A 117,492-nucleotide genomic window follows, 5' to 3' on the forward strand; every position below is an offset into this window, starting at 1 on the left:
ATCGTTACTGCCTCCTGCTGAAGTTCACTGCCATCCTGGGAGAGAGTCAGCACTCACAGGGTTAGATAAAGAACCAAAGGAAAGGCAGTGTCCTAAGTTTGGCTTTCAGAAAATGTCTGGCTGTACTCTCAGTGTATTTTCCATTTGTTTAACATGGATGTTTCATTTTTCTTATGCATTTTCAGGCAAAGCCTGCAAAGCTGCAGCAGGCCTCGTGCACCCTGACGCATGGAAATGAAGGAAAACTTGTAAAGGAAGGCATACAGGAAAGTTTTTTCCTTCTCAGAAGGCTTGATGAATGGTGCATAAATATGAGTAAGGTTTTTAAATTGCGTTTATAACCAGGATGAGAGCAGCAGGAACTGAGATGTATTTAAATACATGCTTATGTATTTCATACTATAATTAAAAGGTGTTAAAGAACAACAAAGTTACGAGAGAAAATGATACAGAGAAAGAAAGGAAATAAGCAATTCATGGGAACAAAAGAACTAGAGGATGAGAGAAACTCGCCCGCTAAATTATGGATCATGCACTGCAGACATTGAGCGGTTTGCTTTTTCAGCCTGAAACGTGTGTTTGAGTATGGCGTTTTTCCCATTTCCTCCTAAGTTCCAAGGATATAATACTGGTTAAGCTAAAAAAAAACCAACAGAGAAATGGGTGATAGTTCCAGAGGGGAGGTATCATTCACTTACTGGGAAGGGCTGAGAATTCTGCTTGCAGCTCTTCAACTATTGGCCCTAGTTCCTCTCTGTTTATATTTTGAATTAGCAAGTCACATACTGAACTATGCCAAGTGACAGAAGGGGAAATTTCTGTGCGTGGAGCACAGTCATGCTCCCACAGGGAATTGGCTTCCTTGGCATATCAGTGTTTTCAGGCACTGGTGACCCTGAGTGAGAAATAGAAAGAAGAACGATGAGCCAGATTTTGAGACAGGCACGCACGATTAAACACATTTAAATCTGCCTTATTTACACTCGTAAGGAGCTGTTTGTATGTCTCTCCTGACAACTCTGAGCCTACTGTAACCTTCTTTAATAGCCACATGGGTTGCTATCCTCTTGGGCTTGATTAGCTTGACCTTGCTTTCATCCTTTGTAGCAGCAGCGTAGCCTGACCGGCTGGAACAGATTTCAGCATAGTGTAAAGCATGCACAGCACTTGGAAATTAAATGGGGAAAGAAAAGAGACAGATGTAGGTGATATATAGGTTGTAGGATCTGTGTATGAACAAGGAGTAAAAGGCGGAGAGGTTGTGTGTGTTTATTATGGGTTTCTCACAGCATGTGTTTGAAGCTCTGGTTACGATGAGCACATTCATACAAAGTTTCTCTCCCACTTAAAATTTGTAAGGCTGCACTATATGGCCTTTCCTCCTCAATGTAACAAATATCAGTAGAAATCAAATCTATTGGCTTGGGTCACAATTGAATACAAGTTTCTGTGTAAGGAACAACAGATTTTGATGCCTCATGTGACCACTGATAACATTCATGATATATTCACCCGAGCACACTTGTGCATAAACCATAATTTTTTGAAAAAGCAGAAGAGTTGATCAACCTTTATAGTCCTTATGATTGTTCTGCTGTCCAGATGCCCAGGTAGCAAGGGATGTCTACAAACATAAGGATGTATCTTAGTATTGCAGACAAGATGGTTCAGGGATGATTGGAAAAACTCGATGAAGTTGAAATATGACTGTTTCATAAAAAAAAAAAGTGAAGACTGACAGAAAAAAGTAGATAAAACTTTGTGGTTCTTAGTTTATTAAAAAGCACCTGCATGAGGATCAGTACCAGCAGTCCTAAAATATTTCTTTTAGATTTTTAATCTAAAAGAACTGGAATCATAGAATCACAGAATCATAGAATGGCCCGGGTTACAAAGGACCACAATGACCATCTAGTCCCAACCCCCTGCTGTGTGCAGGTCACCAACCAGCTGCCCAGCACCACATCCAGCCTGGCCTTGAATGCCTGCAGGGATGGGGCATCCACAGCCTCCTTGGGCAAGCTGTTCCAGTGCCTCACAACCCTCTGTGTGAAAAACTTCCTCATATCCAACCTAAACATCCCCTGCCTCAGTTTAAGACCATTCCCCCTTGTCCTATCACTGTCCACCCTCGTAAACAACCGTTCCCCCTCCTGTGTATATGCTCCCTTCAAGTACTGGAATATTGCAGTTAACAAAATATACGAAATTCCTGGCAGAGTTCAATGAATGCAAATAGTTCATCTGATCTTAGTACACATTTTTCATGTGTGTTAGGTAAAGCAAATGGAATCTCTGCTATATGTACTGGAAAATGTTGATAGGTTGCTTTTTTTGGTTATATTGATTTTTCTGAGCAGAACTTTTTATAAAAGAAAGCAAAACAAAAAGCCAACAGATCCTCTCTAGAAACTCTTTGGCTGTGTACACCAGTCAATGACACTTAGCCCTATTAATGTGAATATGGATATAACCACCCAGGGAACCTCTCTTTAAGGAAGCATTGCAAGACTGGCTGAAGACTGTCTCAGCTTAAACCAGTTAGATCTTGTGATCAACAGAAAAACTGCTCCAAGAGGATGTTACCATTACTGGGAGTTAAAGCAGAATGCCATCGCCATGACCAGACCTCTGGTGAGAAACCTTTCAAATCTCTGGTTTCACTGTTCTCCAGGGTCACTCAGAAGTGATCCCATGTTGAGCTGAAGGTCAAGCTGGCTAAGCATGAAGTGACACAATGCAAATAATATGGTACACACACACAAAAAAAACCCCCAAAACATTTTAAACACAATGAAAATAGTCTGTTTAAAAAGAAACCCACCAAAAAAAAATACCACATGAATGGTAAAGGAAATTGAAAGTGCAAATAACTGATTTAGGAAATAAAGAAGACTTGATGGGTTTTGGGTTCTGGCCAGTCTCCTGTTCTGTTTCTGTGTTGGTATGATGAAAAAATATCCTGCAAATGCCATGAATCAGACAGGGTCTTGGTGATGTAAGTCTACAAGGGTAGCTAGTATGTTAGCTTGCACTCAACTATTTTGGTAGACAGTATATTTGGAGGAGAAGTATAAGGACTTCCTTAATTCTCCAGAGTTAAGCCTGACATAAACATACCTAAACAAATGGCATAATTTTAGGGCCTCTGGACACTACATAACAGCTGTGTAGCTCACTGAAAATCTTCCATGCAAAAAAATAATTAGTTCGTAAGGGCCAAAAGAACGCAAAAAAATAATTAGTTTGTAAGGTCTTCCTGAAGCTTTTTTTTTTTTTTTTCCATTAGATCCTTAATTCAGTCACTGGATATTGGGAACAAGTAGCTGACTGCAAGCCTGCCATTCAGTGGAGAAAAATTTTCAGCAGGCAAAGATGAAGACCATTCCTAAACTGCACTGTGACTGCTGTAAAACTTACACAGCAACTGCTTGCCTTGATCTGCAGCCAAAGTAGCTCCAGAGATGATTTTTTGAGGAAAAGAATGAGACAGGAATGAGCTCCTGAACTCATCACCTTCATGCATGCAGAGTAAAGTCTCAAGCTGGCATTGCTGCTAATTCACCCAGGCACCAGAGCACCCTTGATTCCTGGATGGGGGTAAGAACAGATAACATCAGTTTAGCACTGCTGCTGCAAAATCAGGCTAAGCCATACGCCTGTGGCATCTGTCTGCTGAGCGTTAGGTAAGGGAGTGAAAATGTACAATATTTCCCACAGATTCTGACAGTATCCTGAACAGGGACTGGCTCCGAGCATTAAGGTGAAATCCAGTCATTCTAAGAATATCCTATATCTCCAAAAAACACTTTTCTCTGGGGGAAAAAAAAAAAAACAACATTAAAGGTTCTGACAGATGTATAGCACAAAGAACCTTTAGGTTTGATGATCAAGGACATACATGTGGAAGCCATTATAGTCATCCTGCAGCTCTGGATGGTTCAGAAATACCAAGTATGTTCCCCTGTACATCCATTCTGAAAAGCAAGCGGATCTGAGCTGCAAAGAGTCAGCATGTGGGACTGATGCGGGCTCCACAGATCTGTGCCTAGATCCGTGTTCCAAACTGCAAGAATTATACTGGGTTTGGATTCCAGAAATAAGACTCTTGCAAGGGAAACGTGAGCCATTCTATTCAGCACAGTTTGTAAAAGTAGCAGCCATCTGTTGGGCTTTAGAGAAGGCTGAGAAACACAGGATGTTTACTTTTATTGAGATGTGCAGTGGATGTGCCTCACATGAGCAGACGTGTCACAATACTAATAGGACAACTGGGACATGAAGCTCCAGAGAAAAATGCGTTAAATATAGCATTTGTGTAAATTGGACTGAAAGCCTTAAAAATATACCTGCGTGCACCTAAATACACAATCACTTAAGTAAACAGTCGCAGAAAACAGCTCGGACAAAAACTTGAAACAAATGCAGTGCTGACTTGGAGACAAAATTGACTGTTTTCCTGGGTGCTTTATGGAAATCATTCCAAAAGAAAGGATTAAGGAAAGGTAAGATAAGGAAGGGTCCAGTTTCTACATGGTAAAATTTTGAGGTTCATTTAGTTGAACACCCTGAAATGGAACCTGGTGTTACTAACAGTACTGAAATGTTGGCACATGCAGTGTGAGCCTGGGACCTCGTAGATGAGAGAGAGGTGTTCCGTACCACTGACAGAGCACCATGTAGGACATCTGAGAGGGGACCAGGCCAAGGCCTTGAGCTACAGGAAAATGTGATTTACAGTACAAATAACTTCATGCTACTATAAATTTTAACCACCAAAGGGGAAAAATTCCCACGAGAATTCAGAGATGCAATCAGACTTCTGTAAAGGGAGGAAGTTTTTCACCCAGAGGGCGGTGAAGCACTGAAACAGGTTGCCCAAGGAGGCTGTGGATGCCCCATCCCTGCAGGCATTCAAGGCCAGGCTGGATGTGGCTCTGGGCAGCCTGGTCTGCTGGTTGGTGATCTGCATATAGCAGGGGTTGGAACTGGATGAGCATTGTGGTCCTTTTCAACCCAGGCCGTTCTGTGATTATGATTAAATGCTAACAGCAAGAAGGCAACAAGGAACCAAAGATGCAGATGGAGATGCTGGCAAACAGCATTAGCAACAGCTACTGTTGGTTTTGGCAAGAAAGAAAAAAGTGAAGTATTGCAAATCAAATAAAATTATACATGTATCAGCAATAGATGTTTTATATACAAGATGGAGTAAAGTTTTTTTTTTTCTTCTGTATTTTCCAGGATCTGGCTTATGTAGACAGTGTTTGAGGTCTTGAATGAAGTTGCAGTGAGTTTTCACAAAAGGAACCTAAGATGATAATATGAATTTGATCTAGGTATGAATCAGTATAAGGAAAAAAAACACACTGTAGAATTTCAGTGGGACAGACATTGCTGTCCTTGCAGCGTCTGTCTAACAGTCGTGCTATGAGATGAGGGTAAATTTTCAAGAACCAGGCTTACAGAGCTATCAGAGCTAAACAAAGTGAGAACTGGAATTATTGTAGAAAAAAAATTGCAGGGAAGAGTGTACTGAAGGGCTCTTTGTACTGACGAGCTATTTGTGTACTAAAAGCTCTCAGCATTAGTTTCATTGTCTCAACATACTTTTGATATTGAATGGACTTAAATAAATGAAGTACAGATGTCCACCTACAGAAATTGCAGTTATGAGGTAAGACTGCTTAGAGGCAGGAACTCACCTGAAAAGATGCATACTAAAACCAAACATGACTCAGAAGTGCACAACTGCATTAAATATTTAGTTATTCAAGACAAGTCTATGTAATCTGACTATTGTTTATCTGTATTGGAGCTGATATAGCTCAAGTGGGAGCCACCATTTCTTCAAATGTACTAAATATAGCTGAAAATGAATTTTCCAGAGGTGTTTTGTGGTGCCTTTGCAAATGATGTTTTTAATTCCTCCTTGCATTCTCTTAAAATAAACCTCAATGCTATTTTTGATCTATTCTCATTCAAGTCTTGGTGATACCTTCTTGCTATAAATCCTTTTGGAAACCCCGACACTGAAGAATGTTGAAAACTGTAAGAAAGGGGTTGAATAACATATCAATGTAGCCACTTAATAATTTAAAATGCCAAATCTTATCCTAACATGTCACAGATTTTACATTGGTTCCAATTCCTCTGTATTTACTGAGTTACCTTATTCTGCATCTGGTGTCTGGAGTTCTCTACGTCAGAGATCTGTAAAGCTAATAGTGCTGCATTTTTATCTAGTGGCAAATAAGCCTGCAAACTCATTACTGTGTTGTATATGTAATGTATGTTGCAATTATGCTGTCCTGTCCATGCGCAAGGACAGTCTAATCTCCTTGGTGTCCTTCAGCACATTTTAATTTTTGAACTTGCTTATACCTTTTGCCTCTGTAACAGGATATGGAAGTTTGTAGTATTTCACCTTGCCAGATAATTTGAGATCAAATAATACAAAACTGTTCTGAAAAATAAATCACTCATCCTCCATCAACAATACTGACAGACCTCTGCCGAATTAAACCAGCATTTCTTCTTACAAGTTCAAGATTCCCAGTATATTAATCCCCTCCTTGTATGGCAATTGCAGCAGGCCATTTCTTTTCTTTGCCTTCTCTGTATTCTTTTTGCTGAATACAATCTCTCCCACATTACACACAGTTGAGAATAAGGATGTATGATGGATTGTACAATGATGTTCCCCATTTTCTTTCCCAGCCTTAACACTCCAGCCTCTTTTTGTCATCACATACAGCAGAGGCTTGAATACAAATCCTCTTCAGTGTTTTCAAAGAAATGAGTTATATCAACGTGCTCATTTAAAGTGAGAAATTCTCATTTTTTCAACTAAGTCTTTAAACTTCCAGCAGTTGCTGCAACACCATTTTTGTTCTTGTTCCGATTATCTATTTTTGTACTGTCTGCTTAGTCAGGATATTAAGCTGCTATTTGCTATTTTCTATTTAAATCTGATCAATTCCTGCGTTTTTCTAGGATTCATTGCTTTATGATTTCAGGTCTTGTTCCCATTCTCACCTGAAGACAATTCCTTTCTTTCTTGTCATTTATATGGCATCTGTAATTCTGGTGCAGATCTCTTCCTATTCACATAATTTTCTCAGTGGTAAAATTGCCCTATTTGCTTAACCTCGACAGTGGATTTGGACTATAGAAAATGTTCTTAAAACTTTCCTTTTTCCATCCTTCCTATTTCAGTATTCATAGATTCCTCTCCAGGTAATGCTTCTACTGCAGTATCTCCCAGCCAGGAAGTGGACATCAACACTGACTGGTTTGTGTCTGTACTGTAGTGCTTATGGCTCTCCCTTGCTTACAGTGGATGCAGAGGGGGACTACTTCCAGGGCAGGAAACAGGTGAAGAATAATTCTTTCTTGTATGGAAAAAAAAGGATTTTGCTTACCTGCCTGTTTTCTTCTCTTCTTCAGGCCAAGGGCCCTTTTTGAAGTAAGACCCTTTCACAGAATCACAGAATGGCCAGGGTTGGAAGGGACCTCAAGGCTCATGAGTCTCCAACCCCCCTGCCACAGGCAGGGCCACCAACCTCCACATTTCATACCAGACCAGGCTGCCCAGGGCCCCATCCAACCTGGCCTTGAACACCTCCAGGGTCGGGGCATCCACAACCTCTCTGGGCAGCTGTTCCAGCACCTCACCACTCTCATAGTAAAGAACTTAACTTTCCTTCACTGTAATCTCCAGTCTAAAATGTTGTTCCAGGTTGCTCCAGATCTTGATTTTCCATGTGGAGAAATCATACTTTATGGCCTATACTAACTGCAGTCTCTTAAGCTGTCTTTACCACATCCATCGCTCAGTGAACTAAGTTTATCCTCTGCCTCTGCTGCAGTTTATTTGTATTCTTCCTCCTGCCATGCCTTTGTCTATTATTTTTCTCAGAATTTAAGACTGGGAAACACACAGCTCCTTCCCAACCTCTTTACTTTGTTCTGCTCAGCATGAGGGCAGTCCTGCTGATGCAGCAGACTCCCAGGAGGATTTGTTTTTATATCTGTAACTAGCACTTAGCCATTTCTGTCGAAGTATCTTTGCTCCTAACATCTGCAAGAGTTCAAAAGCTCTGTGGAGAAGCCCTTGGCACCTATGCAGTTCTTTCCTCTCTCTAGCTTTGTATTGCAAGCTTTGGAACCCATTAGGACTTATATTTTAAATGTGTTTCAGTGGCGTAAGATCCCCCTCTGATGTTAAACATTCCCTAAAATGCTGAGTTGAGCTACAGAATATAAATGAACATCTTTTTTTTTTTTTTTCAAGTTTAGAGCGAGATGATCTTTCAGGTCCCTTCCATTTCTTGCCAATATATGATTGATTTGCAATTATTTAAAAACTTTAGAAGTATCTAATAGGTTAAAGCTGTGCTACAGCACAAAGAAGGCAGAGTTGAGAAAGATAGAACAGGAATACTTTCTTGCTCTCTTTTATAACAATTATTCTGTCTTGGCCTAGTCAGTCTTCAGTGCCTCTGTACTTTCTGAAAATCTCAAATGTATTATCAACTGTTTTTAGAACCATGGAGAAGCACCCAGCTTGAGAGTGAAACTGGTAGGAATCTTGCTGGAGATTTGGGAAGCACTATGAAAGCAGTTCACACACTCGAAATACTGTTGCACACCTTAACCACATATTTCTGTGTATCCATTTTGTTCCTCTTGGAGCGTGGTGATGTAGGAAGCTGGGCCAGACCAGAGGGTGCTCATCTTAATGGACGAATGGATGGCTTTAAACTAGGAAACAACTGAAATGAGGATTGATCAAAAATCAAAGAAACAGAATTAGAAATGGAAGGAGAGCTGTTTAAATTGTGATTCAGGCATACCCCAGCAGTACAGGGGACAACGAAGCACATGGGCTGTGCCCTATTTCCACGTGTGCTTTCAGCCCCCAGAGGCAGCCCCACAGGCAGTGCCCTCAGAACGCAGGGATTTCTGGAACCTCAAACCTCCAGAGGTTAGGGAGTGACAGCTGGAGACATCAGCGAGGAAGACACTGCGCTGCCAGAAGCAAGCAGAGTGAAACTGGCAGAGAAGGGAAGTTAACAAAAAGCTCGGAAAACTAAGCCTAAAGGAGTGCCTGGGGCTAGAAGGCAAGTAAAGAAGCTGGGGGAGGGGAAGGATTCAACAACAACAACAAAAAAGAACAAAAAAGGTAATTGGGAACTAAGTGAAAGCAGCTAGGCTTGTTATGCTAGGAGGAGGCAGCTAGCCAGCTGCAGAGGCGAGTGAGATCCCACTTATCTTACCATGTTGACTACAGAAACAGACTTCAAGTGACGCAGTGTCTATAAACAGAGAAGACTTAGTTCTCATTTGGGTAGTTGTGTCTGTGACCCTAAAATCCTTATCCCAAATCTGCATATCAGGATTCCAGCTCCTGAGGGTATATTCTTATTACTGAGATATGACCCTGATTATAAACATTGCCCAAAAATTGGTCGTACCATTTCCCCCCAAAATATGAAGCATAAGAAGCAGAAATCAACTGCAGCATAAACAGCTGAAATAATTTTTTTTTTGATCCAGACAAATTTGATTCAAAAGTAAAAAACTGTCAGATCGTACTGTTTCAATCAAATTGATGGAGCAGGACAGTTACTTTGATGCAGGATTCCACCTTGTTCACTTTTGTTAAAAGATGCATCAGAAAAGCCTTGTTCACACACTGATTTGCCTCTTCAAACAGCACTGCTGCTTCCTCCGTAACATTTTCTCTTTCTGGTCTTTCTTCCTGCTGGCCTGAATAATTAGTTCTCTGGGGAGATCACATCTTTTCTTGCTTACTAGGATTGGTACTGGGAATATCTGAACTAATCCCATAGGCCCACTGATAATGCTCCTTTTGACTTACAGGAGATCTTTATGGACTATTATATGACCCTTACTGTAGACAAATACATGCTGGGTGTGTTTCCTGAAACATTTACAAGCTCCAGTTAAATCCATTTATGTTTATTGCTCAGTAGAGCAGGTCTTCCACACTGTTATCTGTTTAGCAGTCCTGTTTGATAAGTTTCTATGTAAAGAGCAGACAGAACACCAACGTGGATGTGAGCTTGTATTCCTGCCCGAGTGGCCGTAACAGATGGTCTATAGTGGAACTTCAGTCACAAAAAATGTGAAGCGGAACAAATCTGAGTCACTGGTGCAAAATGTCTGTTTTGGAGGACTCCTGACTGCTGTTCTGACTGCTTGGGTGCCAAAAAGGACTGGTGAAGAGGTGGCCATGGAAATTCCTTCCTACGTGGTTTTAAAAACTGTAAGGCAGTTTTTAAAGAATGAGCTTATCTTATGCCTTTGACAGCAAGAGAAATACAGTGATTAAAAACTTTATTTCTTGTAGATCTTCAGAAAGGGGTGCAGATTTTGCATGCATGACTATTTTCAGACCCACACACTTGCATGTACAACTCCATTCCCTGTGAAACTTATCCGATGACATTTAATTTTTACTCCTGCAGATTGATATTTTATATATTTTATATATTTATACATATACGATATATACAAAATATCCATATGTGTGAAATATTTTAAGTTGTTAAAATTTATTTTCCTCCATCACTGCCCGGGGTTTGTGCAATCATTTTGAAGCTATACAAAACCTATACCGAAAAGAAAATAGGAGAAAGCCAAGTAACAGCTCCTCCTAAATATTAGCATTTTTACATTTGTATCTTATGCTGTGATGCTAAATCTCTTCACAGATGGAAATCTTCCAGACTGAAACAGAAAAAAGATGACAACCTGGAAGAAGATGGGAAAACAACTCTGTAAACTCTGCTGGCCATGTGTTAAAGAAGAGGTAAGATCCTTCTTTGTTCACCAAAAACCTTGCATTTTTCTTTAATTATTACCATACAAGTATCACTTGATATAAAACACATGATTAAAGTGCTTTACACAGTCAGAACGGATGAACAGATGAAGGAGTTTTCAGAGAAACCAAACTATCCAAATGCATTCTTTACCCCATCGTGCAGTTATAGTGAAGAACTGATTCTACAGCTATTTCACAATGACAGATTGAAAAGTAAAAACCTGCAGGCAAGACAGCAAACTGGGATAGTGGCCTTCAGTTTTATCCCTTCTACAGCAGAGACTTCAATAAATAGCCATATCAGGCACTCCAGTTTTAGATTTTTAACATTGACGGATTTAATTTAGTAATGGGAAGACTTAAGCACAACCATTTAAAATGACATGCTCAACTTCATCTAAGAAGCCTGTCCAGCCATCACTCTCTGCAGAACTTCCCTTTTACAGTTTGACATCAGTAACCTTATGAGCTGCCCAATGCACTGTTTAGTCCAGAAGGAAACGAGTGCAGGGGGCAGTGAATAAATCAGAGTACTTCAGAATTAGGCTGATAAACAAAAGTAACAGAATTAAGTACAAGTAAGAAAGCAAACTATGTGCATCTGCAGGTTTGGTTCCTCATTTATCAGAGCAATGGGAAGTTACCATTTTTGCAAAAATTTATCTAACACTGATGTAGACAACAAACTGACTTAAATTATTTGTTACAGAGTATGTTTTGCATTTAGATTATGTTAGCTAAGTTGCTGTAAGTGAACTTAAAGTTTTAATTGTGTATAAATAATTCTGTAACCATAACACAGTTCTAACCCAGGAATGCAGTTGACTTACAAAAATGACAGGTTTTCCTATTTTCTAATTCTGTGGAATTTTGTTTTAAAAGATGTCTTGACTGCTTGATTGTCCATCTATCCAGCAATAAAAGAGAAGGGAAAGGATTAGGACAGTTGCAATAAATCATTCTTGAGTAGCATTACTGTCTACTTGAAGGAGAAATAACTGGTAGGTCAGGAGAAATGGATGATGGGGTAAAACAGGTCAGCAATACTGTCAATAGATCACTGTCTGAAAAGTCTTTGCATTGGTGTGTGTAAACTGGAATACAGTGTGTGATGGGCATGACATAGCAGATGCTGGTGGACTTGACTGTAGCACTGTGTCCAGTCTTGGGTGCTGTGGTTCAGAAATTGTGGATGGTTCTAAGAGAAAATGGGGGGAAATATGCATGCTCAGAGGACTGAAACTAGGGCTCATGAGGAAAGAAGAAGTGAAATCGTTTAGTCTGTAGATAGCAAAAATTAGGGGAGACATGGAAGAGGCACACTGAGAGATGCGAGGCAGAACCGCGTTTATTACAGCTATACCTCCATAACAGAAAGCCTTTATTTATTGAGTTCCTGCTTCTCCTTGGGGCCGCAGTGAGGGCTGGAACAGAGAACTCACCAGGCTGAAAGTCAGTGAGTCTGAAAGTGCTCTCCCAACAGCTCCAATCACTCTCATTTTCATCCACCTGAGTCCTAACTCCTCTGTTACACCAACACTGCTGCCCACCTCTGGGGAGTGGGCAAGAAGTGGGAATCCTTTGCAGGATTGGTCATTTTCAAGGTTTGGGCACTCAGTACCTGAACAAACAGGGGATGTAACTGCCTCAAACTGCCCTTCATGTGCATCAGAAGCCTTTGGCTACACCAACCCAGCACCGCAGCCTCTAGATTCCTTTTTCTTTTCCTACCAGAAATACAAACACCATAGAGAACAGCATTTTTAAACACAGCAGCCACATGAACACCACTGCTTGTGTTCTGATAGAAATCAGGCTTCCCAAGTAAACGAATTTAAACAGCACTCCGACAGTTCTTGATGCTCCCTGCACCCAGCCATCCTGCTGGCTGCCACATCTATAAATACACTTTAGGACAGGTGACAAAAAAGGGAGCCGGGGTGGCTGGAGAGCCCTGAGGGCGGGAATCTGTGTGGAGCGCTCAGAGCACGGCGGGCGCTGAGGGAGCGCCCCGGGAGCGTCCTTCCGAGCGTCCCTCTGGACACCGCGGTGGGGCCGTCCCGCCCGCAGCCCCGAGAAGGGTCTCCGAGCCCCGCACAGGGCCCAGTGCGGCGTTTTACCTCAGGATTAGAGGGTTTTACCTCGGGAATATGAGCTTTAACCTCGGGAATACGGGGGTTTCCCTCACGGATTTCAAGGTTTTTACCTCAGCCGATGTGCCTCGCTCCCGCCCGGCCCGCGGATGGGCGAGAAGGGCCGCCGGCCACAGCACCGCGAGCCGCCGCCGCCCTCTCCTCCTCCGGCCGCGCTCCCCTTCCTTTCCCGGCTGTCCCGGCGGCAGCGACGGGCGCCAATGAGGCGGCGCGTCCCGGCGGCGGCGCTCGGGTGGGCGGGAACGGAGGGCGGGGGGCGGTGGCAGCACGCTCGGTTGTGAGCGAGGGAGGGAGCGTGTGTGCGTGCGTGTGTGCGAGCGAGTGCCATGGCCGGAGCCCGCTGAGAGCGACAATAGGAGCGAGCCGGAGCGCGACCCCGACGCCCGCCGGGACCCCGTCGCTCACCTGAGGCAGCCGCCGGCGGAAGAGGCCTGCCCTCCCTTCGCGGGGCCGCCCGCACCGCGCCCGCCGCTCCCCCTCGCCTCGACTCGGCTCCCCCCGCGTTTCTCCCCCCCCCTTTGCCCCCCCTTCCCCTCCGCCGCCTCCTCGGGGCCCCTCCGCAGGGCTCCGCCGGGAATGTGAGTGAGGCAGCGGGCGTCGCAGGCAGGGGGCCGCGCCGAGTGCATGGGACTGAGCGCAGCCCGAGCAGCCGCCCGCTCCTGAAGCCGCCGCCAACGCCGCCCTGCGCCGGGGAGGCCGCCGACGCCGCCGAGGCCTACAGGCTGCTGCGCCGCCGCGGCGGGGACCGAGCCCGGCGCGTACCGCACTCCAGGCATCGGCCGCGCTCCGCCGAGCCCGGCTCAGGCCGCCGCCGCCGCCTCCCCCCCGTCTCCGGCTTCTCAACCGGGAGGGTCAAGGTAACTCCATCGCGGCGCGGGGAGGAGGAGGCCCGGGGGAAGAGGAGGGTGGCGGTGAGGGGGCTGCGGGAGGACGTGTTCCAGCTGCGGGGCTCCCGCCGGGAAATGACAGCCGATGGCAGCGGGCGGGAGGCAGCGGATGGCGGCGTGGCGGCCCGGGCCTCCCGGTGCGTTCCGTCGCTATTTTCACGTCCCCTCGCCTCGCCCCCCCCCCCCCGATCTGGGGTGCGTGGCTTCTCCTTCCTCCCGGCACTCCATCCTGCGAGAATACGGCTCCTCCTTGCGAGAAACGGCGCTTAAGCTCCACACGCATTAAATAATCTCAGGTTGTTGGTTTTTTTTTTTTTTTTTTTTTTTTTTTTCCTCCCCCCACCCCGCTGGAATCGCGTGTTTCGCCCTTACAGCACGTTCATCATCGAAAGGATGAAAAAAAAAAAAAAGGGATCGGTGTTTACCACGGGGTTGTCAGGCTGGATGCAGCCTTGTGGAATTAGAATGAGGCTTTAATAATTTATAACGCAGGTGAGGGAAACTGTTACTAAATTTACAGTGGAGAAATGCTGGTGAGGCTCAGCGCTGACACCATGATCCTGCAGCTGGGCCATCCGCTCCGCTCGCTGCTCGTTGTTATTAGCATTGTTATTATTTTGGTGATTTCATCTCGAGAGAGAGAGTGCAGGGATGGTTACACTTCAGCCACACACGTGACAGGCAGAAGAATCTTTTCGATGAGATGAAACAAGGCCATCGGCTCCGGCTTTTAGCTGTGTGTTTCTGCTGCTATTTTCCATAATTTGGGTTTATGTAACAGGTAACTTTGTGCTTAGATATATTTTTGGCGGAGCTTTGGAACCTTAGAAGCGGGTGTCGGAGCGCAGGCCGTTCTATTTCAGTTTATCAGACTTCTTTATTTGTTAATCTCGGCTGGGGCCTGGATGCCCTGCTGATGGGGGCATTTCTTCCCCCCTGGATGGCTAACAAACCTTGTGTAAGGGATGGGATCGCATTGCTGACACTATATTATATTTGGAAAGTATAAGCTGGTGGTGGAGAGGACCTTAGGAAAAATGAAAAAGATGGTGTGAGGCTTTCTCGTGACAGCAGTGCCAGCTGCACAGCTCAGCATCTGGTGCTGCACATGCTGCCTTGGAGAAGCTGTGGAGTTTGTACTTCCATTTTTGAGAGATTTAGTGCACATATATATAATTTTGCATTGAACAGTTCTTATCTTTCTGAACTTGCTTACAGTTGCCTTAAATTGTACTTTCTATTTCTTGTAAAAGACGGATCTGAATAATAATGTCTGTTTCAATGGCTTTAATAATTTATGCAGCGTATGAGTAACCAAATATTTTAATAAAATAAGTACTTGAAAGCGTTCTCGATCGTGTGGAATCAACTTCTTTTAGCCTGCGAGTCACTGTGGTAATTGAAGTCAACAGACATTGAGGATGAGTAATGCTTTCCAAGGACATGTTCTAAGACCCTGATCCTGCAAGTGCTTATGCCGATGCTTAACTTTGCATGAGTGTGTGGCCCTACTGAAACTGGCAGAGTGCTCTGCCTAATAATGGCATTGCTAATATGAATAATAGAGGTGCACACGCTGGTGAAGTTAACTGTATGCAGAGCTGCTTGAAATACGTAGGCCGAAATTCCTCCTGTCTTGTTTTCCTGAAGTATTACTCATGTATTGCACCAAGATGCAATGTGTCTTTTTAACAGGCCAGACAGGCTGCTAAATACAATAGCTAGTTGGAGGAATTCACTCTTTAAAAGCTTCCTTTTGGTATTTCTCAGTAGTATGGAATTAGCTACAGCAGCATTACTAGGGCATGTTTTATAGGAAGAAGCAATGCTTATTTCTCAGACCAGCTGATAGAGTTGGGAAACAAACAAACTTCTGCTCACAGAAACCTTTTTTGGCTCTCTGCCTCTCTGCAAACCTTGTCTGGCTTGTGCCCTTAGAACTATTATGGCTACCATACTGCTATTATTGCTGAAATGCCAGAGCATGGAATAACTGTGTGCTAAGAGACTCAGTACAAAAACAGAAAGTCTGAAATGGAGAGTAAAGAGCAGTATGTGAAATTTTGTCAGTTTTGCTGAAATTGTGAAGTGTGGCACTACTTCTTGTGGTACTTTTTAGTGTTGCTATAAAGTCTTATATGTAAATATGGTAAATAAGTTGATTTTTTTTCTTCTGTGCACGTTGATGACTCTAAAGTAACAAAGATATTCATACCTTCTTGAGTTATCATATATATATACCATATACGTTCTTGAGATCATTTAGCTTGCATCATGCTTTCCAGCATGAGTTCTACGCTTCAATCCTTTGTCGAGTCTACAGGTGTATGAAGTTCTGTTGACATAATGATGTCATCATTAGGTCAGAATTTTTCCTGTTGTAGGGTTTTTGGTAAAAATGAGGCAGATAAAACAAGGGAGAGAGAAGAACAATTGCACCATTCCTATAATTTATTCCATAAGACCTGCATGTGTATTGGTGGGTTATCTCCCAGACGGTCTGTCTGGATAAGTTGTCAGGAGAACAGCGAAGGCAGAGCAAGGGGGTTGGAAAATGTCAGTTAATCTTTATCCATTTCATCAATTTTGGAACGTATTTGTAATACTTGTTTTCCTTCAGTAGGGATATGTCCTCAGCACCAACTACTCCTCCATCAGTGGATAAAGTAGACGGATTTTCTCGGAAGTCCGTCAGAAAAGCCAGACAGAAGAGGTCACAAAGCTCCTCCCAGTTTAGGTCTCAGGGCAAGCCTATTGAGTTAACTCCTCTGCCCCTGCTGAAAGGTAAGCTCAACAATGATTTTTAATTAAAATATCCAAGAAACCTAACAACCATAAGTCTAAACAGTTTTAATCTACGGTTGACTTCTAAACTCAAAGTGTTCTGTTGCCAGAAATTGCATGGAAATTTTGCCAGTAATGAGGAATGTTTCATGCCAGAAATGTATGTATTTAAGCTCTACAGAACATTTTATCTGTGACTTGAGGGTGTGGTAATTGTTTGCAATACTTCTGGAAGTTTTAAATGCTAATGTTAACCCGTATGATGACTTGAATTTTCAAGGCACCCACGCTGTATTTTAGTTTGTGAATGCTCAACAGGTAAACTGAGCAATAGTTATGGTGAGGCCAGGCTGCCTTGTGAGCATGGGGAAACTTGCATGCAGCTCTTGGCTTCTGCTGGATTTTGGAATTGAAAGGTGCCATGCACTGCAGCATCTCAAGAGGAAGATCAGGTCTTAGGCAAGACACAACTGTGAGGACAGCCTGCGAGGACATCCCTGCTCCAGTTGGGTTGCTGCAGGAAAATTTTAACTTCTAATTTGGGAAAGGAAATGATGATCCAGCTTACAGCTCTTAAAAGGCTGACAGTATCTCTCTAATATCTCGAATGTTTGCTCTAAATCCTGTTTGGCACTGAATTTCACTACAAATCCAGGGGCCAGCAGCTCCTCTCAGAATTACGTTTGGTATGGCGGAAGGAATCGCCTTCTAGAAACATTTCCTTTCACTGAATTCTTACTCAGTTTGGGGAATTTTTTTCATTGCCATTCTTCTTTTCTGTTACTTGGAATGGAGCTAAGCACGATTTGTGCTGATTATTCTGGAAAATAGAAAGATGAGTAGGTTTAATATTCGGCCTGTTCATTTTTGCTTTGTGGGCATGTAGATTTCCCAGATCTCTTCCTTTACCCATTTGATAAATTTGGTAATCAGTACTGAAATATGTGATGAATGTGTAATTGCACTTTGGTTTGGTTCGTAACCTTGGTTCTTCATAGGAACAGACAAGTTGCAAAAAAAAAAAATAATCAGATAGCTTATGTGTATCTCTTAAATTAAATTAAACCTGGATTGTAGGATTTGTTCTGCTGGAGTTGTCATTAAAATAGTTGAGACTTCTTTCTGTGGTGTGCGTGTGAGAATGTACAAATAAGAAACTTGCTCAAAAGAAAGGTGCAAAGGACCATCTAACCCCGCTGTGTTAAGCTGGCAAGGGCTGATTTGGAAGTAGAGGAGACTGGAAGAGCAGGGTGGGCCCGGAGTGCTTCCCCTACTCACCATTTTTCAGCCTCTCTGCCAGTGCTGTTGGATTTGGTGTTCTGGTTTGTAGTGAATTTTCTTCTATGAACTTTTCCAGTTGTTTGGTGAAAATAAGATAAAGAAGCAAACATTCATTTAAAGTCATTTAAAACCCCATTTTTTTGCAGTTCATTTTTGAGATGCAGGTAATTTCCCTTAAAAATACAACTTATTATATTTCAGTAAACAGAGTTTGTCCTTTGGCTTAAGTGGCTACATTACTGAAAACAGATTTAGATTTGTATTTGAATAAATGCTTAAATTATTTGGTTATATTGTATAGTCCTGTTCAGGGAACACTGTGTGTGTGTGTGTGCACAGACATAAGAAAAGGTTGGCTTTGGCTGAGGACACAGTCTTGTAGAAACACAGGTGTGTGCAGGTGCTTATTTTGATTGCTGTAGCTAGTCTTGTGGATTGAGATATAAAGCTGTAATAAGATAAAACAGATGGGGCACAGAGAGAGTTACTGAGATATTTATGATTAGTGTCATAATGAGTTACAGTGGTCCAGCTTCAAATTAAGAATCTGATCCTGTGAGTTGGTTTTCTCCCTTTGACTTAATGCAGAGTCCTATAGGCACAGGGCTCTGTACAGATCGTTTTGCAGGGTTTGGGCCTAAGGATGCATCTGAAACAGCAGTGATATTGGTACCTGCTGAAGGGACACCAACAGTTAAAAATTGTGCTACTATTTAGAGTTATTCTTGATCTACTTTGATTACTGTAACATTTAGGATTATTTAACCTGAAAGAAGTCATATTTCGTCTGCATTTTTCATGCTTTTCCTGGACAATTGTCTGAAGGTCCTGATCTTTAAACTTTTGGGCTTGCACTTACCCTCCAGCAAGGAACTAGTCCTATTACTTTATTCAGTAACCACATGATTTCCTACTTTATTCTTATTATTTTGATCTTTAAAGTAAAAAAAAAGATTTTTTTTTTAGCAAAATAGCTTTTCTTAAGACTGAATAATGAGATCAGCTTGGAGATCTCCAGTTGCTAACTATACTCCTTGTTTTGGGTAAGTTTCAAGTTCCATTAAACCTGTTTAAAAATATTTCGGTACAGGAAATTTTTAGAGGACAGACCTTGAATTTGACCTTAACCATTTTATATTTGTGGTGGAAGAGTTTTGCAGACTAAGCCACACGTGCTGTGCTCTTCTCTCCTGTTCCCCTCTTCTCTCCTGCTCCCCTCGAACTATATCTCATACTGATAGTTGCAGCCTATATTTTCTCTCAGAGAAGCACCTGCGTGGACTTCAGTATCTTCTTTCATTACAAGAATAAAGTATGCAGCAAACTAGATGAATGCTTTGTCCATTCTTTGCAAGTTTTTATACCGTGCCTGTCACCATGATGATTTGAGCACCTTCCAGTTGTGTATTAAGTGACGTGACTGCGCATCTGTCACATCTTATCTGCTCTCATTCCTTTCCCCAGGGGCAGAGTCATATACAGCGAAATGGCTTGTTTGGTAGTGTTTTAATGCAGTCTGTTCCTTTCTGTGGATGCATGTGCCTGTACTGCAAGAACAGATAAGTTGGAGCTGTTGTTTATTTGATAATAATAATGTTTCAGGAAACAGAAATAGACAGAATGTGTTTCAGTGTTACGTACAAGGCTGAATGATAACTTGCCATTTAGGAAATGTAGTGAGAAGGACTGGAGTTTTCAGTGGTGCTTATTCTACTTAAAGCATAAGGGAGTGAGGTTGTTACTGTGTGTTTTATTATTATTATTTTTTTAATTAACATAAGTGTGTGCATTGTTTAGCTCTTTGTGAACAAACATTTAATGTATTTATGAGATGCAGGAGCCTTTTGAGGCCCTGTTGGGCTGAATTAAGACTCTCATATGCCCCAAGCCAAAAAAAAAACTCCTCATGCAGTCAAGACTTTTGTGTCTTCTGTTCTTCTACAGTCAAGACTTTTTTTCTGATAATTTAACTGTTGTTATTTACTGCGCTCTGACTAAACAGGAGGTTTAGGTTGGATGTTAGGAGGAAGTTTTTCATACAGAGGGTGGTGAAGCACTGGAACAGGTTGCCCAAGGAGGCTGTGGATGCCCCATCCCTGCAGGCATTCAAGGCCAGGCTGGATGTGGCTCTGGGCAGCCTGGGCTGCTGGTTGGTGACCTGCATATAGCAGGGGGATGAAACTGGATGAGCATTGTGGTCCTTTGCAACCCAGGCCATTCTGTGATAATTTGGAGTTGTTTTATAATATGACTAATGTTGAATCTAATGTTTCAAAAGCAGTCTGTCCTCCTTTGTTTCAAGTGGAATGGTACAAGAATCACAAACAGGAGCTGTGGTACAGTTGGCCTGCGTTTTCTATATATATATGTACTCGTAAAAAGGTTTAAATCTCACATGCACTGAGGTTCCTGCATGCTCTTGTCTGATGTGTCCTGCCCTGTGTTACAGGGCTTTTCATTTTGTCTTAACTTTTAAAGAGGCTCTTCACAGAATCACAGAATGGCCAGGGTTGGAAGGGACCTCAAGGATGATGAATCTCCAACCCCCTGCCACATGCAGGGCCACCAACCTCCCCATTTAATACCAGCCCAGGCTGCCCAGGTCCCCATCCAACCTGGCCTTGAGCACGTCCAGGGTCGGGGCATCCACAACCTCTCTGGCAGCCTGTTCCAGCACCTCACCACTCTCATAGTAAAGAACTTCCCCCTGACATCCTACTTGAATCTTCCCTCCTTCAACTTAAAACCATTTCCCCTTGTCCTGCAGTTATCAACCCTTTCAAAGAGTTGATTCCTCTCTTGTCTGTAGGCTCCCTTTAGGTATTGAAAGGCTGCAATGAGGAAATGAGGCTGTTGGTATCAGCAGGAATGGCAGGTCCCTGAGGTAACTGGTTTGTGGCAGGCCTGGTGAAGGGACCTTATCTTGAAATGACAACATCCACCTGTGTGCCTTAGGCACACCCACACAGAGTTTGTTAACTGAGTTTGTGGCATGCCTCAAAGCACGCTTCCGCAGCGGAAGTGGTGGTGTGTGTTGTTTGTGCATTGGAAAGGGGTGGTACTTACCGCAGGTTCTTTCACTTTCATTTTCTGTAAATGTAGATTTTCTTAACTTACAAGTCTTTGGAGGAAGGCAGGTAGGAATACAACAGTATTACACGTTGTAATACTGAGCACGTGAAAACAGACCAATCTCATTATTACCTGTAAAAGCAGAGCAAGTCCATTCCTGTTTTTGGCAGTATCTGTCATGTTAGGGGGATGTCCAGAGTATGAAGACATGCATGCAGGAGACTGCAAAGATCATATGGCTTACAAATAAACGTTGAACAGAATTGGGCAGAAAACTAGCATGTGATTCACAGTATTCTTCTCATCCTCCTATTCTCATTAAAAATGCATAATAAGGTAAAGCAAACCATATCAAAGAAAGGCAGTTAAATATTTAAGTGATGTATCCCATTTTTATCATTTCAAGAGGCACCTCTTGTTTCCTGCCATTCTCCCACATTTTCCAGTATTCCAGTGCAGTGTAGTTACTTCCAGGTTTATTTTTATTGAAAACAGGCCTCAGCTCAAACTATAATTTTTATTTTAGGCAATTTTTCCTTCTTAAAAGAGGTGCTCAGAACAGAAGTTCTCTGTCAACAATACCAATTGCTTTGCTACCTCAATATTATGAAATTTATTGAGCTTCTTATGCATTTATCAGATAGTTTCCATGGCATTAAAGAATTGCTGTAGTGGCAACAAAAGAGTGCTGCATAGTCAGTAAGGGAAAATCTTTCACTTGCTGTTTGCTTTTGATCATTATATTATTTCCCTATAGGTGTGATTTTATTATAAGCTTTTCTTATGAATCCTATCTGTAGGCCAAATGCTAAAGTTCCTAAATAGTCAAAGATCCTTTCAACTCTGGAGGACTTTTGCCTAAGTGAAAACTGCAAGATGTGTCCCTTCCTTCTCAAATACATTTGATTAGAAAAAAAATCCTCTTTATCATGCGTTGAGAATATTTCAGTCTGAAGAAATGTACGTATGGGAAATGGTAGTTATTATCCGAGCTGTAGAGGAAGAAAGCTTGTATTTTCTGTTGAATTGCATGAGAGTTGGCTGCTTGTCATTTCTATGCTAGTATCCATTTATGAAATTTGGAATGCTTTACAAATATCAATTAACTATTAAGAAAATATCTAAAGTTAATACTTTCTCCTAATTTACAAACAAGAATAGAGGATCATAATGGCTGTGACTTGCAAAATCAAATTTTGCATTATTTCCATAAGTGGAAATAAATCCTCACTTGTTGTCTGAAAGAGACTTTGGAACATGGTCTATTCTGCACATAATGATGAATCAAACATCAGTCTTGGAGCTTCTGTGCAGAAGTTTGTACTTGTTCTGGCTGAAATAAGAGCAGACATAGCAGGCTCTGTCCCTGTAAGATTTGGGAAAAGGGCCACAGTTCCAAAAGGAAGTAGGGTTTATCCCTGCTTTTGGCCTTATGGTGTGTGGAGTTCCTGTCGTGCACAGTTAAACTCTTCACCTTTCCTTGTGCTCTTGGCAGTTCTTTTTTGGTGATGTATTTAATGTCCTCTTCAATTCTGTAAACGTCTGGTGGTTGTAGTGTAGAATAGTTTCTTCCAGTGATCTGAAACGTTTCTGGTTGTTCTAAAATCAATTTGGCAATTACATTCTGCTCTGTGGAAGTTTCTCTGTAAGCTCTTGTCTCTCGTGTCCAGAATGCAGTTCTATTCAACTACATTTACAGAAAACGTGTATCTGTGGAAACATTGCCTTGCAAGTTAGTCTTAGTAAAACACAACCTTTGTACACTGACAGTATAGTAGTGAGAGTGCAGTTGGTGAGTAATCCTGTTGGCTTAGCCTTCATATTCTAACAATCTCTGTTTCCATTCAGTTGTCTTTATGTATTTGTTCCTTGGTCTATTTAGATCAGAGGACTCTTCCTTTGGCCCATGTTTCCCTTGCCCAGACCTTCAGTGTAGTTCTCTTCCTTCCTGAATTTCTCACTCTGCTTGCAGAAACGTTAAGGAATGATTGTTCCCACTTCTTACTTTTTAGTTATCTTTAAAACCAAAGTGACTTGCAATTACTATGTAGGAAATATTTCTGTACTCTTCACAACATTGAGTCTAAAATCTTGATGACGACTTTCAGGAATGTCTGGACTTCACCATCATCAGAAGCAATTGTTTTCGATCTGTGTTTGTGTGGCATGTTTCTATGATATGCTTCTCAGTGTTATTTATTTCTCTAATAATATTGAAGTGCTCTGTGTCCAAGTGAATCTCTAGGATGAGTCTGTAATGAAACTTCCTGTTTCTGTAGTAAGTACCTCCGATGTTCCTTTTTCCTAAAGTATTTTTAACAAATACAGATTCTGTTTTAGCCACACAATTATTTCTATGCTTGCTGAAGTACAGTGCTGCCTTTATTACAGATAACCATATGGAGCTTTATATTCTAAATGCTCAAGAGGAGATTGAGTTTGGATCTTAGGAACTACTTCTCAGGTAGAGTGGTCAGGTGCTGGAATGGGCTGCCCAGGAAGGTGGTGGTGTCACTGACCCTGCAGGTTCAGATGTTGTACTGAGGAATGTGATTTAGTAGGAAATACTGGTGATAGATGGATGGTTGCACTGGATGATCTTGGAGGTCTTTTCCAACCTTGGTGATTCTATGACTGTGCATGTTTTCCAAAGCTCTGGAGTCACAAGTGTGATTTATTGCTTGTGCTTATGCGTATCAAGTGTGTATAATACACATCTGTGTATACAAGCAACTTATTTAATGTAATAGAAAAAGTCCACATATTAAACTTATTCTATTTGTCTGTTTTGTTTTTAAGTTTCAGTACCTGGATGCTACTTTTGTCCATCAATGCAGTTTTATAGCAGGGAGGCAGTGCCTTCATGTTCATCCATTGTAAGTGCGCGTCTTCCTGAAAAATGGGCACTTTCATTTGCACTTTCTGGGGAATGGGAGGACAATAAACTCTATTTAGGCTCAGGGTGACTTCCCTTCACCCACAGTTTGCTCATTCAAGTGATTGCTGTTTCTTTGGCTCAGTTGTGCAATATTTTTTTTTTATTGCACACGCAGGAGAACTCACTGAGTTCAGTGAATTTTGGTAGGGTTGTGCTTCTATGGGTTTGGGAAACTGCATGATCTTGGTAATCAATTAAAAATATCAGCAAAGGACATGTGTTATTTCTTAAAAGCTTAAGGAAAATCTTTTAGAAGAATGCTAGTGCCTTGTGTCAGAAGTCTGGCAGGGTTTGTCTGTGGCTGTGTTGCTGGTTGTTGTAGATGCACTTGTGTGATTTTTGTACTGGAGGCTAAGCTCATGGGAGAGGTTCCCAATCATACACCGCACTGTCTCACGTATTCAGGGGGAAGTGTTTTGGGGATCAGATTGTTTAACAACGTTTTGCCTCCTGTTTCTTTATTTTAAGCCTTCATAATTGTAGTCATCTGCTTCAGTATCCTGTGCCCTTCTGGTTGAATCAGCAGAACTGGTACGGTGATGCACCTCTATGTAGCGTTGGTAACTTCTGAGCTTGGTTTTCTGCTGAGAAATGAAATAAAATGCTGCTGCAGCTACATACGTCTGAGAGTCTGAAAGATGTTTTGGAAAGCTGTGGTAGCTGTCCAAGGAATGAGTGCAAAATACCCAGTGCCCCTGGGTTGCTGCACTTGATGGAAGAATTGTTTTGAGTAAAGCCTTGAAGTTGAGCTACAGGGGAACTGGTTTTGATCAGAAGTATTAATGATTTATAATAATAGCTTGCTGTAGGGTTTTTCAATGGCAGTGATGTGTATAATTTTGATTTTTTTTTTTTAATGTTCTTAGATGTTTTTAATCAAAGAATGTATTTTCAACCTCCTGTAGAAGTTTATTTTTCAAGTCGCAGTGTGTCTCATGCTAATTAACTGCTATATTAAATAGTGTCGCTTGTGAACAAAGTATATAATAATTTCATTTTAAAACACTTCAACAGCTTTTGATGTTTGTATTAGTACATTTGAATAAAACAGAATCATTGCCTTGCATTTAAACCATTTATTGTTCGTCACTGTTCTGTCTTTTCTGATCTGTATGTCGGGTGCTCAGCTGCAGTAGTTCTCCCTGAAGGTGATGTGCCTGACACCTTCCCTGGTGTCTGCTGGAGTTTATGGCAGAGAAGGACCACAGCGAAAAGGACTCGTTGTACAAGCAGAAATGGTCAGAAAATGGAGAATGAGGCTTTTCCGGGTAGCTTCCTGAAAGGAAAAACAGAATAGCAATTTGCTGTAAGCTGTGATGAACATCATGGGTCGTGTTGCCAGCTCATCTGTAACAGTGGCTTCATGTGTCCTCTGACCTGGAGAGTTTGTTTTAGCAATTTAGTGTGATACTTTGTTGCTGTACAAGTGACAAGAGAAGTGGAGGCAAGCAGTTTGTTATTCACATAATAAAAGTTTGTGCATTATTTGGTGAGTTTGAACCATAAAATTTGAAGGATTAAGAAGCAGGTGCATTTACTGCAAAGCATCATTCACAGATATCGCCTTCCTTAGTTGGTGGCATACTGGGGAAGCTAAAGGAAATCATCAGCAATACCTCAGGGATGATGAGTAAGTGCAGAGAACTGTGTGTAGCTGGCAGTGAAGTGCTCATTCTTAGGGTTTGACTGCTCCATTGGAGGTGATGGTTAAGCACTCACAGGCTGTAATTTTATTCAGAAAAATCCCATATCTTTGTGAAGCGTTAAGACAATGAAATAAATGTTGTTGCATAGTTACCCATTTTGTGCTGTTCGCTGTGAATGGTGTGTGGATATGAAAGTAGTTCATTGTGTAACGTGGGGGAAAACTGCTTCTTCAGTTCTTGCTATAATTAAGAAGATCAGAGATTGATAATTAAGAATGGGTTAGGAACTTGTTGAGGTGCATGAAGGAAAAGACGGGTGTTAGTAAGAAGAAACAACTGTGTTTTGTGTTGGACATGGTCTGTGGTTTTCTGTGGGGAGGTTTTCAGGAAGCTGCAGAGAGATGTGTGAGATGTTCCCTTATTTTCACCATGCCTGTGGTATCGTTCTCATCTGAGCTGCCTTTTTCTTTTTTTTTTTTTTTTTTTTTTTCTTGGGATGTCTTTTTGTCTCTGCAGTGTTATTTGTCTCAGTTTAGTATCAACTTTTAATTTTCTTGCTTCTCTCTTGTGTGCTTGTACCAACCCAGCTTACGTTTTTCAAGTTTTTAAATGCAGGTTGCAATGAATTTGTTGCTTTCAAAATTTTGGATGTCAATTCAAGTTGATAGTGGGGATAGTCAGGAAATGAAGAAAGGATTTTAGGGCAATTAAATATTCTTATTTCTGTTCTGTTTTGTTAACCAGTAGGAGGTAATGTCTAAACTTCCATTAGTTGGCAAGTTTCTCCTGTCCTCTCCACTTCCAAATTACAGCAGGGCAGAAATTTTACATGCAGAATGTTTTTAAAGCAGAAAATGTATGTAGGAAGTGTTTTCTGAGTTCAGTTTAGAGCATCTATCTTTTCCATCGGTGGGAACAAAGGTGTGGAAGATGATGGTTACAGTTGAGGCAACCCTTGAAACCAACATAGGGAACATAATCTGCTTGATGAACACAGTGAATGTTACCAAGGGGAGGAAATTTAGCAGCTGGTTGTTATCTTCTGGTGTTTCAAAGAACCTTCTGCAGGTGGGTTTTGCTGACAGGAGCTGATGTGGCACTGTATCACTGGTTACTGTTGTTTCCTGCATTTCCCTTCTATTCCACCTAGCAAGTATTTTTCCTTTCTTTTCCCTTCTCTGTGACCATTTTCTGCACTCTGCTTTCCACTTCTGACCTCTGACAGATACAATTCACTTGTTTTTCCACAAGAGGGTGATAAAACTCACCCGTGCATGTGTAAAAACAGGCATTCCAGGTAGAATGGCTTGCAGAGGTTATTGAAAATCTCAATATAGAAAATCAGATGTATCTAGAAAGAGGAAAAATTACATCTTTTCATCACTTGAAACTCCTTCAGTGTGTTGCAAATATTGTTTGTCTGCACTTCTGAAAGCAAGATGAGACCTGTCGGGTTGGAGATCCGCCCTGTGAAGTGTGCCAGTGCCATCCTGCCTCTGCTGCTGTCATCACACCTCGCTGCAGGACAGGCCTCCTTTCCCTCTGTTATTCAGGCACGAGTCCTCCTCATCCCTTCTGCACCGTGTATTTTCTTGATTTATTTATTTATTTATTTAATTTCCTATTATTAGAAGAAACATCGCCTCCACTGCCCCACTGCTAAGAAACTGCAGTGGTTGAAATTTATTCTCATCTTTAAAAAGCACAATAAGAGTGGAAAGGCAAGACAGAGGGGAAAAAATAGCTGCTACTCTGATGTGCTTCTAGTAGGGAATCGGTAGAAATCTCTGCTTTTGACAAAACCTAAACCTTAGCAGGTGTTTTATTCAAGATCAAATTCCATTCTAGCATCTATGTAAAGAAAGGGCCCCTATTGGTTATGGATCTGATGGAGAGAAGTGGTTGTTAGTCTTTCTGGGAACAGAAATGAAGATGGTGCCTAAAGCTCTGACATAGCACTTCCCCAAGAGTCAAATCCTCAATTTGTCTCTAAGTGTGCTTGATGGCAAAGTGTGGCAGCAGACCTTGTAGGTGTGTGTGGGAAGGTTGAGATGGAGTGCTTTCAGTGTGCTTTGAGGAAGAGGTAGTGTATCACAGTTGCTGTTAGGTGATATTTTGGATGCCATAAACTCAGAAAGTTTCATTGCTGTAAACTGTCTGAGAACATCATCTGAGCTGCCAGATTAAATCTTGTTGGCCAGAAATAAAAAGAACTGCAGCAAGTCCCTCTATATTAGAGAACTGAGCAAGTGGGATCCGTACTGTGGGCTAGGCATAAGCTGAGCAGTGAAAAGATACAATTCAGACTCCTGGAAAAATTCTGGGCACTTCATTATGGTGCATCAAAAGGAGTTTTGGTAAGGAACGAAAAAGGAACAACATGCTTGAGGTGATCTTTAGTCCATCCTTCAATTACTGTGAACTTCCAGGTCACAGAATAAAATTTCTCACTTTTCCCTAATTTCAGAAGAGCAAACAAATTCCACAAATAATAAGCAGAAACGATGCAGTCTTTTAAGAAAATGGTGATCATGGAGCCCAGTGGTCTCTTCAGCAAATCTTGTTATTTTGTCTCCTTATGGTGGGAAATTCTAAAGACAAGATAAATGTGTCATGTTTCCTGGGGCAAGTTCATCTTTCTGTGTCCCATTCTCCCTTGGCTACCATATCTTTAATGAGCACAGTTGCACTCAACAAACAGTGTGTGGATGGAGCACTTTGCTGCTTGGGCAGACAGGGCCAAGTTTAAGGCTTGTTCAAGTGTTTCAGTCTCAAGTATGACAGATTTTTCCCCTGAACACAGAGGGGGACAACCCCATCCCAAAGCAACTCTTCTGAAAGAGAATGAGACTCCACGAAACCCGAATCTTTCTTCCTATGTTCTTTCGGAGCTGATTTTGAGAGAGTGGAATTTGAATTTACATTAGCAATGGAAAAGTCTTAAGTTTTGAGGTTATTGCACTGATGAAGGAATGTCGTAGCATCTAGAAACTGAAGTGAGTGGCTAGGAACAGGTTTTGAAGTATCTATCTTATATTTCTGAGTTACTTTTATTTTCTACTTGGTAAGGAACAGTCAATCCTGCTGCAGAAACTTTGTTAATCGAGGATTTTGCAGAGAGCAGGACTGACTGACTGCTCTTCAGACTAAATTCAGAGGTGGCCTCATTTGACATGAGTACAAGGTTGGTCTCCCCTCATTATGCACAATTGATCCAGGCATGAACAGGCATCATACCAGAGCAAATATTAATCTGAGAGCCAGCATCTTCAAAGTTGGTTCCCTTGTAGTGAAACGTGCCAAAGCTTCATGGTCAATAAAAAGCAAATAGCTTGGAATTGAACATATTCTTATGTTTATTTAGTTTTGGATATGTATTACACTTCTGGATTAAACCCCTGATATTTCAGATAAAGTTAATAGGAAAGCTCTGTGGTGATGTGCAATATAGAATAACAAAACCTAAGGTATTTTTTCATTACCATTGGGCTCTTTGAGTAGAGCATTCAATGCTTAATAACATTTTTGCTTATATAGTTTTAAATGTCTCGAGCAATAGGACCAATTTCATATCCGGGGTTGCAGCAGAGATAGTGAGGTAGAGTGCCCTGCTGTGTGTGCTTTGGTTTGGGAAAGGAGGCAAGTGGGTGAAAGGGAAAAGTAATTTGGCCTTCCCCCTTACTCCTAGATTCAGTGGGATGGCTGCAGTGCCTCCCCCTCTTTAGAACTCTTGTGGTCAGTGCTATTTCTCTGCACTATTATTTCCCAGGTTTCTTGCACATGCTGAATGTCTGTATTTGGGATTATTTTTTCCCAGTTATATTAGTTGGTGTTTTTCTAAACTGAATTTCACTTTGTTTTTTGGCAACATAAGGAATTTGCTTAAGTTTTCTTGTATTATTTCTGAATTTACTGCTATTCAAAGTTCTGTGTTTAATATCCCCAGAAGTTGTCTATATGCTATTTTAATCATATAGATCATTAGGGAAGTTATTAATATCTGGACTAAATTGATTCTTGCATTTCTCTGGCATTTCTTACCAGTTGGATACTTAGTAAAGTATTCCTTATAAAAGATTCCTAAAGATTCCTATCCTTTTATTTCTAGGCATTTTGGCAGTACTGAGTTTTTGGGCCTTTCCTGTCACCTCAGAGCTGGAATCAGTTTTAAATGTAGGGCTTTGGGATCAAGAGAAGTGTGACTTTTGTTTCCCATGCTGGAACAGAGCAAAATTTATAAATCTAACCACAGTCAAAATTGAAGTTGTAATATAATGGTTGGAAATGTATCTTCACATGCATTTCAACGTGCTGTCTTTGTACTTTAATTTGTAGAGTAAAGGTTCTTAAATGATAAATTATTAAGTAAATATTTTCCTAGTGGAATGTGCTTTCTATTTTTGTATATCATCTTGAGAACAGAATGTGATTCCTTTCTGTAGGGTCAGCTATTTGAAATACTTGCCTCTGTTTGTTCTAACTGCATAATCTATAATCCTGAATATGTCTTTAATCCACTTTATCTCTTACAGTTCTACATCTTCGGGATAAGGGAGAATGTAGTATGAGAGACAGAATTCAGGGTGTAATGTTTGGAAAGGTTAGTTCAACTTCTGAACTCAGTATTGATAGACTTTGATGAATGCCCTATAAAAGAAATGAAGAGTTAAGGAAATTACGTACTCATGTTTTCATTTCTATGGAATGAGCAAATAATAAACAACAAAGAAGTTTTATAGTATTTCCTATCTAGAGCTCTGATAAAATGAAAGATGAAATTTACCACCAGGCTAATCTGAAAAATCTACAGCCTTCAGGGAAAGAAATTGATTTATTTTAGTTTGACTTGCTGTCGTTATTGTGTGAAGTCAGATTGAATTTAAGGGTGTTTACCTTCTATGCATGACTAAGGTAGAAAACTGCTATATATTTTTTTTTTTTAAGGATTGTCTACATGGAATTGAGTGGCTCTGTTACCTGCAATAAATACAGTTGTGTATAGGTGAAAAACTTCTTTAAAAAATTGCTGGTAATCTCCATGTATTAATAGACAAAATGTGACCTTTAAACAAAATTGCTGGTTTTGTTAGGGGTGTAGTTTGATAGACTTGATAAATGGTGCCTTTTTCAAGAAACAGAGGAGGGGAAGACCAGGCATGAACTATCAGCTGTCAACATTTCAGAAGGTTCTTTTTAATTTTAATTTAAACTCTAAATAAAGTTTCAGACCACTGTTTCTGTTTGAAAATCTCAGGCAGAGCACTGTGCTACATGAACACTGGTTTCCAGAAGCGTTAAATGCAAATGTAGTTGACTTTCTTTTCCCAGTGTTGCTTTTGCGTGTTTCAGTAATTGACAGCAATTGAGAACTGTTAAATAAAATCAGTTGTCAAAGGTCAGGTTTCTATGTTTGTCTAATCCTATGGCATTAGGTACCATTTGTCAGGGGATGATGGATTTCTCATTTTGCTTAGTGACAAATAATCTGATGTTACAAGGCCTTTCAGTCGTGGAGGGGGCAGGCAGCGATCCCGCTGAACGGCAACCTGTGCAGCACAGATAGTTGTTAATGAGGGCATGCTGCTTAGCAGGCCTGGCTTCCAGGATTTTGCCTTACTTTGTTAAATGTAGTTACGATAAACATGAATGTTTCTGGTTTTGGACTGTAGAAGAAGATGGAGATCAGAGACGTTAAGGAAACCTGGCACAACAATCCTAATGTTTGTTGTTCTTAGCAGAGGCCGGGAACATGCGTAACACTGAAAATCCACATTCTTATAATACTGAGCAGAAGGAAAACGTTAGTGGGGAATGTCAGGATTACACATCTATAAAACTTCCGAGAATCCTGTGAGGAGACTTAAATTGCGCTGTAGCTTGTTTTCATGAGTAGAGATTTCCTTTATAGGAAAAAAAGACGTATGTAAAGCAGCATGGGCCCTGTTTGCTGCTTGCCCTTAAAAATGGTTCCATCTCACCCTTTCCTTAGGAGGACGGCAGCCAGCTGAGGGAGCGTGTGAATCTCAACACCGAAACCTCTGTTACTGCTGCTGTAATGCCAGCCCTGTTGCATCGCGTGGGTGCAGGCAGGGAGGGCCTGCAGATCTGACTTCTGCTGCTAACAGAATTTCCAGAGAGGAATTAAGTGGAAATTTGCATTTTTCCATTTAGACAACTAGAAATTGTCGAGCGGGGCATTAGCTTTGCTGCTTAAATTCGTATTGTGCTCTCTGTACTGCCATACCATTTTCAGTAAAAGAGCAGTTGCATGGAGACAAAGAGACTGCTGATTTAAGTCTTAATAGAGGAGTCTGTTATGCTTCAGCTGTGGGAGGATTCTAAATGTAGCCAGGAGGTTGGCAGATGATACCTGGACCGCAACTACTTCAAAATACTAAGCGGCTGTTAAGGTTTGCTTAAAAAACATTTGATGGCTGAAAGAATTCCTGGGAAAAAATACAACAGGTACAGGAGTTTTTGTTTAAAAATGCACTTATTGTCTGGGTTCTATTTGCTGTTCATTTTGAATAGCAAAAGCAATAAAGTAGAGTTAAGCTGCCAACTCCAGCAAAATATTGATGGGGGGAACCAACCTAATCCTTCTTTCTCTTCCCACCTGTGCTGCAATTTTTTGGTACATTTTGTTGGCTCATGTAACACCTTGACTTTCATTTTCAAAGTGAGCAAAGACTGGTTTTGATTATGTCAGTTAAGCTCAAAGCTGCATGGTGTTGTCTTCCGAAGTTCTCAGGAAGCTCAGTGTGTCTTGCTGATCTTAAGGTTTTCCTAAGCTATGACACTAAAAATTTACCCTAGGTGTTTGTTTTGAGCTGCCACGTTTGAGAGCAGTGAAGCAGGATGGTGGGACTGCTCAATTCCTCCTGGCTACAAGCTGCACACTTGAGAAGCCTTGTCTGAGCCATCCTCATTGCTGCAGTGGCCTCTGCTGGACCCTGGAGCTGTCTGGTTCCTCACCTTGCTGTGTGCCCTCTTAGCTGTGTCATTTCTGACCCATGAGGTGCTGTGTGGGACGCATGAAATGTGCTACCCCAGCAGTTTGGGTTTGTTTTGCCTCTTGGTGGGTGGGGAGGGCAAAGAAAGAAGTGGTGTGAAGCTGTTGTGCTGCATGCCTAAATGTAGAGAGAAGACCTAAGGAAGCCATTGCGTAGGACCACAGTAGTTAATTTAAGCTAAGAGTGTGAACTTCTAATTAATTTCTGAGTGTAATTCCCTTTATGACCTGTTTCACGGGTAGGGTTGATGACAGGGTTGCTGTGCTGGGTCATTAAATAGTTAACGTTAATGGAGATATTTGTGCTTCAGAAGGCTGGCTTTGCACGCGTGTGGGTATAAGCATTTTCAGTAGAAGGCATTTGGTGCTTAACTTGGGAAAAAGTCAAAAGAGGTGATTGATGTTTTGTACCTTTAGAATACGGCTGATTTTGTATGCCTGAAGCTTCAAGGAGGTGCTGCAAAACTGGGGAAAATCTCATCTGTGTGTCTCAGCCATAGCTCACGAAGAGCCACAAAGTAATACTCTCTTGAGCCAAAATCTCATTGAATCTGAATGGAAAATGCAGTTTTCTCTGGCCTAACAATTGCTGAGGTGATCATTTCCTGGTGTGCAAATTTCACTGAACACTTGGAGAATTCTGCAGCATTATCTGAAAGAAGAAATACTTTTCTCCTCCGGCGTGCAGCAAAGGCAGAGCAAAGGCTTTATCACAGAACCTGTGTGGGGCTGTTAAGGCCGTGTGTTCTGCTTCCGACAGAAGGATTTTTCACTTCTCATGAATGTTCTTTTCAGTTTGCTTCATATGCTGACATTTGTGGTTGAAAGTTCTGAATGCAGTTGGATTTTTTTTTTTTTTTTAATTTTTTTAAGTTTTCTTGCAGAATTTTTAGAGATATTCTTCCTGAAAGAGTAGGTAGGAAAAAAATGCACTTTTGCCCACGTTAAAAGAACTTATGAGATGGCTCCTTGCCATCTACCAGAGGTGCTTCTTGTGCCCCCCCCATAAGACTTCTGCTTGGTCCATAAATGCCAGCCCAAATCTGGCAGTGTTCTGAGATGGTGGAAACTATTGTACGTGTAACAGCCAGATAGATAGATATCATAATTACAAACAATTGAGGATTTAGCATCTGTTATTAAAGTGTGTGTGTGTGTGTGTCATGCTTGCAGAGATAGATGAGCATGATTTGTTTCCTTGTAGGTGTGACAGAGGTGTCAGCGTGACTTGTGTGTGTGGCATGGTGAGATTTGTGCTGGGAGGTGGCAGAGGCTGGGAGGTGGGCTATGGGGAGGAGCTATAGGAGAAGGGCAGTGGTAAAGACACATTAAGTGATGGAAGAAACAGGGAAAATGCATTCATTGGTACATTTGGGGAAAAAGAAAACTTTGAATTTTTTGTCAAAAGGTTCAGAGGGGGTACAGTCGTGACGTGCTATGGGGAGAAAGTACTGGTCAACTGGTATGTCAGTCATTGGCTAATGGCAGAAATTAGACATGCACTTTTAAGAATGACAAATATGTGCTTTCAGAACTGCATAAAGTGTGGTTAGATTCTGTGCTGTGTGCTTCTGTACCGTGAGTCATGGCTTGCCTGAAAGCTGTGTTGTAGTTGAGAGCAGTTAAGGGGTGCCTCCATGTTGGTCTGACCGACGGTTTCATTTGCGTTAGGTGATGTGTTCTGGTAGTTCCTTCCAGCTCTCATAAACTTGCCCAGCTGTGAGTCATAGAATGGCTTGGGTTGAAAAGGACCTCAAAGTTTCAACCCCCCTGCCATGGGCAGGGTCACCAACCACTAAACCAGGCTGCCCAGACCAACATCCAACCGGTGAAAATTTGTCAGAAAGGTTGTCAGGGGTTAAAGAAGCAAAGTGAGACTTTTCAGGGTGGAATAGCTGGGTATTTCCTTGGAGGAATTGTACGTTGCTGTTTCCTCAGCTCTGTGCACTCGTGTGATGCTCTGGCAGCTGCTGGTTGCTTTTGCTGCTCAGTCTGAGACAGCAAGCCATGATATACAGAGCACATGATGACTCAAAATGCAATTGAGCTTGGTGGGAGCCAGGTCTGAGTACTGTGTGGTGCTGTGTAGCCATTCAGAAAATCCAGGGTGTCTCAAATTGAGCATTGAAAATTAATGGATGCTGAATCCTATCATTTCTCGCGTACTTCTAAATCAGTATCTTGTGAGTAGTGCAGCATAAAAATGATATCCTTGCAAGTGTTATTTTTGTTTGGTTTGAGAAAAAATAAGCATCACCCTATGCAAACTCTTCAAGATTAGCTGCTTTTATTACAGCTAAGTTTGCTCTAATCTTAATTTAATAGAAGCAAATCTGATGGAATTCTTCTCTTTTTCATTCCGAGAAGCACAGACTGCCATCAGTATTTCTGAGAACTGTTGATGCAGGTGATGATGTAGTTCACTGAAGTTGAGGCACGGTCCCAGATGGATCACTGTGCTGCTTCACTTTGAACATGAAGTCCTTCCTTCTCAATCCCATTATTTTTTTAAAGCAATAAAATGTTAAAATTAATTATTCTGCTTTTAATTTGTTAATTTTATTATTTCATTATGCAGTTTGTTTTCCTCTCTAAGTGTAGCGTGCCGTGTTACTGGTTTTACTGAAAGCTGTAGTTCATTTTGTTGTTTCATCAGGTCCATTTATTCTCATTAAACAATTCTTAGCAAGCACTGCAGGGTTAAAGTAGGGGTGTTGCTGTAGACTGAAAATAGTTTGAAACTGTAATCCTGCTGAAGGTCTTCTATTTTCTCACTTCCTTCTGCCCGCTCTGAGTACAAGTCACTTGCATGCCCTCCCTCCTGCCTTTCTGAACTGTTAATGAGAATCCTGGTACCACACACATCTATCGTATCCACTTTCAACTTATCTCCTTCCTTGGCTCTGCAGCTTAGGTAATACTGATCAATTTCTACCAAAACTTCAGAGTGTTATTTTGCAGAGCCCTGAAGTTTGTCTTGCGGACGTGCTCTCAGTGCCTTTCGGTGTCGTAGTTTTACCACTCACTCTGCAGTGTAACATGTAGTAACTTACTGTGCTATCTTACATGTCCTTACACTGTTTTTGCCCTTCTTGGCTATTTGCCTTCCCATTTCCTAACAACTTTCTTGAAGTTAGTCAGGCAGATCATTCAAGGTGAAAGGGAATGGCTGGGCTGTCCCTACAGAAATGAGAGTGAAACCTCAGAGGTGCTGGCAAGGTGAGTTTAAAAAACCAAGCAACAAACAAAATCAACGAGTCTCATGGCTGTTCTTACAAGAACTCCTTAAGTCTAGCCTTGTGATTTAGTCTTTCAGTGAATCTGAGGAAATGAAACAGCATGTGCTGCGGAGTCCAGAATCTGTGCATGTTCAAAACGTGCTTAACTACAAACAGCAAATTGCTGAAAGGAAAGCTGCTTAGTGTACCTTGTTGAAAAATGATTATGCTCTTGTTCTCTGAAAATAAAGGATTGTAATTTAAGGCTGCCTTTATACCAGGAGGGTTTTCTCCTGAGTTGTTTCAAGGTAAAGTTGGAAAAAGGAAGTTGTGAAATGTTGAAATACAGTTCACTGTCAAAGCAACCAAAGAATAGAATTACTCAAAATAAATAGTTGCTCTTATTTTGAAAGCGTGTCAAAGTGTAGGAGCTTTATTTATGCGTAGTTGCTATTGGCTGCACAAAACCCTCACTTCTGTGGCTAATGATAGATAGGAGTACTAATAATATAATTCATGCCTTGTCATATTTTGCTGCTTAATCATCTTGTTTGGCACTTCCCCGGCCGTGTTCTGTGCGGCCGTAATTCAGGAATGAAAGCTCACTTGGGTGCTAGCATTACCGTATGGCAGCCACATAGGCTGGGATTATGCAGATAATGAAAGGACTTTGACTAGCCCATGTTTACCTCCTAAAACTTGGGTGAACTTAGGGACAGTAAACAGGCAACGTGCCGGGAGCAGCCTCCTTGGCAGGATGATGGCCTGGATCTCCTTGCGTCACGACTGCTTTCAAGAGCCTGGGTGGGTAAGCAGAAACTGAGAGCTCTGGCAGGCACAGCAACCTGTGTCAGCAGTGCTGCTTGAAATTTCTGCCACGCAGAAGTTCTCTCTGTGCGCGTCTTTGGGAAAGTTGTCCGTGCTTTTCCACCCTTTACAACTGTCAGAAGCTGTATATCGAGATGATGTTTTTTGTTGTTATTCTGTTACTATTTTGTTAGAAGATATTTGAAAGTAGTGTTTTGGTTTTCCTTAATTTAATGTTAACAGCCACAAGTTTAAAATCTAAGAAAATCTATTTTCTTTGATGCTAACAGTGAACACCAAATTCTAAGCAATTCACAAAGTGTTGCTGTCTGAATGTTTCTTTTCTAGTAGAAAGCAAGTTCTTGGTTTAAAGCAGAAGATGGATGTAGTTGAGGGGCTCCATAACTGAGAAAGCAATGAGAGGATATAACGGAAATATCTTAAAACAAATGAGAAATAAGCTTTATTTACTCAAAACCACTCTTCCTTCTCTTGGTTTATAAATAGCATTTCATCTTTAAGCAGTGCAGGTACTTTTAAGATAGCTGTGATTTTTCGTGGAGTGGTTTCCATGCTCATGTCAATGCATGAATAACAAATAATAGAATGGGTGGGGAGGAAGTTGATTCTAATGTGACTTAAAGCATGCATGCTTCAACCTCGGCGATTGGCTGCTTGAAAAGAACGATTTGCTGTGCTGTTTGTTTGAGCCTTGGGTTGTTTGGTGTTAATCACCTTCCAGTTATGAACGTAATTCTCTGCTTAGGCTAGTGAATTAGACTGTAGGTTAGTGCTGGGTTTTAAACATACCTTCACTGAGCGCTGGAGTTAAAAGGGGAGGGATGGGATTGTTCTTTGCAGTGATACATTAATGGCACGAAGCACTATTCCACCTGTAGGTGTGGTGAAGGTAAGGTTCTTAGTTTTTCAGTCCTTTTCAACATAAGAAATTGTAATTATCGTTATGGTTTATTGTATAATTAAAAATGAATTTCCTGATGTACTGTTTGCAGTGACTGTTCACTGTGCAGTGTCACACGTAATCAATGGGCACATGCTTTTTACCACTTGCTTTTTCAGTATTGTTTATGGCATTGGCTCTCCTAAATTTGCAGCAGGAAGCCTTTTTGGTTTGCTTATAGCTTGTGATGGTTTTCCTTCTCAGACTTCTACTGGCAGTTATCACTTAAAATACTCTGTGTGTGAATAGTGTAGCAAAGCAGCGGCAGCAGAGGGTATTGCTGAATAGGGTCCAGAATTTGTAACTTAAGCATGTAAAAGGGAGATGTTTGTTAGTGTCTGTTATCTGGTAACATAAGGTGAGGGCTGATCTCTGTGTTCAGGGATGTTAAAAGAGACTGTATTTGTGCTGTAACTGTTACCAAACTTTTTTGCTGAACTTAAGAGTACTTTTGAAGTTGGCACTGAACACGTTGGCTCAGGTTGATTCTCCTCCAGTCGGAGGCACAGTTATGTGCAGAATAAGACAGGGTAGGATTCCAGTTTTCCAAGCTCTTACGTAAAATTTAGAAACACAGAAGCTTTCTTACCAGTCATGCATTCTGAAATATTTCCATTGGGAATCAACACTGCATTTGTGTTCAGCGTAAGAAAGGACATTGGCACCGTTGATCATGCATAATAAGAGAACCCTCAGTGTGAGAAGCTTAATTTTAAAATTCCAGTCCAGCAAGAGGTTTGTACACCTTCTGTAGCCTACACGTTCTACCACTTTGGCATTCAGAGAACATTAGGATTTTAAATTATTGTAATTCAGACATTTATTCCAGTCATCTCTTTTGGTGTGGCTGGTTTCCTTTTGTTTGTTTGTTTGCTTGTAATCATTCTCAAAGATTCTAAAATTCTTCTTCCTGCAGATTTCAGTTGTTATTCCTGCATATGTTAAGGGGAAAAATATCTGTTCATTTGTTTTAAGCCTCTAGAGGAAGTCGGGAAGCATAACATGAGCCACGGTCATTATCTTAGACCTACCCAAAGTAAAGGGTTAATGGCAGCTTATCAGGTAGTCGCAAGAAGAGGTGGGCTGATCACTGAAAGGGGAAAACCAGGCAGAAGTTGTTGCTCACTCAGAACCAGGAAGCAAAGAGGAACTGGAAAGACCTGTTGTTTAAAGGCCCTGGGTTATATCTGGTGCAAGTGGAGGTATTAGAGCTGCCTAATGCCGGAAGCTGAGCGCAGAGGGCGAGCTCTGCCTGAGCTCATCTGTTCTGCAAGAGCAGGAAAGTGCTGCTGCGGGCACACTGCTCCCATCCCTGACCTCACTCTGGTACCTAAGCTGCCCTCCCCTTTAGCTCCTTTCTAATGTTGAGAGGAATAAAAAAGGAAAACAAATGAAGAAGTATTACATAGTATGCTTTGAAATAGTAGTAGCGAGGATGTGGAGAAATGATGATAAAATGTTACACTTGAACAGGTGGAGCATGTTATTTTCAATAATCTGATTTTGTTTGCCTTACAACTACTTCAGTCAAAAGTACTGATCCAGTACTTGCATCCATGTAGAAGCTAGTATAATTCTCAAGTTCATTTGGTATTTTTCAGGTGATCTGAGATACTGAAGGGAGGGCCGTGGGTAAATACTTGAACTGTGAGTGCCCTAAGGTGGTGCTGGTGCCTCAAGGGAGGATTATCTCATGGTTGGAAGACTGGGGCCCAAAGCAGAAGAACCTGCTGTTTTCCTCCTCATTACAAAAGCAGCTTTTTTCATGTCTTCTGCCTTGGTGTATCTTTATCTCACTGTAAAGCAAGGAAACCTGTATGTCCAGCCATTCTCCAGGTAGGGTGGTGTGCAGAAAGAGACAAATAAATTGGGATTTCTTTGCCACTTAACCAGATGAGCACAACAGTTCTGCAGAGATGATCCACCTCTGCTAGGCAGGTCCTGCTGAGTGCAGGAAGTGACCCTGAAATGACAGAAAGGCCCCATGTGCACAGGGGACAAACCAGCAGGGCAGTGTGCTGGGTGGATATGTGCCATGTGGAGGCAGTGGTATCCTCTCCAGGGCAGAGCATTCTTGGGCAGATCGGAGCTGGGTACCCTGAACCTCCAGGTTAGTGGTGGCAGAATGCAGGGGAAGGACTCCAGTGTGCTGCACGTGTTAGTTCTTTTTGGCTGCGTCAAATTCAGAAGCACATCCGTTTCACCTTCTTTTCAAGTAGAAGGAAGTTCCTTTCTCACAGATAATAGCAAAACAAACCATCATAGAAACATGCAGTTTCTCATTTGCAAAATAAATGATTTCAAGTTCTCTTGGGTCCACATGGAAAAAGCACTCCACTGTTTTACCGGATGCTGTGTTCTCTAAAACATCCCATTTTTAAATGGCTTTTTCTTAATGATCCACAGCTGAAGGCCCTTCCCTGTACTCTTGGCAGCCTGTGCAGTCTTTATGGGGTGGAACAGGATCTTTCCTTCGTCCTCAGAAAGAATATTAATCCTGCCCATATTTAAGTGAATCCAGGATTCCTAACCTGTTGAAAAGCTGCTTTCAGTTTTTACAGATGAGGTTCAGGACATCTGATAGTTGCATTCATGCTATCAGAAATGTGCTATATGTTTGTCTGTGGTATTCTCAGAGTTTCCAGAAGAGATTCATTGCAGCAGTATTAAATTATTGTGGTCCTCATTAGTTAAAATGAATCAAATTCTCTTAATAAAATGCTAATTTTCTCTTTTACATTCCCTATTTTTGAAGTAATGACTTTTAAATACTCAGCATTTGAATTTTCCTTTCTTGTGGAATAATGAAGTGTCATAATGACTGTAAAGTAATGTATAATGAATTTAGAGCATTTAGCTATTTACTTTTCCCACTGTTTTCCTAGTAAAGGCTGCCTAACCAGTCTGTCTGATAATCTTTTTTTCCTCTTCGAGCCATACTGGTTGATAACTGTTCAGAAGCAGAATTCTTGGGAGGAGATTCCAGCATGTTTTAAGTTAACTTTTCATTAGCAGTATAATTGAGAAGCATACGGGACTCCCTGAGTGTTCTGAAATGTGCTGGGTAGCTGGGAAGCCAGCTGTATGGAAATGCACCTATTTCAGAACTTACTGTTTGTATGTGTGTATTTTCATCATGTATTTCACTCTTTAGAAATCTGGCTTTGCATAGGTTTTCTGTCATTTCTTTTGGGGAGAGCTTTGCATGTTTACATGTTTATCTAGGTAGTACAGTGGTAAAAATAAGAGACTGCTGAATAAGCAGAGTGCAGTGATAAATGCTGCAGATATCACCTGTTTTGTGTGGTGCTTTCTTACTGGAGTTGGAACTTTAAATATAAAACATTCTCATGCAAGAATGTCATGCTTTAAAAAGTGTGTGAGAAAAGTTGCTGTAGCACCTTACAGCCTAAAATCTAGTTAATTTGTATTAAACTCTGGGCTTAGTCTTGCATGGGAACAAATTTACTGGAAGTTTCCTCATTTGAATACAATAAGTATGAGGCACAGGATTCCTCAGTGCAGTAGCTGAGAAAGAGTTACTCAGCTAGGTTACTTTTCCAGTTGTGACTAAGGGGCCGATTAGCAGCGTCCGGAATGAGACGGCAGCACCTAGGTAAAAATAGATGGCATTTGGAGAAGCTGGGGGCTGTTTTGGAGATCTTCAGCTGCGTACTGAGAGACTGAGGCAAAGAGGAGAGCTTCAGGAAGGAGTATTACAGATATGAGTGTGGAAGAACTCCATCAGTGTGCAGAGGTAAGGCAGGGAACAGAACAGGATGGGATCCCCGGACTAAAAGGGTTCTGCTGTGGGAGGAATGTCTGAGCTGGGTTCTTCACTCCCCTCTGATAGGAGGGATAATGCTAGCATTGATATTAATGTTAAGCAGTAATGACCTCTACGTGACAAGAACCAGCAGAGTGGGTGTAAAGCTTGCTAGATTTTTTAGGCCCTCTGTTAAGAATTGATACTGTAGTGCTCTGTCTGAGGAAGGAATAATACACATGAAAGTGCTGCTTCAGTAAGTTCACTTGAAGGTGATTAGCTGCTACGAAGAGACCAAGTAATTGAGTGGGGTGGTGAGCCTAATAGCATGAGATTATATTTTGCTTTCCAGCTTTTACAGTTATAACTTTGTCATATGACTGTAGCAGGTTCAGTGGTCGTTCCTGTAGGATGCTGAAGCTTCTATTAGTATACTTTACAGCTCTGTTGTTCTTCACTGACCTGTGCTGACTTACCTACTGGGTTGGGAAAGAGCCATCTGCATGTGCTCTGATACAGTCTGAATGTAATGTAGAGAATGTAGAATGCTGTCTGCCTTATTAGATAAACTTCAGCCCAATGGAATTAATCAAATACTCAATTTTATTGTAAATTGCGTGCTCTCCTTGTCATTTAATAATGTGTTAGTGAATTAGATATTTCTTGCCAAATTTATTGGCAAGAAAGGATGTACCTGAAATCTTGTTTTGTAACATCTAGCTAAAAAGTACTTCATAAAAAACAGGCAAACAATGTGTGTAAGTTGAGAGTTCTGGATAGTAATGAACCTGCTAATCCAAAAGTGTATGGGCAAGGTGGAAAACATACTATGTCTGTATTCGTGTAGTCAGAAAAAAGGCATGTTTGCTGTACTACATTTGCTTTCTTGATCAGACGCAAAGACTCTGTAATAATGTATTGATGAATTCAAAAGTGGATAACTTCACTTACAAAGAGGTACTTTTAGATTTCCCTAAGTATACACTGGCAAAATGCATGCTTTTCCTGTTGAGCTTTTCTCCATTATTTTTTAATAGAATATGTGACTGATGAGATTGCTTACTAATCAAGTAAAAGAAGAGCAGTGAACTTTCTGCCAATTAGAGCAGAGGTGTAATGGCAGTTCTGGTGAATTGATGTACCACTGACATTGGCATCCTGTCCAAATTGAAGACAAAAGGAGATCAAGTTTGCAATCACAGTATGTCTAAGGAAGAATATTGTCGATAAGCTAATTTCCAGTTTATCATCTTCAGTGTAGGAGGACTTTAATTAATGAGTAGTTTGGGAAGAGTTAGAGAGAAAGTAGCAGTTGACAATGGAGAACAGTGTTTGGTAACCATGGAGGAGAGATTTTAGTTAATTTAATGCCTAAACAGTTATGCCTTGTTAGTATTTATATTGGTCTGAACTGAAAGAGTTCTGCAGAATGACTTGATGTTCAGCAGAGTGATTCCTTTAGCTGTATTAGTTACATGGCATAGCCTTGTCCATGTTCTTTTCACTTTGCTCAAGCTTGTTTATGTATCTTAATAACTTAATACAAAACTCAGTATTTGATCCACTACAGATACTTGTGTGGCTAAGGCACTGTTGTAGATTGATGGGCATATTGCAGAGGTGCTGAATAATTTCTAGTGGAATTCACTTCAGGTGCCAAGGCCCAGTGATTGTCAGAAATAATTGTCTGTGCTGTAACTGATGACATTTCTGAGGGAAGAAAAATACCATGACTGATACACATGCAAGCAAGTAAATATCTTCTGCCCAAAGAAAAAAGCATTTGTTTATCTAGCATTTTCAGAAGGGGTCAGAGGTAGAGATGATAAGGAGAAAACTTCCATGAATGTGATGGCAATGCACAGCTCTGATAAGTGCTGTTCCTTAGGTGACTACAAATATTCAGAAATGAAGTATTTGCTTTCTAGAGCTTTGAGATAAGGAGATAACACGTGTATTCCTTTTGTTATTCAAGGAACAAAAATGTTACCATTTAAAAGACAGTAAAGTGTCCTAATGTTCTTTTCAAATTCCTAAGTTTTAGCAAAAACACACCATTTTGGTCTAACAGAGCACTTACAAGTAATTACAATTTCCATTTTAAGTGAATCTCTCACATGTGGTAAGATTGTATTTTTGAAGGTATAGCTGATATTACAAACAGAAATACGTAATGGTAATACCAATGATGTAAAATATCTAGCACAGCATGGTCTGGCTCAGTAGATTATTGGGGAATATAATTTACTTGTCATTCATTCTCCCTCTGTTATTTAATTGTTCCAGATCTGGAATAATCTGAAGAGGGTGCTGTAGGAAAGTCGAGTATGGGGATATATTTCTGAACACTGGAATATGTGGGACAGCCCTACAGGAATTACAGAAGCAAAATAAAATAAATCAGATTTCTTTCTTTGTTTTGTTATCGAAACTGATCTGCTAGACTTGGCAATATGAGAAGGAACATTCCCTTAACATTCAGCATCTTGACTGATTTGAATTACTGTCATAGATATTCACAGAATCACAGAATGGTCAGGGTTGGAAGGGACCTCAAGGATCATGAAGCTCCAACCCCCTGCCACATGCAGGGCCACCAACCTCCACATTTCATAGCTGCCCAGGGCCCCATCCAACCTGGCCTTGAGCACCTCCAGGGTCGGGGCATCCACAACCTCTCTGGCAGCCTGTTCCAGCACCTCACCACTCTCATAGCAAAGAACTTCCCCCTGACATCCTACTTGAATCTTCCCTCCTTCAACTTAAAACCATTTCCCCTTGTTCTGCTGTTATCTACCCTTTCAAAGAGTTGATTCTCCTCCCCTCTATAGGTTCCCTTTAGGTACTGGAAGGCTGCAGTGAGGTCACCCCCAGCCTTCTTTTCTCCAGGCTGAACAAGCCCAGCTCCCTCAGCCTGTCTTCGTAGGGGAGGTGCTCCAGTCCCCTGATCATCTTTGTGGCTCTCCTCTGGACCCTCTGCAACAGCTCCCCGTCTTTTTGGTACTGCGGGCTCCAGACCTGGACACAGTACTCCAGATGGGGGCCTCACAAGAGCAGAGTAGGGGGGGGACAATCACCTCCCTGCTGACCACCCCTCTTCTGATGGAGCCCAGGATACCATTTGCTTTCTGAGCTGCAAGAGCACACTGGCTTCTCAGCCTTTTGGCTAAGATCAAGTGTAGAATTTGTTCTTATCAGTTTGATATTCAGTAACACATTCTGAGCCTTACAGATGTCTGAGTTTGAAGGGTAGCTGGTATAGTCTTAACAAGATTATGCAAGAAAAATATCTTGAAAAGGAATGATGTGGTAACCTCCTTTCTTGACAAGTAGACTGTATGGATTGCTTATGTATGAAAAGCCTTCAGGTGGCGTTTTGAAGTGTAATGCTTTCTGTTTTCATGGTTGGCAGAGAGATCAGGACAAGCCTTCAGGTTTTCCTGTGCTTTGTTGCAGCTCAGATGGGATGTAATGAGGCTGTGTTCTCAGTGCTGAGGAAGTGCAGACAAGAAGAGGGCTCTGTGGCTGGCCTTCCTGCAGGCATTTGCTGCCACAGGCTCATCTCCTTGTGCAGCTTTCATGTGCTTTTGGCACTGCATTGGATACAGTTGGTGGTGTAGGCTCTGATCTCAAAGAACCTAAAACTTATGCCTGTAGAGGCTGGAACTGGTGTTTAAAAGATAACAAATGAATAATTAAGGCTTAACATGATGATTTTGCTCTTCTGTTGTGCTGGAGCTTCAGCAAGAAAGAGGGAACCTGTGTGAGAAGTTGGGCTTTCAGAAGGGCCGTTTTGAATACTACAGAACAAATTCTTTGTTTCTGCATCTTCCGTCATGGCTTTGAAGGCTGCTTATTGAGTCTGATCATTTTCTTACACAAACATGCACAACATCTTACACGCGTGCAGTTCAATGAAGTTCCTCTTCCATTACACACATTGCTACCTCTATGGAGAGAATGAGAGCCCAAGCACATGATGGGCAGTCTGATGGCTGGAAAAAATACTGTGAGACTAAATTAGTGCTGAGTAGAATATGCTCTTGGCTAAATTAATGCTACCAAACGAGAAGAGAATGGAGGTTACGTTTTCAGGCTACAATTAAACTCTTCTAAATGTGTAAGTAGAGTAATATAATATGATATTTTTACATGTATGTTTATTATTTAACATTTCATAAACATTTAATAAATGTGGATGCTTTAAAATACAAGCCTGAGCTCTTGTGCAGCAGAATGAATGTAGAGGATAGCTCTCAATCATATTTTTCACTGGAGAATGTACTCCTGTGACTTCAGGTGTAATGCATTAGCTCAGTATAAAGCAGCTCATTTGGGTTTAAGTTATGTTTTGAGTTTCCTCTGCTCTTGGTTCAATGTTTGGTTTGTTTTTAAAGCATCTACATGCCATAGAGAAACTCTACAGCTTGAGTCAAGTGAGTATTGCATATTTTTATTTGAACCCAGAGCAGTTTCAGGGCAATTAGTGAACCAGGTACAATTTTTGCACTCTTAAAAGACACATAAAATGGAATAGCATGTACAGCTGTGTAGCTTTATTGTGATTACAATATGTACTTAATGTACCAAATGAATTCCCATGCAAACCCCAGGTTGTCTTGTGGCTACAGTTAGAGTGGAAGTTAAGATGGCTGTGACTTGTTTTATATTCAGTAGTCATTATAGAACAAAAGCTTCTCATGTCATATAGGAAAAAAAAATTGTGATCTGGTAAGAATCTTAACAAAGGAAGACAATAATCCTCTTAAGGATTCCTCTGTCTTAGGTCAGCAGCAGGCAATCATTGGTTTTTTGCACAGGTGTTCCTAAATAGCCTGGAACTTATACGGTTTTGTGTGGCTTCTTTTCTTATTCTTTTGCTGTCTGAGGATCCTAGAGATCTTGAGCTGTTGGTTAGAAGAGTCTAATCCTGCCGTTTTCTGATATTTGTCATTAATAAAACGTGCAAAAAAACCCCAAAAAACTTAGAAAGTTGCAGCTGCAGCATTGACCATCACTTTTCCTAAAATTAACAAAGTACTGGGTGAGACATTTATAGCATGGCAAAAGGGAAACAATTAGCCAAGACCTAATTCTGGATTGTCTGGATTGCCCTTAGGAGCACCAGTGCTGTGCTAAAAGCTCTAGGAAAGGGGTGGAGAGTGGTGGTCCTAAGAACAAATTGGGCAATAAAAAGAGAACAGCCTGAAGGACTCTTTCCTGATTTTGAAGGAAAAGAATACAGTGGGAGCAGGGTGACCCAGTGGAGCATACAGTTACTGTTGTGCAGCTTTGCTCTACCTCTGTCATCTGAGAAAATGAGTTTCATGTTTGTTTATACTGTGCTCCTGTCTCAGGTATTTGTTATACCATTGAGGGTAGAGGAGCTGAGTAATTAGAAAGCATTTTGTTGCTCAGTTTAGCTTATTTTGTACTTGCTATACCTTTTGCTGTTTAAACATATTGAGTTTAAACTCTATATATTTGAACAGAGGTGTGCTGCTCTACTTAATTTAAACTGCAGCTCTCTGAGAGGCAGCTGGAAGAACAAAGTAGCTGCATGAATCAACAGGCTGGTGCCCTGGTGCCTAAAATGAAAAAAAAAATACATCTTGGAGGTGGACATACATTCATTTTTACATAAATGTAGAAAACAGAAGTTGAAGAGTGTACAGTTTTTGTTTTTAAGAATACTTTAAAATCCATCCTATGGGTTTTTTTTCATTTCTTTTGGCGAAGAATTCAAAGTGAAGCAGCGATGTCCTCCTTATCTAGTTGTGGAAGGCTGGGCAGGTGTGTGGCAAACTCCTGACGATTTCTTTAATACCTCCATTTGATGTTGTCACGTGGCAGGACAGCCATGGAGAGCTGCTCTCTCTGGTAATAGTTCATCAGAGCCAGCAACTTTGACTTTTCTAGATGAAGGTTTGCTTCTACTTCGAAAGTGCAGTTTGGTAATAATCTACTTAACACAACTAGCATGAACTTTCTGAGCCAGCGTAAAAGAAACTTGAGGCAGCTCAGGAAAATTGGCCTCAGTGATTCTTGGTGTTTCAGCAAAATATTTTTGTCTTATTTGGGGATTTTATGCCACGTATTCAATGTAGGAAATTGAAAGAACATGTGTTTTTTGCCAGCCCTTTTCACCCCTGTTAAAAATAAATAAATAAAACCGTTGGTTTTGAAATTCCATTAAAAATGGGGAGAGACAGAAAGCAGCCCACAAAACCTGTGATCAGCTTGGGGCTTAATAAGCATTAATTTAATGTGGAGATGAACTTAATGCAAGTAGTGCAGTGAGGTTGTTAAAGATGTCACAGTGGCAGGAACGTGGAGATATGTGGTTGCTTAATCACATCCAGCTCCTACCCGTTAATTCATTCATTGTGTTTTGCTTTAACACGTAGAGCTCCTGCTTTTCTTTTGGAATATTCTGCTCCATTAATTGCATTACCTATTCCCTACACAACCTCTTCTGTCTTTTCCAAGGCTATAGCTCATGTGCTACCTCATTTCTTTTCTCTCTTGGCCTATTAGTACTTTGTTCTTGCTCTGCCACCTTTGGCTTCTTGCTCACTTCCTTTCTCTTAATACTTACAAGTTGCTTTGCCATTCCTCTATCTCTTTTGAAATTTTTTGGTAGAATTCCTCTTCTACCATCAATTTTTTTCTCTAGAACTTGTGTCACTTGAATCCTTTTCTGTACTTTGTCTGCTGTCTTCTTTGACCAGGATTGGTTTTGGCTCAAATGTAGTTGTAGGCATACTCTGACTGTCTTGGATTACTTTGCTAGTCCAAACTTCCCATTCATTGCCGAACTAATGAGAAGGTGTTGAAACATGTTGTCAGCTTACTACAGGAAGAAGGCATTGCTACATGATTATGAAGAGGCATGGTTCCTGCTGCATGGTGATTATTAGTAACAGTGTGAGGGTTATTACATACTGAGTATCTTGTGAGTCACTGAGTTTCTGTGGGACCTAGAACAGCAATTTGGTGTACCTGAATATCCTGATAAGATCGTTTTCCATTAGGTGCTCATGTGTTCTGAATTCTATCCACCAAATATTTCCTCGATTACATATTATTATCTGAAATGTTTCATGCAACACTGCTTCATAATAGTTTCATCATGTTAATTTAGTGATGCATAAGAGTACACAGACTTGTAGTACCTAGAGCACTGAAACGTCTCTGCTTGCTTTAGAGTGGCACATCTTCAGTGCATGTGTCCACCAATGCTGTCCTTTTGCAACAAGTGCAGATGTAGTAGTATTGCTCTGCTTTGTCAATAGCTTTGACAACTGAGCTTATAGTTGTGGTCCGCTTCCAAGTTGAAGGGTGGCCACAGCACAGCCATCATTGGCATAATGAGTGGTGGGAAGAGCATGTGCTGATCACAGATAGACAAGGTGTAGCCTAGAGACATCTTTACATCCAGTGCTACCATAGCTCTGCACTGAGCTGCATTGGTGGATGTGAAGAGGCTTGAATAGCAGCATGTACCATGCTTGTTGTGGAAGTAAGCAAAACATTTAATGGAAGTTCCATAAATACCTTTTATTGCTATTCTTCTTATTGTCAGCTTGATTTTAGTCCACAGTCCTGTAACGAAAGAAACAGCAACCATTCATCTGTGTAGCCTACTAAGCCTACATATTTAAATGCATGAGGCTGAATATTGATTAATATGTTAAAAAGTGTATATAAAATTTTGGCAGTGTATATGGCATCTGTAAGAACTATCTCCCAGAGCTTGTAATGCTGTCCCATGCACATTCAAGGCACTTCAAATACTACCTGTAGATTGATGCTCTTTCAGACTGCTTGTCTCAGTAAATGCTGAAAGCCTCAGTAAGACCATCAGTGCCTATCAGTGTTATGCATGTGCTGCAAACAGTGTGTTAGTGTTGTGCTTTTCTTCTTCTGTGTCTTCACTCATGAAAGTCATCTTGAGCTTGTGGCACTGCATTTATTGCAGTGTACACAGTGTTACAATTGGTTAGACTTTCTGTATATGGAACACAGTGCCCAGCTGCTGCCTTGCCTCTGTAATTATTAAGCATAAAGAACGGACTGGGGAAACAGCTTTGGAAAAAAAGCCCCTATTATAAATGAATTATTACTGACTTCACGAAGCATTCATAATATTGACAGCCAGCCATGAAAATTAAATGAATGTAATCAGCAGACTGATTACTTTTCTTAAGAAATGTATGTAAGAAGGAAAACATTTGTACTGCTTGGCATCTGCAGGACCAGAATTCCATGGTGAAAAGTAGCATATAGAAATGTGGCCAATGTATGCCAGGTGTATATATGACAGGATCTTTGGTCAGGTGGAGGTTTGGGCTTGATTTTGGTAGACCTTATCTTAAAGTGATCTCTTCAGAGAAGACAGGAGGTCTTCTAAATTCAGCTTTCCAAGTTTATTTGAATGAAAAAGAGGAAGTTTACTTGTTAGAGAATGAAAGCTTCATAGTGACCAGAGGTATGTGCTACCAAAAGTAATCTACTGGGAGTGGGAGTTACACCTAGAACATTTTGATATTTCATATCATAGAATCATAGGATGGCCTGGGTTGAAAAGGACCACAACAGTCATCGAGTTTCAACCCCCTGCTATGTGCATGGCAGCCAACCAGCAGCCCAGGCTGCCCAGAGCCACATCCAGCCTGGCCTTGAATGCCTGCAGGGATGGGGCATCCACAGCCTCCTTGGGCAGCCTGTTCCAGTGTGTCACCACTCTCTGTGTATATATGTGTATTTTTAAAATGAATACATTTTCTGATAATACATACGTGGGTGCAGGGTAGCATTTGTGGACGTGCTGTGTTTTTACTTAACATCTTATATGTAATCTGCAGCATTTATCTTGTTTAATTCTACGCCCTCATCTGTCTTTGGTCTGACTTTCCCTTGCAGCTGCAGTACTTGCTTATTAATTCCCCACCTTGTTGTTTTCACTTCTTTTATTTGCAGCAATAATTCATTGCAAAAGTACAGCCTGAAGTGGAACAGGGAGATGCTCCAGGTGTTCAGTACCTCTCCTTCATTTTTCACCACCATTGTGATGAGTATGTTCAGTATCATAACTCAGTTCTTTGGATGCAGCTTTACTAGACAGATGCATCATCTTACTTCTCTATGATTTTTTAATCAGTTCCTTGTAAATAATATTTTATTAAAATATGAATGTAATATGAACTTTTTTTTTTAACATATGTGTACATTAGAAGATTGCAGTCAAAGGATGCTTCCAGACATTTCTTTCTTCATTTGGTAAAGAAATCAGAAGGCAGAGACTGCAGAGGTGATTGAGGAGAAGGGATGGGCTGGTTGGATTAGAATTATTTTGGAAAAAGGATATTAAGAGGGAAACTAAACTGCACTGTCACTTAGATCTTGTATTGGAGTTGTTTTAGTAACAAGGTTCATGTCTGAAAAATGTATGGTTCTTTTTGTCAGTTTTTCAGATCACTTTGTAAAACACTTCATTTTGTTAAAGGCTCCGATTTTATTTTTTTAATTGTTCAGATTTCTTATTAGTCACTGTCATTTGAGCCAGTTTCCTTTGAATCTGTGAACATTCAATGTACTTCACAAGCTCTGTTCTTTGTAGAAGTGTCTAGAAAGAAAACTGAGAAGCTTTTCAGCATGAAAATTAAGTTGTAGGAAAGAGCTTTTTCTGAAAATGAGTCAATTTATCTGTCTTTAAGTTTTGCTTTTTGATAAATGTATGTTCTCCCGTGCATTGGATTTAAATCGTATGTACAACTCATTGGTACCATTTTGATTTTATTCTATACATAAAGGTATTTTTACAAAGAAATTTACTGAACTTACTCAACTTTCTGTTCCTTCAGGTAAAAGTGGTTACAGTGGTAAGCTTGAAGTCTAGTATATTTCAGTATGTTAGTGTTGCATGCAAGCACAAGAGTAAGTCACTGCAAAATGCACTGGAACCTCACAGTATCTGTCTGCTGAGAACTAAGAAAGAGGTTTGAAAGAGCTTTGCTGTTTTACATCGGCTGGTTGTGAGCATTTGTAATGAGCTGCACCTGAAGTTGTTATGTTAAGTCCATACTCTGCTGTGGGGCTGGATAGCTTCTGTACCAGAGTACAGTAATGGGCATGTGAGGCTGGCAGCTGTCTTTCAGTAAGGTCTGTACATCTGTCAGAGAGGCATTAGGAGATTAGGGAAAACACCAAAAAAACCCTTCTAAAACAAAAAGAACCCAGACCAACTGGTGATGTAGTCGCAGAGGGAGGCTTGTGAACATAGAATACTGATGTTATTATGTTATGTGTCATTTCTGCTTGGAGATTTCCTGGTTCCAAAAACATAGGCATTGGATGTTACCTGTTATGAAAGCACGATACTTCTTGCAATTTTGCTTTGCGCTGTGACTACCAGTTTGTATCATAAAGAAAAGCAGACGTGACCAGAACAAGTTTGGGGTTTTTCTCTGTTTTGTTTTGACAAGCTTGCCCATACAGTTTGCCTCGTTGCTGACACAGTTAAGGCTGGCATGAAATTCATGTAGCATTCTACAGTAACTTTTCTTAAGATGAACTTAATTATATTTTTCCTTTCTTTCCCACACCTCCAGATACTTTGTTGAAAATAAAAGTAAGCCTTTGTTAGATGTTTTAATACTTCAATATGTATTTTTTTAATTTAATGCTGACACTGCATTAAAATTAATGTAGCTCTGAGTCACTGGAGTCTGGTTATAATGACATTGGATTGAAATTCGTAATGGATTCTGGTTTGTTTTCAGCCTGTGTTTGCCATTGACTGGGATATACTTGTCAGCCAAAGTAAATGCAGGCAAGCCATGTAGGACAATGCAAACAAAAACCCATTATGTTTATGTAACATCATAGATTTTATTGATACCATTTACATGTTGTAAAGTTATGTACTGGATTTGTGTAAAGAAGAGTGCAAGTTAGAATAGGACATAAGTGCAATTGGTTACTTCTCAAGAGCATTATTTCTCTCTTTTTTTTTTTTTTTTATTTTTTAGTTTGTGTTTACAGACTGTCTCCAGGAAGAAATTGCTTATCAGTTAATTGTCGATTGATTGCTGGTAACAGTGAATTCTGAAGTCCATTTTCCTCTTTTGTATCGTTTGAGAGCAATCAAGAAAGCAGTAACATGTTTGATCTCAAAAAGGCTTAGATTTCTCAGGCCCTTTGTCTCCTCATAGACTTCAGACTGGCTCCTGCCTTAGGAAGAGCACTAACAGAAGTGGTCTCCTTTGTGACGACCAAGGGCTGATGGCTTTCTGTGACACAGATTTCAGTACAGTCTGCTGTGAGGCATTTGAATGTGTGTGACACCCGGCCAGTGCAATGACTTCAGAGTGGCCTGGTTTTGTTACCTCTAGACTTCAAGAAGCATTTGGGTTTTCTTTTTCCTGCATTGCTCTCCCTGTTGAAGTTCTGCAGGGCCACGTTTCTTCCATCTTCTGTTCCATAGATGAGTAAAACCTGTAGGATTGTGAGATGAACAATTAAAAGGATGATATGAAGTGCAGTGTTAAAGCTATACCACTTTTTCCCACTTAATTTGCCTTGGATGCAGCTGTTGCAGAGGTAGACCAGATCTTAGAAGTAGGAGATTGGTACATACAACGTGGTTTTGTCAATTAAACTTTGGAAACATCTCAGTTGATCTGTGGGGTACGGTTTGATAGTTGTTGAATCCTGCCATAATGATGTTGCCGACCATTGAAGAAGGTTGAGTAAATGTATTTGATGTCAGGTCATAAAGTGTGTAGCGTATTTATTTGTATCACCATGCAAAAGTATTCTTTATGCTTTTCAGTAATTAAACAGCACAAGGAGTTGGTGTGAAGTGCCTTGTAATACTCATAGATCTTTTGAGCTGATTCTAGTTCTGTTATGCATGTGGTTTAAATTTGAACAGATTTGTTAAAGCTACTCTCCTTAAAACTGCAGTAAAACTGTTAACAGCATCCAGTGTTTACCAAGTATTCCTTGGCAAGACATACTCGGTCGTGTATTAAGGATAAGAATTTCCATCTTAGGTTAGCTTTTATACTGGTATGTCCAAGTTTTAAGAAATAAACATCAATTCTCTGCTATTTAAGTTTTTCTAGTTGAAATTAGCAAAGTTTTCCATTTGCATATTGGATTATTGCTTAGAAGGCCATTTCCTAACGGATCGTTTGTGCCTGAAAAACAAACAAAAAAAAAAAGAAAAGAAAAAAGGGAGATCAAAGAAAGTGAAGCGTTCTCTTGTTTGAAGGCATCTTTCAGAATAAAAATAGGCATGTCATTCATGCAGCTTTTCTACTTTTCTTAGCCTCATGTACATGAGCACTGGATAAACTAGGCTGTCTGTGCATTCTTTTGATGCACTTGGTAAACTAACCAAGCCACTAAGAAGTTGACAAAGGAAAAATAATAAGTAGTACATTCTACTTTCTGTACTGGGCAAGTACTTGTTACTATTTTGTGTATTAATGCATATTATGTGTTTGTAATCCAGCAATGTATCCTTACTGTTTTAATAGAATTATAGTTGATTTTGCTATGGAAAGAGTTCATGTGGAAGTAATAATTCTGAAATTTTGTTTGCACAAATTCAGTCTTACCGTATATTCATATCTATTCTTATAAAGTTATAAGTGACAGTATTTTTGGAAGTAGGAATTAATCAAGCTTGATCAGTCTAACAGTTCTTTCATCCTTTTTTGGTGTGCAAGGTAACAATGGCATATCTCAAATGCAGTAAAAGTAGTGGTATACTGTAAAATTAAGTCTTGAGTGCTTTTGCATTTGTGTTTTCCACTTATGTCTGTACTTCTTTTGTGAACTGTATTTTCTTAACAGCGAATAACTTACTACTACAACAAATTGTTCAGGACCTCAAACGCAAAGTAGTAACAGTTCCTATAAGGGGTCCATTTGTTAATCAGAGCTCTGTTTTATGACAAGTATTTGAATGATGCTTTTCTTTGGAATTGGTGTTCAAAAATAAATCCTGTTTCGTATAAAGAGATGCCAGACTCACAAAGATTTCCTTTCTTGTTCCATAGACGTTCCATCTTCAGAGCAGCCTGAACTGTTCCTAAAGAAACTTCAACAGTGCTGTGTCATTTTTGACTTCATGGACACGCTTTCAGACCTTAAAATGAAAGAATACAAGCGCTCCACTCTTAATGAACTGGTCGACTACATTACAATAAGCAGAGGCTGTTTGACAGAGCAGACTTACCCTGAAGTAGTTAGAATGGTGAGTTTCTTCTTTCTTGTGGTCTCTTTAAATCTGCTTGCAATTCCAGTTACACATTGTGGGTGAAATTGAACCCTGGAGTAGGTGGATTAAATGAAGCCTTTGGTTTTTATTTTCTGCTTGACATCACTTGGGGATAATTCTCCAAAGACAAAATTATTAATTTTTATATGTGCTTAATTAAAGTCAAGGCGATGCTTATTATAAGTATCAGAAATGTATGAAAGTTTCCTGATCGAAAAACCCAGCAGATGTATTATCAGAGTCCATCTCTTTCCCCCCATACCCTTCCCCATTATAAATCATGGATTAATTTTAGAAGCTTTTTTCCTTCCTTTGAACTTTATCCAAGCATTTGAGTTTGTAATTGAAGCTCTGAGATAATTACTTGTGCACACTTCAGCCTACTTTTAGACAATAAATGGTAAAGGTGCTGTATAGAAACAGTGTGAAAATGTTATGGTTGTGTTATGTAGAGTCGTAGTGGTTGCTGTTTGTAAGCAAGATTACTCAACAGTAAAGCCATACCTTATATATACATATAAATTGTCCAATAATAGTATTTTCAATCTAAAAATGGTAACAGTATCAGATGCTGTATGGTGAAGAACATCCTTTGTAATTGGCAAAATCAATCAATGCATTGAAACATTTATTCTGTTCTACCATATGGAACTCTTATAGCCTGCTATCTAAATGAAAAGACAGTTAAGTTATGAATTTGGTGATGCTGAAACATGAATAGATTTTATAAAGTGTTGTATGTGTTCCTTACTGCTTTCCTGGAACACAGTTACATGCTGTATTGCTTGTCTGTAACACTTAATAGTAGCTGAAAATTGTGACAGGCTCATCATGCACTTGATAGTGAATTTTTAAAAAAGCAAAAGCAGAATGAAGATGTATGGAAAAATCTTTATGTGGCTCCTTAGTCTGACAGCATTTTTAGATGTCTGTTATAACATGATCAGATTCTCCTCCTTTTCCCTTGCCCTCCCTTTTGTTCTCCTCTACTGGAGAAGTCTTCTCAATGAGCCGCTTGTCACTCTGCTGTGTTACATGTTCAGCATGTGGTCTAATGCAAATTCAAGTCGGAATACAGAATTACTAGTTCTTTGCTGAGTTCTTCTGCTTATACTAAATATGCAGCATCTAAGTGGTTTGCAAACATTACTTTTTTCTTTCTTGTACCCCTTGAAATGAACTGATGTTGTCATATGATTTGTGTAGACAGGACACTGATGCACAGATAGCTTCAGTAACATTGGGTACCTTTTCTGTTTGTAGAAGACACCCCCAGTCTCACTTTCTGTGACAATTTAGGATTTGTTTTAGTGTTCCTGTTATTGAGGTTGTATTTTCTCATTGACTTCATGTACAGCTTTTTACTGTAGCAAGAAGTTAGATGTATTTATCTGTAACTGCTCATAAAGTTCAGTTTTGAACAATAAATCATAACCTATGAAGCAGTCTGTACATGAGCTGTAATGAGACACAGAACCCTTTTGCTTGCATTTTCTACAATCCCTGCAGTCATTTATGTTGATTCACTAAACTGTTTTTATCTTAAGGAAATGATGCATTGCCTAAATAGTTTGAAAAGCACGGTTTTAAATAATTGACTTAAGTATGGTCTGTAAGTGTGATACAGAGCAGTCACTGGAAGTGAAGATAGTGTGAACTTTTTCCAGTAGACTTCACAGATGTTTACTAATGGAGCTCCAGGAATTTCATCCCATCTCATTTTTGATGGAAAGCCATTTTCTTTTCTCTCGTATTCCTTTCATTTCAATGTACCCTTTCCCATCTTTCTTTCTTCTGCCTTGTATCTGGGGGCTAATGCTGAACTCAAGCTACGTTTTAACCTCAGTACTGAGAAGTTTAAGGAAGGGGAAAGACTGAGAGTACTCTCTAGTCCCTTAGCTGGCTGGTCAGTGGCTCAAGATTCTTACAAATAAAAAAGGTTATTATTATTTTTTTTTCTAAATAATTTCTGGAGAAAATCAGACTCATAGGATATGCTGAGCTGGAAGGGACCCACAAGAATAGAGTCCAGCTGCTAAGTCCACACGGAGCCACCCAACCCCAACCTGATGTCTGAGAGCAGCGTCTCAGTGCTCCCTGAGCTCTGGTGCTCAGGGCTGTTCCCGCTGCCCCGGCAGGCAGTTCCATGCCCACTGCCCTCTGGGACACAGCCTTTCCCTGCCCCCCAGCTGATCTGACAGCTCCATGCCGTTCCCTCAGGCCCTGGGTGAGCAGAGGGCATTAGTCCATAGTAGGGGCAGCAAGTGACTTGAGCTGTGGTGTGACATTTGGTGTAACTTGCTATTTGCAATAAATGCATGTTCTTGTTTCAAGCATAAAGTGTTTTTATCTGTTGTGCTGAGGCAGGCTGGACTGTACACACTTGACTTCATGAGCTCACTGTGCAACAGCTGCTATTATCTGTACCTGAGAATTTTCATTGAGGTCTCCAACTGTGTTTGCAAATGACCTGTCAAGTTGACAAGCTCTGACCTGTCACGATGGTGAAGAGAAGAGCAGTTTTGTGTCCTTTCCAAATTGACTGCCTGCCACAGTTGTCATCGGGAGTGTTTTGACTGAAAGGCCAACAGCTCAAAACACAGCAAAATGGAGCACAAATGGGTTTTTTTTTCCCTCTGGAAGGTTTAGTCCCTGTTGTGCTTTGCACTTGGTTCCCACACAGTGACATATGAATGCAGGGAGTAATATTTCATGCTTGGTTCCTTGGACTACTGAAATTTGGAGTTGGGAAGTATTCTAGAGGAATCTCTAGAGAAATCTAGAATCTACAGGAATTTCTAGGGGAAAAAGCAAGAAGCTTGTTTGCAAGTTGTGCTGTCATTTATGAGAAGAAAAAAAGATGTGGAAGTCTGAAGCTGATATTTAAACTGTTACTGATATTTATGAAGAAGGATTAATGACTAAACTGCTTTCTTTAATTAACTGAAGTGCCAGAAGAATTGATGTCAATGTGGCAGCCTTTTCTTAAAGTTTTAATAACTACATGTGGATCAGTGTTCTCTGTTCTGTGTCCCAAAAGAAGTTCCGAGATTCTTTATTACTTTGATTTCTAAAATGATCATTTGGGGTAGCCAGCATAAGAGCACTTGGGTATTTTTAAATAGTCATCCTAAATTCATTAAGACATTAAGGCCTTATCATGGTATCCCATGATTTCACATCAAGGTATATACAATATCACAAGAGAAAGCACTTAGCTATTTGACAGTCTCTGTGTTTGTTTCTTTAAACCACTCACTGTGCTTCACATATACAGAAGTGCTGAATTTGTTATTTTGATAAAAACAAAATTGACTAAGGGCCACCAAAGCAAGCTTACAGTGGCCTTGCCATCAATATCACTGAATGGGAAGAGCGGTTGGGATTCGTCTTAATGATATAAGCAGGACAGATTTATTCCCACGGATGCTGCTGGGTGCCTTCCCTTGTTTTGATGCTTTATGCAGAAGGGCACATGACATTCTTCAGTCCCTGTAAGAAAGGTTCTTGCCAGCTGAAACTCACACTGCTAAGAAGGAAATGCCAGGAATATGACTTTATGAGCCAATCATTGGACATTTAATCTAAAATTTGAGCCTGTTTAAGCAAAATAGGAGACTTAAACTAATGCAGCTGATTTTTCTGGCAGAATATGCAATGATAGATAAATGAAATAAATGTTTATTGTCTACGTGGTGTCCTGTAGGCTGTTATGTAGTACAGGGTTTTTTTTTTTTTTTGTGCTTTCTGGGAATTAAGACTTAGATTGAAGATACTTGAAAAATCAAATGAATGGGGAATTTGACAAGCTCTTAAACTGAGAAACCTGGATAAATCTCCTTGTAGATGAGCAACACTTAAACTCTCCTTCTTGCTTCTCCAACAATTGTAAACTCAATCCCAGACGTTTACTGTGATGTTTATACAACATCCATGGATGCTTGCCAGCCCAGAAGAGGTGGATAATGAAACTTTTTTGAGATGTATCTTGTGGAATTCCTAATAGAACATTGTTTTGGTTTTCTTTCTTTTATGTGCAGAGATGACTCTAGTATCCTATTCTCTACATTTTTTTGTGTGTAAAACTCTCTGTATTGAGTCTTACCTTTTTGATCCTGCAAAACCACATTTTGTTCCTCTTGGTTTAGATACTAGATGTAAAATAGTACTGAATGTCATTTTGAGTTTAAGAGCAATAAACACAATTACTCTTCTAGAAATTGACAGATAATGCCTCTTTTCAAAAATGATTTTTATATAACTTCAGGAACGGAGTAAAATAGTAGGAGTTAATCTGGAGTTCAGCTTGCATCAGGAGATGTTGGTTTGAATGCATCTCAAATACTGAAAGAAAGATGCAGTGTTTTCAACTCCCCCAAAATGAACTTGGAGTGAGATCTGGCACATGGATGCAGCTGTGATGGAACAAGCATGCTATTGAAGTGAACAGAAATAGAAAAAGAATCATTTCATATTTTAAGTTCTCTGCTCTCCAATGTGAGACTTATCAATTAGGTAGGAGCAAGAAATGAATCTAACTGGTTTCTTTTATGCCTTGTTTTCAAATTCCTCTGTTAGATGCTACTTAATATTCATATTCTTTATACACCTTGTTTGTACAAAACCCACAATACTTAGTGAAAGAAGAGACTCCAGTGTGCTGTACTCTTAAAAAAAAAAAATCAGTTGGAGGCAGCTCCTCTTGCACAGCTGTCCCTGATAATTTTTCTTGACAGTATGTAATTACATTTAACTTTATCCATTATTCTTCCTGTTGGTTACATAGGCTTCTCTTTCATCAGATGCTGTCTGCATAATAGTACAGTGACTAAGTCTAAAGCAAAAAAAATAAACTGTTTTGAGAAGCACTTGTGTCAACTGCAGCTTTTTTTGTTTGTTTGTTTTGTTTAAGAGGAGCATACACTCTCACTCCCACATTTCGGCTCTGTCAGCTTCCTAGCACTGTGCCTGCAGATCGACTCAGCATGAATCTTCTGGGAGATTGTTTCCCTGGATTTTGAATATCTTGTTTTGCTCTTCAGATAGGAGTCTAAGACAGTAAGAGTTTTGTAATACTGTCTAGAGTTCATGTATTGGTAGGCTTCTGCTTCATCTGATGCCTGCTGTAGAGATGAGGAGGCTCTTTGTGCTTTAATTTGTCAAAGGTAATTGAATTATTGCTATCGTATTGTGGTGGTATAGATTAACGTGGCCATGCATTAAACAAAAACTTGTTTTACTGGATCATATCAAAATGTTTTTACAAGGAGATACTGATGAATGAGGTTGTTGGTAGCAGGGTACCTCATGTGGTTTGCATCTAGTGTGACATTTCAGAGCTCTGATTTCCAGCAGGGAGAAGGTGTGCCTGTGAGCGTTCCCCAGGGCCATGACTGTGTCAGCACTTGCAGCTGGGATTCTGAGTGTGCTTATGATGTGCATCTCCCATTTGTTCTCACTGGGCTTTGATGCTTGTCATAGAGAAGCTTGAGAGTTTGTGAATTTGATTCATTTGGGATCAAACGTGTATTCCAAAGGTGTGCCTAATGATCTCAACCTGCTAGTGGGCGTCAGTACAAGAGATGTCTAGAAAGTAAGCACTCCTTCCAAACATATGTAGTGTGTGTATTCAGCAGCTGTGCTCCAGGTATTTTGTTCTACCAGCCTACTCCAATTGTACTTCCCTGCTGGATAACATAGGCATAGGTTAAGGAATCTCAGTTTTACCCCTTGCACATCTGTGTGGGTGGAAGCTGCCACCACTGAAGTGAATGATACTAACAAGTTTAGGAGCCTTGACCTAGAGCTAAATTCTTGCATTATTGATTTAATTTTTAGAAGAAAAGAGGAGTAGGACTGTTCCCCACACTCTTGCTATGTGGCCTGGATAGATGACTGTGTTTACAATCTGATAGAGTTCATTTTTATGTAGCCCAGTCAAAAGTAATGCTGCTGGGCAAAAAGAAGACATATAGTATTCAACTTGGAATGACTGTATTCTGGCAAATGGTGGTGCAGAAGGGACTTGACCATTGTGGGTGAGTATCTTGGCTACTTTCAGATAAGTTTCTGATACAGTGCACTATTCAAAAAAGGGAAATAACAGGGAAATGGCCAGATTTTTTATGCACATTTGCTGTACGTATTTGAAGACGTTAAGAAAATAAAGGTGGGAGTTTAAAATAAAATAAAGGTAGGTAGGAAAAACAATCACAGGATTCAAAACAAACCAACATCTGCCTGGGTTCAGAAGATTTCTCTTTCCATTTAGCAGCAAAGATGTTGAGAGCTGCCGTATAGTTTTATATATATATATATATATATATATATATATATTAACATATACCCATAGAAGTGTTCTGCATGTGCAAATTGTATTTAGAGGGAGATGCTGAGAAGATCTGATGGTTTAACAAGATCCAATGGGAACCAGGCTATTTCAGCCTTGAAGCCAGGAGCAGCACTACCCTGGTCAGTTCAGCAGTTAAAAGTCCGGGTTGTAAGAGCTGGTGGAGTCATTAATATTTTAAAATAAAACTGGGGTTTTCTTTCTGTAAGGTGCACTTGAAACTTCTGGGAACAGTTAAGTGGTATATATACAAAGATTGCAGTTGAATGGCTGTAAATCCATGAGCAGTACAAAAAAAACCCCACATATGCAGATATATTTCAGAAGGATAAGTGTCATTCCTAGTCACTCCTAGTTCAAATAGCTGCCTATATGGCCTGATCACATTTTGTTGTTACCATGCATTGTTTGTATGCACAACTGGTTTAAGCATGGTGGGTGCAGATAGCCAGTTTCAATTTCTTGTATACAAGGGGTTTATGTGGACAGTTCCACTTACTGCAATAGAAGCACAGATAAATTAATTCTCTGGTCCTGTTTTTATACAGCTAATATATTACACTTCCCTGCATGTACATTTGTTTTCATTTAGGGCTCCATTCAGAAAAAATATTACTGATCAAATCTTTGTTTCAAACAGCATGGCAAATGAGCACTGAGCTGAAATAGAATTTATGATGTGTTTCTGTAACATCAGTGTGCTTTATGGTGCTCTAGTGAGGGATGGAGAGAGGACTTCTCAAACATTTTCTCCTGACTTCAGGCTTAATCAGCTTAGTGCTTGATTTTCTTAAAGTTATTTCAAGCATAAACACAGGGATAAAATCAGAACTTCTTGAAGCTTGTTACTTCAAATTACTTGTGTTGATAGTTTCTCTGTTCTGGATTGCTGCTTACCACTCTCAGATGTGTTCAGAACTTACAGTTCATTCCTTGTGGTGGCACCAGAACAGCCTTGTCTATCTTCCCATTTGTTGTTAATGAACTTGCATTTAACCATAAATACCTGGAGAAGATTTTGTCAGGGTTATGCATCAACACTCAGCTTACAGGTTTCTGGGCATCTGCAACTGTAAAAAGATCTTTCCTTGTGGAATTTCCAACACGATCTTGGGAATTTTAGATTAGTTGCTGATGGGTGGATCTCACTGGTTTGTTGAATTGATTTCTGGCACTTGGTTATCTTGAAGCATGGCATGCAGGCAACTTGGAACACATAATAGAGAAGATTTGTCACAATAGAACTTTCCAGAATATTAGAGTTCAGGTTCGCTGTACAAAAATATCCTCAGGGCTTGGAGGCATTCCTAATTGGTGGAAGATGGCAGTCAGTATTGATTGGCAGTCATCTGCGTTGGCAGTGGGAGAGGAGCCATCGAGGGCTGTGCAGAGGCTGGCAGGGATGTCCTATGGCTGGATGAGCCAGCAGAGGTCAGAAGGGAAGTGATTCATCGATCGAGCGGAGGAATTTTGGCACTCTGCTTGGGCCCAGGGACAAACGCTGAATAGCTACCTTATGCCTTTGTGAGAAAAATGATTCTTCCCAGACCTGGTGCGTCATTTCCCCATCGTTGTGTGATGGCTGTCAGTCTCTTGCACAGCTGGGCAGTTCATGCATGGAAGAACTTGTTGCCTTCAGTTCTCCCTTAGAGGTTTGTGAACATTAGCCACCCAGAGGCTACTGATCTAGATAGGCATGCTGTAAATTGACACTGCATGTAAATGAGCTCTCATGCTGTGTTGTGGTGATTAATATAACTGTAATGGCACGCATTATCTTTTAAAATTATGATTACCCTGGGAATCATTTGAAGGTAACCTGTTCTGTCTGTTCTCCTCAGGAGAATGTCTGCATTTGGGCTCCGTATGACTTATTTTTACTCCCAATGCAAAAAAAAAAAATAAAAAAAAAATTACAGAGAGCAAACTATATGAGAACGCTCTTCTACCTTGCATTGCATTTCCTGCTGTATGTTCTTATGCAAAAAGCCTGCTTTTGACTTGCCATGAGACTGACTTTTAATTTTAATTTTTATTTTTAAATACACGCTCCAGAAGTCTCTCTGGTTTTGTTAGAAGCTTAAGATTCGAATGTTGGTCCTGGCACTTAACTAGATATTGCTGAAACTTTCATTCTTCCATGGTGCTGCTAGGGCAACTGTGTGAAACTTGGATCAACTTAATTGAAATCTTACAGCAATTTGAGTTCAATTAGCTTGTCATTCTGGTAGTATGTATTTTTCCTTGCTGGTTTTGCTGGTGCCATACTTTGGCATTTGTTCTCGTTTTAAAACTTAACAATCTGATAAATGCCTACATTTCCTCAGATTTTTTTGGTACAAATTTCATTAATTGAAATTTGCAGAAGAATTTCATTTTCTTCTTTCAAATGAAGTTTAAGGCAGAATAAAAGCTGTGGACTGCTTTTGATTTTGCTAGTTCCCTGTTTTTGGGGCCAAATGCTGAGAAATTGGGGACTTTCAAACGTGAAGCATTAACCAAAAATACTTTGTTAAGTACTGCAGAATCCCAGGTGTTCAGATGGAAGGCACCAATAGGTGCATTTTTCCCTTTTTACTTGGGAATCCTTTGGGCGTCCTTCTACTGTTTTGTGCTCTGATAAATCACAGAATCATGGAATGGCCTGGGTTGAAAAGGGCCACGACGATACTCTAGTTCCAACCCCCTTATATGTGCAGGGCAGACCAGGCTGTCCAGAGCTGCATCCAGCCTGGCCTTGAATGCCTCCAGGGATGGCGCATCCACAACCTCCTTGTTCCACTGCCTCACCATCCTCTGTGTGAAAAACTTCCTCCTAAACCTTCCCTGTCTCAGTTTAACACCATTCCCCCTGGTCCTATCATACCCACCTTCATAAACAGCTGTTAAATAAAGACCTCTGACCTGTTAGTTCTGATCACTTTCCTTTTCTGCCTGCTCTTCCATCTCAGGGACTGTAGAAGGATGGGGTCAGGAATCCCTGGGGAAGAACAAACTGTAACATTTGTATATTCCTGAAGTACATGCTTGACTTAGAGAAGTCTTTGTATGTGGGGGCTTTGGAGAGAAGTGGAGGACTCAGGAAAAGAAGTGGAAAGGAGAACATCTGCTGAGCATTAGGTATCATTTGGGAGGTGTGCATATAGGACAGAGTTCAGTGCACCTAAGGGCAGGTTGATAGGTGCTGTATTATTAGGGTTGAGAGCCCTGCGAGTTGACATCCGCTGAAAGATTCTGTCAGAGCGTTTTGCTGTATCTGTAGCGAAATGCTCCCTCTTGTGGCAAATGAAAAAAGTCCAACTACAAAACCACTTTTTTCTGTGCTCGCTGGTTTGCCATATTTGCTCTTCAGTTAGACAGTACTTTTGTTTTCCACTTGTATTCACTGAATATTCCTTGCTAGTATGTACTGTATGTGCTTTCCTACGGTTTTCTGTTGTTCCATCTTATTTGTGCAGCACCCAAATCTCTTTGGTTTACCTTGCAGCTTCTAAAATTTCACTCTGGCTCAATCTGTTTTCATTGCTATCTGGATTGTATTTAAATTCCTGGCTTTAATGTGCTTTCTCATGTTAAATTACCAGTGTACTGAAGGCTTGCCTTAAAGACTAACTATAAAATATTTCCAACTCTAAAACATTGGGATGTTGAAGAGTGTACTAGTTTTGTTGCTTAAATAGATTAATTTGTCTGGACTACCATGCAAGGGTCACGTATAGACGGGATTAGGAGATAATATGCTGCCTTTCCCAACTGTTTGATTAACCAGCTTAGAGATGGGTCAAACACAGTAGCAGAGTGCAAGGAAGGCACTACACCACCTTCAAAGTGCAGAACAGGCCCTGCAGCATGTTTACAGGTTATAAGATGTGCGCTGCATAATTATCAGTAGACTCCATTCAGCACTGTAATTAACCCAGAAAAATACTCTAGTTCGGTTTTTGCTGATAGCATGAGCCTCACAAGGCCAAGCACTCTGAGCAAAGTACCTGTAAATAAGATTAAGCAGAGTGAAGCAGCAATGAAATAAAATATGGGCAAAGTGACAAGCAAGTTGTATTTCTTGCCTGCATTTAGTACCAAGTTGCGCGTGTGATACAAAATGTCTGTGCATATACTGTGTGAAGAACACTGATAACTAAAGCAACTGTTGACAGATGAGAACTTTAGCAGATGTTAATGTATTTCCTGGGGCAAAGGAAAATAAAGTATATGAAAACCCTTGTCAATGCATACTGATGGCCATGCCTGTGACCTAGCAGACCTTGATGGCCAGTGGAACAGGGAATAAAGTGGTGGGCTCATGTGGAGCATTGGGAAGTCAGCAGTGATGGCTCACTGGGTAATGCTGGGATGTCCCTAGAAAGAAGCAAAACATCTAAAGAAGGTTAAGAGCCAAAGTTGGTGGTAGATTTGTGAAGTGATAGGTTCCTTTGACCTATGCTGTTGCTAAGAAGCATTGTCAGACATTGAGCAATAGAAATACTGCTTCCATGATGAGGATGTCTATAGTAGGCATAGAATCTAGTACCTGTTTGAAAAACAGATCTCACTATTCTTTCTTTCACTTTTCAGGTATCTTGCAATATCTTCAGAACTCTCCCACCTAGTGACAGCAATGAATTTGATCCAGAAGAAGATGAACCCACCTTGGAGGCATCATGGCCACATCTACAGGTTTTTGAGCATTTATTTAAAAATAAATGCTTACCATTGCTTAATATATCTAATTTTCAATAACTTTTTTTTAGCCTGTGGATGAGAACCAGTGTATGAGATATTACGAAATTATGAGAAAATTCTGTTTCTACTTCACTGATGGTGTTGTATCTACACAGTATCTACAAAGTATCTACAAAGACAGAGTACTTCATGAATTTGGAAAGTGTTAAACTTTCAAAACTGGATTGAACTGGATAGAACTTTCAAAACTGGTGTCTCTTGTAGTCCTGTTACCCTTTGTTGATCAATTTTTTTTCCTCACGTTTGTGTGATGCACAAGTAATAACAATACTTACAGCAGTTTTGCTTTACTGATTATAGTTAACATTCATACAAAAGCACACAGGGGTAGGCTGCTGATTAGAAAAACAAATGGGAATCTGTACCTCTGTCTATATCTCCCTTCCTCTCCCTGAGTTGAAGATTACTTTCAGATGTTTGTAGTGATGTGAGTGCTCAGTGCTGTCTGTCATTGCTTCCTCTGTATCTCAAGTGTCAATGGAAGGTATTTTGAACAAAAAACATAACATAATCTTGAAGCAACTGATGCTATTGCAGTAAATTCCTTTATAGAAAGAATCTATTTGGAAGGAATTGCAGACCCTGTCTTTGTTAGTCAGGACTATGACTTACACCACAGATAAATTTAGAAGAAGTTTAGCAGAGAAGCAGTTTGTGGAGTCTAGGATCTGTGAGCAAAGGAGCACAGTTAATTTCAGATTGAAATGAGTATTTTATTTAACAGTTGGATGTACAGCTTTGCCTGTGAGCAGCTTCGCTCTCTGGTTCTCTTAGATTTGGACTGTCTTGATATGTAGGGTTCGTTCCTTACTTATAATAAATTTCACAAAATAAGAATCCTAAAATCTTCAAGAAACCTATGGGCAGCAGAGGCACATGTCTGCTATCTTACTTTCACTGACACTAGCATTGTTTTTTTTAAAAGTCATTACTTAAAAAAAAAAAAAAAAAAAAAAAAAGAAAAGGAATATAATTTCTTAGCCAATTGGATGACTTACCATTGTGAGGAAGAAGTGTACCAAAGTATTTGTCAGAAGTTGATAGATTTCCTGCTGAATTGATGTTAGTGACGTAAACTGACATTTTTTCCACGTCATATTTCTCAGCCTCTCTCTACCTTTCTGATTTTTGATTGTTTCCTTTTGGAGGAACTCAAAGAGTGCTGACATAAAGCAGCAGCAGCTGTTGCAGTGTTGCAACATAACGGTGTTTGCAGGGAAAAGTTTAAGGTTGCTTTAAAATATGATTTGTAGCTTCCTTTCTTCTTCAGTGTCAGAATTCATACTTGCTGATTCCAGAAAGGAAAAAATTTCCAATGCCTGCTCTTCTTAAAAAGGTGCAGTAAAAAGAAGTGTGTGCTCAAAGCTCAGGTGATCAGTGACAGGTCAGAGTTGGTGTTACATGAGGCTGTCAGAGTGCCTCTTCTACTTCTTTTTGGCTTATTAAATGAAAGATCTTTTGCTGTCCTGCTGAATAGTTCAGGCAGAGAAGGATTTGAATAGAAACAAGCAGGTTTTCTCAATCCTCGAGGCTAATCTTTTCAGTAAGTCAGAAAGTCCTGATTAAATTCTATTTTCTATTTTTTTTCTTGTTTCAAGTTGTCATAGAAAACTACTCTGAGTAGTTTTTAATTTAAAATTAATATTTCTGTCTGTTTCACCAGTTCTTTCATAACTGTAATTTTTCTATTTGATATGACTTAAGCAGTACAGAGGGCAGTTTAAATGAGCTTTCCAATTATCCTTTGTTAGCTTTACAAGATGATAACAAGCATTACAAGATGGCAGTGTCTGTATTTAGTGATTAGATATCTCTGAATGGAGTTAAATAAGCAAAACTGACTTACAAAGCTCATACATTTAATTGAAACACTTAAGGTAGCAATTTGCTAAAGGAGGAAAATATTTTTCATCTTCTCATCCTCCTGCTTGGTGGAAAAATAAGTATTTTGTTTTATATGGAAAGAATCTAGTGAAACACTTAGAAATAATAAACAATAATGAAGTCATAAACTAAACTATTTTTTTTTTTCACTTTGCAGCTTGTATATGAGTTTTTCATACGATTTTTGGAAAGCCAAGAATTTCAGCCCAGCATTGCCAAAAAATACATAGATCAGAAATTCGTATTGCAGGTAAGCCAGTATGGTTTCTTTAAGGTTTCACTTTGCTTTTGAAAAAAAAAAAGAAAAATTGCTTTGAAAATGTTTTGTTTGAGATTTGAAAGTATAACTTTATTTACAACAGAAAATGCTCAGCAAGCATTTACTTGAAAGTTGTCAAACTACAGAAATGGGAAGTATGTTGATCTCTGTTTCTATAAACATATACAGTGCTTGATTTGAGTCCAGTTTCAATACGTTAAATATGTAGGTTGCTCCAAAAATAGTGCCTTCTATCTGCTTCCAAGGAAACTACAACAACAAAAAAGAGCACAGTAATGCTATTTGAGAGAGAAATTCCCAGCTACAGAACACTTTTTCAACATAGTCACCATCAGAAGCTATGCATTTTCACCAACAACGGATGAAAGCCTCATGGTGTGCATTCAAAAATCTGCGCCAGTGGAGGTCACCCACTGTTTTGCAGTTGCTATGACAACAGCATTACTAGGAAAATGTTGCCTATGCAGTCAGTTTTTATCAGAGCAAACAGATGGAAGTCAGAAGATGCAAAATTTGTCTGTGTGGTGAGTGTGGTAGGACAGTCCAGTGAAAACTGATACTGCGCCTCACAGTCTTCAAACTGGTATGGAGTCTGGCATTACTGTGTTGCAAAAGAAAGGTTGTCTCCTTCTCTAGCCTGACTCTGGAAGCTTGAGCCTTCAGTGTAGTCAGCATCAAGGTGTACTGGTCAAGGAGAGTTCATGGTTTGTCTGAGTTCCAGAAAATCCAGACAGATCACTCCCCTCTTCTCTGTACTTGCTGAAGGCTGCATCTTGAACAACTTCTTCAATGGGAAATACACATCTTGCCACTTCTTAGGCTGTTTTGACTCAGTCTTGCAGTGGTGACATTGCATCTCATCACTGGTAATGATCCAATTCCTGAAAACAGTCACCTTCAGGCTCCTACTGTTTCAGTAGGTCCTGACAAACTTGCACATGGTATTCTTTCTGTTCCATTGTGAGGACTTGTGGGACCCACCTCATACTTTGCAATATTCCAACATTGCCATCACCACTTTCACTACATTGAAACTGATATTCAGCCCCACACACAGTTTCCTGGTAGTAATCAGCTAATTTGTGTTGGTGAGCTGATGAAGATGCTCTTCACTGTGTTGTGTGGCAGCTGTCCATGACTATCTGGAATGTGGCTTGTTCTTCACATTGCTGTCATCACTGCTGAAGTGCACCACCCGCTGCCTCACTGTACTCACATTCACTGTTTGATCTCTGTAAACCTTCAGCAGGCATTATTGAGTGCAACTGGGTGCCATTTTTCCACGTGGACAAATTCAGTGACACACCTTTGCTTGAAGAAAGGGCATTTGTGTGCCCTTTTGTGTCAGACTCCATTCTGTCAGACTGCCCCTCTGCTGTCATCTGTCAAGTGGCAACAAAATATAATGAGTTGTTGGTGGAAAGGTTTGACCTCTACTGCCATACCACCAACATCTGCCTCTGAAGTTGTGGGTCAACATAATAAAATAGGAGGCATTACTTTGGATCAGCACTTGTATTTGACTTGCTCAAGGTAAGAGTAAGCTGAAACAGTAACTGTTGAAAAATGAAAGGCAGGTGTTCTGAAAATGCTGCCATCTAGAGACACCACAATTTAAATGTATCATATTATTGATAAAATATTTCTGTTGGAAGGGGAAATTTGTTTTTCTCTGCTGGAGAGCTGGCAACAAGGGCAGATATTCATTAACAAGCCTATTCCCAAAGCTATATCAAAAACAGTAACGCTATAGAGCTTGGGGGGGAAGTAAATCAAAAAGCCATATAAAATTCTAGCTCTATTAAAAGCATGATGGAAGAAGTATCAGTAATAAACAAACTGGCAAAGAATGGGAAGTTCTGTTTGAAATTTGCTTGCCACTCTGGCTGAATGGATGAGGTGGCCACAGTCTGTCAGTGAGCTGGCAGCCAGATGGTTTACACATTTCATCTTCTTCCTCCTTCACTTCAAACTGTAGTAGTCAGTCTTCTGCTGAGGAAGTTTCTTCTAGGGCAGAACAGAGGCCAGAACAGAGATGGCTGAAGGGTGATATTTTCTGGGATAAGGCAGAAGACTTCACATATATGCTCCCTTTGCTTTTTGTCTTCAGCTTCCAACAATAGGCCTGTTTGTGTTTTGTGTTCCCACTGTGAATTCTTGTAGAACCACAAAATCAGAATCAGCTCCATGTTTAACACAGTCCATAACTTGCTTTTGAAATCATGGAAATTTGCAAATTTCCATACTTAACTGGAAAAGGGAATTTCCTGGGGTTTCAATATAATAAAAGCCCAACTAGAAATGGCTGGGGAAGCCCAGAATTGCTGATGACCTTACTCTCAACTCTGGAGTTTTTTGTTTTTTTTTTCTTCCTGTGATGCTTAGGCAATAAAAGCAGTAATTTGCTGTTTTTGTACATTATTCACATAAAGAATGACTGGAGGAATTTATCTTAGGTAGCAATCGTTATCCTTAAATTGTAAGATTCAGGGATATCCGAATCACTTAAAGCTTTTCAAGGCATTCAGCCCTATTAAGATTTGGCAGTGGAGAATGGGTCTAAAACAAGGATTCTTAAGATCCCACCGGTCTTTATCTACTGAAAGGGAGAAGTGAGATATTTTGAAACCTACTTATCTGAAAACGTCTGATAAAATTGGAGTTTGGAAGAATTTGAAGAATTTGGAAGCTCTTGTCAGATGATGCATTGTTATATATTGCTTTGCACAGTTAAACATTTGTGTTTTTCTATCAGAAGTTCTGCAGAGCCTTATGTACACATGCAAAGAGGTACATTTCCCTGTTCACAAGTGTTCTCATTTGATTCTCAGGAACTTGGTTGTCTGTGCATTTCTTTCTGTATTTTTTGTGTGACGTGAGTTAACGATCAGTTATTGCTGATCACTTACACTGGAAACCAGCTTGAGACTTTTGAAACACCAGGCATGCTTATGTTTTGTGTCACTGGCAGTACAACTGTGACAGTTTTTATCATCAGTTTTCTCTCTAACACAATTCGTTTTTTAATTTTAAGTGGACTTGAGTGAAGTGTTTCATAGCAAGAACTGTGCTAATATGGAAGAATGAGAAGATGTGGGTTGTTTTTTTTTTAAATATAGATGTGTAATTGGCTTTCAGCTGCAAGTTTTGATAAAATGTTGTACACTCACAGTGTGACTTCATTTCTGAAGCTTCATTGTATATAGTCTGCAGTGGTTGCTAAGAGGCACTATCGAAATATCTCCTCATGGATCTGTGTTACTGAAGGTTGCTATTTTGGAGGTTTTATTTCCCTTTTCTGTATATGTTTGGTGTCAGAGTAGTTACGTAAATCATAGAAGTCTTACAGCTTGTTAGTAAAAATAAGACTTTATTGTTGAAACCTGATAATGAATTGGACAAATCCAAATAAGCATCTTTTCTTTTTAAATGAGAGACCGAGTCTGACTTCAGCAATGTTTCCACAGAGGATCTGTATAAAAGAACTGGAAATATTTATATTTTGCTCCTAAAAACAATCCAATAAGAATATTAAAAATAAAAGTGTTTCCAGCTGTTTGCTGTCTTTGGGTGAAATTTGCTATTTGGGGAAGGATGAAGTAACTGTTTATTTCTTTAACTATGGAACTAATTGAACAATGTGTTGATAACCTCTAGAGGGCAGCTGACAAACCCCATTTCCTCCTGAAATTCCCATCAGAAATTCTTACTGCAGGGTTAAGGTAGGGGAAAAAATGTCCAACGCGATGAAGAAGAACTCATGCATCAACTGTAAACCTGAATATTAGAAAGCAAAATCCCAGAACGTTTAAAAAAATCTTTTAATCTTTGTCTGATTTTCTTTTCTCTTCACCTTCTCAAAATTGTGCACCAGTTACACAGAAATTAGACAGTGTACATGCACTTACATATCTCCTTATAATAGATAATTATAATTTATCTATCTGTGAATTGAGAATAATTTTGTTCTCTGCTGTTCCTGTCATGTTTTTCTGCCACCAGCATAAACATTTTAAGGCCTGTTTGGCAAGCTGCCTTCATTTATTTTTCAAGATATGTACTGCTTGAATGTTACCTCATCTTGCTGATCTTCATTCTTTCTTTTCTTTCTTACTACTTAAATTGCATTACATTCTGTGCAGTTCTACCTTTTTTTGAATAAGTTTTTTCTAATTCATTTGCGATGTCTGCAAAAATAGCAGATGTTGTGGTGTCAAAAAAGATGGAACTGAAAAGATAAGGTGAAACTCATACATTTGTGGTAGGGAAATAGATTGAAGAAGTGAGACTGCTGTTCTTGCTGCTTGTTTCATACCTTGGTTTTTAGAGGAAGCTTTAGAGAGCATATTTTGGGATAGATTTTGTACAGAACACCACACTGGCTAGTCTTCTCTTTTGACTGAGAACGACATAATTATTTTGCTGTTTTAAAATCTCATCTACCAGTTCCTAAGTAAAGAAATCTTTTTTTTTTTTTTTTCCTTTTCTTTCCTTTTTTTTTCTTTTTTTCTTTCTTTTTTTTTAAAAAAAAAAAACAAAACTGGATATTGCAGTTTGCATTTTGCTCAATCCTGACTGATTCTTTGATTTGCATTAATTGGTAGATATCCTGGGACAGCAGATCCAGTGCTGCCACAGACTGCACTGTTGAGTCCACAATCTGAAAGCCATGCAATCTCTAGAAAGGCTTAAGACCTTATATTATAAATGAAAATCATCTAGAATATGTCACCTTGATGCAAACTTATGCAATTAAAATGATGGTCTGTTAATTCAGTGAGAAAATGAAAGTGGTAAGAAATAGTGTGTTATTTTCTAGATGTGACAGCATTCTTATTTTTTGGAGGGAGAGGGAGGAGGAAGAAGGCAGCGTTTGGGAGCCAGTTAATAAAAGTGTCTTAATTCTTTAAAGATTTCTAAATGTTTGTGCTGGAAGTTAAGGTGAGTAAGTAGTGTTTTGTGGTGATGTACAGGGGGTTGCAATTATTATTTTTTTTAATAACTGTATTTCTGTACCTTGGGCAGTACAGATACTGAGTTCTTACATGCACCTACTGCAATTTAACTGCCATACGGAATTCTGTGTGCCATACTAGTCAAATGTAAAGCCTATCTACAGTTTAACTTCTTTTTTTTTTTTCTTTAAACACAGTTGTTGGAGCTGTTTGATAGCGAAGACCCTCGAGAACGGGACTACCTAAAAACAGTCTTGCACAGAATTTATGGCAAGTTTCTGGGTCTTAGAGCATTTATCCGAAAACAGATTAATAATATTTTTCTACGGTAAGCTGTGGGAGGAGACATTTTTCTCACATAAATATTGTAGTATGCTGATATATTACTTATATTTAACTTTTTCTTTTTTTTTTTTTTTTTTTTTTTTTTAGATTTGTTTATGAAACTGAACACTTCAATGGCGTAGCTGAGCTGTTGGAAATTTTAGGAAGGTAAATGAGCATTCATTACCAATATCAGGCTTCCCTTTTGGACGTGTCAGAGTAATTCAGACTTAGAAAAAGTATTGCTATAAACCCTGATTTTGAAAGAGATGTGTGCACATGCTCATCTGTGAGCCCATCTCTAAGCAAATCTCTCTCCTGTCTTTGCCAGGAGTTCATATGTGGATGCAAGTTACAGGCAGGAGGATTGGATTGGTTTTGTGTGTGTGTTACACTTCATCCTTATGCACTGCATATTTTTTTTTAAGTACATTAGCAGTGTACTATTCACTACTAGAGTGAATATCTCATATACCTAATTATAATAACTTAATTACCAAAGAATGTGTGAATTTGCAGATTAAGCAGACACGTTCTTATCTGTTTAGTAGAAGGTTTGTGCAGTTGTTCATGTGATGATTTTTAAGTTAGAGCTGAATTGTTTGTACTGTATAGATATGTGCTGAATTGCTGATATAAAGGAGGGCAAATTTCAGCATCTGTTTACAAATCACTTGAGCCCAATACAGGTGCTGACTCCTAAATGATTTTAATGTAGAAAGTTCTTGTTCAGATCTCAAGAATGTTTTCTGTGATGATAACACTAACAAATACTTCTCTTCTAATTTCTAGTATTATCAATGGTTTTGCTTTACCTCTTAAGGCAGAGCATAAACAGTTTCTGGTGAAGGTGCTGATTCCTTTACATACTGTCAGAAGTTTATCACTCTTCCATGCACAGGTAGAAGTTATAAAAATATTTTCTGCTCAGTTAGAATTCTATAATTTTTTAGTAACTTTGGAAATTTAATTGCTGAGTACATTAAAGGGGGGGGGGAAGTTTTGTAAAGTGGGAAATTGCAGTAGATTTTCATATTCATTTACTGCATTTTTTTAAGACAAATACTTTTTAGTCTGATTAGATAATTAAAAATGTAACCGACGTCTTTAATACTTTAAACTTTTGTAGTTAAGCTCTCTTTAGGCTTTCCTTTCTGTTCTTTCCTTGTTCTCACAAGGCTGCCTTTCCCATTCTGCAGTCCCTTTCCCTGTCCCAAGAGGATGTTCGATTTTCCTTAGTCTTGTGCTCTCTAGGCTCTTCTTCACTCTGGCAACTTTCTGAATACTAATGCCTTTGCTCCTGGATGATCTTCAATGTGTTCCTTCACTGACTTGAGCACGTTTTTGCTCTCTTATGTCCTGTCATACATTCAGCTGTCATGATGACATTTTTCCTCTGATAAGTGATACCTGCTCCATTTCTATCTCATTTTCTGATAGATTTCTGATAAGATAATCTTTCTTATACTTTCAAAGCCACACATGCTAAATATGTTACTCAGGGTTTTAGCTGTGCCAGCTCATCTTGTGAGTTTTCACAATTTTACCAATATACAAAACATGTAAAAAAAAGCAATTTCAGAGATTAACAAAATCTTATAAACATTGTGTCACTGTATTTTGAGCTCCAAGTTGCTCTGATTTTTAATTGTATGTGATAATTTGTCATGTGAAGATTTTTGTAATGTTTTCTTTCTTTATTGTTCCCTAGTAACTTGAATTTAAATGGATTTATGGATGCATTTAATGGATTAAATGCAACCTATGCATCTCAGTTTAAATATTTGACTGATTTTGAGAAAGCTGTGTAGCATCTTGCCTACAGTCTCTCTCTCTCTTTTTTTTTTTTTTTTTTTTTTTTTTTTAAATGTTTGTCTGCAATTTCATTATAATGTTCTAACTTTGTTTTCTTAAATCTTTACCTCTTCACAGCTGGCATATTGCATAGTACAGTTTCTGGAGAAAGACCCCTCACTCACAGAACCAGTAAATATTTTTCATATTTTTTTCCATGATAAACAGCTTATCCTGTTGTGAAGAATGTTTAAAAAAATAATAATAATCTAACTTCTTTTTCTTCTAATTTAGGTCATCAGAGGCTTAATGAAATTCTGGCCGAAAACCTGCAGTCAGAAAGAGGTAAATGAATTACTACTGTTAACCAAAAATGTAAGAGTTAGTTTGCTCTACAGTATGATATGTAGCAAACATTTAGGTTATTTCCAGACAGATTGTACATGCTGTACTGGATCTTGATATTAATCCTTGCAGTTGATGTGTTTGTTTTTTTTCTGGACAGTTCTGACTATAAAGAGAAAAGCTTCTGATAGCTGTAGTTCCTACTCACAAAATAAACACTGGCTTTTACACAGATTTTGGTTTAGAAAGGAGAGAATAAATATATTGAGGACTAATTTAAAAAACTCTGATTCGGAATTTTTTATATTTGAAAATACTGTGTTACCTACCAAACTTGTAAAAGATGCTGTTAAACATTTGCATATTTGTTTACAATTCTAAATGCAAATCTGATATTTCCTGAGATTTTGTGACTTAGAGAAACTGTTATATTTTGAGTATTACTTTAAAAACGGAGATAAAATTCTGTTATGTGACTCTCCTTACTTACCAGGTATGAAGACTTTCTAGTCAAAGCACGCATATCCTGGTGCAATTCTGAAGTTTGTTTTAAGTGATTACTTTACATACAGCATTTGCACTTTGGTATCTTTTTCTGACACTAGAGTCAGAAGTTGTCATGTTTTTTTGAACGAGATTCTTGATGAGCTTACATTTTTCCCTAGAGGAGAAGTTGAAGGTATGCAGCATTTTACTGAGCAAGATAATTTAGAGATTTTTTTAATTCAATTTTTCCTTCCTTGTCTGTAGGTCATGTTCCTAGGAGAGCTGGAGGAAATCTTGGATGTAATTGAACCATCACAATTTGTCAAAATCCAGGAACCCTTGTTTAAACAAATTGCCAAGTGTGTCTCTAGCCCTCATTTTCAGGTTAGTGGTGAAGATAATTGTTTGTTTAGGAATGTGTAGTCTCAATTTCTAGCATAACACCTCTTCAAATGTAGATACCATTTTATGTTCTGTTATTTTAAATACTTATCTTCTGGATTCCTATGTGGAAACTTATGTTGCAGTAGAAGTTCAATTCTGAGCTCCATGATGAAGTACGTTTGTGGGTTACAGCACAGAACTTGCAGTTTGGAGCTACATGAGGCTTTAAACTGTGTCCCAACTGACTTTGAGGCCTTACAGCTGTAGGTGATAGACACTGATTGTATGGCCTTCAGATTTGTAGGCCCAGTGGGATTTATTTGCTCCCATTTTTAGTGCAGCACTGTGCAGCATTTTTGTTCTCCTTCCTCCTTCGTTCTCTAAGGAGATATCTGGTTAGAGGTGATAGGTCCCATAGACCACTTTCTTTCTTGCATGATAGAAAGAAGGGGGATGAATAGGAATTAAATTTAATCATGAAGAGGAGTTAGGATTCATGGCCTGTATCATCTACATATTAAGCTATGTGATCTATCCTTACATAAAAGAAGATAGATTATTTGCTTCATTCTGTAATGCTAAGACTGACTCTCAGGAATCCCAGACCTTAGAGATAAAAAAAAGAGCATGGACAAAGGAAGACTTCCACTTTGTTGAAGAGGATCTGATTAGAGACAAAATAAGCTTACACAATTCTCTGGGCCTTAATGGGATGCACCTATCAAATACTGAGGGAGCTGGCAGAAGTGATTGCTAAACCACTTCGCTATCATCTATGCAAGGTCATTGAGAACTGGAGAGCTGCTAGCAGACTGCAGGAAAGCCAATGTCACTCCAGTCTTCAGAAAACACAGTAAGGAGAAGGAGGGCCTGGGACACTACAGGCCAGTCAGCCTCTCCTCATCCATGGAAAGGTGATGCAACAACTTATTTTAAATGTTATCTCCAAGCAAGAAGGTTATCAGGAGTAGCCAGAATGGGATCACCAAAGGAGAAATCATGCTTGACCAACGTGGTAGCCTTCTGTGATGTCATGACTGGCTGAGTAGATGAGAGAGCAGTGGATGTGTAACTTCAGCAAGCCTTTTGACACTGCCCCCCATGACATCCTAATAGGTAAGCTTAGGAAGTGTGGGCTGGACGAGTGGACAGTGAAGTGGATAGGGAAAGAAGAAATAGCTGATCCTATCCAGCAAGTTTGCTGATGAAGCAAAGCTGGGAGGAGTGACTGGCACGCATCAGTAAGATTAGAGGCTTACCTGCTGGTAAGGATCCCTTTCTTTCTCTGTCCTGGTTGGCCATGAGCTAGCAGTGTGCCCTTGCAACCAAGAAGACCAGTGGTGTCCTGGGGTATATTAAAAAGAACGTGGTCAGCAGGTCGAGGGAGGTTGTTCTCCCCCCCTTTATTCTGCCCTAGTGAGGCCTTATCTGGAGTACAGTGTCCAGTTGTGGGCTCCTGAGTTCAGGAAAGGGCACGGCTGGAAAGAGTCCAGCAGTGGAGGATTACGAGGATGATTAGGGACCTGGAACAGATGTATCCCCTTATGTGAGGATAGGCGGTGAGACTCAGGGCTGTTCAGCCTGGAAGAGACTGAGAGGGGATCTTATCAAGGCTTATGAAAGGATGGGTGTCAACAGTATGGGGCCAGGTGCTTTTCAATCCTGCCTGGTGACAGGACAAGAGGCAATGAAGGCAAACTGGAAAACAGGAAGTTCCATATGAACATGGAGAAGAACTTCTTTACTAAGAGGCTGACAGAGCTTTGGAACAAGCTTCTCAGAGAGACAGTGGAGTCCTCCTTTTCTGGATATGTTCAAAACCTGCCTGGATGCTTTCCTGTGCAACTGTTATGGGAACCTGCTTTAGCAGGGGGTTGGAGTGGAATCACAGAATCACTGTGATTTTGTGATACAACTGCTATAGGCTCTTTCCTGGATGACATCTGTTTTTAGTACAGTGTAGATGTTTTCTCTTCTAGTTCTCAACTGGCCCCTCATAATGATTATTGTAATTAGTACCTTGCCCGTGTTTAAGATCTCATCTCCCATATTTAGCCCAGCTACTGGACATAACACAGTTTCCTTTGTCTTGTATGCTAATGCTGGTCTGATCCTTCCATCTGGGAAATCAAAGGTGGAGGGGAAGAGGAGATGGAAAAGTTGTTCCACTGTCCTTTCACTTCCAAAGCTGCAGTATTGTATTATCTGCACTTGGTCTGTATTGGTTCTCAACATATTGTTCAGGAGTAAGAGAGGGTAGATACTGTGGGATCTGAATTACAGTATAAAAATTTGGTTTCATTAATATAGATGATATTACTGATAAAAATAGAGTCTTAATTCCAGAGCTAATTCATTTGAATGAAATTTCTGTGGTTTGTTTTTGCTTCAGATTATTAGAAATACAAGTACATGAATTCCTGTTAATATTTTATTCCTTTGACTCAAAGGTGGCTGAAAGAGCACTGTACTATTGGAATAATGAATACATCATGAGTTTGATAGAGGAGAATTCAAATGTCATACTTCCCATCATGTTTTCCAGCCTTTATAGGATTTCTAAAGAGCACTGGAATCCGTAAGTTCTTGCAATTAAATTTAAAATTACCTCTTGTCAAACTACTGATCAATTTAGGAAGTATGTGCTGAAGAATGTCAGCATAGGAGATACCCAGATTCAAAGCTGACATGAGCAGGTGCAGCTCTGTTAATGCCAATATAAATTAGAGCATGCTTGAGCTTGGCTCAAAATGATATTAATTATCTGGTATGTGTATGAAAATCAGTACCTCGGGGGATAAAAATAAACCTTCTCCATAAGTTAAAAGAAAGAAAAATTAGGTGTTGTATTGTTATTGAAGAAAAAGTGTTGCTCATCAAGCATTTCTCATAAACAGCTGGTAAATGTGTTGTCTAGAATAATGATGCTTGGCATTAATAAAGCTTTGTAGCTGTATCGTGGATGGTACTGTTCCCTCTGGTACCAGCATTTTTCTGAATGTTTATGGAGCATATAAACATCCTTTTTTTTTTTAGGTAGTGTTTTTTTTCCTTCTAAATGTATTTAAATACATCTGTTCTCCATTGGGCACAGATTAGTGGCTTCCTATTGATATTTTGCTTTCTTGTTTTTGAACAAAATTTTCTAGTAGTGTAATGAAAAACATTGTTACAGTTAGATATCATGTATTCTATACTTCGGATGAAATGTTTGTGAAGCCAAACGGATTGCTGTTTAGTAAACCTGGTATTTTTAATGAGCTGTACTGTGCTCAGATCCCAGTTACTTTGCTAAGATCTTCCTGTAAAGTATTTGTAAGCTATTTCATCTTTTGCTCTGTGTTCTACACCTTTCAAACCCTCAAGTTCATGTGCTTTCATCACAAATCTAATGCTACTGGAAACCTTCCATGGTAAAGGCTGGTTACAGAAAGACATTTTAAGTGGCTTGCTGCTGCACTGAGGGTCTGAAACCTTCCAGCACTCTGTCCAGCCTTTTGTACTACATTCTGGGGTGCTTCAAGTCATGAGGACATGCTAGTCCTTCACTTCTCAGAGTGTTCATACCTACAGGAATGTTGTACCATTAGCAGGCAAACCAGATTGAGAAACTTGTTGAATCAAGAAGATATTTTAGGAATCTTTATGTGTATTAAAACATTAATAAATGAGGACAGCAAAAGTGGCAGTTTATTGGAAATATGTGAATGGTAGACAGGAGAATGTGGAAATGTCACATTTGCTGTGTAGTTTAGCTCCAAATGTTGCTAGCACTTGCATTCATGCCTGCTGAAGAGCTGTTTCGTAAGCAGCAATGTGTCTGAATATGACACCTGTAGCATTGGATCAGGAATCAGGATTTCTTGATTAATAATCTGTTCAAATTTTTAAATGTTTTTGAGCTTTGTTTCCTTCCCTTCTCTGTTGCTATGTTGTTTTTTTTTATGTTGAACTCTGCTGGAGAGGAATTTTGAACTCTAGATAAATCAGACTAATAACAAACCCCTGTTACTTTGGAAATACTGTTATATTTTAGGCTATCTTTGTGTGACAGACTGTCTTTGCAGCCTTTTTGAAATTACTAGCATTGTACATCATTTCTCCCTGTAGGAACAGGTCCTGTTTTATTCAGATAAGCAACTGGAATCAAAATGAGCAGTGGTGTATTGACTTCTGTGTTGCAGCAATAAGCAAAGGCAGCAGAGGTTTATTCATACACTATATACTGCTTTGCGTACATGTGGCAACATTGCATCCATAGCACTTGTAGTGGTGTTTTTTTTTTGTTTTTTTTTTTAATTAATAATTTTTTTTAATGTACCAAAGTGAAAGTGAACATGAAATGTAATGATACAAGGACAGCACTTTTGAAATAAAGCCTTGTATTTTGCATGGAGGCATGGATTATTCAGCTTGATGGAAGAATTGTAAGGAAATATGAATCATACCCTTTTTTGTTTCAATTCTGGTACTTCTGCAAGCAATGATTTTAATTCCTGGAGTTGCATTGAGAATTGCTCAACATCATGAGGGAGGAGTCTATCGTTATTTCTAACAGCTTTCTGTTGTTACCTTTTACCCTAGATGTTTGCTTTGCCTCATGTAAGTAGTTATTAGCGTTATCAAGAACTGATTCATACCTTTAAAGGTGTTAATCAAGTAGTTTCACTGAAATAAAAATTTGCATATTTGCAAGAGCAGAGTTGATCACAGAACTGCTGGTAAGAGAAGATAGTTTTCTTGTTTGATTTCACCTGAAACTAATCAATTCCTTTCTTCTATTTTAATGTTTCACAGGGCTATTGTGGCTTTAGTCTACAATGTGTTGAAGGCATTTATGGAAATGAACAGCACCATGTTTGATGAGCTGACAGCCACTTACAAGTCAGATCGTCAGCGGTAACTTTTTAAAGCTTTTTTTGTCAGCTGTGCATAAGGACTGCTGTTTAGATTTTCCTTTGCACTCAGCTGCAATTGCAAAATCTCATACATAATTTACGCAATGCCTGTATTTTTCCCTATGTTCTCTTTAGCTAACTGTTTGCAAGTTGTGAGAGAATGTAATGTATAAGTTGATCTTTACCCCTTATAACACGTGGTAATTATTACATAGCTTGGGAAGATTCAGGAAACTCCTTTTGACATTGTATTCCAAAAGAATTAGATGTATTAAGCTATTTCCATCTAAACATTGGGGAGCATGTCTTAACTGTGGTCAATGGAACACGTTGCTCGGAGTGGTTGTGGAGTCTCCATGCTTGGAGATGTTCAGAAGCTGCCTGGTGGTGATCCTGGGCAACTTGCTGTGGGTGGCCCTACTTGAGGGGATACATCAATGGTCTCCAGAGGCCCCATTTGACCTCTGCCATTCTTTCTTTGTGTGAAGCTTTTCAATGATAAAAGAAAACAAGTGTTTTAAGATACCACTGCACTTCAAGACTTTAAAACAAACACTGAGATTTGGAAACAGACATGAGGAAAATCCGCATGTTTTGATTTTCCAAATCAGTGCTTATAGACTAGATGTCTTAAAGCACAAAGGCATCTTTCAGCTTTTTTGATTCTTAATCTGCTTGATCTGAATCTTTGAGCTTGTGCAATCCATTAGGTACACCACTCATTTGTTCCAACCCAGTTGTATGCAATTTGTCTGTTTTCCTATGTTCCTTCATATTCCAGTTATTGTGCAGAGATTTAGCCCATCCAAAGTAGCAGGTTAAAAAAAAAAAAAAAAATAGAATTCAGGAACTCTGAACTTTTGTGTGACTTGGAGTTCCCACAAGCAAAGCAAAGGATTCTGAAAGTCATAAAAACTTGCTATGTTAGTAGTCTCTAAAGTCTCTTGCAGTCGATAGCTTTAGAATTGCGTGTCTGGATTCATGCTGTTGTCTGTTATGCTTCATTGCTGTGAAATAAGAAGTTTTATACATGAAAAATCCACAGGTGAACTAATAAAGCTTTTTAAACTTAAAACCTCAGGTCTGTGAGCTAGGACACATGAATTCTAAGTAGCTGATGATAAGTAAGGTTCAATCTGCTAGAACAGCTGAGGCAATACCATGTGGCTTTCTAGCACACAAAAGAGGCTGAGAATCTCAGGACTGGTCATCTAATCCAGACTTTTTCAAGTCACCTCAGTGACTTAAATCAGTGTCATTTGCACTTTGCACCTTAAGATGAGGAACTCAGCTCTTAACAGAATGGGTCGCTGTAGTATGTTCCATGTTTGGACAACTAATTATCATCTTAAAGCATGTAAATAACTGCACGTGTAAACAGGGACAATTAATTAATGGATGTTTAAAGAAAAAAATAATGTTTACAGAAAAACTTAATTGTATTAATAAAGCAACATTTTTAAAATGTATCTTTGATACTACTTAAAGCTTGAGGAGAAAAATGTTCAGTATTAATGACTATGCTAGGTCAGATAGGTAAGTTGGATGAGGTTATCATCATTTCAGAGCCTTTCACTAAGCAGGCATCTATTTTATAATGATAAGATAATAACTATCTGGTAAACAGCCTGAAAATATCAGGCTATTTCATTTATTCTTGTGATACTATGTTTCAGAGACAGTGGGCTCTATTTTGCTTTAACTGATCTTCAGGGACTTAGATAAAAGTTGCTTTTCTTTTTTTGTGTGCTGAAAATACTTTAACCAGATGTTGACATGGCAGCTGAGTTGAGATATGTAGGAATAGTATTTCTAATCCACTGAAATATTTTTAGGAATTCTGTAATTTGATGATAGAGAATCCGTATCTATTATTGTTAGCTTTTCATTTCATCTGAACATGCAGGGTGGTGCCGTAGAAATGGGATGCATTTTGCATCTTGAAATGCAGGGAAATTTATTCAAAAGAAGCTACAGCAGAAACTGGAAATTTAGAAAGCAAATAATGCAGGTAAAGCAAATATTAGCTCAGCTGTTTAATTTTAACAAAATAGCCATGAAAGCCTGTTGTTAAAGAAAATGCTACATAGAATTTGGTAGGGGGGGAAAAAAAAAGTAAAGCACTGGCTAAAAGATGCATCTTGTGTCTGGACTTTCCCTTTGCTGAGGTATATGAAAGCCCTGAGTAAATAAACTTGAAAATAACAAAATGCAGATTAGCAATAATAATGATATTTGGTCCATAATAGAAGTCCATGTGTGTTTTTTTTAATTTATTTCTAATTGCAGAATAGCATGTGTAAGCACTATTTTATTTTATCCTAATACTTTTTTAGTAGTACTTACATAAGCAATGAAAAGCAAAAGAAAAAAAAAACCTTAGAGAAAAAAAAGTAAGTATAGGAATTACAAAATGTTAAATAAAATTAGTACTGCTAATTAATGTCATTGTTACATAAATATTTATTTTTGTCTGCTAACTCTTTGTTTTGTTTCATCTGTCAGTGAGAAGAAGAAAGAAAAAGAGCGTGAAGAACTGTGGAAAAAACTGGAGGATTTGGAATTAAAGAGAGGTCTTAGACGTGATGGAATAATTCCAACTTAACAAAAAAACAAAACAGCATTATTAACCTGTGGAGTCACACATTTATGTAGTAGAAGATGGAGCAACAGTTTTCTGTATTGTGCAACTTTACAGTAGATTTCACATTTGTTTCATTATTACAACAGCACTGTATATACCTGTCTCTAAGTAAAGGAAAAAAATAAGGACTTTAATCCAAAGTTTGGACAGCAGATGGACTTCTCAGAACTTTGCAAACATAATCATTGTTTTAACCCTTCTTTAAAACCAGTCTTCAAAGATCTGTTGATGAAAATTGCAATGTCAGATTTCATTGTCAGGACCTGTTCCTTATTTATCGTTAGCAGAGAGTATAATACAACTTTCAAATGTGAACAATCTTAAAATTTAGCTTGTCTTTCTGCTAAACTGTTAAGTGTATTTATAGTAAAAGAGAAAAAAGACTGTCATTTCCTTATGAGTTTGTGTAACATCCTCCTTCTCTGGATAACTTTACTGTAATTTGACTTTTTTTTTTCTTTCCTTTTGCACATCTTCATAAGTTGAATGTCCATTCAGATCAGGGCCATGAAAAAAAAAAAAGCATAGGTCCTGAATAAAAGTTTTGTTTACTGGTGTGAGCATTTTTTAGTACCAGTCTGTCTCTGGTGCTTCTTTAATTTGAACATTAGGAGCTAAAAAAAACAAGTAGGTGATAAACATAGTAGGAAAGGGAGCTTTGGATTCGTGCACCTATTTATTGCAAATCCAAATTAGTGTCCACAATCCTTGAAAAATGGACAGTGGTAACAGCTTAGATTGCAGTACCTAACCAGTATTAGTGTTACAGCATTGGACACACGTACCAGAGCTGTTTTAGAAATACTAATTCCTAAATTACTACAGTATGTTTTTATTGGACCATTTTGAAAGAATAAAGACAAACGCTAAACAGTGCAAGCATGAAATTGATCTCCAGTGGTCATGGATCTAACTGGGAAATGAGTTGAGATAGCAGTTTGGACTGTTTGGAGTTGTTGCCTTACTTTTTAATATGTATTTATAAAGTGTTCCAGCAAAAGAGGATGTAGCCTCTAAGAAACATACTATAGTGTTTTTGTGGTTCTAGTACTATTATTACTCATCACAGTACCAGCCCTATGGTCTTAGCTGGAAAGGATTCTGGATAATATACTTCTGCATTCTCATCTGGATGCTCATTCCTAACTACTGTATTTGTTACCAAAAGTGGTTCTACAAATGCTACTGAAAAAAAATTCTGGAAATCCTAATGTTCTGAGTATTAATAATAAAGCTTTTATATCAAAGGTGCATTGTGACCAAATTGTTTAAAACAAAAGAAAAAAAAAAAAAGAAGAAAAAAAAAAAAAAAAGAAGAGGGCTGTATTATAAGTATACATTATTGGCTATCTGCTTTGTATTTGAAAGTGGAATTTACATCTTTGGTAGGTAAAATGCTGATAAAACTTATGTACAGTAAATATTTAGCTAATGCAGTTGCATTATTATATACCGAAAGGTATGTGTTTCAGGATTTTACTCCAGGATGCTTTTGAACTGTTACGGTCATATGACAACAGTGAATTGATAATCCTAAACCATCAATCCAGCAGTATTTACAGTATAAAACTGAATTGGTGTTCCTGAGTCTTTGTGATAGTTGCAAACATGAATTTATGACCTGTTGCCATTGATAGAAATACAATATAAATACATGCTTGTATATTTTTCTTCCTACCATTTAAGTATACAGTAGGATTTGAAGTTTTCTTGTTTCCAGGCACGGAAAAGAAGAGAGGAAAAAAAGCAAAAAAGCATTCCCTCCTTGACTACTGACTGTTTCGGGACTATCAGGTCACAGTTTGAACTCCTGGGTCTGCACACACAGATATGTTGTAAACTCAACAGTTTTGTAAAAACTTGGCACTGTTAATTCCGGGACAGGGAGAAAAAAGAAAAAAGGTGGATCTAGTCATATGCAACACCCAACACAACATGGTTTAATGGGATTAACGAGCTTCTAAGAACACTGGCTGGGACGCAGTGTAAATTAGACAGTTACTGTCATAGTTGAAACATTTTATTTTGAAGTGCTGAAGCAAAGGTGCAAGCTGAGATACTGAAGATTAAATAAATTTATAATGAATCACGTCCCTTAGCCCGTTGATTTTGACAGTCTTTTATTTCTGTTACAAAAGAAATACTAACTAGTGTGATTTCTGTGTGAAATTATCACGATTTACAAGAGGATGGATTGAATCATGCTTAAAGACTGATTGTGAAAAATTGAGATATAATGGAAATTTAAAAAAGAAATTTTCCACCTGGTGGAGTAAAGCAGAACGATGTGAAATTAGAAAAAGCACCTTGTCCTGTACTTAGAGTTTAGGTGAGTGTTGTTTGTTCACAACTTTATGGTTTTGACATGACGTTCTGGTGTTGATCATACACAACTGATGAGAACCTGATGGGTTGCAATATTTTATTACCTCTGATGTGGGGATAGCGGGGAGCGTCTAAAGCTTGTAGATGATTTATCACTTCCAAGAAGGAATGTTTCTCTGAACGGAATGGGACAATGTGCTCTTAGTCACGAGACTCTAAAAGGCTGATGAGACCCTAGGTTGCACTTTGTGGTGCCCTCTGTGGTGTATGTGAAGAAGCACTTGCCACAATGACCTGACTGTACCCCCAGGGTCCGCTGTTTGCCGCAACCCGAATGCGATATTCTGCCACTGTACAGAGCTCCCTTTGGGATCAGTTGGAGCTTTAGGCAAAGAAGAAGGCAGCGAATGGGCCCAAGTGTGATCAGTGCGTCTATTTATAATTGTGCTTTCGTTTGCTTGTTGAGTTCCAGAAACTACCTTTATTTGTGTAAATGTTGTTAACTGCTCTTAGAGCAGTGGTTGGGTGATGGCTGGTGTCCTGTGCCATATTGGTTTCAGGAGAAAGGATTGAATGCTGTCTGCTAAAAGGGAAGAACTGCATTTTCAATACAAGGGCATTGCATCAGGTCATGGGGATACGACGACTGTAAAAGTAAAGTTCCTCTCATATACTTTAAATTGAGCACATATTGCTTTTTTCATCTTGCAAGTCTCCCTTATTGTTTTCCTTTCATTGATTTTGAGTGTTTTTTGTCTCTCTTCCAAAGGTTGGAATGCTTTAAATAAAAGTATTCTAATGCCATTGGATCTTTCATTAGTACATTTAATCTTGGTTTTAGCATAAATAAAAGAGTTTAATTTATTTTTTATCTCCTCCTATATATGGGAAAAAAAGCAAGGCTGTTGGAGCCAAGAATTGCTTGAGCAAGAAAAGCAGCAGCTGTGTGTACGTTATACATGTGTAAGTACAGCCTCAGGCTCTCCTACTCTAAGGAAAGGAAAATATATTAGGAGCTATAAAAACCTCTATTATTTTGTGAGGAGAGGGGAAAAAACTGAGCAGATTTTTCTCCCCCCAAATAAAACCAAAATGAATTGGCTTTAGTTCTGTCTTTAAAAGCAAAGATGGCATTTTCTCTTGATCCGTGTGACTGTCCTCACAAAGCAGTCCCCTAAAAGACGATAAAGCTGATGAAGAGCAAGATTGCAGAGTGTTCTTATTTATGTGTGACTTTACTTAGGCTCATCTGCTTCCCTTACCAGCTGTATCGCGTGGCACAAATTAGTTTTCCTAGTCGATAGGTGCAGCAGATTTTGCATTGCCCAGTTTTTCATTTAAATAAGTCTACGACATCTTGAAGTGGGATGGAACTAATTTTTCATTGAAAACTTTAATCCCAGTGTCGCTTCCCATCCACAGAAGCACGCACTTCTTATCATGACCTCTGAATACATGTTTTTGTTATTTGGATCATTTACTGTAAATATGTTGTATTCATAACCTCATGTAAAATGAGGAATTTTCAAATATAAATAGTACCAATACATTTCTTGTTGTTGGCCTATTTTTGACTGTAGTATAGCAAATGAGCTGTCATGCTTTTTGTTTAAAGGTTAGCATTAGATTCATAGATCTGAATATTTTAGCATTTCATTGTTTAAGCAGGAGAGGGCAGCAGAAGTTCATTTTTCCCCATAGGAATGCTCTGGTCCATTACTGTTTTTAAATTTAGATGCATTTAACTATTTGTAGGCGGGAGGGGAGGGGGAGGGGAGGAAATGAAACATTTTTTATATTATATTAAAAGGTGCATATGAAAATATAAAGACTGGTCCAACCAGACCGTGAACACGTCTTCTACTTACATCAAAATAATAATAACAATGCCTTCCACCTCTGGAAAAAGTACAAGCAGGTCTTAAGCTCTTGGATTCAAATGTCATTCTTTGGAAATAGTTTACTTTCTTAAAAATGGTATCAAACAAACTCGAACTCAATGGTGCTCCCAGCTATACATGTGTAATCTTCCTCTTATGCACTTGCTCAAGAGGCTCTGTACTGTGGGTGCATCTAAATAAAGAAGCAATGAAGTGTTTACCAGGTGCTTGGCTTTTTTTTCCTACCTCCTCCCATCTAAACTTCATCTACCTTTTCAACAGAGAACTTCCAGCTACCAGCTGTCCATTCTTATGTGCTGAACGTAAGGACAATACTCTAAGAAAAAGAACACCCAAAAAGGAGGTAACTTATGTTTCTGGCAGAATTACCAGCACAGACTAGTTTTTGTTACGTATTTTTTTTTAAAGGTCCTCTCATGATGATGAGCATCCTTGTGCTGCATGCACTCAAGCCTGTAAAGAAGGTGAAGAGCAGTGGAGACAGAGGGCAGACATTAGATTCGCACTGTGTCCTTTGTAAGCCATCGGACCCTTACACTTTGCAGCTGGTGAAGGAACAAGACTTAACGTTTGTAGCATCATTCTGCTGTTTCAGTCCTTGTGCTGCTCTGCGTTGCGTTATGGAAGTGAGGAGAAAAGTTTAAGATGGTTAATTATAAAGGAAGCAGCCTCTGGAGGGAACTGAAGGTAGAGCCAGGTGAGGGGTAGTGCTGATGAGCTGCTTTAGCAATAAAGCTAGATCAATATTTATTAAACTGATTCTGAAATATTATTTTTCCTAGGTGAGTTATTCCACTAGCGTAATTCTTTGCATTTCTTTCCATTTTGACTTTTTTTCCAAATTGCATTTTCAGCAGTTGGATCTTGCGTGCCTTTGTTAGCAGAGCTCTTTATCAGAAATCTCTTTGGTACTTGTAAGACTGTATTCAGATCACTTTTCCTCCTTCTGTCTCTCTGGTTCCTTACTGCAAGGCAAGTATTTTCAAAGAAGCACAACAAAATCAGAACACGCAGTAAGTTGGCCTTCAGGGTAGGATTTATCTCCAGTAAATGTAAATTATAAAGCAATCTTTAAAGGACTGGAATTAAAAACTTAGTTTCCCGATTCTTGTAATGATAATTGCTTTGCTAATTTTTCACCTTTTGTCTTTCCTTCTCAGGAGTGTTTTCATTTCTCATGTAATATCTGAGCTCCTAGTTTATCTTGCATTAAGTTTGGATCCTAGATCACAAGCCCGTGGCCTACAAAAGTGCTTGCAGGTAAAGGCTGTTCCCAAGTCTCTGTTCAATTATTGCTTCCATGTACAGTAAAGCTGGGTTTTAAACTGGCAACTGAGATACACTCTTGCAGTGTGAATTTAGAGCTATATGGATTTAAAGATTAAGTGCTGAAACCAGAGTGAGTATCCTGGATTTGTTAGTAATACATTGATAGGAACTGTATGAACCCACAGTGAGTCACGGCATCACATGAAAAATGGTGGACAGAAACTTTATTATTTTTCCTGAGTGTTTTTTAGTTTGTTTTGTCTAGTTAATGCTTTTCTTCACTGGAATCTCAGAAGGTTCAGGAGGCTAGAAATAAGATGTATGGAAATCGTGGTGTATTTTTAAAAAATATTTTATATTGCTGGGCAGTGGCCTGTACCTTTGATACGCACACGAAATGTGGAAATGTGTTTTGCATTGACCATGAAGCTGGGAAGGTCCTGAAAAAAAGAGTGTGGGGAAGGGAAAGACAGTTAAGATACCCTATGTGACTTCTGAAACTTGTTTTTGAAGTTTTCACTGTGACACCAGCTGTGACAAGTTTGTGATATTGCGTGAGGACTGCAGTTCACCACAGAGCAAGCAGCAGCCCAGGAGGCAGCATTTGCAGAGCAGTTGTCTTGTAGGGTGCTGTGCTGAGGTTATGCATGCCAGCCTACTGGCCAAAGCACCGTGAAGCTCAAGAAGAACTGGTCTGAATAAGGAAGGAATGTAGTGAATTGGACTATGGATTTGCTCATGTGTTGCCTCTCTGATTTTGTGATGGCTGCCATGAATGTCCACAGACTTCATAAATTCTGCAGCTAAAATACATCAGTGGAAAATAGCTGTGCACGTGAATATCTGAAACAAAAATGGGCATCTCTGTTATGCAGTCCTCATGTCAGGCATCTTGGAAGCTGTAAGCTGAAGCCTGCTGTTGGTACATCTCAGAGTAAACTGAAATTTGGCAAAATGCAGCCTTGATTTCTGAAGCAAGGACACATGGAATTCAGACAGTAGTAATTAGTCTATTAGTCCACAGACTATTTCACAGACACAAAGGGATATTATCGCTATTTGCCATGCATGACACTCATCAGACAATAATTGTTCACATGGTTAGTGATTATTTCAAGCATCAGTTCTGGCGAGACTGGGATTACCCCAAGGAATACAAAGGAGAGAGCGCTTCCTGCTGCTTCTACTCACATCATCATCACCTCAAATGATGCCAGCCTCCTGCTCAAGGCTCCTTCAGCGCAGCCAGGAGTGCTTGCAATGGGCCAGAGCTTAAAACCTGTTCTGTTCAGAATTGTCCTATAAGGGAGAGGTTGATGGCCAGACCAGTATGGGTATTTTGGCCTTACCCAATGACACGTCTTTCTGTGTGGTGAGCTAAATGTGGGGTTTTTTGAGTGGCCTTCAGGAACCTTGTTCTAAAAGGACCTTGTGATGTATCTCTGCTTTAGCAGAAACTCTTGAAACATTTATTTTCAAATTAAATTCTATTTCTGTAATGGCTGTGCCAATGGATTAACTCTCCAAAATTTCCATCCTGAGCCATTAAATGACTTCTCACCTACTTTGCATCCCACTGCTATCTCTTTGGTTATTCAGAGCTTGTTGGTAAAGTATTTGCAAACGTCTATCAATTTGCTCCACTACTACTGCAATAAATACAACAGAACAGGAATTTCTGTTTGATTTGATGCCCTGGTATATCATCACACAGGGAATTACTTTTCCTTTCCTTTTTTTTTCTCCCACTCAATCTATTTCTGTTTTCTCTTGCTCTAGAGATAATTCTGATGATGGGAAATTCGAATTTGTGCAGTGGAGAACAAAAGGAGAGAAAAAAGGAGCTGCTTTCAGGATCTGTACTTCCAGAAAAGGTTTGTGTATGTTTCCTGTAGAGCACAATCTCAGCACTCCTGCCTCATGCCCTCCACTGCGTAGAAACTGACGTCCCGTTATCCCCAAAAGCTCCTGGAAACATCATGCCTTATTTAAAGTTACCTATGGTCAGGGTGTCCAAAAATCAGATCCTTACAGGTCGTGTGAAGTCTTTCAGATTCTCAGCTAAAGCAGTTCAGTCAGGCCAAGCATGTCTTGTGGCTTTGTATGTATTTTCAGAATATGGGAGCATTCAAATATGGCATTTGATTCCATCAGGTTTTCCATCTTTATTTTCCCTCCAGATTATTAATTATATTAAAAATAAGAATAAAAAATCCAGAAGCAGTCATGCTGTGCCCTTCTGTATTATTCAGAAGGAGCTACACCTGAGGCACGGACTCCTCTGGCAACATGACTGAATTTAACTGTGACAGAGCTATGGACAGAAGAGAACAGCCAGCAGTCAGGTGCAGATGGAAGGTAACAGAGCTTATTTCCATAGGCAACTTCACCATGATGATGAGTTATGAGGCTCCTTAACTGAACTGAGAGAAGCTCTGTTCCAACAGCAGCCCCTGGTTTCTAACAAATAATTCAGGCTTGCTTGACCAAACCAAGAAGGCCCCTACATTCAATTGCAGGATCACGCTGTTCTGCCAGAGTCACCACTTATGTACAGTTTGCTATTTATTAATTCAGTGCCTAGAGAGAGAGATTAATTAAGTCAGTTTAGACTGTGAAGAAACTCCCTTCTCTTTTTTCCTCCCTTTTAATCAAGCGTGATTTATATCCCTGCTAAATCCACCATCATTAAACTTCTTTCTCTTTTCCTATTCTAAGTTACCAAACCAGTTTAAAATGCTTGCCAATGAAACGTGTGCTGCATGTAGTTCAATGGAACAAAAATCAACCAATTAATGGGATTTGAAATACAATTATTAAATGTAATGCTTGGATTTATTGCCTAGGCAAACAAAACCTATAAATAAGGCATTTAGTGTCATAATGGTATTTTCCTTTGATCGAGCTTCAATTAGTTAATGATGTAGGATATCCTGTTTTGATTGCATCATTGTTGCAGCAAGGAGTATTAGCACGAAATCCAGATCCTGCACTCATAATTAACAACTCAATTTCCAAAACTTAACTTGCCTTTTCTGCAGAAGCTTAATTTCATGGGGTGACAGTTTGCCCAGCATTCATACGTTATGATAGGACGGTCCTGGGACAGAACTGGGAAAAGTAGCGTAGTGCTTTACTGAACAGACTGACAGCAACAACAAATTAGATAAAAGGGGAAGCATTTCCCTTGCAGCAGTCTTTTCCAGTACCCACAATGTACAAATACCGGTGATGCTTAGGTTCATCCATGCCAAGCTTGCTATGGAAATGCTGTCTGTCAGTTAAAAACATGTGACCTTCCTCCCATACTGGCTTTTCTTCCTCCTCTGCTGCTGGACTTGGCAGCAGTTGAGGCTTTGAAATGTATTTTCCTTTACTGTAACCTTGAATTGTTTTCCGTGTGTTCACATTCTGTCAGTTGCATCCATTATCCTCCTCAGTGTTTTCATGCTAATGCATTCTCTGTAACATCTGGAAATATCTCTTTGGCAGCTTGCAGGGTTGAGGGATTTCTCTTTTTGCCTGCAGACAGAGGACTGGGCAGGTAGACAAGGAGAAGGGTTGAATATCTTGAATATCTGTTCCACTGTGCCCGCAGGTCCTGCAGTCAGAGGGGTGACCCTCATTGCTCTCCTGGGCTTCCCAGCCCTCAGGTTTCCCATTTCTTCTTATTGCCTAAATTTCTACAGCCCCAAAATACATGCCTGTGGCTTGCAGGCTCTGCTTCTTTTGCCTGAAGCTGCCCCTCCTGCCTTCCAGAGTTCACACTCCTATCAGTAATGTTTCATGACTTTTCCTTGGGTGTGCTCATGCTTTCTTGAATGAGGGAGATCTTCCCTCTTCTAAGCTCAGAAGTGTGATAAGGGTAGGTGAGGACTGCCTCTGTGAACTGCAAAACTTCATTCCATTCCTTTTGGAGTCATTGGTAGAAGTCCCATTGCTGTCAACAAAAGTGAAATAAAGGTCTGTGAGGCTATTGGGCAAATCTACTGTGTCTGTATGGGAAACTGGACAGTAGTAATAGGAATGATGTAGACTCAGTTTCCTTTTCCTGCAATGAATTTATCCTATTAATGTTGCCTACTGTTTAGTGCATATTAGCTGCATGATTCTCTAAAAAGCTTTTATGCACGTAAGCCTTGGAACAAAGTGCAGTCCCACTTTGCTTCCTGCCTGCCTTAGAAGGATGCTCCCATTGCCTCTAGAGAAAACTTTAATACATTTATTAGTGGATGGTGTGTGCGCCTGCAGTCACACACTTAAGAACATACAATAAAACCCAACCCCTTGATGTTAAGTAGAGACTGTCTTTGCTAAGACTGTCTAGACACGATGTCTGTGTATAAAATAATTTGGTTATGAACAGGGTGCCATTGTTAACAAGATGGTATTGTGCTACTGTGGAAATTGAAAGGGAATTCTTGCTTTCAGGGGCAGAGAAATACTCTTTTCTACTGAGTTGTTGCTGACATGAAATGCGCTGCTCTGAGCCACGAGAAATGAAAATGAAGACCAGGCAAATCTGTTGCAACATTTATCTTCCTTCAGGGATGATGAGATTTTTTAGAAATCAGGGCAAAAGATAATTTCTGAATGATGAACACAATCTGACCATATCTAGAAAGAATGCTTACTCCAGTGTTTCAGGGCAGGGTTATTAGAGCCATACCAGCAAAAAGCCGGTCTGGATCTCCTGCTGTGGCTGCTTGTGCCATTCTGGTGGTTGAGCATTTTAGTTTTGCCTTTGAGGCTAACAGTCTGTTGGATATAGACAAGCACTTGGCTGATGGAAGTTTAGTGCACCTGATATTTCTACAGCAATAAGCAGCCCAAATGAAATTTCTTGCCATCTGATAGGAATTTAGGGAGAAGGGCACCCTAGGAAGTTACCCATCATTTCCCAGTCTCTATAGGTATGTGACTCCTTTAAACTGGCCTCTGCGTAGGTTTAGAGAAGTTGGGATCCCTCTGTTCTGAGGACAGTGCAGCAGAAGGAGCAGGGAGGTGTATGGAGTGCCTAAAGCAGTGCTCTTTGGAGGGTGACATTCCCACACCTCTCTCTGATACGAAGATTCCTTCTTGTTCTTTAGTTGCCCTTGTGTTGGAATGGAGAACACATTGCTGCTTGGCCTGGAGTCACTGCCTGCTCCTAAGTATGAGAAGAAAGTTTGTCAGGCTTTTACCTTAACCCAAAACCCTGCGTGGACGCAGTCCTGCACATGTAATCAAGCAAACCAAATGGGAGAAAATAACAAGTTAACCAATGTTCCTCATTCTGTCAACACTGTAGCTCCTTGGATTAAAAATAAATGAAGTACTATCTCGGTTGAAAAAGGCTGTGAAACTCAATGTACAGGAGCTGTCATTGTCACCGATCTCTTCAGAGACATGTTGCTAGTTCCACCACAGCTCTCTGTGCAAGGCAGAAAATATCACTCCAAGGCAGGAAAATGGTACCTGACTGCCATCCTTGGAGTTGCATACAGACTGTGCCTGGAACCAGTCTCCACGGGGTGGACACTAATGAGGCATACCTTCAATTTTCTAATCTGGTGTTTAGGCTCAAACCCAGCATTTTAGAATCTTTCCAGCTTTATCTGTGAGTCATTTGTAATGCATTTTCCTTATAAAGCAACATCTGTATGTTGTATTCTTTACGTATCGATGGGGTTCAGAGTCTTCCAGTATTTCAACTTGAATGGGAATCCCTGGGGTACGTTTTGGCATGCTACTCTGAAAACATACCTTTTAGTCGTTTCACTGCTGGGTTTCAACTTCAATGGCTAATCAAGGATTTAAACAGCTGGATTTCAGCATCTGTCCACCACATGCCAGCTGCCAGCAAAGCAAGAAATAATTACACTGCGCCGTGATTTACATATTTGACCTTAGAGCGTAAGAAGATACAGCAGGAGTTGTCCGAAACAAATATAGTATAAAGCCCTGTGAAGTATGAAGCTTGTCTTGTCTGACTATAATTTTTTTATAAATTATTCTCCGATTTGGAAGTGTCTTTGAATGACAAAAACATTTTGTTTCTATCAGGATTTATCTGTCCAGTCTAATTAAATTGGACGCATCCTGCAAAGACTGCTGAGTGTAAAGTGCTGGGAGAAGAGCAGAGGTACAGAGCAATAACACCATGCAATTGAATTTGTTGTTCTCTTTCTGTTAATCTGTGTCAATTAGTTTCTATGCAGAAAGTGATTGTCTCCTACCTGAACTCCCATGTCAAGTCAATATCAACAGTTTTTAGTAAGTTATCATTCCTGAATTTGTAAGTAAGTTATAAGTGATAATGAAGGATGTGCTTGCAATGATAGGGAGCTGTTCCTTTTCAGGACAGAGCAGAGCTGTGTTTTGGAAAGCCCTGTATGTATGAACCTTCTTCATGGACAGGACATTTATTCATTCTGTGCTGGTATTGGCATTTTATGGCATGTGTGGTAGCAGGGACAAATCGCCATGCAGTAGTGTGCCTGTTGTTTGCTTGGCTTACTAGGGTGATTTTGAGATGGATTGTGACTAAGAGATGATATTCAAAATTGTTTTATGATAGTTGTAAAAGAACAAAAAGCAGAAAAAAGGGAGTGCTAAATACATTCTTGGTATGGCCTGCATGTTCTTCTTTCACAAAGAACTTGCTTGTCTATCTCCAGCTGCACTGCAGCAGAATGACAACAGAGATCCCTGCAGGAAGAACATGGGATGAGTGCCATAAGATAGCTGCAGAGTTATGCTAATGGGTGAAAGGAGGCATCTTCTCATGCTCCTGTCCTGTTAATTTTTCACTTGCTGACAACCCTTTGGGCAAACCTATGTTGTCTCTGTAAGGTCTGAAGGTTTGTTACTCAGCCCTGACGAAGCCTATTTTTCTGTATCCTCCTGTGTTCCTGTGAGCCATGCTGGTTCCATGACATGGGATGACAGCACGAGGAGCCTATTAAACTCACTGGGAGCAGGGTGATGAACTCAGACTGGAAATAGTCTGAGAACTCCAGAGTGTTGTTGACGGAGCTTCACATTTCCCCAGAGGGTGAAAAGAGTTCAGGCTGGAGGATTTTGTTCTGTCTGCTGCTGATACTTCTTGCAGGTTACTGTCTGGGTCTCAAAGCTTAACAAGCTTTGATTTGGCCAAGTGCCTCTTAGGGTCTGGGGCTCTCATCGTATTTGTTTTCCTGACTGGATTTTGATTAGTTCAGTAGTTCCATGAACTTATTCTGAAAGGATTCACAGGAAGAGACAGTAGCTTTGTTTCAGGAGACTTCACTTCCAGCTTTGTGTAATTTGTAGACTTCACTCGTCACCAAAGCAGTGTTGCAAACAGAGCATTAGCACTGGTGGTGATGTGTGTCAAAATGAGGTGTCTTTCTTTCCAGTGAGCAAGACATGAACAATGGGAAAAAAAATGAGTTGAGATGATTTATTTATCTTTGAACTTCTGTAGTTTTTTTCTAAGAAGTTTCATCTTTCTGAGCCCAGAAAGAGGATTAATGGAGTTGTGTCACTGCCCACTAGTCTATCATGAAAGCCTTAAGTCTTATTTCAGAAGACCATTAGAGAAAAGCTATGGAATGCAGAAGTGATTTGAGTTAAATCGGTTGTTGCAATCACATATAACTTACATTGCATCTACGCTTATTGGAGATTTTTTTTCACATTGCAGTGAACTGAGAGCAAATCTCCAGACAATTACCTGATGTGCAATTAGAGCACCCAGCTCTCACCCGTATCACTGTTCAGCCAACTCCATTGGATTTGAATTCTTCATTTGCAGGGGACTGTGTGTAATCAGAATCATGGCCCTAAACAGCCTAAACATTTTCTCACCATAAACAGGTAAGAAAATGTGCTGAGGATAGGTTAAAGATTGTGGCACTGAGAGACGTGGTTTAGTGAGCAGTATTGGTGGTAGGTGGACAGTTGGACTGGATGATCTTAGAGATGTGCAAGGCCAGGTTGGATGGGGCCCTGGGCTGCCAGATCTGGTATTAAATGTAGAGGTTGGTGGCCCTGCCTGTGGTGGGGGGGTTGGAGATTCATTCCTTGAGCTCCCTTCCAACCCAGGCCATTCTGTGATTCTGTTTTTTCCAACCCTAATGATTCTGTCATTCTGTTCCACGATTCTACTTGCACGCTTTCAAAAGCAGTCGTGAGAACTGAGGAACACGTTGAAGTGTGTGATGTTCAAAGTCATTTATTCAGTACAGCTTTGATAAAGGCAAAAAGAAAGCATGGGAGTGAAGTGCTGCGTGTTTAAATCTTCCATTTTGGATTCTGAAAAATAAAAAAGTAAAACATAGTGCTGTCATCTGAGTAAATAACTACTGTTCTGCTATGTTTCTGCTCAGGTTGTCTTAAAAAAATAAAAGCTTGGTTTTTTGTGGAACAGTCCAACATTTCATCCACCTCAGTTATTATTTCCATCAAGCCCTTTGGCTGTTAATAGCAAATTCGACAGAATAATAGTAATTTTATTATAGTGCTGGTATGCTCGTACTTCTAGTGCCTAATATTGTTCAGGGATTAGGAATCCTTTGGATACAGGTTGTGTGGTTGGATCCATGTTGCTGAGCACTGCTGTTGCAACCTCTACCCAACATCAGGGAACATGTGTCAGTTTTGATGCACACATCCACAGAAATGCAGATGCAGTGTTTTGGTGATCAAAGAATGACCCCTTTCTGTGATTCATGTTTTAAGACCAGTTAATATTTTTGTTGTTGTTCTTTTTTGTTTTTCCCCATGAACTCTAACAATGTGTCACTGCTTGTTTATATCAATGCTTACTTTTCCTATTCTGGCCCCAGTTCTGTAGGTGTTGCTCAGGTTGCTCAGGCATTTTACCTCGTTGAGTTTCCCCTGAGACAAGGTGAAATATTGAACTGAGAGGAATGCTAATCTTGGAAGCTGTCACTTACAGGCTGCCATATATTTTTGCATTCACCCACGTATTGCCTTGCCTTAGAGATGTCAAAAGACCTCAAAACTTGGCAGGAACCAGGGAATTACTCAAGGACTTTATGCCAAGCAGAAGTCTGTGTTCTCCTGGGAAGTCTGCACAACTCTGTATTGAGGATGATTTGGGAGTTAATTAGACATGTTTTCACATTATTGCAGGGTGTGCTAGTCAATCATGGTCAATTGTAAGCATACTTGGTGGCTGTTGTTTTCAGATCCCATTTTTGTGTGTATGTTTGTCTTAAATTAACTCTTATTTTTCGCATTTGTTCTTCTTGGTTTGCCAATGCCATTGCTAATGTCATTTTCCCCCAAATTAAGGGTGTTTTATTCCTCTTTATGAGGAGCTTTGCTTGACAAATGCATTTTTTTCGGAGCAAAGACAGGCTAGCCTAAAGGAATGAGCTGCCTTACCCTCCTGAGGACTATGACTAAGGAGTTCCATAGCTTGGGCTTGGGACTGTGGCTTTACTTTCCTCCTCATCCATTCCAGGTATGAGTTCTTTTTTCCAGCCAGCCAGCACTCCTGATACTGCTACCCTTTCATTCTTCAATAAGAGGGACCTGAATCAGTATTTGCCTGGCCTGGCCTGGGGCAGATATCAGGCAAACTGAACTTCTTCATCACTTTTTTTAATTTTTAATTTTAAATTGTAACTGTCCTTTCACTGTTGGGTCAGTATTTCTGAGCTTTAATTGCTTCTTTTGATTTTAATGTACAGATCAGTGATGCCCTTTCAAGGCTAAACGTATTCTGTTTGTCCTTTTGCAGATCATTTTATCACATTCTTTACAAATGTAGCAGATGACAGAAAGTGACATTCCAGGATACACATGCAGCAGCTGGGAGGATGGTTTAAGGAATGTTCATACACTCATGCACAATACTGTTCTTGGGACATAAAGGTGGGGGTTTTGTTTGTTTGTTTGTTTGTTTGTTTTCAGATCTCCCAGCAAAGAGAAAAACAACTTACTGAGGCAAAGTCTAACATCAGATAAAGCTTCTGGAAAAGTGTGTCTGGTCATAACTTTTTTTCAGTGAGTTCATCAAATTACATTGGCCACACATGGCTTCATCTCCTATCTTTTCACAGCCCTGGCTTCCTAATTCACTCCATTCTAACTAGAATCCTAACCTTTCTTGGATGCCTGTTCCTGTGAACTTGGCCCAACCACCTTGTTTCTCTGTCTGTTTTTCCTGCTCTGTTACTTTTGAACCCACAGCCATCCTTCCTGATGTTGGTGAGAGCCATCTTCAGTTCTTCCTTGTTTCATATGCTTGTGTTTACTACATACTTTACAACTTCTTTCTTTGTGTAAACTCCTTTGTGTGATTTCCAGTGTATTAGGATCTCCTATCTAGTCATTGGCTTGGCTTGCCTGAATGGCAAAGTTTTTTCTTGGCCTGTCAGCCTCCACGTGGCTCCTGCAGTGCTTTGTGTGACTGCTCAACATTACTGCTCCCCTTAGACTCATTAAGTAACATCTCATCTCCTTTCTCATGGCTGAGTCCACTTAAACTTTTAGTCAGTTAACTCTATACTCTTTACCTCCCTGCCTATTTCTGCAGCCTGCTTCCTCCAACCTGTTTATATGGTGATATTACACAGCATATTGACATCTTCTCAACTCCATGTTCTCCTCTATTTCTTTACTTGCAAGGCATCCCAGGAAGAGCATTTGTAAGACCTCCATCAGGTCTGGTTTTCTGTTCCTCCTCCAAACTCAGTGATGTTATTGATATCCACAAGATGCTGATTAATTTGTTGGGTTTTTTTTCTTCCCACAATGTATCCATCCCACAAAATTTAGTGAGAAACTTTATTTCTGATAGAAAGACAAAGAAATTTGGCTCACAACCTAGATATTTCTGTAGGTTGAAAAATACCGATGTTTTCAATCTGAAACCACAAGCTTGACATCTAATATGACAAGCAGTCATTGGAAAACCTGCTTTCTGTTTTGTTAGAATAGTGTTGATGAGTGGTTTTTGTTTTAATTTACTACAAATATTACACAAAATACTAACAGTTATTGTCAGTGCTGCTTTGCTTATGTATGAGATCTCACCTTTTCTCCCCCTGCTATTTATTTCTCTGTCTGAATTTGTAATTAATTAGGATGCAGGCTGATTGCTTATAGTACCTGAAGTATCTTGTGTCCAAAGTAAAAAAAATCCATACATATATTCAGTACTAAGGAAAATACATTAGGGCGTGTTTGAAGTTGAGGGGATCATTGCTGAGGGACAGGGATGGGATTAAATAGTCCTTGCATGGATGAGAATTAGAATGTTAATGTTAATCTGTTTGGATAACTTTCAGTTTTGGATCATGTGGTGTTGAATTGAATAGCACCTGGTATTGCGTACATGGGAGAGCGGACAGGGAAAGGTTGAGCAGGAATTCTCATCCAAAAGGCAGTGAACAGCCTACACATGTCCAAGCACTCTTGTAGCTGTGGTAATGCCCGTGCTGAGAGCCCCAAAGTCTTTTGAACGAGAGAGGCTGTTTTCCAGAAAGCTTCTTGGTGTGCATTGGGCTCTATGCTGGCACCTGTGCTAACAACAGGTCAGTGAAGGGCCAGGTCAGGAGCAAGGCAGCCTCCCTGCTGGCAAAACCAGGCAGGAGCCAGCGGAGTTGCTGTGCTGAGTCCCAGGTTTAGCTGGGAAATGGTTGAATTAAGGCCACACTACTTCATAACCCCTGATGTTACACAGTGTGTAAGTTTGCTTCATGCTTCCCCAGCAGCTCTTTTGCAAAGCCTCTGAGATTCACCTGATCTTGAATGATGAGCAGACAAGCTGCAAGCTACCAGCGCTGATAACCCTGACACCTTCAACAGCATATTTGATTTCTTTGCTCTGCCTGTCCAGAATTCAGAGGAAAAGCTGCACAAGCCTGAATGGATGAGTGGATGCACCATCTTCAACACAGGTCCTCCTCTAGTCAATCTCTTTCTGTGTCCTGTTTCAAAAAAGGAAGGGGAAGCTAAATGGTGGGCACGCTCATAGTTAGAAGTTGTATCTGCCTTTATTTCAAATAAAGGGTTCTGTCACCCTTTATTTCAAATAAATTTGAACCAGATGGGGAAAATAAAAATATGCAGCTTTTAAATTTCTATTGTACACTGAAGGCCAAGTGTACGTGTAGATAGAGTATCTGTTAATTTGCCTCAAAAAAAAAGAAAAGCCAACAAAATATTACCTGGAAAAAAGCCAGCCTTCATGCTTTTCATAAGATGTGGTGCAAATCCTTCGGAAATCAGCATCTGCCCCATAAATAGACAGGACTTTCAGGAGAGAAAATAAGTGAGCAGGGTCAGCTTGCAATTTGTCTCTCACTTCACGTCACAAGGTTTTTCAGTACGAGTGAAGACAGGAACAGAATCTCAGCAGAAGTCAGTGAATCCAAAATGGATTACACAGAGCAGAAGTCCAGCCCCTGTTTTCCTAATCCATAGGAGAAGGAGAATCTGTCAAAGCTGGTTGACCTGCCATCTGGCATGTATTTCCTGTGCCTGGCTGTAATCTTGGGATGACTTTTGCTGGCACATTTTTGGAATCAAAGGAAGGAAAATTTTGACCAATATTTTCACTTTTGCCTGGTTTCTCTGCTTGTAAGAAAGTTTATAAAGGTTTGTTTTATAATAGCTTTATTCTTGGTCTGTGATGTCAAAGAAACAAGCAGAAAATTATAGGATTTTTTTGGTGGAAAATTGCTAACAGTTTTACATCAGTGGCAAGACTTGGTTTCAGTAAGAGGAAAGGTACCAGGATGTGGGTGGTGCTGAGATCAATGGAATCCATTGCAATTCCTCTATTCCATACTCGAGCATCTCACCCAATGGGTCTTTATTTGAACCTGGAGTAACTTTGGGGAAGGGAAGCATGAAAGTAGGTGAAGCATTAAGACAGTGTTGTGCTGGTGCTGGCAACAGCACATCCTGTTAGCTTTATCTGAGCTGAGAATCTGATCTAGGCTCTGCTACCATGTGTCATCTCTAAAGAAGAGACAGTGGCTCTTGGCTATACAGAATGTCCTGAGGTCAGTCTGAGTCTGCAGACAACAGAATTATTTTCCTCTTTCATTTCTTCCAGTTGCCATTTCCTAATTTAGAGAGAAATGGTAAATCTCAGGAGCAAATAATAAGCCATATACAAATCAGTGTGTTTGCATGCAACCAAGTGTAATTTACTTATCAGGGAAATAGCAGGGCCACATGCCAGCAAGAAAAACAGTCAAGCAGTGGCTGTTTCAAGCTGAAAAGTAAAGGAAAGGAAGAATTCTGTGGTTTCCACAAGGTGTTAGTCTGAATTTGAGTCCTGCTATTACTCCAAATTTATGCTATTGACTTTGGAAGTGAAACCAGGACCCCAAACCATGGGTTATTCACCCTGAAACAGCGAGAAACATACCTTGTTTGCTCCTGTGTGCTTCACTGTCACGTTGACTCAATGCTTTGTTGCTGGTTTCCAGGTCAAACTACAGAAGGCTGGAATGCAACCCAGCAGAAGTATACATTTGGTAGGCATTCAAGGCCAGATTGGATGGGGCCCCGGGCAACCTGATCTGGTGTCTGATTTGGTGGCTGGCAACCCTGCCTCTGGCAGGGGGTTTGGAACTAGCTGATGGTTGAGGTCCTTTTCAACCCAAACCTTTCTATGATTCTACGACACCAACAGTTGGGGTTTTATTTCATTTCTCTCAAACATCATAGGATGGAGCTGATCTAAACCAAAGTTTTCTCTGTCATTTTCTCTTCTCAGTTTTGGGTTGTGTTGCTGTGGCTGTCTGTATCAGCAGCACCCCAGGCAGTCTGTTACCACTGACACTTGGCCTCTTGATGATGTGCTTGGCTGCTAAAGCATCCAGAACTGGGAAATCACTGTCCAGTAGCGAGGAGGAGAGTCTGACTTTCTGAGGCTGCAGTGGGAGTTTATGGCTGCATTTCTCTCACTCGTGTTGAAGAAACTCACTGACTGGCAAGTCTTTCCTCCTACCAAGGTTCCTCAAGGTTCCTTCTATCCCGTAAGTAGCTGGAACTTGTATTGGCGTGGTGCAGTTAATGGACAAAGTTTTCACATTTCCTTTGCTCAGGGCTGCTTACCTGTGTGACAGGTTCTTGTTCTCCCCCATCTGTTGCCCTTGCTTGTACAGAGCAGTCATATAAAAAAGGTCTTATGCTGTTGACAAAAATTCAGAATTTTGTTTGCACAAACATTTGCCACGTTTTCCTTCAGACTGTTTACTCAGTATTTGCTAAATAAGAGGGTAATGGTTATTTCAGGAAGCAGCCTACAATCTCTTTGCAAGGGTACTGCATATCTGCTGTGGAAATGAAGATCACATTTGCCCCAGTGCACAGTCATTGCTTTATTAGCAGATGTCACTCACCAAGATATTCCTTTTGTTTCAGGTTTGGTGTTATGAAACAGTATGCTTTAAGATAATCACTATTGGAAAGGAGCAGCTTGCTTCACAGTCAATGACTTTGATGCCTTGGGTTGTTCATGTACGGATCTGCCTCTGTCTTGCCTTGATTGACAAGACCCTTTCTATAAATCTGTGCAATTAAGCAGCCCCATAGCAGCTGCGAAGGAGATCTAGTCAGCAGAAACCTGACAAAAATTGCTGTGCAGATCTCTTGCTGCTCCTTCTGACATCCTGAAACACCATCTGCAATTTAAAGCTGCAGAAGGCGATCTGACTCCAACAAGTTGGGTGAGTGTGCTTCTGTGTTTGCTTTGTGTCACAGCTCTGGCTCATGAATAAAGCAGTAGGTTTTTGCTAAGGTGGTGAAGAATAAGAGTTCAATTTTTTTGGAAGGTCGTCTCTTTGCTCTTAAATGTCTCTATTAAAAATAAAGAAATTTAGTTTTCTTCTGTAATTGTTCAAGCTTGGAGGTCAACGAATATGAAGGGTTCACTGTGGCAAACACCACGACCATATACTGATCTAGAATTCCAGTTCAGCTAATTTAAATCATGTAGTATGACAGGAGCATAGAGACACAAGATAAAAAGTCTAAGCTCTTTAATGTGAAATCTGTCCTCAGCGCAGGGCTGCAAGCCATGTCCAGTAGGCAACCTTCTCCCTCTAAGTTAAATGTCAAGTCTGGGGTTTCTAGGTGGATTTAAATGCAAGGCAAGTATATGAGGTATAAAGTGGATGTGATGGCTTACAGCTTGAGGTACATTCCATTTCTTTCTCTTTTTGACAATTTTCCAGAGAGACTGATTGCTTTGTTCATCTAAGGTTTGAGATTGAAAGGCAGCAAGTACCAGAGGGATTTGACTGATGGTGGCTGTTTAGATGGCCACATCCATCCCTATCCAACCAGCCCTGCTCACTGGCTTGGTGGAGTTAGATCTTGACCAGTGGTGGTGAGTGCAAGAAGGGAAAAAAAGGGCTGCATTCATGACCCAGCACCTGATGAGTGCTGGGGTACTGGTGTTGGCAGCACCAATACTGCTTTTAGGAGTTGCTGACCTCTCTATATATGTGCAGTGAGATGGGAACCAATACTCATCACTTATGGCCTGGTGCAAGCTTAGGGCAGCCTAACTGATAGGAAGGCATTTGCTGCATGATAAGCTTGCAATTTGGAGATTTCAGTGGCCACTGCATTCAGGCTGCTGCAATAAGACTTTTCCCTTCTGGCAGCAGGTAACCCCTTATCTTCTGTCTTCTCTTGAGCTGAGTGAAGATGAGGAACACTGTGCCCAAGGGGAAGAAGGAGCATCACAGCTCTTGGTCTGAATCCACGCACTTGGGGCTTCTTGGCTCCTGCATGATGCCACCATCTTGGCTCTCCCAACCCTCCTCTCCCTTCTACCTCAGAATGAAGCTCCCCTGTGTGACCCTGGGTGCTCTGCTCCTCCTGCTGCCGGCTGGCCATGGAGGCACGGAGACCTCTGCTATCGACCTGCGCACCTTCATCGGTTGTGCCGTGCGTGAGTTCACCTTCGTGGCCAAGAAGCCTGGCTGCAAGGCACTGCGGATCACCACGGATGCGTGCTGGGGACGCTGCGAGACCTGGGAGGTGAGAGTCTTTCCCCGAGAAAAAAGCATTGAGCAGTGAGATAGTCAAGGACCGCGTGCTGCTCTGCGATCCCACTGCAGCGCTTTGCTGCAATTGGTTCCCTCCCTCCTTGTGCTGTCTCAAAGGGGATGAACCTCATGTGATGATATTAATGAAGCGCTTACGTAATACTCTTATTATGCAATTTGAAAGCCTCTTAAAGCTCAAACACTTAAGGAGAGGAGGCCTTTATTACTTTACTGGAAGAAAATTCCTTTGAGATTAAGGTGGAGCCCTTGGTTGGGGGGGTAATATATTTTATTCCAAAACAACAGATGCCAAAGATAATGTCTGTTTCTAATTTGGGCTTGTTTTAAATCACAGTTCAATATGAAGTAGTTATGCTTTGGGAGTGTAGAGGGGCAGAAAGAGAGCACGAGTCTGTACACACTTCAGACAGCAAGTTGCTGACTCTTATGGCCTTTCTGTCACTGAATGGCTCAAGGGGCCAAACCCGGTTTAATTTATTCAGGGAATTTCTAATGACTGCAGAGTGAAATACCACAGGGATGTAGTTAAGCTGAATGCATCTGGCTGCAGGCTCAACAGCTTCTACAGAGCCTCATGGTGTGCTTGGGTGGAGGAGCTGGTAAGAGGGAGCATGTCTGGATATCTTCTTGCTGAAACATGGCATCTGTTCTTTTCTGTGCCATCATTCTCTGCTCCTGGGGCAGGCTTTTCACACAGCATAGACAGAAAGAAAGAAAATGCTTAAGTGTCTCCAGGCTGTTTTACTTCAGGCTGTTTCCCATCTGTGTGAGGGAGAGGATTGTAGTGGGCTCCCTCCAGTCCTGTCTTTGGAAACAGGTGCTTCCGTTGGGGAAAACATCACTTTTCAGCAAAATCCATGCCGCCCATAGTTCCACGTGGGAGTTTGGCGTTCAGGGCCTTCAGGATACTGTTTTTTTCTGTTGGTTGAGGTTTCTGGCCAAGCTGTTCATCTTATGAAAAACTGCAGGCCTCAGTGCTGCCTGCAGTGCTGCCAGGTGGACTCCCCATGGCATGTATCTGCTGGGCTTTGCAGGACGTACAACCTGACTGCTGCTGTTTCCATGGCCCCTTCCATCTTGATCCAGTGGCTCTGCTGTTTATTCCTCTTGAGAAAACCAGGGACCCCGATGTTTGTCTTGCATCTTGCCTGATACCCTCATTTCTCACCCACAGAGGCCAATACTGCAGCCGCCTTACATTGAATCTTACCACCGTGTCTGCACCTACAATGAGACCAAGCTGGTGACAGTGATGCTGCCCAAGTGTGCCCCTGGAGTGGATCCCTTCTACACCTACCCAGTTGCCATACGCTGCAACTGTGACTTCTGCTCTACGGCCACCACTGAGTGTGAGACTGCCTGAGCTCTCCTTCCTCAGGTCAAGTTCCTCCCTGGCTCTACACCCCTGCTGTCTCAGAGGGTGTGGGTCAGCCCAGAATTTGGTCTCACCATCTAATGCTCCTAATCATCGGCTTTTCTGGCAGATGAGGTTTAGTTCCCTCTTCCCTTTCTGTAGAAACGTAGAATGCAGCCTTATAATAGCAAATCCTATGGAAGAAAAATTGATGCTGTTTCCCTTCCTTCCAGGCTCTACATAGAGTGGGACCTTTCTTCATGCACAAAGTGCACATGGACTGAATAGTCACAGAGGGGTTGGAAACAGGCCATAAATGCATGACAGCCAGTAGAACAGCCTTTATTCTTTTTAGTTTTAGTACCTTCCCAGTAATGTAAGAATTACCAACATTTCCCCCTCTTGCCCCTTCCGCTCTTCTTACGCTGAGATCTGTCAAAAATAACTGTCAAGGAAAAGGCTGTACAGACAATAAAATGGAAATGGGGATCAAATCACAACCTTGAAATTACACCCTAAGCCCTAACTCAGTCAAATACTTGATTAATATCTGTGGACTTACAGTTAAGTGCGTATTTCAGTGATTTGCTTAATTGGAGCATTTCTGCTGAAAAAAATCTTGCCTTACGAGAGATGACTTCTTAAAAAGCAGAAAGAAGCACATTAAATGTGTAATGCTTTTGTCCAGGACTGTCCAGAAGAAGAACTGGCTTCATGTAAAACCAGAGAGGCTCTGCACAACCCTAAAGTCCTCTCTTGACAATTTCCAGAGTTAGAGGGACCAAGCCAAAATGTAGTGCTTGTGGTTCAGTTTCAGCAAGCCTTGGCCAAGGCAATGGGAAAGAGGGGGCTATGGGGGTGTTTCCCACACTTCCCTTCGCTGCTCAGCCACACAGGGACTTGCTTCTCAGGAGATGCACAGAAGGCAGACGGAAGTCTCATGGGAGGGCTGAGGAGTTGTCTGAGAGCAAATAATGCAGCCAGCACGGGTGGGACAGGCCCAGGGCAGGGAAAGCAGCAGACATGCCAAAGGCTGGTCCACACCACCTTCTTCAGAACCACTGTCTATAGACTGGGGGATGCATGGGAGCTGCTGCAGCATCCCCCCTCTGGTGACCACAGCTGTGTAAGTGCCTTAGTCCTCCAACTCCCACCTGGAGGAGGACAGATTCATGTTCATCCCTCATTTCTCCCCCCTGAACAAAATAAGAAATGATGTGAAAACATCAAAATTTGGCCAAGTGCAAGAGAGTCACAGGAGCTTACAAACAAAGACAACTCAGATAGCCATTAGCAGAGAACTGCTGCTGAGAGAATGTCAGCACCTGCCTTCCGCTCTGATTAAGTGTCTTCTGGATGCAGTTCCTCCATTCCCACAGTTGTGTGCCTGAAACTTCCCCAAGTGCCTTATCCTCCTTGAGACAGATCTTTTTGTTTTTAATCTGATCTGCAATGTATTAGTTGCTGTCATGTTTTGTCGGTGGAACTGTGAAAGTTGCCCTGTGGCTAAGTGGAAAGGAGAACATTTTATCATCTGCCTTCAGTAGCTCTGAATTCCATGTCAAACAGCAGCAGAAGCAGTTTTCTGGTGATGGTGAGTTTAACTGCCTTTAAGGACCTTGAAAAAGTCCTTCTGTTTTCTTTCAAATTGCATCTCTCTAATCTTGTTATTGTTTTAAACAGCATCACAACTATTATGGAAAACCTACAAATTATTTTGTGTCCTTAATAAAACCCCCATATTGTATTATGGATGCAATTTAAATCAATGAGTCCTTCTTTATTGATGCATAAAGCTTTCTCACACAGAATATATGTCAGCTCCTACAAACTCTTTGCCAGAGCTGTGAACACCTGCAAAATATCTCCTCGATCCTAATGCAAAGTCATTTCCTTTGCTGGATTTCTCTTACAGAGTCTGGCTGTGCCATAATTTTAGGATTAGAAATGGGATTCCAAAGTGACAACTTCCTTCCATTGCAACAAGCGAGAAATACAGGCTGTACCCAGATATGGGGAGGCAGTAGAAACCTTAAGCAAGTGTTTGGAAGAAAACACTGCACGATGTGAAGGATGGTTTTGATTGATGTAGCAGAATCCACACTTGGGAGGCGGAAGGGGAGGTGTAGGAAGAATGTATTGACTGAATCTCAGCTAACACTTCTGGATGGTCTTTTATGGAGAAGAGCAAAAGTGAATGGAGATGCTGTGGATTTACTGTGAATGTACATCCTTTCATACAATGATAGAATCAGAGAATGGTTTGAGTTGGAAGGAACCTTACACACTATTCAGTTCCAACTCTCTGCCATGACTAGGGGCACCTCTCACCACATCAGGCTGCTCAGGGCCCCATCCAACCTGGTGCAATATAAATGCCCTGGATGGGGCATTTACAGCTTCTCTTCATTCTTGTTGCTGGTCATTGCAAATCTTAGGCTGTTTTTTTTTAAGTCTTATGCTAGTAGGTCTTCATTGTGGTAAATTTTCACTAATTTTGATACTTGGAATCATTGATTACTCCCTTCACCTGAACACCGACCAGAAGCACCAGGCAGAAATCTTCATAAACTGCCACGAAGACCACTTGAAAGGTTTAATCTGTCATGACTTCCACTACCTAAAACAAGAGAAAGAAATCATGCCCTACGTGTAGAAGGGAACTTGATGTCCCTGTGAGGATGGTACTTGCAGAGCGGCCAGAGAGAATGCCTGAGTGTTGAGCCATTCCCAGCTTGAAATATTGCTGCAGCAAAAGAAGGGAGGTGGTTGCACCTACTTGCTGAGAAAGGAGAACGTGCAAATATGGAAAAAGCATGACTGTACAAGTTGGATCTCGGCACTGCCATCAACACGCCAGGTGAGAAGGGGCAAACCAGTGGAATTATCTGTGCCTCAGTTTCCCTTCTGGACAGTGGGAGTGACAGCCGTTTTTCTTCCCCCAATGCATTTTGAAGAAGGCTGTGTCTCTCTTGTTCCCTCTGCTTCTTGGATTTGTGTCCCTCTTCCAATGTGAACAGCAGTAATTGCAGTCACGCAGTGCTTTCATAGAATCATAGAATCACTCAAGTTAGAAAAGACCTTAAAGATCCTTGAGTCCAACCACAACCTAACTATACTACCCTAACTAACAACCCTCTGCTAAATCATGTCCCTGACCACCACATCCAAATGGTTTTTAAACACATCTACCTCCCCAAGGAGCCTATTCCAGTGCTTAGCAACTCTTTTTGTAAAGAAGTGTTTCCTGATATCCAACCTAAACCTCCCCTGGTGCAACTTGAGGCCATTTCCCCTTGTCCTATGCAATTTGCTTTAGTCCAGTCAGAGGTGGGGGTACTGTTCAGGAATGGTGGTGGCTATGGTCTCAATTTGAAGACTAGACTAGCTGGCTGATGGAATAGTTTCTGGTGTGGAAATGAAAAGCAGGGTAATGAAGACAGCATCTCCACTCTTCCCCTCCCCTCCTTGATATTTTGTGTTGAGTTTTGAGAAAAGAAGAGCTAGTCATATTCTTCATTCCAGTGCTGCCTTTAAGGACTGTCTTTCCTCATGTAATTTCTTCAGCTCTCTAACCACTGTCCTTTCTTTCTTGCCTCTCCCTGTCTTGTCTCACATCTGAGCCAAGTGTTAGGCAGCTCATCATCTTCAGTGCCACTGCTATGGGTTTGTTTGAAGGTTTTGTTGTCCACGCGTTGGGTTTGTTAGATGGTTACAACCTCCTCTCAAAGCTCCCAACACTTGGGTTAATGCATTTCCTAGCTGCTTTACCAAGAGAGCTCCTGTGTCTACAAGGCCAGAACATACTGGCTTCTCTCTAAAACACTTTAAATACTCACTCAGGGGAGAAAAAAAAATTTTGTTGGTGCTGTGGTATTTTAGTGGAGGCCACAAACAATAATGCCAAGAACCTTTTATCTAGAGGAGAATAGAAAGTAACATTTGGAAGAGCCACAAACCAACTACATCAAGCCCCCACTTCTCCACCTTCCTTTCCATAGAGAGTTTGGTTAAGGAGCAGTTTCCTGAAAGGGATGTGCCTGAGACTTCTCAAAGCTCTGTATCACCAGTGTCACCTCCTGTTAGAAGTTTTGCATTGTTGGAGGGGAGACAGGAAGCTGCAGGTGGTTCCAGGACCATGCAAAAGCAATTGTATGTGTCAGGGTGTGTTTTCCCTGTCTGATAAGCTTCTGGGACAATAGGTAGAGCAGCACACCTTCTTCAAATGATGCTGTCAAAATACTTAGTAATACATTTATTTTGTTAAAATAAACTATGTACATTAGAGGATATTAATGTGCAGTTACAATATACAATAATTACATGTTGAAAAGAGATAAGCTAAAGAGTACAGAATCGTGCTGTAAATAGGAAACTAATACTGTTTACATCGTTTTTAAAATATGCAAAACAATTCCTGGAAAAATGATTTTCCCTGGTTTGAAATTTTATTGCTTTGAGTTGAATTTCGAAGATTTGGTTCATCTTTGAAAAGGCTTAACATCACTCAGAAGTCAAACACAGCTTTCCAGTATTTGTTCTTTGGTTCTACCACCCCTATACTCCAGAGATATTGCACATAGCAATTTGTAAGAGAGAAATTCTATTGCTCACATCAAGTAAATAACTGTTTTTTCTTAATATGCTAACAGTTGATGGTGCTGCGTTAGGTCCTGATCTGGTCTGAAGTCATTGCATTTGTTTCACAGTCAAACTCAGAGTGAATAAGTTGTTGCGTTGGTACTCTAAGTATTGCTGAGGTGTTATGGAAAAGGGAAGAAAAAAAACGTTCTCAGGGAAGCAGGGAGTCTCTATGCAGTGAAATGCCTGTACAAGTGCATCAACATCATAACAGATTCAACTGGATTCAGTCATCCTTGCACTTAAGGACAGTTCAGGTCTGTCTCCCTGCTCCTCCACTCTGCAGCCTTCCTCTTGGAAGCTCTCCCAGTCACAAGGTGCTGCTGAACTCCACGAGTCCCACTGTGACTCCACAAGGGTACCTCCAAGCCCTGTCCATGGGCCATGCCATAGGGACGAGGGCAGGTGTCTTGTGCCTTCCACCTGACAACCTGGCCTCGCTTCCTAAGGTCATTTTTACTCATGAGTGAATTAGTCTTGGCAGCTTTAGGTTAGTGCTTGTTCATGAATTAATATTTACAAGTTTGTTGAAAGTTTGGGCTCATTTACTCCATACTGGCAGGACAGTTCCATGTCCTGCCAATTCAGTAATGCTGGTAGAGCAGCTGCCTCCTTGGGGCAAGTGTATTGGGAGAGTCGATGTGATAGTCACATGTGGATATGGCTTACACTCAGACTACTTTGGCAGATATCAGACAACAGTTTCTACCAGTACAACAATTTCTATCAGTACAAATAACTGTTGTGCTGGAAGATCTGAAAACTGCAGACTTGTGGCAATAGTCTGCTGTGAATTCATTAACCTCTGATCAAAGTCAAAATTTGCCAGTGATGACATCAGGGAGAGCTCAAACTGATCATCGACAAAACCAATCCAAAATTCAATCTGGCATCCTGAATGCTACCATTCCACTGGGATGCAATGAAATTTAATGACAGCAATGCGTGCAGTGTCAAACTCAGCAAAGAAAACCTGTTTGTCTTGGTATTACCCTGTTAATGTAATCATTTTCACCTTCAGCTTCACTGATGGTTGAAAACGGGAGTTACAAATCCCATCTCCAAAGCTTGAGCTAAAAAAGATCAGATCAGCAAGGCTTCTGATGCCTAATTTCTTTAGAGAGTAAGCAAACAGCAGCCAAGAGGTACAAAAGATTTCTGGACCTGGTTCAGTATATTGGTGTTCTCAAGTCTTTTTCAGTCACACACACACACACACAAAAAAAAAAAAAAAAGAAGGACAGAAAAAGAGGAAATACAAAGAGACTCAAATGCTTTCCACATTTGTCATACGTGGAGCCCACTGAAATCTTCCATTGTCCTCACGAGAATTGAAATGAAGCCAGAACACTGCATCTTTGAAAATCCCGTCCTGAAATTGGAGTTGGAAGAAGCGGCCAAACATCGCATTATGGTGCTGGAAGGACGGGGGAATCATGCTCAGTGTTATTTCTGTTAATAGTATTTTCAAAGGCGAAGGGATTTTTCACCACTGACAGCAATTCATACGAGTTTTTGCTTGTTGCTCTGTGATAGATGGTCTTGTGAGCTGATTTGGCTCTTGCAAAGGGTTTTTGACTCTAATTTGAGGCTGGGGATCCTGGAACTACCCAGGAAAAATATATTCTTGCTCACAGATTTCTGAAAGCTTTAACTGAAGAAAAGAAAGTAGAATGAAAATAATAATAATAATTTTAAACAAATCCTAATTATGGGCATTCCCTTAACATCTTAAAGTGAAATTTCATCATGGTGTGGCTCTGGGTCCTGATTTTGCAGCTCTCCAATTGAGCAGAAGAGAAGATGCTGTTCTTCTGTCACATTCATTCCTCCTAATCTATATTTTTATCCAAACTTTCTGATTCAAAAATGTTTCTATTTGTGTTTTGTTTCATTAGGTGAACAGAGCTGAGATCACCAGCCACTACTGAAATTGCTGGGAGGTTTTTTCTTGCCCTCACAGGGTCTCTATTCACCAAGAGAAAAACAGGCATTTATAGCTGAGTTATCTCCACTTTTACTTAGAGCACAAATGTATCTGGAATTTATCTGACAGAGGTTGGTCCATGCTCACCTCCTGTCACAGCAAATACCCCTCTGCTCCTGTACAGATGTAGACCCAGAAAATGTTCTGCTATTTATAGATTATATGTTTTAAGCAAGATAAAACAAATTGCACCTAATTTTCAGGCAAAGAAAGAAAATATAGGGAGCAATGCATGTGCAGCCAGATTCCTGCATTCAGCCTGCTCAGAGAACAGATGGTCCCTGGGCTAATAGGAGCATATGTTGCGTGGCTTTGGTAGAAAAGGCAAATGTGCTTTCTCCATTTGTGCTTGTGGTTCAGACCAGCCTGCCTTGAGGCAGCTTGATGCCATTGCAATTTATTTTTAATCCATATGGGTTTTGGTACAGTGAGTCAGGAGGTATTTGCTGTGCCACTGGGGAAAAAAAGCTGAAGAAAAGGTCATGGACTACCAGTAAGCTATGTGAGCAAATGGGCATCTTTCATATTTGATTAGAAGGACGTTTATTGATGGAAGTGCTAGCTCACATGGTGAAAATACATCTTTTAGACACACACACTGTGTGTAATTGGCCACTGTGTTGCTTGCTGTATGCAGTACTGGGTGTGATGATAGGGGGCAATGGTAGAAATTGTTTGCAAGAACTTCTACAACCTTTTCCAAGCTCCTGTAAAGGCTCTCAAATTGGGTCTCTGGAGTCTTGAGACAGTATCTTGGGTGAGATCTTGACAGCTGTGTTTGTTTTGAGCTGAAGCAGTGCTTTAAAAGGGGAGAAATGTGTGAAATATCAATGACAGCTGCTGAATGATTGTTGCAATGGTGCTGCTGGACGCAGTGTGAATTCTGTAGTTCCCACTTAGCAAAAGGAGCTTCCTTTCTCAGCTATGCTAATCCTTTGTCACTCTTCCAGCGTGCTGAAGTAGAAGATGAGTGCCAGCTCTATTATAAGTTGAGGGAATGATCTGTATCGTGCCTTTGGCACTAATAGGGCCTAATTCCAAGTGGCACAAAATGTAAAAGATTGGTGATGAGTTGGTGGTTAGACTAGATGATCTTAGTGCTCTTTTCCAACCTTTGTGATTTTATGATTCTATAGTAAGCTTTTTAGTTCTTGTACTGATGAAACTGGTTGCTCTTCATGAGCTACACATCTCTGTGACAGTCAGTATTGCATCCAGGACAGCTAGGGGAGCTCAGACTGAGAGCTGCTCTCCACCTCTCCTGGAGGACACAAGATCGTGGCACTTAGGCCTGGTGGAACAAATTGCTCCTCGGTGGGGTTGGAGCCTTGTTTTCACATTCTTCTTTGTCAGAGAAATTCAAGTTAACAACTCCTTATAGAACTTCAGAAGAGACCAAAGAAGATGCATTTTCTTGGATCTAGCAGATTTCTGTTAAGCTGTGATGAACTGTTATCGGCCTGTTAGCAAAGGCAGCTGTCAGGAAGGGCTTTGACATTGGTTGCAATTAAAACGACATGCTCAGATAGGTTCCTGGGATGGCTCATAGCCTTTATGACTATCCTGCCTGCATTCCTTTGAAGCTGAAGTCCAGATTTGATTTCCAGTTCATCAATCAGTAAAAATAACTGTCTCTGTTCAGCTGGCAGTCACATATTGATTTTCTTTTCTTGTTACTAATGGTGCTTGAAAATAACTTGAAATTTCTCTCTGTTGCCGTACGCATGTGCTTGCACTGTGCCTGGTGTTTTGATATTTTTGAAAATAAGCTTTGCTGCCTGTTCAAGTACCATCTGTTGGTTTGTAGGAAAGGCATTAGGTATGACTTGCCAGATACTGAGTCTGCTTACATCTGCCTACAGCCCCTTTCTGGAGCCTACTGGCCTGTGCTATTCCTTCCTCTCCAAGACCATGGTGTAACATGGCAGATCCTCGAAAAATGCCACATTGTGAGGATGAATGTGTGTATGTAACCCCACACAGGACTGATGTTTATGAGACCTGCATTAGCCACGTCTTTTTAAAAAAAAATCAGTTATTTTTGTTGGAAGAGGAATGAAAAAGATATGAAGTCCACAGTATGTGGATTGCGACCACTCACCCTCTCTTTCAGCTCACAAATGACAAATTTTGGGCTCAATTAGCTTGAAAAACCTGAAAACAGTTTTGCAAACTTGATGTGTTAGACTTTGTAAATACAAACAAAGCCCTGGTTAGTCGTAATATTTTTTCCATATATCTGCTTTCAGTGCTACGCAACGATTTGTGCAGGGTGCTACAGTTTAATAAATCAGCATAGTAGCCTTTTAGCTTCTTCATCACCATATTTGCCTGCTTTGGCAGGGGGGTTGGACTTGATCTCTGGAGGTCCCTTCCAATGCCTACAATTCTGTGATTCTGTAATATGGGTTTTTGTAAGTTATTTTTCCTCAAACCACTGCAATTACATTAATGGTACAACTTCCTATATGATTTTATATGTCTGTCCCGTCCCATCCCATCAGCATTAATAGGCACCCCTGATACCAGGCAAAAATATCATTTGGTTATTGTGGCTTTCTCTGACACATGCTGGGAATGCTATATTGCACTTTCCACTGTGCTCATTATTTTATGATAAGCTCAGCTGTCAGTCTGAATTGTTGTTTTGTGAAGCTCTGAGAATACTTGGCAGCTCCAAACTGAGTGTTTCCATTGCACTTCAGCTACAGCAGACTTCACTTACTTTAACCAGAGTTGCATATAGGCTAATGTTTTACAGCAGCCTAAATCACAAAGCCATCACCCTGTTTTATTTCCACTGAAGCAAACAGCAGCACAGTGAAGCTCTGATTATTTTCTCTGCTGAAACCCTTCTTTTATTTTTCAGTGGACTTTTGGCCACTCCTACTTTTCTTCATGCTCTTCTAACACCGTGTTACACCTCTCAGATCAGCTGATTACTGATGTCCCCGCTGTGTGAATGCTCAGTGCTGGGACAGCAGCACAGCCTCTATGGCACGACATGAGCTCCTTCACCAGGCTCAGCTCTGTCCTCACTCTGAGCTGTGTTGTGTCAGTCAGTCCATTTCTCTGCAACATGATAGAAGATATGCACAATGATTGCCAGCAGTAAAGAAGCCTCTCTTTTGTATAGCTATTGATTAGCATAATTTTAGCTATCGTCCATGCTTACGTGCAGCACAAGAGGTGGTGAGTAGCACTGACCTCAAGTTTGGCCAGTTTTGACTCATCTCTATTGGAAAAGTTCTGTGTCTGATCTGGTTTCTGTCTGTGTCCGTGGTAAATAAAATTTGTGCTCGAGTGAAAACAGGAGCTTGGATCTGTCATCTTCCATGGGTAAAGGATGGAGCATTGCATCATGACTGTTCTCTTCTGTTTGCTGCTTAGTTTGAGCAGTTTTCAAAATGCTGGATAGAGATGCTGCTTTTGCAAGGAGTTATATTGGAGGTCTCTGTATTTTCTGCTTGGGGAATGAAATCCACAAGACAATCTCATGGCACTGCCATTGTTCTCAAAGGCAGATGCCCTTTGAGCTCACCTCTGAGCATCAGTGTTGCTGTGAGGTGCAAAAGTACAGGCTTCCCAGAGAGACTTTAGTGGAAAGGCACCATTTTTCCAGCAGCACAGGGAGCTTACGGGCAGCTTGTGTTCCCTCGAGGTCTTCCCACCCTTGTGCTAAGGGCTGCAGCCCATCCTGTGAAAGTCCAGAACTGCAACTTAAACAGCACTTACCGCAATGAGGCTGTGAAAGAGTGGGAGTGAAGCAAAATAATGAATGAGAGGAGGGGGACCACAGTAAATCACAATGATTACAATTTCGCTTTGATAAGGTTTTTACATGAGATACTCTAAAAAAATCATAAGGCACTTGGATCATCTTAAAGTACTTGAGATTGGTGTCACCTTTGGCTTTTTGGCTTTTGCTATTTTTGTCTGCTGGGTGGGATGTAGAAATCCAGCTGATCTGTAAGGTAATTTTTCAGTTGCCATGGCAATGTGTCTCTTTCATGTTCTCAGTTTGGAAAGGCAATTTTTCCAAGCTGGTATTTCATGTCCAGGGCAATATTTGGTGGCAGAATATAAGTACACAAACACTACAACTCTGTTCTTCCTTTCCCAGCTTACAGAAACATGGCTCAGCCTGAATATTCCCTTGTACAAATAGAGTTACTTGCATTTTTTTGTTTTAGAACATTCCTTAAGTCTGGAGGTAAATGT

At 40.2% G+C, this 117,492-nt stretch overlaps 2 protein-coding genes across 3 annotated transcripts; both read left to right on the forward strand.

Moving 5' to 3' along the window:
- Positions 1-16,522: 16,522 nt before the first annotated feature.
- PPP2R5E (protein phosphatase 2 regulatory subunit B'epsilon) lies at positions 16,523-83,721 on the forward strand (the record flags this gene model as incomplete). 2 transcript variants are annotated; one of them, XM_079537269.1, is made up of 13 exons in its annotated part: positions 16,523-16,679; positions 54,454-54,650; positions 65,599-65,700; positions 67,808-67,900; positions 73,083-73,213; positions 73,318-73,377; positions 74,002-74,110; positions 75,142-75,195; positions 75,298-75,348; positions 76,099-76,218; positions 78,669-78,796; positions 81,016-81,117; positions 83,622-83,721. In XM_079537269.1, 13 exons carry the CDS (start codon positions 16,523-16,525, stop codon positions 83,719-83,721), a joined length of 1,404 nt encoding a protein of 467 aa, XP_079393395.1. The 2 variants fall into 2 exon arrangements, with proteins under 2 accessions (XP_079393395.1, XP_079393396.1); XM_079537270.1 differs by having other exon boundaries at positions 81,016-81,102.
- Positions 83,722-105,059: 21,338 nt separating this feature from the next.
- Positions 105,060-106,652, forward strand: GPHB5 (glycoprotein hormone subunit beta 5; the record flags this gene model as incomplete). Its single annotated transcript, XM_079536742.1, has 2 exons — positions 105,060-105,260; positions 106,464-106,652. 2 exons carry the CDS (start codon positions 105,060-105,062, stop codon positions 106,650-106,652), a joined length of 390 nt encoding a protein of 129 aa, XP_079392868.1.
- Between the last annotated feature and the right edge of the window lie 10,840 nt (positions 106,653-117,492).

This window comes from Tetrao urogallus (genome assembly GCF_951394365.1).
Source record: "Tetrao urogallus genome assembly, chromosome: 6".
Taxonomy (NCBI): domain Eukaryota; kingdom Metazoa; phylum Chordata; class Aves; order Galliformes; family Phasianidae; genus Tetrao; species Tetrao urogallus.